At 38.2% G+C, this 137,373-nt stretch overlaps 5 protein-coding genes across 11 annotated transcripts in view; 3 read left to right on the top strand and 2 right to left on the bottom strand.

The window, feature by feature from the left end:
* Positions 1 to 6,029: 6,029 nt before the first annotated feature.
* LOC100750962 (olfactory receptor 6N1) lies at positions 6,030 to 6,968 on the bottom strand. The gene has a single exon (XM_027419046.1). The coding sequence runs from the start codon at positions 6,966 to 6,968 to the stop codon at positions 6,030 to 6,032; it is 939 nt and encodes a 312-aa protein (XP_027274847.1).
* Positions 6,969 to 14,705: 7,737 nt separating this feature from the next.
* On the bottom strand, positions 14,706 to 15,650 carry LOC100758837 (olfactory receptor 6N2). The gene has a single exon (XM_027419070.2). The coding sequence runs from the start codon at positions 15,648 to 15,650 to the stop codon at positions 14,706 to 14,708; it is 945 nt and encodes a 314-aa protein (XP_027274871.1).
* A 35,623-nt stretch (positions 15,651 to 51,273) lies between these two features.
* Positions 51,274 to 97,119, top strand: LOC100758550 (interferon-activable protein 204). 4 transcript variants are annotated; one of them, XM_035445745.1, is made up of 10 exons: positions 78,017 to 78,404; positions 82,254 to 82,295; positions 82,746 to 82,877; positions 86,245 to 86,529; positions 87,985 to 88,106; positions 89,097 to 89,264; positions 91,009 to 92,205; positions 93,218 to 93,634; positions 95,533 to 95,721; positions 96,659 to 97,119. In XM_035445745.1, the coding sequence occupies exons 4-10, from the start codon at positions 86,268 to 86,270 to the stop codon at positions 96,692 to 96,694; spliced, it is 2,391 nt and encodes a 796-aa protein (XP_035301636.1). In that variant the 5' UTR covers positions 78,017 to 78,404; positions 82,254 to 82,295; positions 82,746 to 82,877; positions 86,245 to 86,267; the 3' UTR covers positions 96,695 to 97,119. The 4 variants fall into 4 exon arrangements, with proteins under 4 accessions (XP_027274715.1, XP_035301636.1, XP_027274713.1 ...); XM_027418912.2 differs by having other exon boundaries at positions 78,018 to 78,404; positions 82,860 to 82,877; XM_027418914.2 differs by lacking the exons at positions 78,017 to 78,404; positions 82,254 to 82,295; positions 82,746 to 82,877; ... (2 more) ...; positions 89,097 to 89,264; positions 91,009 to 92,205 and adding exons at positions 51,274 to 51,555; positions 59,743 to 60,027; positions 60,962 to 61,074; ... (1 more) ...; positions 65,804 to 66,211; positions 67,390 to 67,578.
* A 5,434-nt stretch (positions 97,120 to 102,553) lies between these two features.
* Positions 102,554 to 119,408, top strand: LOC100750669 (interferon-activable protein 203). 3 transcript variants are annotated; one of them, XM_027418917.2, is made up of 8 exons: positions 102,556 to 102,802; positions 109,202 to 109,486; positions 111,069 to 111,181; positions 112,184 to 112,351; positions 114,568 to 114,735; positions 116,092 to 116,508; positions 118,472 to 118,660; positions 119,225 to 119,408. In XM_027418917.2, the coding sequence occupies exons 2-8, from the start codon at positions 109,225 to 109,227 to the stop codon at positions 119,258 to 119,260; spliced, it is 1,353 nt and encodes a 450-aa protein (XP_027274718.1). In that variant the 5' UTR covers positions 102,556 to 102,802; positions 109,202 to 109,224; the 3' UTR covers positions 119,261 to 119,408. The 3 variants fall into 3 exon arrangements, with proteins under 3 accessions (XP_035301640.1, XP_027274718.1, XP_027274719.1); XM_027418918.2 differs by lacking the exon at positions 102,556 to 102,802 and adding an exon at positions 102,923 to 103,060; XM_035445749.1 differs by lacking the exon at positions 114,568 to 114,735 and having other exon boundaries at positions 102,554 to 102,802.
* A 5,956-nt stretch (positions 119,409 to 125,364) lies between these two features.
* LOC100758264 (interferon-activable protein 203-like) overlaps positions 125,365 to 137,373 on the top strand; it is a 13,509-nt gene continuing 1,500 nt past the window's right edge. For both annotated transcript variants that reach the window (XM_027418919.2, XM_027418920.2), the window contains exons 1-4: positions 125,365 to 125,608; positions 130,568 to 130,852; positions 131,780 to 131,916; positions 135,198 to 135,614. In XM_027418919.2, the coding sequence (XP_027274720.1) occupies positions 130,591 to 130,852; positions 131,780 to 131,916; positions 135,198 to 135,614 (816 nt within the window). In that variant the 5' untranslated portion in view covers positions 125,365 to 125,608; positions 130,568 to 130,590. The remainder of the gene's footprint in view (positions 125,609 to 130,567; positions 130,853 to 131,779; positions 131,917 to 135,197; positions 135,615 to 137,373) is intronic.

The following is a 137,373-nucleotide window of genomic DNA, read 5'->3' on the forward strand; positions in this document are numbered from 1 at the left end:
CTGTAGAGATATATTTACAGATTTGCTGCTTTTAAATGTTAAATTCATGCAAAGCAATTTCTGTTTAAGCGTTACTTATTAAATCTCTCATAAAGAAGCTATGTATTCACCTTCCCAATTACAAGAGATGGATGTCAAAACATGACTCATGCTTCATTGCATTATGGGTACTTTTGCTCCTCTTGGCCACTGGCTTCTGGTTTAATTCTCAGCCTTTTTCCTCCTTCCATGACCTACCTCTTGCATCCTTCACAATCGGGTCAAATGTTAGCTCATTAATGAAGCCTTTTTTTTTCTTCCCTAGGGAAAGTTATTCTTTCTATACCATCATAACATTTAGAGTGCCTAATCAGCATAGAGTTGCTACCCTATAATAAGCTCTCTTTACTACAAATCTGGGAGATCTTTGATCGCAAGTACACAGTCCGCTAATTAAGGCTTATCTGCAATGAATAATGGCAATGATAAACACAGAGTTCAGGTTTCTTGTATGCTATCTTCCCCCTACAACCAAGTTATGTTACACCTTTCCACCTGCACGAAGGATCCCTATCCTGTCAGCATCTCAAGAATCAACATACGCAAATTAATCTTCCCTAATCTGTCAAACATCCTGCCTTTTTCTACTCCCAACCCAAATAAATAAATGTCTGATTATCTTCTGTGTCTAAGGAACTGTTAGTGTTCCTCCTTTCTACAAATGACCTTGTCTAAAGCTAACTGTAAGTTCGTGTCAAAGAAGGTCTGGTGAGCATGAGATGCTTTCAGAACTGCTTTGAAGACTTGTGAACCCTAAATTCATATATCAAGGATGCTTAGTTACTTCAATAAAAAATAAAACGCAGATAAGGCTCTCTTTAGGTGTTTTCCGAAAATACCTGCCCCTAAGAGATGTTAAGACTTCTTTAGATATTAGCTGCAGTGTCTACAGAAACCTGTACTTTATACCATCTGCACTAGCCTATAGCTTGTCCGCATCATCACCCATTCCACAGTGCAAACAGTAACAAATTTCTAATATTTAAGTGTGGACTGGAAAGGATATGGGTCAAGCTGACCTTTAATGTTTCTTGTAGGTCTAATTCTGCAAGGTTTGTAAAGCTGAGTTTTCTAAAAAAGTTATGCAAGCCATCTGTCCATTGATCCTACTCTATAATCTTGAAACTGTTTTCAATTCCCTTATAACACCTCTTTGATCCCCAATGCTTACAGCTAGTTAATCCCCCAGTTAACTGTATGTTTCAACCTTGCCTGGCTCCGTATGTGCAATAGATGAAGGCTTGATTGAGCAACACTTTCTCCTTCTTCATGAGTCTTATCCCCACAGCCACATTCCCTTGAGTCAAAGAAACAAATTTTAGCTCACTTGGGGCACAAGGAAGCAAGAAACCCCTAGTTCCAGCGGCAAAGGAGAATAAGACTCAATTGGGCTCCTTGGAGGTCTCAAGGAAACAATGTTCACTCCTGAGAGCTGGTTTGAGATAATTCATCTATCTCATTCTCTCCCATGCTAACCTGTTTCTAGTGACTTCTTAACAAAAAGGAAGTCTAATATTTCTCTCTCTTTGAGAAGCCTCACTGATAACAGCTACCACCTTTGAAATAAATAATTGGTATGGATTCTTATTCTTTTCCCCAATAAAACATCTGCTTTCAGGGCTTTTGCTTGTTATCAAATAGTTCTCTAAGCACAGGGCATGCATCATCCAATACAATCTTCGCAGTCACTCTACCATATTGGTATACTTATTAGTACCATTTAATTCCTAAGTAAACTAAAACAGAGCCTCCAACACTGTGCCCTGGGTCACACATGTACTCACCTCAGCATTGTAAACAAAGCACTATAACAAAGGGCCTGTTCTACCTGTGCCTCCCAAGGTGTGGGCAGTGGTCAATAGAATGTAACCAAAGTCACATAACCACAGAATGATATCTGTCTCAAGCCCTGTGTTCTTGACCAGTATCCATTGCCTTTCTACCTTTAGGTGGTTATTTATTTATTTTAATTTTATATTTTACTTACTATAAGGGTGTGTTGTAAGAATTATATGGTATTAAATATCAAGAGAAACCATACTTATCTCAAGATATTAGTCTACTTTTTGTTTTGTTTTTCTCAGTTTGTATTAGTTCTTTGAAAACTTTCCACAATGTTTTGGTCATATTAACACCCTGCACTCCTCTCAGACCCATACTCTCTTATCTACACATCCAGCTACCTAACTCTGTGCCCTTTAAAAAAATCAAATGCAGTAAGTACTGCATGTACTCCTGGATTTTTGGCCTTCCACTGGAGTGTGATCAACCCATCAAGGGACTGCACTCTTTCAGAAAACTGACTCTCCCACTGCCAGGAGATATCAGCTGCTGCCAACAGTTCCTTATTTGCAGGGCAGCAGGCAGGTTGGGAGGGAGTCATGGTCCCTCTATGCTCTGTGGTAGATTGACCTTGTGAAGGACTTGTGCATGCTGTCACAGCTGCTCTGAGTTGCTATGTCTGAAAATACCAGATATAATAATGATTGTGTACACATGTGTGTGCAGAGAGATGTGGGGAGCCAAATGAGACTTTTCTTAATCCTTAGATTCTGCAATGTCTACTGCTTTTTCTGCCTGACACAAGACAGATATTCAACAATTGTTAATCATATGTACATCCAGATTAAGCCAGATGCTGCAGTATTGTTGCATTTTTTAAAGTCCCCATCTTTAATAATTCATTCAATAACTACATTTCAAACTTCATTGTGAAGGTGTAACCGCTTCTTATGTGTCTATTGAATTCTGTGTCCACATTGCCTAGTACTCTATCTGCCATACAGACAGACAATATAGCTAATAAATGTTTTAAAGGACCTTTCTGTCTTATACACATTTATTTGGAGGGTTCACTTATTAATGGCCTAAGTACGAATGGTGTTTTCATTTGATAACAAAACATGAAAACATATCCTATCTCCACTAAAGTTCATCTTATGAGTTTTGGTCAGTTTTCCAAGGTATTTAACTTATATCAAGGATTGGATTTTGTCATCTCCTCTCTTGTGCATTTTACTAACTTTATATTAAGTATAGATTTAATAAGTGCATCATTTGGTTTTTCATCTATCTTGCTACAAAAACCGTAGACATGCCTGTTGATTTTATTGACCACTGTAACAGAACTTTAGTTCCTTCTTTCAAGGTCGTGAATTAAACATTCAGTAGGGAAAAGTATCTGTCCTTAACTACACTTTAATTCCATTTTTAGCTTTCTGTTTTTTCCAGTGTATACGGTACATGTTCCTAGGACTGGGATCAAAAGGGCAGGAGACAATACAAGGTCAGAAAGCCTGGAAATAATTAAAAGAACTGGGAAATGCCTCATATGAAGTATTGAGGGATTTCATGACAGGACTCTGAATCACTGGTGGCAGATGTCACGCCAGATGCCAATGTATCAGGATACAAAAACAAACGTATTGATTTGGTCCTATGATACAATTTGCTCTCAGATTATAACTCAATTCATACATTTTTCTCAGTCTGTACTTACACAGTAGCATATACTTTTGCTAAGCAATGGGTACTTATTTTTTTAAGATCCAGATAATAAATACTTTTGACCTATCAGTTCTCCAGAGTCTATAACAAGTATTCAACTTTGTCTCTGTAACATAAATGTAGCCATTTATAGTACAGGAAAGGATGTCTGTGGCTCTCCTCTGGTAGAAACCTGTCTACAGAAACAGACTGCCGATCTTATTTGGTCCAGAGTATATGTGAACCAAGAATTTGGCAGTTCATACATGCATGCTGAATACATACACACACAAGCACACAAGCACCCACCAACAACCACACACACACATACACACACGCACATACATACACACACACACACACACACACACACACGCGCACATACATAAATACACACTCACACACATGCACATACATAAACACACACACACACACATGCACATACATAAACACACACACACACACACACACACACACACACACATACGTGTGTGTGTGTGTGTGTGTGTGTGGTTAGTGCCACAGGTACGTCTGATAGATCTCTCACTACACACAAGTATACATACAATTTTATTTTAAGTTACATTTTCATCATCCTAGTGTTTTGAGAATATCTTCACTTGGAATTATCCCTCAGAAAGCGTCTCTGTCTTTCCCAGCATGCAACCACAGCATTCCAAATGCACAGAAAAAAAGATTTATTCTCATAAAAGTTTTCTATTAATTGGGCTTTGGTATATTTTAAAAAGTGACTATTTTTAATGACTTCCATTGCCACATCCCGACACATATAAGACATACACACTGTAATTTCTATGAGTGGATTTGGCAGAGACAACTTAATAAAACCTGAAGAGGGCAGAAATCAAGGAATAAATGTCATTTAAGCCTCCTTCAGAAGACAGAATAAAAAATGAAAGCATGTCATCTCTTTAAAAGGGAAGAAAATCTAACCAAAAATATAAAATGCATCATTATTTTTCAGAAATGTTTAATCCCTTTTTATGAAAAAACATAAAATTATGACATTTTTCTAAGATCCAGTCACTAGAGTTGTGAATGCTAGTCAAATGCTAGTTGCGAATGCTAATTAAATTGAAGCAAACCTATTAGATATATTATATAGATATATTAAAATTATATAGATATATTAAAATTAATGTTAACCCTGTTTGTCAGTCTTTCTTAAATATAGCACTCAGGTACTTTTGTTATCTAATGGGCAGGAGAAGTCAGGATACTACTGTTGGAAATTTTATGATCCATATAAAATGTCAAGATTCACAAGTGTCATGAGTTGTTAATAAGGCAGGCAAGTAAGAATACCCATGGTAGGCACATTCACCACTGATTGGAGGGTCACTTTCTGAGAAAGATGGGCCCCTATACGTCCATAGCTCAGAGAAGCCTGCATTTCTCTGTAATTCTCAGCACCACAGATGTTCTGTAGAGAAGAAGGAAGAGGAAGAAGAGAAAGAGAAAGATAGAGAGAGAGAGAGAGAGAGAGAGAGAGAGAGAGAGAGAGAGAATATGAAGTTGGTTCAGTAGGGTAGTGGGGAGATAGGGGAGGAGTTGAGGAAATGGGGAACAAAGTATATATGGAAAATTGAAATAAAAAGATTAAAAATACATTTAAAACACCTAAAGTTGGGAAGGAAAAGTGGTGATGGGTGATCAGGAGGAACTGGGTAGGAGAGAATGGGAGATGGATGTCTTTAAAATGCATTAAATGTATGTATGAAGTTATCAAACAATAAAATAAAATAGACCTGTAAGTGACTTGAAACAGGGAGCCAAGAGTGCCCTGACTTCTCACTTTACAGCCTTCCATGGTTCATAGAGCTAGTTTTTCACAAAGGGGATACATGAGCAATGTTTCCTGGTTGACTGTTTCAAATTTAGAGTGTATACACTCTTTAGGGTGGCTTTAAAACTTGCTTAGACCTCTGATCACCTAGAAATCTTTGTTTCCCATCTCATTCTCTTTCACATTAGAGGAATCCTCTACTCCAACTTCCAACAGGTTTTATTACAATGTTGCTCAAGAACATTGAGCTCTATATACCTTTGTTTTCTATTTCTATAGTTCACTGGTCTCCATCTCAACATTTGTCCAATGTGCCCTTTGAATCTTCCTGTAACTAATCTCAATGTCTTCTGGACCTTTCTCCAAAAATTCAGTATAAACTACAACCCTCTAGCCAGCCTAGGTTCTAGAAATTCACACATTTCAATTTCTTTCTGTCTGCATAAAAAAACTGAACTTTATTTATTTATTTTGCTATTTATTTCATCAAATATGTGTCCTCATCCACACACATATTAGTAGGTTCAGGGACTATATTTTTTCTCCAACTTTTTTTTTTCAGTTTGTCCTTATTCAAGACTACTTTAGTTGACTATTTCATATATTATTGAAATTATGAGTTAATTATTGCATAAGTAACCAGCTCAATATTGCCATTTTCAAATGGGTAAAGTGATAAACCTGTAGGACTCTAGAATCAAGTCAGCAAAGCCTTGATCTTCTGTGTAACCCTCTTCACAGCCTCCTTCACTTCCTTATTGCGAAGGGTATAGATAATAGGGTTGAGGAAAGGGGTGAGAAAAGTGTATACCAAGGCAATAAGCTTGCCTCTGCCCTCAGCTCGAATCTCCGGTGGCCCTACATAGACAATGAAGGCAGAGCCAAAGAACAGTGTCACTACAGTTATATGGGAGGAACAGGTGGAGAAGGCTTTGGCACGGCTGGCAGCTGAAGGCAACTTCAGAACAGCTTTCACAATACCTCCATAGAGTCCCAAGATGAGGACAAGATTGCATGTATTGATCATGCCAATCACTGCAATATAAACCTGAGCATGCCAGCTTGTGTCCACACATGCCAACTGCATCACTGGGCCCAGGTCACAAAAGTAATGGGCTACCTCTTTCAAGCAGTAGGGTAATGTGGCAGTGAGACCAGCAGGTACTAGGGCAGCTGAAAAGCCAGCTACCCATGTACCCCCAACTAGTCGTAGCTGTACCTGTCTGCTCATAAGTACATGGTAGTGGAGTGGGCGACAGATGGCCAGGTAGCGGTCCAGAGCCATGACACCTAACAGGTAGCACTCAGTCATGCCCAAGGAATGGAAGACATACAGCTGGACGAAGCATGCAGCCGATGGGATGGGTGAAGGTCCATGGAGCAGGGTATGTAGCAAGGTGGGCACTGTGGTGCTGACATACCAGAGTTCCAGGAAGGAGAGGACACTGATAAAGAAGTACATGGGAGTGGACAGCCCTGAATCAGCTTGAACAAGGACAATGATAAACAAGTTCCCTGCAAGTGTCAGGAGATAGATGCACAGGGTTCCAAAGATTGCAAGATGTTGGAGGGTACCAGTTGGAGTGAACCCAGCAAGGATGAAAATTTGGGTCCAGGTGTAGTTAACATGATCCATGATTCCTGAGAATGAGAGATAAAGGCACCAAATGAGCAGTGTTAGGCTTTTTACATCTCGAGTGCAAAGACTAGAAGACACAGCTAAGAAATAATTTATAATCTATCCAACCCATTCCCTCTAGTCTATAAAAGAGGAATCAATACTAGAAGACATAAGTGATTTGCACAGTATCTGTCACTGACAGGGATGACATAGTTCTGGTTCCTTAATCCACAGACCAACATTTAGTGGACTATGGCAGCAGAGCCTTAGGCCTAGGATTTCTCCTTTCTGCTAAACAAACAAACAAAAGCAAAAAAAAAAACAAAGAAAAAAACAACAATGAAAAAGCAAGAGATAGGAAAATTGTCTTTCTCATTCTCTTACCATTCCAGGTGAAATGTTCCCATAATACTTTGAAATAATGGCCCTTACTATGTACTGGCTTCAACAACCAGGGTGCAGCAGGAAAAGGAGACTTACTTTTTTAAACAGCTGAATCTCTTGGAACTTATCAAAAATTCTCATCAAAGGTTGAAAGAGGAAAGGATGGACAAAAACCAAAGCTGTCTTGGGAGCATTCCACAAAACTTAGATCTTTGGGACAAGATGAATAATCAATGAACTGGAAGGATTTTTTTTTTTTTCTGGGAGGAACTTACAGGAGACAAACTTCAGGATTCTGCAGGGGATAGGGAAAAGGGAGACAGTATGAAGCCAGGCTCTGGGAGGTGTGCCCGGAGGTGCTGAGGTAGTACACATAGCACCTTCTTTCAGGAATTGCATTTCTAAATTTGTTTTATCAGCAACTCAAAGCAAACCTTGGTCCAGACCACTGTTTTCTCTTTGTTTCAATTTCTTCGAGTGAAGAAGTTTAAGTTAGAGGTTCATGAAGCTCCTTGTAAGTCACTAGTCTGTGTTTATCCAGTCGCTGATTGATGTGTGTTGGGTTAGCATGGAGATAGATAGTCTACGTTAACATCCCTAGAGTACCACTCCCATACTCCAAGGGACATTATGAAGGAAAGGTGAAAGCTGTTCCCTACTCTTCTTTAGCCACTCTTACCTCTTCTGTGCCACCTCCAACCATTACCTCACTGCCCTGGTTACAGTAGAACTAATCTCATCCTTATTGGTATCATTTCTATTGCAAGACCCTTTACTTATAGTCCGTGCTCCTGGAAATGCAGGTCTCCCACAACACCTTAATGAATGTTCCCTGGGGCTGCTATGACTACATTTCAGAATGGATCCCCCTGGACCAAAGAGTTAGGCTAGAGAAGTGAGTCAGATGAGGCATGTTTCTCAATCAACTTAGCCCTGAAATCTTCACGTTGGAGTTCTGAAATCCATTCCTAGGGATATTTCCTGTTTCACAATGACCATATAACACACCATTAAATAAACAATCCAATTCTCATCTCCTCATTTATGCATGGTGAGTAACAACTTGGGTAACCCAGAAATGGATTGCCTCTTAAATCCCTATTGGCCAGGAGATTTGTCATTGTTTGCCACTATTAGCCTAACAACCTAACCACATAGGAACCATCCTTCTATGCTGAACACCTGCAGCTTCATCACCTGGCACTACAGTGGCCACCATTAGTTCATTGTTCCAACCACAGCTTGCCAATATTTAAAATACTATTCCAGGTTTTATTTTGCTTTTAAAATTATTGGTTTAAATGTCGGGAGCCGAATATTGTGCTATTAGAGGGTTTCTCGGGGTCCAAAGCTCCGGCGCTCCAGTCTACATTGTATTGCAGATGCTAGCTGATTTGCTGCTGAATGGCATAGCCTCAGTGGAGAATGTCCCCTAGTTTTGCATCTTTACAGAAATAAGCATTTGAATATGCCTGCACCAGGGCAAAGGGCAAAGTCTATGTGATGAGTGAGAACAGATAGTTAGGAGGTATCTGGAGGAGAGATGGTAGAGAGATCTGCTGATAGGGTCTAGGGAGATGGAAGAGAAATGGTCTCCGGGTCAGGAAACAATGGTTAGATTACAGCCAGGAAGATGCTGAATAAAGAAGAGATTCCAGTTTTGCAGCATGGAACTGAGAGCTCTCTAAAGATGGCAAGATGCCTGTGTCTAGTCTTTATCTCCATTGGGTTGCTAGGAGTTTCCAAGTCCACGCTCCCCCACTCAGGCCAAACCTTGTGGCTTCTGTGGTCTGGGGCTGAGACATTCAGGGCCATGGCATTTATGTGTTTTGTGAATGTGTGTGCCTATGTTTATGTGTGCAGGCATGCAGGTGTCTACAAAGGCCAGAAGAGGTCATCAGATCCTCCGGAGCTGGAGTTACAGGCAGTTGTGAGCTGCCGGAGATGGGTGCTAGGACTTAAATTCAGGTCCTCTGTAAGAACAGAAAGCATTCTTAACTGCTGAGTGATCTCTCCAGCTTCTTGAAATACTATTCTAAACACAGTATTTTAAATCCCCATCAGCAGGATTGCTACCAGTACTCAATTCAGTCCACCATTTTACCCTGGACACTTCAATGAGACAAACTTAGTATTTCACAAAGTATTTCTACTCTTATTTTCTTCAAAACTCCTTATATCAGTTTCTGAGTTTTAATCTCAGCTCAGTATTAGCTATCTCCACATGTGTACTTGGTTAGATTCAGAGCCCAGAAGAATAACTAGTTAATTGTGGTTACCCATTGAGTTGAAGCATTTGACTTATTCATTGATATAACGGTACTTTTAGAAAAATTCAGAGCAAAAGACATGTTCAAAGTAGTTGTTAAATTCACCATAAGAGAGGGGAATAATATATTATATTAAGAAAAAGGTAGCTCATAAAGGGATTGGTCTTGTGGAACCACAGGAGTTTTGGTGAGAGTCCACCCCTCCTCCCAAATAAAAACAGTCTAGATAGGAAGCCATTGAAGATAACTCTTAAATCATGATAGGAATTTCTCCACAGTTGATGGCCTCTGGTGGGGGTAAGTTGGGGAAGGACTCAGATTTCTTAACAGGCTGGTTACTGGGAGCTTGACCATGCTCCATTGAGTGTACCAGCAACACAGAATACAGTTAGAATTTGTTTCTTTCTTCTTTTTTGTACTGGGAGGACGTCATAAGCATGGGAGTGTAGACCTGGGAGGACTGGAAGTGAGTGTGAAACTCGCAAATAATCAATAAAAATGTTATGCTGGAAAAAGAAAAACAAAACAGATCACATTAAGTGGAGAGAAAATTCTAAATGCCTGAGACTGGAAAAGCGTCCTGTGGAAAACAGCATTGGAGAACAAAGCATTAGACTCACAGTGCTTCTGAGTGCGAATAGACCTCAAGGATGGGTAGCTTTTATATCCTACTTCCTCTGAAATACCCAACTATTCACTGGATTAGATACCTGCAGCAGTCTTTCAATGCAATGCTGTATCTTCTACAACCCTACCCAAGGTGCCATGGTTTATCCAAACCCTGAAATTAATAATGGGGCTACTCAAAGTAGCAGTGATAGTACTCCTTACCTTCACATCACACTTGTCCTTCTGCATTCCTGTTTTGCCAGCTAAGTTCTGAGAAGAATTGCCACAGAATTCTACATTTGATGTGATATCTCCTTTTGCATGTCTGAAAGCATGTTAGTAACTGAGTGGATTATACTTTCAAACCCCGTGTCTCTCAGGGTATTATTATTCAGAAACAAATGCCTGATCATAGAAGTAGGAGACGCTATATAGCATCACATAGAAGAAGAATGTATGCTATCAAGTTGTAATCTGGAGCAAAGTATAGCTTTTCAAATTATCTATATAAAAATCTTAAGTGGGACAGGACATAATATATACAAAATTTAATAGATCATTAGTAAATTTTCAAAAAATAGCACATGCCCATGAGAAATTAGAAGTGAATTAATGAATGCTTTATAAGGTTAGGGACATTGAAGAAGAGTGAAAAGAAGAATCATGAAAGCCAGAGATGGTAGATGAGTACAAGCAAACTGTTTTCTGGACACAGTAGGGTAGATATACAATGAACTCACTTCACTTATGACAACATGCATAAGACTTGTATAAGATCAGGAAAGAATAAATCCCAGCATGGAGAGGAGAGGTAAGCATGAAGTCCTATTCTTAGCTGAAGCTATTGGCAAATGTCATCTCTGTGGGCAGGGGAGAGTCAATTTTAAGAGTATCCCCCCCCCACCCACCCACATAGGTTCACCAAGCTTCAGTTTAAGACCACATACCCAAGGATATATAGGCAGTGCAAATAGAACTTAATGGCTTTAATTTTTTTTTGAAAGAATAAAGATGATACAAAGTAAAGTTGAGTAGAGAAGTGGAGGAGATCTGGGAGGATGGGGGAGGGGTGAATGAAATCAAAATACGTTGTAGGAAACTTGCAAGCGCTAAAGAAGATGAGGAAAACATCACAGGTTTATAAATGATTGTGAACTTCTATTCATCTAAAATCTTATCATGCTGTATTTATAAATAATGTTATTTTAAAATTGCTCCATAACGTCTACAAAAAGGCATCAGGTGCAGTTCAAATGTACCTGATAAACAGGAAAATGATGTGTCATGGTCATAGTTCATTCCACAAAATAACTGAGCAGGTTTGCATTCATTGTCCAAGGTTCTTACTAATCGCACCTTTCTTGGCTACTTACTGTACTAGGGTTAGGGCAAAGTACAAATACCCTGCATGAGGAGTGCTGGGCTTACTGCAAGTGCACTGTGAGTGATGTATTCACTTTTAGTGCTGACCTCTTTATACTGTCTGTTCTACTAGAGTCATCCAGATCCCACCATGGGAGGAGTGGCCAAGAGTTAGCATGAGTATTTAGCTCTATACATCACATTAAGCACTTATAAAATATGATGCCATTTGTGGTACAAAATATATAGTCACTTCCTACCAGAGCCACTATCTGGGCACTCAAAGGGTATGTAGAGGGGATGATGATCCAGTAACATTACACACAAAGCATATAAAAATTATGTGTATAATTTGAAAAGCACTGTGTAAAAATAGCCTCAGCTTCATGTTATAAAGGGAAAGACCCCAAGGAGGTTAAGAGATAAAACCATTGCACAATGAAAGGCAATGGTAGTTAGGAGTTGTGAATGGATTTGTGAGAGGCATTTTCTCTTGATAGGGTTAAAGGATAGTAATATAAAGTCTGCCAAGCTTATTTGATTTTTAAAAGTTTTTATTTATTTGCTTATTCATCCTTCTTCAAATTTAAATGAATAAAAATTCATCGTGTAGTATTCATTGCTTCCCTAAGTTGACTGACTACTTCCAGCTCCACAGCAGATATGTAAGCACCCCCTATCCTACCATGGAGCGTGAGCACCATAGGAATGGAAGCCCACAGAGTTAATAACTAAAGTGATGCAAGCCACTGCCAGGACAAACAAGTCCCAGTTCTTTAGTGCTGATGACACAGAAAACAATTCCTTTGAAATTACAATCGGTAACCAATGTGAAGTTAGAGGCATAAGTAGAGAGGGTGGGGGTCTCAAACAAAAGCCAGAAAAATGGAGTACTGCACAGTACTGTACCCAGCACTGAAAGAGCATAGGGTTAGTGATCATGTCAGAATCCTCAGGTTACATAAGGAGGACTGTGGACACAGCTTGGGAGGAGATGCTTCATTGGAATTCCTCAAGTATCCTGCATAAGTCCCAACAAATGTGAGCTATGTGTACAACTAGGCATTCTCAAATAAGCAAATCCTTCTTGCAGAAATGGATGTGGGAAATGTTGGAAAATAACTTTTATGTTGTTCCTAAGATCCTATTACTGCACCCATTTTACAGATGAAGAAAATTAAGGCAGAGATTTTAAATATATTGCCTAAGGTCATAAAGCAAGTGAATATTAGAATTAACATTTGAACCCACACAGGAAACATTCACTCTCTTTTCTAATCACCACTGTGAGATAACAAGATCAATTTGTTTACTGAACATTCTATATTCACTAGAATTTCATACTATTCTGTTAAAGATGTTTTAAGGCAAAGAGAAGTCAGAAAGCAGGTATTTCCCCCCCAGTAAGTAGAAAAAAAAAGGAGGGGCAGATTTTGAGCAATAAATTTCCTTTCTTCAGTATATTCAAAATATGCTCTCCTGAGCCTGGATCTGATAATGCTTTTGAAAATGTTTCAATGCTAGAATGGAAACTTCCTCCCTTAGAAGGAATGTGAGCAGCCTTCCCTGCCAGCCACTCAGATTTCACACAAAGTTGAGCCTGAGGTGACCCTGTTAAGGTCAGCTAGACATCTGGATGACATCTGGTTGAATCTGGCTCTTGAAGGCAATTCCAGTCATCCTTCTAATTTTGTTGTGACAATAGTGAGACAATAATCCTTAGTCAGTGGGATATGATGAAGGTTTTAAAGTGTATTTTAGGCTAGGCATGATTTTACAGTTGTTGTTAAGCCCCTAATAGACTGAAGCACTGTACTGTGAGTTTAAGGCCTATTATCTGGTATACGCAGTGAATCTCAAGCCAGTTGGGATACAGGTTCAACTCAACTCATACACACACACACACACACACACACACACACACACACACACACACACACACACACACACAGTACACACACATACACACACACACACAGTACACACACACACACACACACACACACACACACACACACACACCTGTGTGTATACAGAAATAATAATCACCAACCCTGATGTGGGGAGTGCTCAATGTATTAATTGCTTTGATTTTTGTAGTGGGACAGATGTAAGAAAGAGAAAAACGCCACACATTCACAGTGCCTTGTCTCTGTCACTCTAATTACCAGACCACACCTAAGTGGGTATCTGGTGGCTCAGAATTCACAAACCTCTGAAGTGTGGAGGCTAAAGGGAACAGTATCGTCAGACTTTTAGCACAGGATGGGGCCTGACACAACAGATTTGTGTGGTGTTTCCCTTTGTATTGTGTACATGCACACCTTTCCTGCAGCACCCACAATGCCTTTCTGCTCCTCCTGTAAAGTATGGCTTCAAATTCATTCCAAGAAAAAAATATCCACAATACTGAAAGAGAGCTCGTGCTCAACTCCACTGTCCTTGGCCCATGAGAGACGAGGTGAGTAATTCCACTCTGCAGCCTGAAAGCTCTGTCACCCTCAGCTGGCTCTGGCACTGTGAATCAAGATTACTAGACTGGTCCAGCTGGGAGCTCTCTGCTCCATGTGAATGTGCACACATGCTGTCATTGTATTGTTTCTGTCACCCTTGTTTTCTGCACTTTAAACTCTCTGTTGGGATCATGGTTTGAAATAGAGAGGCTGCTGCTGGCTTTAGTTGGCCTTACTTCTCTGTTGTCACGCCTGTTTAGTTCATCCGCTATGCTTTAGGATTTGTGAATTCTGAGCTGTCAGCTACCTACTCAGAGCTGGTCTGGTAATTAGAAGGACAGAACTAAAGTCTTAACAGGGACTAAGCACTGGGTGAATGTGTTTCACTTTTCTCAGTTCAAAAATAAAAGTCATAAATTCAATTGAAATATTTTCTCTATACAAGTTTTTAATCTGTGGTGGCATTTCTTCATTGGAAAGGATTAGGGGGAGGAAACCTCTTTTCCCTCTACTGGCTTCACCTTTGACAGGTGTAAGAGAGTGGGTCTATGCAGCAGAGTGAGTGCTAAACTGAGTGGCAACCTTACTGGCATTTATTTTGACTCTGCAAAATGATGAACAAACCAGTTGATTCTTACTTTTGCCCGGCATGTGGGTAACACCAAAAGAGATCATCAGGCTTCCCTCAACGAAGCCCTGATCTTGTCACTGACCCTTTTCACAGCCTCCTTCACTTCTTTGTTATGGAGAGAATAGATGATGGGGTTGAGGAACGGAGTGAGAAGGGCATACACTAAAGCGATAAGCTTGTCCGTGCTCTGAGGTCTGTTCTGAGGCGAGCCCACATATACAGTAAAAGCAGAAGCATAAAACAACGCCACTACTGTCATATGGGAAGAACAAGTGGAGAAGGCTTTGGCACGGCTGGCAGCTGAAGGCAGCTTCAGAACAGCTGTCAGAATACCCCCATAGAGTCCCAAGATGAGGACAAAATTGCATCCAGTGGCCACACCAATCACTGCCCCATGAACCTGAGCATGCCAGGTTGTGTCCATACATGCCAACCGCATTAGTGGTGCCAGGTCACAAAAGTAATGGGCTACCTCTTTCAAGCAGTAGGGTAACGTGGCAGTGAGACTGGCAGGCACTAGGGCAGCTGAAAAGCCAGCTACCCAAGTGGCACCTGCTAGCCACAGCTGTATCTGTCTGCTCATGAGTGCATGGTAGTGGAGTGGGCGACAGATGGCCAGGTAGCGGTCCAGAGCCATGACACCTAACAGGTAGCACTCAGTCATGCCCAAGGAATGGAAGACATACAGCTGGACGAAGCATGCAGCCGATGGGATGGGTGAAGGTCCATGGAGCAGGGTATGTAGCAAGGTGGGCACTGTGGTGCTGACATACCAGAGTTCCAGGAAGGAGAGGACACTGATAAAGAAGTACATGGGAGTGGACAGCCCTGAATCAGCTTGAACAAGGACAATGATAAACAAGTTCCCTGCAAGTATCAGGAGATAGATGCACAGCGTCCCAAGGAAGACAAGAGGTCGCAGAGTGCCAGAAGGAGTGAAACCAGCAAGGATGAAAGCCTGGGTCCAGGTGTGGTTAGCATGATCCATGATTCCATGAAGGAGAGGCAGGTAGTTAAGGTTCAAGACGAACTACTTCAGGCTCCTCCATCTCTTCATGAAATAGTCCTAGAGACAAAAATAGCAACTGTGAGCACGTGGCTGAGCTTTGGCATCATCTAATTAAATCCCTTATGTTTCCATAGTGGAACTGCAGCTTTCCCCTTCCCTTTCCTGCACCCAAGGTGAAATGATTGGCTGTATGCCATAACATCAATAGGTGGCTGGACTGGAACAAGAAATGAAGACTCCCAACCCTGATTAGCCTTTGTGTATGTTCTAGTACTGGACCCATGAGAGTCCAGCAACTCAATTCTCCACTATCCCACTGTCAATAACAGAGAAGAGGAAGCGTTTCTACTGTAACCTCTCCCATGACCTCTATCTTTCCTTCAGTCTCTGTGTATCCAGTTTACATTAATAAAATATCCAGAGGTATTGTGTTATTGTAATGGAAGGATTGCCATCTAAAGGTGGTTATGGTGACTTTCCCCAGGAAGTCTTCTTATACTTCATCGACTGTTTTGCTAGGTAAGGATTAGGTGATCTAGGCATGAAAATGGCACAGACCCTCCAAGAATATTCCCTAAAGTATCAGGCCCATGGTATCTAATTGTTATTCACTCAACACTCATACTGCACCTTCTAAAAGTGAGTCATCATGAGAGACAGGTAACATGGATTATCAAAGAAGAAAAGCAGCAGTGAGAATCGCCAGTCAGGGAGGAGACTGCAGCAGGCAGAGACTGGCTGCATGCCCTTGCTCTGACACACCCCTGTTGTACACTCTAAACTGGGGGATTTTTCACTTAACCAACTTCCTCTTCCCTACATGAAGAATGGAAAGACTTGAGAGTTGGTTCCTAAAAATCTTACAAGTTCTCATATCCCAAGGTTATTGGGAAATGATTGTGAGTTTTGTGAGCATCAAGTCAGATTTTGCTTAAGTTTTCTTGCCATGCCCTGGAAAGACTCACTTGGAAAGGTGAAAGCTCTTGCCTGATTCTCTTCTGATCATCTCATACCCTCTTTACAACCTTCACCCATTACCTGACCTCTTTATGGCACTAGAAGCTGCAGCATCCTCCTCAGAGCAATTTCCATCTCTGTCTACTTATATCCAATGCTCCTAGAAGGGCCACTTTCCCAGAGGCTCCTTGTAGGGTGTTCCCTGGAGCTGTGAGTATGATGAGTTCTCAGTAAAAGTCCCTCTGGAGCAAGGGGTTGGGCAAGGATAAGTGAACACACCAGTTCTGTTTCTCAGACAACTTCTCTTCATTCTGCACCCAGGACTGACACCTTCATCAGTAAATTCATACTCCAGTAAGAGACAATAAGTACTAATGCTATGGGAAATGACTTCAAAGGAAGAGATGAATAGTTGTGTAAAATAATGTTTCAGTGAATTTAATTTTTAATCTAAATATCCTTTTTATCGGCATATTTTTTCATAATATTTCCTAAGGAAAAAATGTGAACCAAAGTTCAAAGTGGCATAATAGGTAGCTAAACCATTGTGACAAAAAGTACTCATTCATCAAATATTCACGGAGCAAGTTCCATTTTCCATACTTTGTACTAGGATAAAGATAGTACAGAGAACAGTATTTCTTTCTACAAGAAGTTTAATTCGTAGTGTGAGACATGTCTTTAAACAGAAAGGAAAAAAACAACAACAAAGGATATGGAAACATGTGAGAAGACATCAACCTAACTAAAAATATGATGTGTTCAACCTAAAGCTATATTGTGATATTTCCCTCATGGTTTTACTTTAACAAAGACCTAGAAGTTTACAAACATACTTGATTGAAAGTGGCAATTGAACAGATATTTTTCATGCATTTATGTATAGGAATATAAAATAACATGCTTCAAATGAAATGTTAGCAATACTTATGTAAACCCAACACTCATCTTCATTAAAATCAGGTTATCCCATTTCTAGGAATTCACCATGTGTGTGTGTCTTTGTGTGTGTGTGTGTGTGTGTGTGTGTGTGTGTGTGTATACATATACACACATATAGATGTATTTCCTTTTAGTCTTATTTATAATTGTAAAAGTCCAGAAGCATTTCCACAATAGTGAGCCAATTAAATAATACAAACCAGGAGATACCAAGGAGCTTTCTATCAAAATCACAATGCCCTTTCTGAAATTATATATAAAAATTTTCCAGTATGAATAGAAATACTTAAATTAGTTTGCTTTTACTCAAGAAAACACTGGAAATTGTAAAAAAAAAAAACTATCAGATTTTTTTTTCTATGAGTATGGTGTGATTCAAAACACAGAAATGGAAAAACTGGGTTTGGGAGTGGGAGAAACACTCATTCATATTGCCTTCTGTGGATTACTTTGACTATTAAAATAATAAATATAGGTATGTTATCTACTGTACGATCACCCTCACTTTAAAAACTCACATTAGTGTGATGGCACTGTGTCCTGCTCTAGCAATCAATGATGAGTGAATATTTCCCTGAGTTGTGAGGTGACTGCTAGACTCCATACTATGATCGCAAGTTCTTCATGCTCATCACGGAATATAGACCCTAGGAATGAATTAATTTGATCAAGAGATGCTCAGCACTTCTTTTGGGTATCACCAAGGTATGTGCTGCTCTCTTGGAGTTTTGTTCTTTTCACAACTACTTCCCAATACAGGTTGAGATGACTGCAATTAGAAAGACAGTAAGTAAGGAGAAAACAGTTGTGGTACCTATTTTACATAGATAAGAAGAATGACAAGGATGCCCAGGGTTTCACTAAACACCTTGGTCCAAAGGAAATGATGGACTTGAATTACTACTAGTTTGACTACCCTTTATATGAAAAATGTGAGACTTATATATGTAAATTCCCCTTTATGGAATTTAAATGTAAAAAATTTCAAGTAATGTCTTTCTCATATGGATATATACTTTTCCATGTGCTTTACATGTGTCAAATACTTTAGCATAAGAATTCTCTCAACTTATCTATTGTCTGCATTTCACAAGAGATAAAGACAAGTGAAAAATTCAAAGACATTAGAGGTAAAAACTATTAAAGATAATGATTGAACCATGGCAAATGATGTTAAAATCCCATCTCTAGACATTCTCTGCCCTGCATCTGGACAAGAGGGGATTTGTTACCACCTAGAAACCCTCTTAAGTGATCAGACTTCCAGCAGCCACTTTGCATATTTCATTTCTTTTAATCTTTCTGAGAGTTTGAGTTCATTATTCTGTTTTAAGGGTAAGGAAACATATTGCAGAAGGTTTATGTTTTGCCTAGAATTTTATAATTAAAGGAGGCAAAACCTGGACATGTGTGGACATATTTCCCTCCTTTTGTCATATTCAGAAATTGCCCATCTGGTTGGGCCTGCATCAGGTCCTTCTTCTTAAATCAGGGTTAGTCTGGGAAGAGATCTCAAAGGTAGAGTGCTTGCCTAAACATTCATAGTCCCTACATTCAAAACAGTGTTGCAACCACATAACCAAATTTTCTTAAAGTGGAAAGATTCTGAAAAGTCATCTAAAACCAACAGGTATTTTGCAGATAGAATGAGGCCAAGAATGTTGCAATAAAGCAGCAGAAGTTGCCAAATTCATCCAAGGATGAATGTATGTTTACTTGTAGGAAATTCAGAATTGTTTCTTTATGTGCTTTAAATAACTGGCATGTCTTTTAGAAAGAATGTGTAAAGGAATGTAAAATTGGAGAGTGGGCTAAAGAGGTGGGTCAGTGTGTACCAGCATCTGCTGGTGAGCCTGAAAACACAAATCCTATCTCTAAGACCCCTATGGCAGAAGGACTGTTGGGAGCCAAAGATCTCAGGGTTTGGCATGAGATCCTAGGCCATTCTTGGCCGGCCACATAGTTGTATATCAACCTTTACATAGCAGCTCTTTAAACCTCAGCTCAAGAAAAGAAACAACTTGATCCAGTCCTCCACCCGCAGGCTCAGTCACCTAGACAGCCCTTCCTGGACCTCTTACTCATGAATTCTTTACTCTGCCAAACATCCTCTTTGTGGCTTCCTAATATCCTGCCTACACTAACACCTGGTGCACAAACAACCCTTACTACCCCTCCCCATATCCTGTTCTACTGACTATATAAGCTAGCCTGAGAAAAGTAAAGTTTGCCACTTGATCAGAATCCTGTCTTGTGGTCGTTCTTTCTGTGTTTCTTGTCCCCATTCCCTATCCCTGACTCTCTTGCTCCAGTTTGACATCCTGCAGGTCAGGACAAAGCTGTTCTATAAGCTGTTCTTTGATTTCCTCATGTGCTCAGAAGTACATGCACAAATAGCATGCACTTCCACATGTGTGTGCATGCACACACACACACACACACACACATACACACACACACACACATTCATGTGCACACTCACACACCACAAATAAGTAAATAAATTTAACAAAACAGTGGTCTTCTATGGGTATGGTACAGAAATTAAAACAATTATTGATCAAATATAAAATTAATTTTATAAGGAATATTCAAGACTCACAGAGTGGTCTGTCTCTGCCAAGTTCTGTATGTCTAAGGATCTGTGTATCTTTTAGAATTTCATATCCCCTCCTTGGTCTGCAGTTCTGTCATCAGAAAAGTTAAGGGGATGAAGCAAGTCATCTCAGAGAAGAAAATGGTGAAGAAGCCAAGTGGGCATAAAGAAGGTCAGAGTTGTTAATCTCCAGCCTTGACTTCCTATTTCTGTGTGTTTTCACCTTGTATTTATAATTTTATGTGTGTTTCTGCATATATGATTTGTTCATCTGTCTATTTGAAAGAAGAGAAAATAGTGTTTTCTGGGGTGCTTCATTTCATCTTTATAAGACAGATGGGTGTGCATCTTGCTCAGGCTGTGCAGATTGGCACAACCAACCTATAGGAAAGTGGGACATGTGACTACCTGGGATATATAATGGGCCTGGATACATTTTGAACAGAGTGCAACCCATTGTCACCATGGAAACAGTTTGCAAGACTAAGAACTCAGGCATGTGTACTATGGCCTAGACAATGGTGTTGACTGAAACCTCAGACAATGGTGATGGCCAGAGGATGAAGAAATTGATGGATTCCGGAATCTTCCAAATCCAATATCTTTAGAGTACCATGCTTAACCCATATATTACCATGTTCTTCACTATGAAGTATTTCTAATCATTGAGCTCATCTCCTATCTTCCATATATTCTTCATTCAGGATGTTATTTTTCCACTCTCAGAACCAGGCTATTCATACAAGGGGCATCATTTTCTCTCCAATCTTATAATAATTCTGGGGTCTTTCTAAGGCTCTGTGTCATGGTGAATACAGTCACTTTAGTGAACACTCTTTAAATGATATTGCTCCAGTCACTGCAGGCTTGATGGTTATCAATATATAGATTCTGGTTAAATTCCTGATGGCTGGTCTAAATAGGCCTAAAAATGGACAGGTATAAATAGCATTTCATCTAATCTTAGTTGAAAGTCCTTTTATTAGACTCGGTGTCTAGTTTAGGTAACTAGAGCTTTGGGGGTCTACTTGATAAATGATGAGTGAGTTATACATGTGTTGCCTTAGTGAACTGCCACTAAAATAAGTGTTTGTTGGACAACAAATAGCTGCACCAATGTTCAGGGATTGTAGAAATTCTAGACATGGAGAGAAGAGACCAGAATGCACCAGCCTCTCTGCTCAAAGGACAATAGCATGCAATGAGCCTGGAAATGTTAAACACGGATTTTAAAGCGACTGTTCAACACTCCCTCTTTTTCAGCACATCTCAGGCTGTTGCCTTGACCATCCCTGTCTTTAGCCACATGAACCATTTGTTTCCATGTCCTGTTTTCAAGCCAAGGAACTTTGACCCCACTGCTGACTATGGATGTGACACATCCTGCTGGAGCATATGTCTCACAGGGAAGCATGAGAGGCAGACCTTAAACAGCTTTAGAAATCCTCCCACAAAACTTTTCTTCAGAGCAACTCAGGGGACCAGAGTGAAACACTAACAAGTTTCCTAATGAGAAAACAAACTAGTTGCTTAATTGAGCTGGGGAAGCCAGAAGCCAGAGAAAGGGGAATGGTTCCCAGGAGGAAGCCTATGCCCAATTAATAACCCAGGGCTTCAACTTCAGTAATTATCAGCATTTTCTCTTCAGAGATCACCAGTGCAGGAGTTACATAGTAGACAGCTTTGGGGAGGCCCTTGTTGTTTCCCTTTGCTTCCTTTAATTAGTCGTAATTAGGATCATGGAAACACAGGCCAAGAGGTCAAAGATGCTATGTTAAGTCTTTGTAGGAGTCCCTTCCCCAGGCCATGTCAGAGACTTTCTCTAAATCATACAATTATTTCTTGTATCTATAGTAAATAATATGTTGGTTTAGACTGTATTCCAGTCCTAGGTTAGAATTCAAAGTTTGCCACTAGCTAACTGCAGCATAATGTGAGCTACAGACCTCCCCTGGCCTCAACATTTTAATACATGAAAGTGATTTTACTCCGTGACATTTATGGTGTTTTGAGCTGTAAATCTAAACTATGATAAATGATACAGAGTACAATGTAAGTATGATGTAAATAATCAAAATCAGGGTACCAGAAACAAAGGAGTCAAATCAAGTTCAATAGATTTGACTCTTGACTACACACACTGGGAGAGGGTGAAATATGCCAGTGAATTAAAGCAAATTCAGCTATTTTTGTATTCTTTTTTTGCTCTTTCACAGCATGTTATAAGCTGCCACTTCTATGAAAACAAAGCTCACTTCTTATAACAAAACGATTCTAATCATTGCCTATCTTAATACCCCTACTTGTATGTATATGTACCTGTTTATTATGATTCTCAGGTGCAACTAAAAAGTAAAATTCACAAGTGGATAATACCATAGAATATTTAGTCAAAACCCCTACACTTTAATTCCAATCCCATACTCTATCAATTTAAAAATGTTTACACAGTTCAGTTAGTTTGTTTTGGCCTCATTTGCAAGCTGAAGGCAGCGGCTACATGGAAGACCAATAGGAAGATTTTGTAAAATAATTTGAGTGAGCATACAAAAATTTGCTGCAGGAATGAAGCCTAACATTGCTGACATCTATTATTTTTAGCAGCATAAATGAATCTAATCCCAAACACAAGAGATGATTTCTAAACCTTAAAAGTATTGGGTTCGAGATGAGTTCAATTAATGACTAAAAGCCTAGTGTCTTCAGCTCTGTGTACTTATACTAGTCTTTAGAATTCATTAAATTATAAAAGAGGCAAGATCTCTTATACATCAAAAACACTCATGACTTGTGACATGATCTAGACTCATATCTGTTCAGATATACATAGCTCTGTAGTTTAGTCAGGGCCAACAGACTACAATGTGCTAATGCCATATCCTTCCTGGAAGGAAAACCCTGCCAGAGGCTGTGACATTTCAGCTAATGCAATCCTGTCATGATGAGTTGTAGGGAAGAATCATGGCATGGGAAATGACTCTTTAAAGTTTGGGATGGAAAATAAGCTCCATTACTATTAGGGCCTGTCTTCTTCTCTGGCATTTCTCACACTACTGAAATACTTAACACACAGGTCTTATGTCACACAAAAAATAAAGCTCTTTTATATCTTTTACTGCAAAAAAGAGTTACCTTTAAAGTCTATAATGTTATTTTTTGTTTATTTATCTTTATTGTTTATAGGAATTTCAGGTTCATAGGAAATGGTGCCAGGGCCAGACAGATGACTCAGAGAATAAAAACATTTACTCACAGATTTGATCACCTGAGCTAAATATGCTGATTCAATAAAGTAGCACACGAGTTGTCCTGCGACCTCCACATGAATTTCAGTGCATACACGCGCATGCGTGCACACACACACACACACACACACACACACACACACACACACACACACACACGAGAGAGAGAGAGAGAGAGAGAGAGAGAGAGAGAGAGATGACAGATGATAATTTAAAATGAATAAGTAGTGTCCAAATTAAAGTTCCCATGTGCCATGTCCCTCACTGTTACCATCTCCCACTGCAGTCAGGCATTTGCTGTACTCAATGAACATGTGTTTAATATTGATATGTATTTGTCAGCTAAGTACACAATTCACATTAGAATTTTCTCTTCATGTTGTACATTCTCTGGTTTGGGACAAATGTGTAATATACATGTCTACCATTGTCTACTGTCCTGAAAATGACATGCTCTTTACTTGTTCCTCTACTTCCTTCAAGTTCATGTGACCCTTGATGCTTTTGTCCTCCACATGTTTACTTTTCTACAATGACAACTGGCACTAGACCCAGAGAGACCATCTCTCCTCATGGCCCAACAAAAGGCTCAAGTCTACCAGCAAACGCAATCTTTGATTTGCATGGAGAAACAACTGTGATTGGAGGAAGTACAGTTTCTTATTTGCATTAAAATACTGTGCCTTGATTGGTGCAGTTACTTGATGATGTGTCTTGATCACTTCAAATTCTCTTCTGTCTGTATAAGCAGGAAATCATTTCCCTTTGGAAGTATGTGGGAAAGCCCACTCTGGTTTAATCCATGCTATTGCAACATTAAGCTCAATTAAAGGATTCTCTTAAATGGCCCTTTCTTGTCTCTTGTTTTTCACTGGTTAAGTGAGCTGAGCTGGCAACATCAAGAAATGTAAGAAGACAGTGATGAAGACAGAGTGGTGGGGGCGACAGTATTAGTGACAGTGTGGCTGTGGTGAAAGAGAAACTGGAGAAATCCAGAGCCGATGGACCTGAAATAAAGTCAGAGATGAAGACTATTAGGAGCTGAAGATGTGACACTGTTGACGCTGACAACTGGGTGCATTCCAGACAGCTGTCAATCATTATGTGCCAAGAATTCCAGCACCCTAGCCAAAGAGCTGTGACACTTGCCACTCTCAAAGTCCCGGCATCATAAAGGCATTCTATGCTTGCTAATGTCTTTCACCTGCTGCTTCCAGAAGCTGTTGATTACAAAAACTTCCAAGCACAAGGACAGCAGTTGGTGGTTAAAGCCCAGAACCACAAGTCTCTGATCTGAAACCTCAGGACCACAAGTCTTTGGCTTCTGGAAGGTTTGGAGTTTGTAAGACCCTGGGTATATTAGACTACATCCTAGGTCTTGAGCCTAATACTACCATGAAAACTCTATCTCAGCTGTCCATGATTCCTAACCAGGTAGAGCAAAAGAACCTTGTCCAGCTAATTTTAACACCCTGATATGTATGCACCAGGTATGTGAGTTTTGTGTCTAATGGCTAGTTTACACCTATTTGCTCCAAAGGTCATAAGGTTGGGATTTTTTGATCTAGTGAGATTCATAAGAAATGAATGTGCGCTTAACTAAGCTTGGTTGATTTTGTTTGTTTTTGTTTTTGTTTTTCATAGTAACTACAGTGTTTCAGGGAAGTAAGGAGGTTTCACCAGCCTGGTGATTGAAAGCTATGAACAACACTGGGAAGAGGCCTAGGGAGTCAGCACAGCGAGAGGTATCTAGTGCTGCCCAAGATATGAAGTAACTCTCACAGTGCCATAGTCCCTGGTATCTTTACTTATATCCTGCTGTTCGGTTTCTGATTTACTCATTGATCTGCCTACTCAAACCAAACAATCACATTGCTTGCCATGTCGAAAGTTTCAGGATCTGGACATCACAGCAGACATTTCCAGGGAGGTGAATCCTGGAGATTCATTAATTAGGAACCACTCCATAGTGTTGTCCTCTTGTTTTTTTTATTATTAATTATTGATTTAAGTAATACTCTCCTCTGCGGTAAAAAGTAGCTTCTTTGAGGAAGGATGACTGATTGGATAGGTATTAGAATGAAATGCAGTGGACAATTATACCTGTCTATGAAAATGACAGTGATTGTTCTTCATCCAGGCATCATAGTCTCATTATCCAATAGCTGACTGGGATTTCAGTACCAGAAATGATTTCCCTCCTATTGAGAGGGCCTTAATTCCAATTTGACAATTGTTGCTTAACCCCCCCAAAAAAAGTGTCACCATTGCCCCACTAGGGATATCCTTCTGTGCTGCTTGTCGTTATTCATAGACTTTATAGCTGGGAAGGAGTATTAATTACTTTTCTCCTGTGGCAGCTTGCATACCACCTTCAGATAAACTGAGAAATAGTCCACAAACTCTTCATGTCTCTTAACTCCATCTATCTAGATTCCATCACAAAAACACAAATATGAACAACTAGGAGAATATGACTCTTCCTAAACACAGCAATCCCATTTGGACCAAATGAAGCATAAAACAAAGACTTTGACATAGCAATTTTAAATGTATGAGGATATAAAAAATCCTTTGTAAAGACTGAAAATACAAATAGTTAAATAAAATAATGGAAACAATTCAAGACTTGAAAGTAGAATTTAACAAAGACATAGAATTACTAAGAAAACCTAAACTTAAATAAAACTGAAAATGAAAAAACTCAGAAAGTCAAACAAAACCTCCGATGCAAGTCTCACCAATAGATTAAAAGATGTGAAATAGAAAATTTCAGATCTTGAAGACAGGAAAGAAGAAATGGATAGTTTATCTTAGTCAAAGAAAATGTTAAATACAAAACCAAACACAATTAAAAGTTGTACTTGAGCAAGTTATCTGAAGTCAGTGTCCAATACGCCTATAACCTATGTTCCAACCTTGGATAGGCATGCGTCCTCTGAACCTATCCTAGTTACAGAGCAGCACGGTGTGTGTGTGTGTGTGTGTGTGTGTGTGTGTGTGTGTGTGTGTGTGTGTGTGTGTGTAGACCAAGAAGCTAGAAAAGAGAACATGAGGAAGTTGTAAAGTCAACGTGATAAAAAAAAAAAAGCAGAACTGGGAACAATCTTGTAGAGAAGACAGGAAACCAGCAAGAATGCGTGGGAGGGCACAAAGAAGACTTCAGGGTGGAGAATGATGAGAAAAAGTATATGAAGCATGTTTACAGACTGTGGTTAGCAATCTTTGTTAGGGTAGCTGGAAGATAGATGGTAAAGGTATCTGTGGGTGTGCTGTCATTCCAGGGAAAGTTACAGAGCAAAGATCTTCTGTGAAAAGAACTAAAGAGAAAAAGTTTCTATATTTTCTTTGACTTTGAAAATAATTACCCAGGTGTAAAGGAGAACAAACTTTGTTTTTTTTCCTTTGTAAGCAGAAGAGCTCAAGCAAAAACTCTGCTCCTACAATGAGAAGAATGAATTGCCCCAGAGGGTGTCTCAGCTTAGGATGACTTCACCTACCAGCAGAGATACTACTGAGGGTCAACATCAGACTTCTCAGAGCTGTTCTTCAGGTCTTGCTGAGAGTCATCCTCAGACCACTTCTGTTGCCACTATGAGTCAATCTCAGGCCCTTTCCTTGAATCCCCCAAATGCTTCCATTCATTCCTCATCAAATTTATGATTTTCTGTTTCATTTCTGATATCTTCATAATTTCATTGCAATGGTCACAACCTTGAAAGAATTCCCACTAATTTAGGTATTTTGTATGTTCATTGGGTGTATATTTTGAGACACTGACTGCAAGTGACATAAATCTACTTCTTCTATTGCATTGTATCATTACATCAGAATTCACTATGTAGGTAAGTGTAACTTGGAATTTATCACAGTGCAGTTTGGAACACGAGATTCTTAGTCACATCTATTTGTATTCATAAGTAATGACAGTAATATAACTAAAGCCAGATTTAATAATTATTTGATTAACTAATTATTTAGATTAAAAATTAATTGATTTGATTTAGTAATTATTTGGCTTTGGATGACATCAGCTTTATAAAGCAATTTTCTAAGAGACCTTGCATTTGGAAGACTGGTATCCTTATTTGTCATAATCACTCAAAGCAACAAGCATTAGTGAACAATACATTTATAAGGAAGGATTTGCATAGCAACTTGCCTTTACTTTTAAAATAATGAAATTTAGAATCTTTATAGTTTTATAATTCCTGTAAGTTTTTAAAAGTGTATTAAAGAAAACAGAAGTATCCAAAGTACATCTTTTCTTGTACATGCATACATTTTGTTTAAGTAATGTCATGATCCCTTAAAAGACTTTTTTCCTTTTTTATTTAAATTAGAAACAAGCTTGTTTTACATCTCAATCCCAGTTCTCTCTCCCTCCCTGCCTCCTCTGCCCCCCAACAACCCCTATCCCATCACCTTTTTGCTTCACAGGGAGGTGAGGCCTTCCATGGGGATCTTCAACGTCTGTCATATCATTTGGAGCAGAACCTAGACCCTCCCCCATGTATCTAGGCTGAGAGAGTATGCCCCTATGTGAGGTGGGCTCCAAAAGTCCATTCGTGAACTAGGGATAAATACTGATCCACTACCAGAGGGCCTATAGATTGCCCAGTCCTTCAAACTGACATTCACGTTCAGGGTGTCTGGAAAAGTACTATGCCGGCCTCCCAGCTATCGGTCTGGGGTCCATTAGGTCCCCCTTGTTCAGGTCAGGCTGTTTCTGTGGGTTTCTCCATCCTGGTCTTGACCCCTTTTGTCATCACTCCTCCCTCTCTGCAACTGGATTCTAAGAGTTCAGTTCAGTGTTTAGCTATGGGTGTCTGCTTCTGCTTCCATCAGCTACTAGATGAAGGCTCTAGGATGGCATATAAGGTAGTCATCAATCTCATTATCTGGGAAGAGCATTAAAGGAAGCCTCTCCATTATTGCTTAGATTGCTAGTTGGGGTCATCGTTTAAGATCTTTGGACATTTCCCTAGTGCCAGATTAATCTCTAAACCAATAAAGGCTCCCTCTATGATGGTATCTCTTTTCTTGCTCTCCTCTATTCTTACCCTAACTCAATCTTCCCGCTCTCTAATGTCCTCCTCTCCCCTCCTCTTCTCCTCTTCTCTTTCTCCTACCTCCCTCTACCCTTCCCCATGCCCCCAATTAGCTTAGGAGATCTTGTCACTTTCCCCTTTTCCGGGGGGACAATTTTGTCTTTCTTAGGGTCCTCCTTATTTCCTAACTTCTCTTCCAGTGTGGATTGTAGGATGCTATTTTTTGTTCTAGGTCTAAAATACATATATGAGTGAGTACATATCATTTTTATCTTTTTTTGTGACTGGGTTACCCCACTCAGGATGGTTTCTTCTAGTTTCACCCATTTGCCTGTGAATTTCAAGATTCCATTGTTTTTTTTTCCACGGAGTAGTACTCCATTGTGTAAATGTACCACATTTTCTTCATCCATTCTTCAGTTGAGGGGCATCTAAGTTGCTTACAGGTTCTGGCTATTACAAATTATGATGCTATGAACATAGGTGAACATATGTCCTTGTGGTATGAATGTGCATTTTTGGGTATGTGCCTAAGAGTGGAATTGCTGGATCTTGAGGTAGACTGATTCCCAGTTTCTTGAGGAACCTCCATACTAATTTTCCAAGTGGCTGTACAAGTTTGCACTCCCACCAGCAGTGGAGGAGTGCTCCCCTTTCTCCACATCCTCTCCAGCTTAAACTGTCATTGGCATTTTTTTTAGCCATTCTGACAGGAGCAAGATGGCATCTCAGAGTTGTCTTGATTTGCATTTCCTTGATGGCTAAGGATGTTGAGCACTTTCTATGTGTCTTTCATCCATTTTGGATTCCTCTATTGAGAATTCTCTATTTAGTTCTGTACCCCACTTTTAAATTGAATTATACAATATTTTGGTTACTAGACTCTTGAATTCTTTCTGTGTTTTGGAAATCAGCCCTCTGTCAGATGTGAAGTTGGTGAATATCTTTTCCCATTCTGTCTTTTCCCATTTTGTCTTGCTGACTGTGTCCTTTACCTTATAGAAGCTTCTCAGTTTCAGGGTTCCCATTTATTAATTGTCAGTCTCAGTGTCTGTGCTACTGGTATTATATCCAGGAGGTGGTTTCCTGTAACAATTCCTTCCAGGATACCTCCTACTTTCTCTTCAAAGAGGTTCAGTGTGGCTGGATCTATGCTGATCAATTTGGACTTAAGTTTTGTGCATGACAATAGATATGGATCTATCAGCATTCTTTTACATGATAGCAGCCAGTTATGCCAGCACGATTTGTTGAAGATGCTTTCTTTTTTCCATTGTATAATTTTAGCTTCTTTGCCAAAAATCAGGTGTTTGTAGGTGTGTGGGTTAATATCAGTTTTCAATTTGATTCCATTGGTCTATCTGTCTATTTTTGTGCCAATACCAAGTTGTTTTCAGAACTACAGCTTTATAATAGAGCTTGAAGTCAGGAATGGTGATGCCATCCTTTATTATACAGGGTTCTTTTGGCTATCCTGGTCTTTAGTTTTTCCATATAAAGTTGAGTATTGTTCTTTCAAGGTCTGTGAAGAATTGTGCTGCTATTTTGTTAGGGATTGCATTGAATCTGTAGATTGCTTTTGGCAAGATTGCCATTTTTACTATCTTGATCTTACCTATCCAAGAGCATGGGAGATTTTTCCATTTTCTGGTATCTTTTTTAATTTCTTTCTTTTTAACTCAAAATTCTTGCTGTACAGGTCTTTCACATGTTTGGTTAGTGTTACCCCAAGATATTTTATGTTGCTTGTGGCTATTGTAAAGGGTGATGTTTCTCTGATTTCTTTCTCAGCCCATTTATCATCTGTATATAGTAGGGCTACTGATTCTTTTGAGTTAATCTTGTATTCTGTCACTTTTCTGAAGGTGTTTATCAGCTGTAGGAGTTCCCTGGTAGAGTTTTTTGGGTCACCTGTGTAAATTATCACATCATTTGTAAATAGTGAAAGTTTGACTTCTTTTCCAACTTGTATCCCCTTGAACTCCTTTTGTTGTCTTATTGCTCTAGTTAGAAATTCTAGTGCAATATTAAAGAGGTATGGAGTGGACAGCCTTGTCTTGTCCTTATTTTAGAGGAATCACATTGAGTTTTTCTCCATTTAGTTTGATGTTGGCTATTGGTTTGGTGTATATTGCTTTTATTATGTTTAGGTATGTTCCTGTTATCACTGATCTCTCCAAGACCTTTAACATGAAGGTGTGTTGGATTTTGTCAAAGGCTTTTTCAGCATCTAGTGAGATGATCATATGGTTTTCCTTTTCCAGTTTGTTCATATGGTGGATGACATTGATGGATTTTCATATGTTGAGCCATACCCTGCATCCCTGTGATGAAGCCTACTTGATTACGTTGAATGATTTTCTTCTGATGTGTTCTCGGATTCGATTTGCGAGTATTTTTTTTTTGGGGGGGGGTGTTTTGAGACAGGGTTTCCCTGTGGCTTTGGAGGCTGTCCTGGAACTAGCTCTTGTAAACCAGGCTGGTCTCGAACTCACAGAGATCCGCCTGCCTCTGCCTTCCAAGTGCTGGGATTAAAGGCATGAGCCACCACTGCCCGGCTGATTTTCGAGTATTTTATTGAATATTTTTGTATCAATGTTCATGAGGAATATTGGTCTGTAGTTCTCTTTCCTAGTCGTGTCTTTGTGTGTCTTTGGGTACCAAGGTAATTATAACCTTATAAAGAGTTTAGCAATGACCCTTCTGCTTTTCTATTGCATGGAATACTTTGAGGAGAATTGGTATTAGCTGTTCGTTGAATTTCTGGTTGAATTCTACACTGAAACCCTCTGGCCCTGGGCTATTTTTGTTTGGGAGACTTTTGATGACTGCTTCTATTTATTTAGGGGTTATTTAACTTGCTTGTCTGTTATTGATATAATTTTAATAAGTGATGTATATCCAGAAAACTGTCCACTTCCTTTAGATTTTTGAATTTTTGTGGAGTACAGATTTTCAAAATATGACCTGATGATTTGCTGAATTTCCTCAGTGTGTTTTGTTATATCCCCCTTTTCATTTCTGGTTTTGTTAATTGCATATTCATTCTCTGCTGTCTGGTAAGTTTGGATAAAGGTTTGTCTATCTTGTTGATTTTCTTAAAGAACAAAGTCTTTTTTACATTGGTTCTTCATATTGTTTTCCTAGTTTCTACTTTACTGATTTCAGTCCTCATTTTGATTATTCACTGTCATCTACTCCTCCAGAGTGAGTTTGCTTCTTTTTGTTCTAGAGCTTTCAGTTGTGCTGTTACTTCTCTAGTGTGACTATTCTCCAGTTTCTTTATGTGGGCACTTAGTGCTATGAACTTTCCTCTTAGCACTTCTTTCACAGAGTTCCTGTAATTTTTGGTATGTTGTGTCTTCATTCTAATTGAATTTTAGGATGACTTTAATTTCTTTTTTTATTTCTTCCTTGACCCAGGAATGATGCAACTGTGCATTGTTCAATTTTCATGAGTTTGTAGGTTTTCTGCAAATCGTGTTGTTGTTGAATTCTAACTTTAAAGCATGGTGTTCTGATAAGATACAGGGGGTTATTCTAATTTTTTTTGTATCTGTGGAAGTTTACTATGTAGCCAAGTATGTGATTGATTTTAGAGAAGGTTCCATGTGGCACTGAGAAAAAGCTATATTCTTTTGTGTTTGGATGGAATGTTCTATAGATGTCTGTTAAACCCAGTTGGGTCATAACTTCTATTAGTTCCTATGTTTCTTTGTTAATTTTTTGTCTGGTGGTCCTGTCTAGTGGTAACAGTGGGATGTTGAAATCTTCCACTATAAGTGTGTGATGTTTTATGTGTGATTTAAGTTTTAGTAATGTTTCTTTTACGAATGTGGATGCCTTTGTATTTGGGGCATAGATGTTCAGAATTGAGACTTCATCTTGATGGATTTCTCCTGTGATGAATATGAAATGACTTCCTTCATCTCTTTTGATTGTTTTTAGTTTAAAGTCTAATTTGTTAAATATTAGAATAGCTACCCCAGTTTGTTTCTTGAGTCCATTTTATTGGAAAATGTTTTCCCAATCCTTACCTCTGAGATACCACCTATCTTTGAAGTTGAGGTGTTTTTTGGATGCAGCAGAAGAATGGATTCTGTCTTTGCATGCATTCTGTTAGCCTGTGTCTTTTTATAGGCAAGTTAAGACCACTGATATTGAGGGATATTAATGAATATCGTTTGTTCATTCTTACTTGTTTTGGATTTGTTGTTGTTGGTATTGTGTGTGGACTTCCACCCCTTTTTTCTTTTGGCTGTTGATAAAGTAGGATTATCTATTGCCTATGTTTTTGTGTGTGTAGTTAACTTCCTTGGGTTGGAGTTTTCCTTCCAGAACATTCTGTAAGGCTGGATTATTGGGTATGTATTGTTTAAATGTGATTTTGCCATGGAATATCTTGTTTTCTCCATGTATAGTGATTAAATACTTTGCCGGTTATAGTAGTCTGGGCTGGCATCTGTGGTCACTTAGTGTTGGTAGAATATCTATTTAGGACCTTCTGGGTTTCAGAGTTTCTATGGAGAAGTCAGGTGTAATTTTGATAGGTTTTCCTTTATATGTTACTTCACCTTTTTTCTTTGCTGCTCTTATTATTCGTTATTCTATGTGTTTGGGGGTTTGATTATTTTGTGGTGAGGGGACCTTTTTGTGGTCCACTCTATTTAGTGTTCTGTATGCTTCTTGTACTTTCATTGGCATGTCTTTCTTTAGGTTGGGAAAGTTTTCTTCTATGGTTATGTTGAATATGTTTTTTTCACCTTGTGGTGGGTTTCTTCACATTCTTCTATACCTATTATTTTTAGGTTTGGCCTTTTGACATAGTCCTATATTTCCTGCATGTTTTGTGTTAGGGATTTATTGGACATAAGATTTTCTTTGGTGAATGAATCTATTTCTCTTAGTGTATCTTCAACGCCTGAGATTCTCTCTTCCATCTCTTGTATTCTGTTGGTTATGCTTGCATCTGTAGTTCCTGATAGTTTACCCAGCTTTTCTATTTCCAGCATTCCCTCAGTTTGTGTTTTCTTTATTGTCTCTATTTCAGTTTTCAGGTGAACTGTTTCCTTCATCTGTTTGATTGTTTTTTTTTTCTTGGCTTTCTTTAAGAGATTTGTTGACTTCTTGTATCCTTTAGTTTGTTTTTTCTTCTATTTCTTTAAGGGGTTTCTCATATCCTCTTTGAGGGCCACTATGATTTTCATGAAGTTGTTTTTAAGGTCATTCTCTTCTGCTTCATCAGCATTGGGATTTTCAGGTCTTGCTTGTGTAGAGTCCCTAGACTCTGGTGGTGTCATATTGTTTTGTCTGTTGTTGAATATGTTTTTATATTGTCTTCTTCCCATCTCTTCTTCTAGTGGCTGCAGGTGGAATCCTTTCCTTTCCTGGTGGGTACGGGTCCATTTTTCCCTTCTGGTCATTGCAAGCAGGTCCAATTCTCCAATGGCTCTCCTCTTCCAGTGGGTGGAAGTGGGACTAGAACTGGAACATTGGAAGACCCCTGGGTAGGCTGTTCTGCAGGGGCAGGTTCCCCTGTGCAAAGGCCCCAAGCCTCAAGAGGATCTTAGAAGTGCACTGGAAGGCAGGCTGGAAACATGCCTATCATGGGTGGAGGTGGGACTAGTTTGCTGGAAGTCTCTGGATGGGCTGGACCACAGGGATGGGTTTCCCAGTGCACAGTCCCCAGGCCTTAGGAGGCTCGGAGCAGTGCACCAGAAGGCGGGCCAGAGCCCTTAAAGAGCCCTTAAAAGACTTTAACCTAAACAAATATTGAAGTGAGTCCTATCTTGGTTTTGTGTATGACTGTTCAGCAAGCTGTGTGGCTCAGAGGCACCTCCTAAAACTGATTGGTTTCTAGGTGTGTGTGTGTGTGTGTGTGTGTGTGTGTGTGTGTGTGTGTGTGTGATTGCTGTCATATTTCTCTTTCAGCTCTGTGGTCCCCTGCTGTTTCAAATAGTTTCCCCTGAAATTTAGAAATAGTGCAAGAAGGCCAGATGTGGTGAAGCACAATTGTAATGCTTTATAAAGCTACAAAACTAGGTAGGCAGAGGCAGGTGGACCTCTGCAGGTTCCAGGCAAGCCTAGCCTAGATTGCAAGTTCCAAGCCAAATAATGAGACCCTAGTTCCAAAAGAAAGCAAGGAAGGAAGGGAGAGAAGGATGGAGGGCTCATGACTGGACTCATGAAGTTATTCACAAGAGCACCTGATTATAGACTATGTGGCCTTGGATGCATCTGTGTCCCCCCTAATATACAACCCATTATCTACTATGTAAGATTAGTATCAGCTGGAATTACAACCTAAATCTCTATTTCTTCTATTACCTAAATGATAGCACATTTAACATTGTTTAGATTTTCTCCATTCTAGCCAATGAAGGTTTTAACTCTGATTTTCCTGTTTATGTTCTTTGTAGAATAAACAGAGGTAAATTCTACCTAATGAACCTTCTGAGGAAGATGGTTTACATGAAGATACCAAACAAGTTATGGTGTTAGAAGCTACAAAAGCATTTACTTGTGTCATTACAGGAAATAAAAAAAATGTTCCATGCCACAGTGGTTACAGTGGAGACTGAATTCTTCAGAGTGAAGGTGTTTGAAAAAAACCTACAGGAAATGTTCACTCTAAAAAGATTCATTGTTTTCTTGGATTATTTTGGTAGCTATGGGTCTCTAGTGATACACAAAGCCTCCAGTGTGTCTGAGGTGACTAATATTGGAAGTATGGAAATCTTAAGGTCATTGAGTAAAGAAGGCATCCCAAATCCTAAAATCCGTGAGCTTCAGGCAATAACAAGAGAAATGCCTGTGAATGGAAAGTTTAAAATATGTGAGGTAAGCCATTAGACTATTTTGTAATTCTTCTTCTGGAAATTCATGTTAAATCCTAACTTGGCAACAGTAACATTGTCAAATTACTGAACATAAGAAACATAGGCCTTCTGTATAAGTGAAAGATGTGTAGAGTTTCCAAATCTGGTGTGTGATATCGTCTCTTTTAATATTTTTTCTCAGGTTAACACCATGAAAATTCTTTAGAAAGAGAGTCATCAATAACATTTGGCATTTTCCTGGCCATGAAGATCCATCTACCATCCTTCCCTAGTCCCAGACAGTTCAGTTTATACCTCACTTTCTTTTTAAATTTTATATCGTTGATAGCTTCCTTTCCTGTCTTACAGATAATGCAACTGTGAATAAAGAATCAAAATCCTAGCCTAGATACAGGTTAAGACAATGAGAATAAGAAACTAAACAGAAAATTCTACCCTAGAATGCAGCTATGTCCAACAAGCTGAGATTCTGACACCCATGTCTTTAAATTGTTCTCACTTCTATTCTTTACATCAAGGTCTTGATGAGGAAGTGACTTCTGCTTTAAGTAAAAAGACAAAAAGAAGTTTAGCTGACTGGAGAAATACAGTTTAATTCCTTAATTTATAACAGAAGACAACAAAAGCAAGAGCTTTGAAGAATTCTGGATTCCGGGAATATCTTTAAGTGCCAAAACCCCACAAAATAGCATGCTTAGCTGACTTAACCACATGTTTATATTCTTCCATATTCTTTTATGCATGTGTTCAGAGGTGTGTTTTTAATCAGTTTTATTGGTACTGCTTATCTATAGCTTCTTTAAATGAATATGAATATTCATGTGTCTATACAACTAATAAGTAAATTGAATGTGAACCAAAAGAGCAGAGTTAGATGATGTGGCTTTAATTTTTGAGAGCTATACAGTAGAGTGAATGAATGCACACACTGACTAAATGTGGTCCATTTAAATGAGAATTGCAATAGTCATTCTTAGGCTCTCAAGTGAGCTACAGCTTTTCTTCTCAGGTCTCCCAAATGTACTTAGGGAACCTGAAAAGGTAACCAGCTGGGTTTTTTGTTGCTTACTAATATACTTTTGTTGTGCCTTTTGTTTTTGTTCCCTTCCTTTTGCTCATTAAGAAATCTTAGCTCTTCTCATAAGGTAGCACCAGTACTTAGGAAGATACTCAGTTTTTCTAGAGAAAGTTTCAAAGGAAGAATTTTCCAAAATGAATATCTTAAGCTGTTTTGTTCCTGACATTCATTTTGTTTTTAATTTTATAAACAGGGTTTCTCTGTATTTCTTTGGAAGTTGTCCTGGAACTCACTATGTAGACCAGGTTGGCCTTGAACTCACAGAGATCTGCCTGCCTCTGACTCCAACTTTAGTGCTGGGATTAAAGGCATGTGCCACCAATGCCTGGCTCCTGACATTCAATTTTTAAAATGTTTACTACATAATTGTATTTATTTTGAACTAATGAATTAATTTTTATTTAGACTGTGAGGCTTGATGAGAAGCACTAATTCCATGGTGCTCCTGTGGAGATCTGAGAACAGTTCTGAGAATAGGTTGTTTTCTAAATCATGAATACTGGGATTGAACTGAGGTTCTCAGACTTGACAACAAGCAGCCTTACCAACTGAGTCATATCACTGTCCCTTCTGCCTGCAATTCTAATCATAATATACATATTTGCTTTGACAGAGATAAGTATCTCTGAACCCACATAATTTCTCATTGAGGTGATAAATTTTGACACGTCTCAGAAGATTAATTTCTTTTGCAGAAATAAAATGGGAAAATTGTATATGTTATGGAATTAAGGATTATACAGGTCAAATGAAAGTGGCAGTATCTGGACACCTGACCAATGTCAACTGTAATATTGGTGACAAAGTTAGACTTGTCTGCTTTGAACTGACCTCAGATGTGAATGAGTGGTTTCTGAGAGCTGTGAGGTACAGTTACATGGAGGTATGTACTTTAGGGCAACAATATTCTTCCTAATAATAATTTCAGTTAATACTCTACCAAAACTTGGCTGCTGGTATTGTGTAAAAAATTCAAAAGGTGGCAGGAAAATTTAGTTTTTTCCATGTATTGAGGGTACTTTTTCTTATAATTTATAAATAAGTGTATTTTTAAATCATAGTAAAGAGAAGAAATTTGGAGAAACTCTCAAACTGTAATCCCCCAAGATAAATAATAAAATAGTTATATTTACCCAGAAAGATGTATTATTCAGTAAAAATGTGGATTAATTTTTTCAAATTCTGGCTCATTGGTTTTACAAATTGACCACAGACTCAAGGAAATTCAGGATCTTCAGCTAAAACATGGAAATGATATCCATCACAGAGGATCAAGAGCAGAACTCACAGCACACCTAAACTGGCAATGACACCCAGAACAAACTTAAGCCACAAAGGCACTAGAATCTACTCTCTTTACCAAATTGACATATCCATGCACATAGGGCATTTAGTACACTAAAATAAACTAATGTAAAGTTGGACTTGAAAACAACCAAGGCTGACTTCTTGGGTCACACAGAAATGTTATGAGATCCCTGTTATTCTAAGAATCCTCACAGTTTCCTGACTTTGTCCCCCAGCAGGTACACCAGCCATGCCTTTGTGCTCTCCTCCCATTTTCCACAGTGAGAATTTCCAAACATCTTACTTTAGGTACTACAGCTTCTTTCTCCCATTACATCATGCTACCTCCTACTTTTCTACCATGTCCATGATTGATAAGAGTGCATAGCACATGTCATGGTCTCATGTAAGAGAGAAAAGGTGAATCACAGGAGGAAAAATTCATTAAAGAAGGCAGGCAAGAGTGAGGAAAGAGAGTTGGCTCATGGAGACAAGATAGTGTGAGGAAGGGAAAAGTGTGTGACCACCTGCATAACAACTGATTAGCCTTCATCACTTTCTATTCAAAGTCATCAAGCCTAAAAAGGAAGAATAATGATGCAACCCTAATTCAATCATGGAAATTTCTAGAGTCCTCCTTATGAAAACGTGGATGCCACTCAAAATGGGGATAAGATCCAAATACAAGAAAAAAATATATACATGTTAAAATAAATACATACAGAAGCCATCTCTTAAATATAGGAAATAATACTTTTTAAATTTATTCTTTATAGATTGCTGCACCATCTACCTTTCATAGGTTGCATGTTTAAGTTTCATAATATGAAAAATAAACTCGGTATATAAAGCAATACTTCCAGCAATTAATTTCTTAGATCCGTGAGTTGCTTTAAAATAAATATTTGGTGGTCTGCTACTACCAGAATGGAGGAAGATTCCTGTCAAGCAATATTCAAATTTATGTTTTGAGTGTGATATTTACTAGAAAGGCCTTCTGTAGGAAGGAACCGGCTGTGTCATCAGAGAAATCAAACTTAATAAAAGTTAGGTAGGGACTGAAATGTGGCCTAGAATATAGCTGAAGGATGCAATTCCTTTAATTATTTTCTCTTTGTACATTCCAGTACATTACACAGTTTAGTCATTTGAAGTAACAACTCTATAAATTAAAGATTCTATGACTGCAATCTTCTATTTGCAACTATAAGGAACGTCATCTCCAATATTAGGCAAAATAATATCAGAAGAAGTCTTGAGAGTACAAAGAGGAAGTTCCAAGAATAAAGAAAAGCAATAATAGTAATAATAACAACAACAAAAACAGTAAACTACTACTCAGGACCTGAAGTGAAGGCTTTATTCATGTATTACTTTTCCCATTGCTGTGAAAAAATACCTGGAAATCAATTAAAATTAAGTAACTTTGTTTTGCTTCACAGTCTAAGTGTGAGATACTTGGCCCCATTTTGTCCTGATCAGGAGGCAGAGAATAAAGAAGGCCTGAATTTACCCAAGATCCTAAATCCCATTCAACTGGTCTACAACCTAAGAAGTTGAGGCAACTAACATGCTCATTCATTCTGTATACCACTCTAATAACATTTATTCAACACATCATGCATGTTTCTGCTTAGACTTTAAAACAAAAACAAAAAAGTTTCCTTCTTCCTGGAAATCTTGAAACTTAAACAAACTATCCTCTCTTCTAGGCATCTGTGTTAAGTTCTACTTCTCAGGTAGTACTCCATTTTTATTGTGTATGTCATTTGTATAAATTTTTATTTCACCCTGCAGTTCTATTCACACTGCAAATTTCAAAGGAATTGATCTATCCGACTCATTATCTACTTTAGTGAGTTAAGTGGTGGCTCAAGCCCCTAATATAAAAGGAGATGGTCTTCCTTAATAAAAAGAATGCAGTCTAGGACCAGGGAAGCTGGCACAGGAATGCATAGACAGTCTCTAGGAGTCCTGGTATACAATATTGCTTTACATTAAGCACACACCTTTAGCAAACTATGAGAGTCTTGTATAATACTCTACAAAGGGAATCTTGCATGGTAACATTATAGTTCTGTAACTACAGTCTCCAAGTGGATGGGATGCAAAGACGGGTGAAGGAAGAGATGAGAAACAGTGGCAGCTCTGATAAGAAGTGATGCACTAATACTGCGATGTATCTGAAGAATTTGTAACAAATACTTCTTAGTGAGTCTCAGTCAATGGTGCAAAGGGACACATGACTAAGTTAGAAAATTCTCCCCCACTTGAGTTTTATTTTTATGGTCTCATGAAAGCTGAGATATGCATGCATCTTTCTCCCCTTCTGGATGACACTGTGCTATGGTGAATATAATTCAACTTCTGGAAAATGAAAATGGTCTTTATCATCACAGACACAAAGCCTGTACCTTGAATCATTAGGTCAGATAAATCCATTCACTTAGTTTGGGGCATAATCAAACTAAAATGTAATACAGGGTATACAGCAATAGATTTTTAAAAATATTTTTATCATTTTTTGAGAAATCCATGTATTGTATTTTGATTATATCCCCCCTTCACCCTCCACAATTCCTGTTATCTAGTCCATTCTATACCCACCCTACTTTGTGTCTTCATACATTTTTTTTAAATCAATCCAATTAGTGTACCATAGACTCTTAAATGTTTGCCCATTGAGTGGGGCATAGACACCCTATCAGGTATTGCACTCTTATAGAAAACAAACTCTTCCTATTATAACAGATTTCAATTACCAATAGCACCTCAACTAGAGCTGGAATTGTTTGACTGTCTACCATTTCCATGGTGGTATTTTGTCTGACTTAAATTTGCACGGTTCTATGCAAACTGTCACAACTACTATGCGTTCACCTGTGTAATTGTCCTGTTGTGTCAGGAAAACTCTGTGCCACTATAGTTATTTCCATCTCTGGCTCTTCTAAGTTTTTGCTAGCTCTTGCAAAGATCTCTGAGTTTGGGGAGGAGGGTTTGAGATACGAATGTACCATTTAGAGCCGAGACTCCACCATCGCTTACTCTCATCACCTTGGTCACTTGTGGTTCTTTATGTTAATCATCATATCCAGCAAAAAGGAGCTTCTTTGATTAAGTTTGAGAGATATACTAACAAATGTGAAACAAGAAATTATTTGGATTGAGTTTAATACTATATCCCTTTGGAAGAGTAATATAAATAAAACCTCAGTTTAGGTCTATGAACACTCTATCCCTAGGTTTGTAGTCCTGATAATGGTGTCAGTTGGGCCTTAAATCATATAAGAAAGTATTTTGTTACTCCTATGATTTGCAGGAAACAGTTGCATGAACGGCTGTCTCTTGCTGAGCAGGTCATTACTGTTGCATGCAGAGTTCTCAAATATGTAAGACTGATAATTAACTTTCCCCATCACTAGCATGCTTTCCCTCTTCTGGCTCTATGAAAAATATCCATAATAAACAGAGCTTCTAGGTTGATGCCAGCTTGACTTCTCCATGTTGTATGTATGACTAAATTATGCTGGGTTTTTGTCAAATGGATTTTATAGCTAAGATCTAACCAGAAATGAACCTAAGCTAGGCCAAGCATTCAAAACTAATAATAAATCTCCGTGACATGGTTTAGTGGATGGTTGGTGACCTTAAAATAAAAAGCCTGGTACAAAACCCAAAACTGAGGAAAAACTGGAAATGAAAAGTTTAGGAAATGGAACAGGAACCTCAGAAGTAAGCATCACCAACAGTATATAAGAAATGGAAGAGAAAAGCTCTAGCGTTTAAGACAGAAGAAATAGATACCTTGAATATGTAAATGTTAAATCTAAAATAATCCCAACACAAAACATGCAGGAAACCATGTACACTATGAAAAGACCAAGTCTATGAATAGTAAGAATAGGAGAAGGAGAAAAAACTTAGGTCAAAGCTATAGAGAATAATTTTTTAAAGTAATAGAAGAAACTTTCCCCAGCCTAAAGAATAAGGACACCAAATATGTTAGAGCAGAAAAGAAATTCCCCTTAACACATAATTAAAATATTAAACCATAGAACAAGCAAAGCATGTTTAAAGTTGCAAGGAAAAATGGGCAAGTAATATATAAAGGCAGACCTATTAGACTAACACTTGACTTCTCAATGGAACCCCTAAAAGCCAGAAGGACCTTCATAGATGTCCAACAGACTCTAAGAAATAACAGATAACACCTCTGACTACCATTCTACCCAGAAAACTTTAAATAATGACAGACAGAGAAGATATGACTTTCCATGATAAGATCAAATTTAAGTACTATCTATCTACAAATTGAGTTCTCCAGAAAGTGTAAAAAGGAAAACTTCAACCTAAAGTGGCTAACCATACCTAAGAAAACACAAAGAATAATACAAAGAATAATTAATCTCAGACAACCAATTTAAAAAAGGATGGAAAAAAATATCAAACAGTCAAATAACAGTTATTAACAAGCATGGCTCATTGATAACTCTAACCATAAATTGTCTCGATTACCCAATAGAAAGACACAGAATAGCAGAATATATGGGAAAACAGAATACACCCTTCTGCAGGGTTCCAGAAACACACCTCAACATCAAGTATAGACATTGCTTCAGTGTAAATGGATGGAAAAGGATGTTATAAGCAAATGGAACTAGGAAAAAAAACTGCTGTAGTAGCCATTTTTATATCTAGCAAAATAGACTTCAAATCAGAACTAATCAAAAGAGATAGAAAAGTACACTACATACTCATCAAAGGAAAAACCCACCACTAAGTGGACTTTGCAATCCTTAACATCTATGTACCAAATGAAAGTGTACCAAGTTTTAAAAAGAAACACTACTATAGCTTTAATCACATACTGATCCTCACATGCTGATAGTGGGTGACTTCAATGCCCTACTGTCACCAATAGACAGGTAATCAAAACAAAAACTAAACAGAGAAATGCTGAAGCTAACAAATGTTATGCACCAAATTGACCTAATAGATATTTACAGAACATTTCACCCAAAGGCAAAGTAATGTGCCTTCTCTGCACACCACGGAACATTTTTCTAAAACTGACCACATACTCAGATATAAGAAGATTGAAATCAGTCCCCGCATCCTATCAGACTACCACAGATTAAAGCTCGATAACAACAGAAGCAACAGACTTACAAACTCATGCAAACTCTCTACTGAATAAAACTGCATCAAGACAAAAATAAAGAAGAAATTAAACTTTCTAGGTTTGGAGAAATATAAATACAAAAACCCACACTTATGGGACACAATGATGGTGGTTCTGAGAGTCAAATCCATAGTACTAAATGTCTACAACAGAATGGTTTCTTCGAGTTCCATCCATTTTCCCGCAAATTTCAAGATTCCATTGTTTTTTTTCTGCTGAGTAGTACTCCATTGTGTAAATGTACCACAATTTCTCTATCCATTCTTTGGTTGAGGGACATCTAGGCTGCTTCCAGTTTCTGGCTATTACAAATAATGCTGCTATGAACATGGTTGAACATATGTCCTTGTTATATGAATGTGCTTCTTTTGGGTATATGCCTAGGAGTGGAATTGCTGGATCTTGTGGTAGACTCATTCCCATTTTCTTGAGGAGTCGCCATACTGATTTCCACAGTGGCTGTACAAGTTGGCATTCCCACCAGCAGTGGAGGAGTGTTTCTCTTTCTCTGCATCCTCTCCAGCATAAACTGACATTGGTATTTTCGATTTTAGCCATTCTGACAAGAGTAAGATGGTGTCTCAAAGTTGTCTTGATTTGCATTTCCCTGATGACTAAGGATGTTGAACACTTTCTCATGTGTCTTTCAGCCATTTTAGATTCCTCTATTGAGAATTGTCTATTTAGATCTGTACCCCATTTTTTAATTGGGTTGTTTGGTGTTTGGGGGACTAGCTTCTTGAGTTCTTTGTATATTTTGGAGATCAGCCCTCTGTCAGATGTCGGGTTGGTGAACATCTTTTCCCAGTCTGTGGGTCGCCGTTTTGTCTTTCTGACTGTCTCCTTTGCCTTACAGAAGCTTCTCAGTTTCAGGAGGTCCCATTTATCAATTGTTGACCTCAGTGTCTGTGCTACTGGTGTAATGTTCAGGAAGCAGTCTCCTGTACTGATTGATTCAAGGGTTTTTCCCACTTTGTCTTCTAATAGGTTCAGTGTAGCTGGATTTATGTTGAAACCATTCTGAACAAGGTAACCCAATCACAAAAAGACAAACATGATATGTACTCACTCATATATGGACCTGCTTTATGATACACAGTAATGACCATGCTTTATCAGAGCTGTTTTTAATGATGTTGCTCAGAATGGTTTCCTCCCAGATGATGACTGAGAAACTAATTTTAAAAAAATGGTACCAAGTACCACAAGAGTAACAGAACTGTGCTGTCTTCTGGGATTTTGCTTTTTATTTTTTTTGTTGTTGTTTGTTTGTTTGTTTGTTTGTTTTTGTTTGGTTTTTGTTTTTTTAAAAATGGAGTGTGCTGGATGTCTCTACAATTTTGTTCAAAGGACTACAGAACCTAGAAAAGCTGTTGCTACTATTGATGCATAACATATTGCCATTATTGCTCTTTTTATATAAATATAAATATATACATATATATAAGCTAAAAAATAAAAAATAAAGTGTCTACAACAAAAAAATTGGAGAGATCTCATATTTATAACTTCAGAACAAACTTGAAATCTCTAGAACAATAGAAGGAATAATGCCTCAAAGTAGTAGACAACAAAAATAATAAAATTCAAGACTGAAATCAATAAAATAGAAACAAAGAAACAAAACTACAAAAAATCAGTGAAAAAAAGAATTGGTTCTGTGAGAAAATCAATAAGGTTGATAAAGCTTTAGCCACATACTCTAAAACACTGTAAGCAATTGAAACAAATTAACAAAATTAGAAACAAAATGAGGGATTTAACAAGATACTGAGGAAACACAGAGGTTCAAAAGGACATACTTTAAAAAAAAAAACCTGTACTTCACTAAATTGGAAAAATCTAAAAGAAAGGGAATATATATTATTATCTACCAGAGTTAAATAAAGATCAGAAAAGCAATTTAAACAGATCTATACCCTCAGTGAAACAGAGGAAGTTATTGACATTCTCCCAACCAAAAAAGCCCAGGGACAGGTGATTTTAGAATAGCATTCTACTAGGCTTTCATAGACAAGTTAATTCCAATACTCCTCAAATTATTCCACAAAATAGAAACAGAAGGAACATAAAGACCTAACATAGAAATAGAAACTCAGATTAATTTCCCTGATGATTATAGTTGCAAAAGTTCTCAATAAAATACATGCAAACTTAATCCAAGCACACATAAAAATATTAACCATGATATGTGGAAGGAAGTTTCTGTCTTACCTGGTCATATAGCCTTTAAGTCCCAAATAGACACAGAGAGACTTACATTAGTTATAAACTGTTTGGACTATGGCTCAGGCTTCTTATTGGCTAGCTCTCTTTTAATTATTAATCCATTTGTATTAATCTGTATATCTCCACAGATTACTTGGTCTTGGCTTAACTGTGATGCCTGAGTCTCTTGCTTTCTCGGCAGTTACATGGCATCTCCTTGACTCCACCTACTACCTTTCTCTATCTCTGTTTGGATTTCTTACCTGGCTACATCCTGCCCGTCCATTGGCCAAAACCAATAAGAGAAATATATATTCACAGTATACAGAAGGACATCCCCCATCAATATCACAATGATCAAGAAGGCTGCATGCCAAAGATTCCGGGATGATTTAACATACATAAATTTATCAATGTAATTCAGCATTCAAACATACTGAAAGACAAAAACCACATGATCATCTCATTAGATACGGAAAAGACCTTTGACAAAATCCAATACCCTTTCATAATAAAGGTCCTAGGGAGACTAAGAATACAAGGGATATAGCTCATCATAATTAAGGTGATTTACAGCAACTCCATCACCAGTATCAACTTAAATGGAGTGAAATTCAAAGCAATTCCACTAAAATCAGGAACAAGATATGCATGTCCACTCTCTCAATACCAGTTGCATATAGTACTTGAAGGCTTAGCTAGAGCAATCGACAACAGAAGAAGATCAAGGGGGTACAAATTGGAAAGGAAGAAGTCAGAGTATCTTTATTTGAGAATGATCTGATAGTATACATAAGTGATCCTGAAAATGCCATGGGTGGGGGGGGGCTCCTCCAGCTGATAATTACATTCAGCAAATTATCAGGATGTTAAATCAACTCAGAAAAATCAGCAGCCTTCCTATATGCAAATGGACTAAACAGAAAATCAGGGAAACTAACTTTCACAAGTCTCAAATAATATAGAATATATTGGGGTATCTCTAACCAAGCAAGTGAAAGACTTATATGATAAAAATGTAAGCACTGAAGAAAGAACATGAAGATAGCAGAAGATGGTAAGATTTCTGTGATAGGTTGAATGTAATTGGCCCCCATAATCTCATAAGAAGTGGCCCTATCTGGAGGTATGGCTTTCTTAGAGTGCCCTTGATGGAGGAAGTGTGTCACTGTGGTGGTGGCCTTGAAGTTTCCTATGCTTGGGAACTGCCTGTAGTAGAGAAGTGCTAATCCAGGCAGGAAGTGACATAGCAAGGAGACTCATATATAAGCAAAGAAAACAGGAAATGTCCCCCTTTTTCGCTCTTCCTCCAGCAGCACAATGTGATCCACCGGCAAGGAGGGACGCCAATAAGGTGTCCAATAAGATAAGTCTTATAAAATATATAATTTATGATAATTAAGACTGAGCTAACAGATGGGAATCCTAGTCATTGGCCAAGCAGCTTTGTACCTAATATGTCTCTGTATTATTTTGTCCATCCACGAGGCGGGCAGAACTCTGGCAGCTGGAGGAGACCGCCCACGTGGCGATAGGGCTCCAACGGCTTTGGAGGAAAGATTTATCGTAACAACTGCCCAGTGTCTAAGATGACTTCCTATTGACTGCAAGATGTAGGACTCTCAGCTCCAGTACCACATCTGCCTGCATGCCACCATGGTCCTCACCATGATGATAATGGACTAAACCTCTGAATTGTCCATTGTATTTATGATTGAAAGGTTTCATTTCCATACTAAAAGAACTTCAGTTCATAATCATTACTTTTTTAAGGCTAAACCTAACAGGGATGGAACATAAAGTGCTAGTGTTACAAAATCTACTAACTTAGTTTAAACCGTTAAGAATAATTTAAAAATATAAGTTAATGGTTAGTCAACTTATAAATCAGCAAATTCTTTAATGTGATCAAAACTATATTTGTAGTCATGATGAGTATTTTTTGTTTAAATTAAAAACAAGATTGTTTTACATGTCAATCCCCGTTCCCTCTCCCCTCCCTCCTCCCCTGCCCCACATTAACACCCTACCTATCCAATACCATTTCTGGTCCCCAAGGAGAGTGAGGCCTTCCATGGGGGTTGTCTTCAGAGTCTGTCATATCCTTTGTGATAGGGCCTAGGCCCTCCCCCGTGTGTCTAGGCTGAGGGAGTATCCCTCTACGTAAAATAGGATCCCAAAGTCCATTCCTATGCTAGGGATAAGTACTGATCTACTACAAGAGGCCCCATATATTTCCAAGGCCTCCTCACTGACACCCACATTTATGGGGTCTGGATTGGTTCCATGTTGGTTTCCCAGTGATCAGTCTTGGGGGCCAAGAGCTCCCTCTTGTTCAGGTCAGCTGTTTCTGTGGGTTTCACCAGTGACCCCTTTGCTTATCACTCCTCCTTCTTTGCAACTGGATTCCAGTTCAGTTCAGTTTTTAGTTGTGGGTATCTGCTTCTACTTCCATCAGCTGCTGGATGAAGGCTCTAGCATGGTATATAAGTTAGTCGTCAATCTCTTTATCAGAGGAGGGCATTTAAGGTAGCCACTCCACTGTTGCTTAGTCGGTTAATTGGTGTCATCCTTGTAGATCTCTGGACATTTCCCTAGTGCCTCATTTCACTTTAAACCTATACTGGCTCCCTCTTTGATGGTATCTTATTTTGCTCTCCTCTATTCTTCCCCCTACACAACCTTCCTGCTCCCTTATGTCCTCCTTAACCATCCTCTTCTTCCCTTCTCATAGCTCCGTCTCCCCTCCCCCCATGCTCCCAATTTGCTCAGGAGATCTTGTCTCTTTCCTCTTCTTCTGGGGACCATGTAGGTCTCTTTTAGAGTCCTCCTTGTTGCCTAGCTTCTCTGGTGGTGTGGATTATAGACTGGTAATCCTTTGATCTATGTGTAAAATCCATATATGAGTGAGTGCATGCCATGTTTGTTTCTTTGTGACTGGGTTACCTCCCTCAGAATGGTTTCTTCTAGTTCCATCCATTTGCCTTTGAATTTCAAGATTCCACTGTTTTTTTTTTTCTACTGAGTAAAATTTTCCATTGTGTAAATGGACAACATTTTCTCTATCCATTCTTCAGTTGAGGAGCATCTAGGTTTCTTCTAGGTTCTGGCTATTATGATCAAAGACCTCAACATAAATGAAGCCACACTGAACCTCTTAGAAGAGAAAGTGGGAAGTACCCTTGAACGAATTGGTACAGGAGACCACTTCCTGAACATCACACCTGTACCACAGACACTGAGATCAACAATTAGTAAATGGGACCGCCTGAAACTGAGAAGCTTCTGTAAGGCAAAGGACACAGTCAACAAGACAAAACGGCAGCCCACAGATTGGGAAAAGATATTCACCAACCCCATATCTGAAAGAGGGCCGAGCTCCAAAATTTACAAAGAATTCAAGAAGCTAGTTTCCAAAACACCTAATAATCTAATTAAAAATTGGGGTACAGAACTAAATAGAGAATTCTCAACAGAGGAATCTAAAATGGTTGAAAGACACATAAGAAAGTGCTCAACATCCTTAGCCATCAGGGATATGCAAATCAAAACAACTCTGAGATATCATCTTACTCCAGTCAGAATGGCTAAAATCAAAAACATCAATGATAACTTATGCTGGAGAGGATGTGGAGAAAGGGGAACACTCCTCCACTGCTGGTGGGAGTGCAAACTCATACAGCCACTTTGGAAATCAGTATGGCAATTCCTCAGGAAAATGGGAATCAGCCTACCACAAAATCCAGCAATTCCACTTGTAGGAATATATCCAAAAGAAGCACATTCATACAAAAAGGACATCTGTTCAACTATGTTCATAGCAGCATTATTTGTAATAGCCATGATGAATATTAATAGAATCTATTCCTTACTTAGCCCCCTGGAATTTAAGATGTTTAAGCTTCTCATAGTTAACAAAACTGCCCCATATTTTGCTTGCTGCCAGGGCTCTGTTTAAACCATGTACACTTTTGGCTCAATCGTCCTGCTTTGTCTGGTCACAGCAGGGTCAGTCCCCCAAGGTGCTCTTTTACAGAGAAATTTCAGACCTGGATCTGACAGCCAATGGCCTATGCTGCTCTGTATGGCAGCTGAAGACCTACAACCACAGCCTCAACAAAACTATGGAGACCACCGGAGACTAAGGTAATCTGTCTGGGTAATGGGTGTCTTTCCTTTTAATTGACACATAAACCATTTAGATTATATTTCCAGTCATGGTTTCTCCTTTTCAGATCTCTAAAGATATTAACTGGCTGTATCTTTAAGCATAACAAACATCTTCCCAAGGCTTCAGCTACCTTCTCAGTTTTCTTCATAAGAAAAATACCAGATCATTGACCTTGCTTTCTAAAGCTAAAGCCAAGTCTAAAAACAATTTTCGTTGCTACCAAATAAGAAATAATCTCACTGAACAGGTTTCAAAGTAACTTTTTACTGTTCCTTTGTTTAAAAAAAATCTTGTTTTCAAATGACTAAATCAATAATCAACCACATATATCACCTGATAAATAACTGGATTTAAAAACATGTAAAGTTTAAAGTTTAAGCTATAAGGATTCAAAAAATACATTTAGTTATAAAACGGTGTTTAAAATATATAAGCACGCAGGGTGTTGGTGGTGCACACCTTTAATCTCAGTACTCAGGAGGAAGAGGCAGGTGGATCTCTGTGAGTTCAAGGCTACCCTGGTCTCTAGAGCAAGTTCCAGGACAGCCTCCAAAGCAATACAGAGAAACCCTGTCTCCAAAAAAAACCAATATATATATATATAAATATATACATACATATATATATATATATTTATATATATATGGTATGAGAACACAAAAGTTTAATTTATTATAAAAATGATTTAAGATACATGAAAAAATGTTTCAAATCTCTTCCCCTCTCTATGCTATTGTTATATTGAGACTGCAAAAGTTCAGAGTTTTGACACTAATCAACAAATATCTGATAAACTATATATCTTGCTCTGGAAAACACTTAACATTATTACCATAATAATAAAAGTTGTTTTCTAAATATAGAATTTTTAAAAAATGTTTCTCATTTTGCTAAAAACTACACCCAGTCTTCTGGATAAAGCAAAAAAAAAAATTAATACTTTCAATGCTTTAGGTTTCCAAACTTCTACTATGACTCAAAAACATGAGTCTACTGCCTTTTTCTACACAAGGATTTCAATACAGACTACAGACAATAATAGTGATAACATATCCAACTTGCCTCTTTAAAAAGGTTCTTAGAAGCTTCAGGAAATCAGCTTGAATATTCCACCTGTCACCTTCTCCAGAGAAGTGCCACCAATCAACAACAGCAGTCTATTTACCCACCTACCTATTCTGCAGAGGGTGGGACCTCTTCCTCTTTCCCTGGTTTGGGGTACCCCTTTCCCATCTGCCTGGACTGTGGAGCTGGGGATTTCAAATGTACACCTAAGACAAAAATTTGCCCCTAAAAATTCCTGGGGGTGTCGAGCCTCCAGCAGCACAAGACTCTAAAGGAACCAATGGAATCAGCACACTAGGGGAAAACACACACACACACACACACACACACACACACACACACACACACTCTCTCTCTCTCTCTCTCTCTCTCTCTCTCTCTCTCTCTCTCTCTCTCTCTCTCTTTTGATGGTTTCCTTCGGACCTTTTCGTTCATTTCTTTGTGATTCTGATCCGTATTCTCTCTTCTCTTTTCTTATTTCTATCCTTTGGAGCTCTATGCTGATGGAGGCTTCCCCTGCCCTCTGGCAGGAAATGAAGTTAAGGAATGTTAAAGGAGTGTCATTCTCTGTGAGATTGTGGGGGTCAATTACATTCAAACTGCCACATGGTTCATCTTTTCCTCTACAGGAAACACACAACCAAAAATGAGGAACAAGAGAATCTGACAAGTTTCCCTCTGACTGCTTTCCTCCTGCACAGGAAAGGAAGGTGAGATGGCTGAGTGACACACTTTTATCCCTGTGTAATTTCATCTTCGTTCAGATGAGTGTAAGAGACCCTTGTGTCAGTCTGTGGGATATGAAAAGCTCAACATTGAAATTCGTGCCTACTTACATTTGTAAAGAAAAGACAAAAAACGGAGTAAGAGCAGCTCTGTTTTTATGTTGGTTTCCACCCCACCCCACCCCACCCCCCTGACACTACATTAATAACAGAAATAAAATGTTCTGTTTCACCAGCTGGGGAAATGGAAAGCTAAGAGCACTGCTGGGTGGAGTCCTATTTCATCACAACTCTCCCCAAGGAGATAGCATGGGGTCCAAGACATCTAGCACTGCTCAGATTAGGAATTTACTTTAGCCTGTTCCCTTGTCTTCCCTGTTGTTTTGAAAATACTACGTTTTCTTGGCATTTAATGAGACTCCAACACCCTGGTGTGTACCTTTTGAGAGGTTTTTCTTCCTGCAAAAGATAGACAAACCCCATTTCCTGCCTTGCTGAGGATCTACAGTCTGGATATTACCGAGAAATTTCCAGGGAGGTAAGTCCTGCCCTTTTGTAAGGAATAGATAGCTCTTTGAACCCCACAAGAACACAGGGAATCACTAGTGGTTCTTCCAGTGGAGGGTTGGGGAGCAGGGATGGTTCCAGCTGCACTAAGAGCAGTGAAACCCTGCAGCTGGTTTCCACTCCTTCATCCAAGAAGATAGCAGACATCTTTGTTCCTCCACCTCTGGGGCTTGAGGCAAGAAATAATGCATTTTGAGTATAGAAGGTTGCAAAATAAACTTTCTAAGTGTAAGTATGAATAAATAGAAAATTATAAGGGTTTAGTTATCTTGGCTGGAGAATTAGCTGAAACCTAGTGGCTCTGGTGTGTGACTGAGTAAAGGACAAGGCAGAGACAGGATAAATTATCATGAAATAATATTGAGTGAAAAACACATCTGCAAATGGAGCTGTATTATCTAGTAATATCCTAATACTACACAGCATGAGAGCCAGCGGACATGTGTAGTAAAAATTTTCTAAGAATCACAAACACGGTTGTTCAAATACATCCTGTTTTTAATAAGCATATTGAACATTTTCTTTTTTTTCCTTTTACACAAGGCAGTAAAATAGTAATTAGTCACTAGGAGAAACTTTCTGTCATTATGAAATTTATTCCTTTTGCTCAGTTATATTTTATTTGGTTTTGGTTTGGGGTCTTAAGATGTGGGAAACAAAGGAGAGTTAAATAGAAATATATTTCTATTGACAAATTTTAGAATATTTTAAAACTTTTCATGTCCTCTCACGTAGTACTCCATGTGTACTTGAACTTTATAATTTAAATGTCAATTTGAGAGTTGTAACCGTATTGGATGCAATATTGCTAACCTTATCAGTTATGCTGCTCAAACTTTCTAGATTTTACAGATGTTTCTACCTTACTCATTCAATAATTGATACACTGCTATATTGACCACAAAACTGTGGGCTCTCCTTTTGATGTTTTTCAAATTCACAGATATGTGCATTCTCACAGGCATTGAATATATATGATGAAATGTATGTGATGTGTATACTGTATTCTACAATTTCAGAGAGCTGTGAAGAAACAAAATAATAACAGATAGCATGCACAATCACTAGTATATAAATCCATAGTTAAAGGTATTACCTCCTTCTAGGATGGCAGGATTTATCATATTTTGGCATTTGGTAAGAGGTTTTACCTTCAATACTATTAAAGTTCCACTAATGTAGACAAACAGGATTGTCTTTAGTTTCTAGTTAATTTTGGATTTTTCCCACTGTTAAAGAATGTTTTATTAACAACCTAGAGGTACATTTCTTAAATAGCATTTCACAGAAGTTGCCGTTGGACTGGTTAGGTCCTTCGTTGTGGTCTGGTAATGAGCAGGTTTTGGTTCTGCTTCTGTTACCGTCATTTCGCTGTGGGATGTCTCCATCTTACACCAACAATCTGTATGTCGTCTTTCATCAGTTCGCCGACCATGTTATGCACGTCCTCTCTCACATTTTATCAATCAAGTCTTTATTTTTAAACAGAGGGGGTCCTAATCAAGTTTGTGTTTTTTTTTCCATTTTTTTAATTTTAGAAACAATCTTATTTTACATATCAATCCAAGTTCCCTCTCCCTCCCATTCTCCCATGCCCCCCACCGACCCCCCAACTCACCCCCACCCACGCGCTGAGGATAGTGAGGCCTTCCATGGGGGATCATCAAAGCCTGTCACTTTCTTGGGTTGGGGGGGGCTAGGCCTTCTTTCCTGTATCTGGACTGCAATAGTATCCCTGTAATTCACTTTTCTTTAGCACTACACAGAATTCCATTTGTGCATATATATATGCCATGCTTCCACTATCCATATTCATAATTTGGTGGGCAACTAGGTTGATTCCATCTTCTAGTTGTTGTAATTAGAGCAGCAATGAATGATCCTGTACAAATTTCTAAGTATTAGGGGATAGAGTCCTTTGGGTGTATGCCCAGGACTGGTATGGCTGAGTTACATGATAACTCTATTTCTGGCTCTTTATGTACACTCTGCCCTGCTTTCCACAGAGGCTGTACCAGTTCACATTCCCTCTATCAGCAGGTGAGTGTTTCCCCCATTCTTGTCATCATTGTCACTGTTTTTATGATGGAACTGTGCTTCTTCTAGCTTTTTCTTCTATCTAAAAACTCTTCTCCTCCAGGAGCCTTGAAGTGACAAAGAAATTTCTCTCATTGTTCAAAAACACATTCCCAGAGGAAGTGATATGGAGCTGAGCCATTTACCATTGCAACACAAGTTTCCAAGGTCATGGGAGCGAAACCATCACCAGACAAGGGAGGGCGCAGTGCCCAATGACAACTTTAAGATACAGACCTATTGTTAGTAGACTAGCAAGTGAAGAATTAGCATGCTTTTCTTAGTAACCTTGGTAGACATCTGTGACCCTGACACAGAGTCACCATGTCCCTGTTGTCATTCACCACCTCTGGTTCCTAAATTTTTTCCCCTGTCTTTGTCAAGGATTGGCACAAAGAAGGATAAGATTGGAGATTACTTTTCTCTGCTGGTAGCATGCATAGCATCTTCCAGAACCATACAGCTAGCCAGAGGGAATGTAGCTTCAAGGTCAGTACCAGCTGATGGCTCCATGATCTATGCACTCATGTATGAGGTGCCTCTATCAAGTTCTGGAAGGAAACCAAGAGCACTGGCAATAGACTGTGGTTGAACGTGGAGGTTTAAGGTTAGAACACCCATCCATGAAGACATGTAAGAAAAAAAAACTGAGTCAGCCGGCCTCTGTTTTTCATTGTAGAGAAGTATGTACAAGATGGAAACCCTTTTATCTCACTATCTAGGAGCAACACCAAAAGTTAAGAACAATGGGAGGAGGCCTTTCTTTTTCAGTCTTCCTCTCCCCAGAAAAAGCATGGCGCAAGACTTGCAGGGCTGCATAACTTGAAGTAAAGTGAAATGATTCTGATTAGCATTGTTCTTCCCGCCTTTAAGACTACTTCTTGTTCTTCACAGTTCAGGGATTGCAACATCTCTGTCGAGACTCTGAGAGATTTATTCATTTATCCTCTTACGCTAATAAAACTAGCCCTACTTCTTGCCTTGCTTTGGGAAGAAATTTCCAAGAAGATGAGTTCTACCTCTGCTATGCAGAATTGAGAGCTCTGTGAAACCCACAAGGGCACAGGGGAAATCAGGACTGGTTTCTTCTGAGGATAGTAGAGGGAGCAGGACTGGTGCCAGCTTCTCTCAAGGGCGTTAACCCATAGCTGCTTGGTTCTGCTGCTTTACTAGGGAAGATGGCAAACATCTTTATTCCACCACTACTTTAGGCTGAGGCAACAAAAAATGCGTTTTGATTTGGGCAGATAATAAAATATCTCTTAAGTGTAAGAATGAGAAAATGCATAAACACGAGAGGAAGACTTTAGTTAATCTTGGCTGGAGAATGTGAAAGAACTTCTTAGATATCATCATTGATTGTAAAAAGATAAGATAGAGACGTGAAAGAATTACTGTGATATAGTATTTAGTGAAAAATATGTCTGGACCTGTAGCTGCACTCTCTAGTACTCTGATATCACATGGCATGTGAAACAATTGAAATGTATAGCATAAAGATACTCAGATTCACACAATTATTCAAGTACAAGTTTATTTTTTAATTAGCCACATCCACAACATGTTCAACATTTTATATCAGTGGTATTTTACTCACAGTGAGTTGATATCTGGCATCTTGAAAATTATTTGTTTTCTTTTGTTTTACTTTATTTGGATTTGTTTTTATTTTCTGGTAGAAAAATGTAGGGTGGCCGATGGGAGACTTAATCAGAAATATATCTCTATTACCTCTGTAGCACAATAAATAAAAGTCTCAAAGACAGATTTCGGGGTAAAGCTTCAAGCAGAAGATTAAAAATGCAGAGCAGCCAGCCACTACCTCAGCTCAGACCAAAGGAGCAATCCTCAAACTTCTCCTGACTTCACTGCTCCTCAGATTCACTCAGACTGCTATCTTTCCTCAACATGGCTAGATACTAGCTCTCAGACTGAATGCCTCTGACTTTTATACCTCTCAAATCCTGGGATTAAAGATGTGAACTCTGGTTCACTCTCTGGTAGCCCAGGGTGGCCTTAGACTCAGAGATCTATCTACCTCTTGATCCTGAGTCCTGGGATTAAAGTTGTATGTGTGGTTTCTATGGCTAACTTGCATGGCTCTTTGCTATTTTGATCTTCAGTGACTTTAATAAATCATAAACAGTATATCACCCCATGCCTCCTTTTAGAATATTTTAAAGGCTTCTCACTTACCCTTTAGTGTTTTTAATATGTACTTGAACAGAATATTTTAGAAGTTGATTTCAGATTGTATGTATATAAGGTTATCTTTTTGGTGTATCATTTTTGTTTCTCAAATATTCTAATTGCTTTGCAGGTATTTTCCCTTGTTTAGTAATTGAGAAACACACTGCTGTGTCTATCAAAGTATTATGGGTTTTCTCAAATTCGCAGATGAGTACCCTCTTTCACACACATAAAGAGGATCGTGTGCATCTGTGCACATTTGGAGCATTCATCTATCATCACATTTTGGTTGTATTTGAAATAGTTGTTTCTTCACAAGTACCACCCCAAATAAAAACTTTCTCTTTTAATTTTCTCTGGGATCTGAATGTCAATGTTGTATAAATATTGGAATTCTGCTCTGAAGAAGGGAGTTTTACTATTGAGAATAAGTTTTAATCTCCTACTTGAATATGTAGATCATCTATTTTTAAAGTCTTAAGACTTACACAATATGTTTTTTTCTTAATACTCTATCTTCCCTGTCATGTGTCCTAGTGTGGACATTCCACTCATCTTTGGGTTTTTTGAGAATGGAGAATGGTCATTTAAAAAAAAAGCAAAACAAACAAACAAACAAAAACAAGAAGGAAGAAGAAGCAATGAACAGGCTTAGAAAGTAAAGTCCAATTACACTAAGAACCATACAGGTGTTATTCCCAAACTGAAATAACATAAATTGGTCTAGGATTTTGGATTTATTCTATTCTCTGAAGATCATCAAGGAAGCATATAAAATGTGAATGAGCTACAACTCAGGACACTCAGTCTGTGGGTGTATTTTGGGAATTTCCAGAAAGCAATTTTTTTGAAATTTCTAATTTTTGTTATTAGTTCTTCACACATTACTCTTCTATGGGTTAAAAGACATCCGGACATAATATTAAGTTTAACTCTACTCTTATTTAGCAACATAAACTATGAGGTTCACAAATAGAGAATATGAGTAGTCTAGTCACAGGTTCTCAGTCTTAGTAATGGTGCCAGGTATGGGTTTCAATTTATACAGGCCTTAAGTCAAATTACAAAATAATTGGTTAATCCCACAACATTCATGCTACTATTGCACCAAAAAGATGTCTTGCCAGACTAATTTTTACTGCAGATCAAAGTTATCACAACTGAGGAAAATTAATGATTATTTTGCTACTCCAGTATTATGCATAGTACCTTCCAGAATTAGAAAACCTAGCCAGGAGGGATGAGGCTTCCAGGTGAGTATCAACTTGATTTCTCCATGTTCTCTGACTCAAGAATGTGGTGTCTTCTGCAATGGAGTCTTACTATAAAATTCTGTCACATAACCAAGAGCCTTTTCAATAGGCTATATGTTGGGGGGGGTCTATGAGAACTGACTGTCTAATGACTTCGATAGAGGAAATACATTTCAAAACTGGGCTTTTGTTTAACCTATGGTGTTTCATAGAAACATTGGTACCCCATTATTAAATAATTTCATGTAAATTCTTGATACACAGATACATGGTAGATGATAGGTAGGTAGGTAGAGAGAGTTTGACTGATAGACATGACAGATAAAGTATATGTATAATGTATATTTTAGGAAGCTTATTTTGCATAAGTTTCTATTTTAGTTTTTTGAAATGTAATTGTTAGTTACTCTTCTTTATATTCCTTCCACTACCCTATCCTCCTACTCTGAACCCCGTTTAACTCTTAGGTTTTCAAAATTATGAAAAGGAGTCAGAGAAAGAAATGTGAGAATGGCTTTCTAAACAGTGAAGAAGAAACTCTCCACATCATACAACTTGACAGTGGGGGTATATTTTGAAACATATGATCTTAGGAATGAACATAAATGTAAATGGTAAAGTGCAGATTATTTGAGGATTTCTGATATATTTTATGAGGAAGGAGTATTTTTATTTTATTTTTTCCAACTTTTTTATTTGAATTAGAAACAGGATTGTTTTACATGATAATCCCATTTCCCTTCTCCCACCCGTCCTCCCCTACCCGCCCCCCCCCAACTAAAACCTTATCTATCACATATCTTTTCTGGATGGTGAGGCCTTCCATAGGGTGTCATCAGAGTCTTTCGTTTCCTTTGGAGTAGGGCCTAGGCCCACTCCCGTGTGTCTTGGCTCAAGGAGTATTCCTCTATATGGACTGGGCTCCCAAAGGCCACACCTATGCTAGGGATAAATACTGGCTTCTACAGGAGGTCCCATAGATTTCTGAGGTTTGCTCACAGAAACCCTTGGGTTCTATTCCTTGGGTCTGGATCAGTACCAAGCTGGTATTCCAGCTATCAGACTGGGGAGCAAGAGTTCCCGGATGTTCAGGTCAGCTGTTTCTGTGTGTTTCACCAGCGTGGTCTGGACCTCGGTGCTCTTCACTGGTCCTTCTCTGCATCTGGGTTCCAGTTCAGATTGGTGATTAGTTATGGGTGTCTGCTTCTACTTCCACCAGCTGCTGGATGAAGGCATATAAGTCAGTCATCAATCTCATAATCAGGGGAGGGCATTTAAGGTAGCCTCTCCTCCGTTGCTGAGATAATTAGCTGGTGTCATCTTTTTAGATCTCCAGACATTTCCCTAGTGCCTGATTTCTCTGTAAACCAAAAATGTCCCTCTCTATTATGATATCTCCATTCTTGTTATTGTGTATTCTTCCCCTGACTCATATTTTCTGCTCCCTCATGTCCTCGGCATCCCTCTTCCTCTCCCCTTCCTCTCATTCTCCTAGCTCCCTCCCCCCTTTTCCCGTGCTCCCAATTTGGTCAGCAGATCTTGAACCTCTCCCTTTCTCCAGGGGACCATGTATGTCTCTCTTAGGGACCTCCATGTTTATTAGCTTCTTGGGCAGTGTGGATTGTAGGCTGGTAATCCTTACTCTATGTCTAAAATCCGCATATGAGTGAGTATATACCGTGTTGTTTTTTTGTGATTGGGTTACCTCGCTCAGAATGGTTTCTTCTAGATTCATCCATTTTCCTACAAATTTCAAGATTCCATTGTTTTTTTTTCCCACTGAGTAGTACTCCATTGTGTAAATGTACCACATTTTCTCTATCCATTCTTCGGTTGAGGGGCATCTAGGCTGCTTCCAGTTTCTGGCTAAGGAAGGAGTATTTTTAATAAGTAAAGAAACCATTAAATGATTTGGGGAGGATTTGAGCAAGATTTGTAGGTAGAACATTTTGTCTACGAATAAGAATCACTAAGTTAAGCCTGAAAGATAAAATCAAGAAACTTTTGACATAACTCCATCCAATAAATTGTATGGTGCTACTATGAAAATTATGTAGATGTTTGGGGAATTAACAGTAATATCAGCACAAAGGTCCCAAAGAGCACAATCCAAGCCCAGGGATGACAGGATGGGAGTAAGTGTCATTTGGGGGAAAGCCTAGCAGACAAGGCTCAGAGGCTCAGAAAAGGCCCTGTTACTTCAGTGATTGTTCTTCCAGGTGCATTGTAAGGGGATGCAGTCCTTTTGTGTATAGGCCACTTTAGAATGGGAAAAGTCAGAAACCCAAAGGCAGATATCCAGGAATGGGCTTCAACACCACATAAAGAATGGGTAACAGACCCAGGATTTTAGCACTCACAGTTGACACTCTAAACACTGCCACAATTACTGACTCAAACACTTTTCTTCTACCACAACTGCCACTGGCCTAAGTCACCTAACATGGTTAATGGGGAAGAATTTCTTATACTTGTTTATTAATACAGAAGTTCTATGTGCATTTCACACAGTGACAAAGTTTATCTCTCGTAAGTAATTATGGACATTATCAAGTGGGGTTATTCACTCACACAGGAATTTCCTGTTTGGAGAATTGTCTGTGTATGTGTGTAATGTTGTGTCCATTTTCATCTTTTAGACTCATCCATAATTTGAGAGATAATGAATAAATACAAGAAAATTGTTCTTATAAAAGGATTTGAGGTCATGGATGACTACCATTTTAGGACAATCAAGTCCTTACTAAGAAAAGAACTAAATCTAACTAAAAAGATGCAAGATGATTATGACAGAATTCAGATTTCTGACCTTATGGAGGACACATTCCCAAAAGATGCTGGACTGGACAAACTGATAGAAGTGTGTCAAAGCATCAAAGAACTTGGAGATCTTGTGCAAAAGCTTAAAACAGAGAAGGCAAAAGGTAACAAGGGAACACACTGGACACTTAACTCTTCTCCACCCTCTCCAAACTTTCTAGGTCCATACAATGATCAGAGTTGATATATCCCCTTTCCACTGTGTGCCTGAGAAACTATAGGGGTTGAAGCATCACAGATGTTAAAAAGTTTATTTCAAGAAATCCTTTCTTACAAAGGAACTTGATGTATTTCAGGGTAGACATCTTTTGCATTGGAGATAAATAAAATAAAAAGCAGTTCTTGAGATAGATTAGAACATCCAACATGGTAGGAAAAAACGGAAAATGATAAAGTGAAAGTTGAAAAAATATTTAAAGAATGTAAATAGAGTAAATGTTATACTCAATTAACAATCTTACCCATTATTTAATATCTTTTCTGGCAACAAATGTAATCTAATATTTAAGTAGAAGTCTGTGTCCTAAAGATGAAATGAAGAGTAATTTCTTCTTTATAAAGTCAGTGGATTTAAAAATATTAGATATACTGGTACAGAACTCTGACTCCAGAATTTAGCATGAGGAAGCTCTGACACTCTAGTATCTCATTTTACAAGTTTGGACCGGATTTCCTCTCATTGGTTTCTAAGATTTGAGTGTATCATACACAAAACATGACTAGTTGATATGATAAAATTTTGGATTTTTAAGAGAATCGTAGGAGAATGGGAATGAATAAAGCTTGGCTGATGTATACGGGGTTCAAGACAAGAAGGATTTTCTTATAGGGAAACAAGTCAGGAAAATATCAAGTAATGGGAGATAGTGAGTAAGGTTGTGTCTTTAGTGGTGTGTCCCTACTAATGGAATAAACATTGAATGGACACAGTGGAGAGGAAATGGCAGGAAAAATAGACGGTTCCTAGATCCTCTACTTTGGTTTATGTGGGCTCTTTTGTTCCTGCATTTGTTATAATGAAAATTATACCTATCCCAGTAAAACCAAAGAACACACAGGAAAAAAAGAAGCAAGAAACAAACCCTGCTACACCTACGTCAACTACAAGCAACATTTTAGCGTCTGATGGAGGAGAGACATCCACAGCTCAGGTGAGCTTGAGGAACAGTAGCAGGCTGGCAGTCCACAGGTGCAGCAAAAGTGCCTCTTCCCCTCCTCTGTCCATCAAATACTCATTGCTCTTTTAGTTTATCTTCAAGCTTTATAAAACTCATGTTAAGTGATCATGTGGCATTAATATGTGTTTACTCCTATTAGAGATGTTGTATACTTGAAAATGAGGTAGAACAATGGTTGTTCCTTGTTTACACAAGACCTAGTTTTCAAATTCGAATTCAGTTATGTTCTACCATATAGGTTAATAATAGAAAATTGTGTATGTAACTTTTTCCTCTCCCTTTATTTAATTAAACATGTATATACATATTTTATGAGTATTTATGATCGTATTTTAGACATGGCCAGAAGAAGGTGGGTGTCATTCCTTCAAGTTCCCAAAATATTCAGGCATAATAAATCTAGTATCTAATAATGAGGACACACTCTACTGGCTTGATACTGAGACTCATTAACAGTTCAATGGATATACTTTCAGAAAAGAAGAAATGTGGATAAAGAAAAGACTGGAGTGAAGAAGACCAAGAGGTCTGAGGGGCCAGATCACCTTCCCTGTCCTGGAGAAGGCACAGCCAGATGCCAGTCCCCAGGTCTCCTGGTTTCATCTTCGGCTCCATCCAACACTTCTTTGGCTAAGGTACAAGTTTTCTGCCTCTCTTTTATTTCTTCAGTCAAAATATTAGAATCAGATCTTCATGTTTTGACCATGTCCCTCATTTGTCACTGGCATTTAATTAATCAGAAACACACAGAGGTTGGATATGATAGAGACAGATCATCATACAAAGACAGAAACAGACATAGAAATATAGGTGAACCATAATCTTTTGTTGCCCTGGGGACACTTAATGAACTTGGTATTTCTTCTGACAATGAGAACTTTCCTGGCTTGTGTTGAGTGTTGACCCGAGGCAGGAAGAGAGAGGTGAAGAGTCCAGCATTTACATGTGTCAATAGCATTGGGCTCTGTTTCTCTTCTCTTGCACTATCCCATATCTCTTCCTTTGATACGACTAACATGTTAATAATTTTTCTTTAACACAAATCAGGGGTACTTCTTCAGAATTTTTGGCATATTTTATATTCATTCCAGTGTGAAAGCCTGTAAATGTGTGAACACATCCATGCTCTGATTTTTAATGTGGGTATCTTGCTCTATCCTTAACATATCCTTTCAGAAGCCCTATCCACACAAGGTTAACAATGGACAGCACTTACCTGAATAAAATATTCTTTTTTGTTTTGTTCTTTCTTTCTTTCTTTCTTTCTTTCTTTCTTCCTTCCTTCCTTCCTTCCTTCCTTCCTTTCTTTCTTTCTTTTTCTCCATTCATCTTTCTTTTTGTTTGTTTTTCGAGACAGGGTTTCTCTGCAGCTTTGGAAGCTGTCTTGGAACTAGCTCTTGTAGACCAGGCTGGCCTCAAACTCACAGAGATCTACCTGCCTCTGCCTCCTGAGTGCTGGGATAAAAGGCATGTGCCACCACCACCCAGCAATATTCTTGTTTTATTACCAGATATGACACATAACCAATGACTTTCCCAGGTTTACTGTGTATTGTAAGATTATGGTTGCCCTATTTTTTTCTATAGATACTTACAGACCTGAGATTTCCAGAAATGTAGAAATGACAATCAGTATAGCTAAGAAGGATAGATGAGATCTGTGCAATCTAGTTAAGGCTCTGATCAGTGTCTTGTGAGACTTAGAGGTCACAAAAACATGATAATGTATATGAAATGGGAGTAATTGACTACTTTTTGATTGGACTTAAGGTCCACTTGCTGAGATAGAACCACCACCAGACTCTGCTAAAACAGCCAAGAACCTGAGACTAGCAAAAGGAAACATCAGTTTCCTCCAATGGAGATAGTCAACCATAGTCTAGAGCAGGCTCCATGGCCAGGAACAGCTATTTTGTTTTATTGGGGAATTGTTTTTCTGTTTTGATTGGTTGTATTTTCTATCTTTTCATTTCATTTTATTTTTTGAGAGTGAGAGAAAGAACACAAAAGAGTGGGAAGGGTGGAGGATCCAGAAGGAGCTAAGGGAGGGGAATCATGGTCAATATATATCATATGAAAAGGTTTTAAATAAAAATAATAGAAAATAGAAATTCTGGTAGAAAAATACAAGGTGAGGAAAATTAAAGAATTTTTGGAAATTTAGGAAACGTGTCCATTCATCAGAAACATGAGCTGCAATTTATTATTTCATGTTTATCCTTTCCAAGTCAGACTACCTTCACATTAGACTTTCAAATATTTCTCATAACATGTGACAAATAGGATGATTGAGGCCTCTTATTTTTTCTCAGTACTCACCTAAGGAAACAAATGATTTGTCACAGAAGGAAAACCACAAAATTATCACCATTCATTCTCTGGACTCTCACTTTCATCTCTCTATCCCTCCTTCTTTACCCCCCTCATTTTTTTTTTTAATTTGAGGAAATATATTCATCCAGTTAAGCAAAAACATAAGCAATTTTTACTTATCCAAACCTTACCATTAAAACAATTTAAAAGTTTCTAAAGTCTTTAAATTTTAAAATTAGTATTTTTAGATATTTTTGTAATTATGTGGGAAAATTTTTATTCTAATATCTTACAGTAGTTATTACCTGTTTTTTTTAATTTAACATACCAGGGCTATCCTTCCAAGTTCCTAAGTTAAAATGCATATAATATTCAATGGCTACATCAGTATTGTGCTTCTTTTGTGAATAGTTCATTATAGACATTTTTACCTACTGCCACAAACTCAGCTCCACTTTCAATATTTGTATTTGAAATGTGTCCATTAAGGGTCATTTTGTGGCCTTCATAATAGCCTACTAATTTATTTTGTGCATATCCTACAACTTTCTTGTTCATTTAATCTAGTCGCTGCTATTTACTTACTTATATACCTATCACTATCACTAGCTATATTGATTTTATGTTATACTAGTTGGTTACACTGATGAAAAAATCAGATACAAGTGAGCTCCAATCACTAATAGATGATGACTGCATGTGACGTAATGCTTTGATTATTTTCATTCCATTGGGTCTGTGGCAACAACAATGTTATTTCCTTATATGCAAATCTATGAAGTTCATATCTTTTCATTGCTTTGCGTATTTTGTCTTACAGGTAGGCAATCTTATCTTTATTGAAATACTTATTGAGTATTACTCAGTAAGCTCAGAACACTGTTCAGAAAGGAGATTAGATGTCTATTAATATCTTTCTAGTTTTACAAATCCCTGCTGTTGAGGAAAAATCTCTAAACATATTTAAGGGCATGACTCTACCAGTGTCTATTTAAAAGAGGTGGTTGTGGACCAGTTCATGTTGTTTTTGGTTATTTGATTACAGCAGATTGGTATCTCCTGAGGAGATACACTGTGATTTGTACCTTCATAAGAACCCCAGATAGTCCAGAGGTATGCTTTATGTTTAACATTTTCTATTTCAACAATATTTAATTTTCCCGTTTTATATTCTTCTGCCATAAGAGTAAAGGATAGGTTTGGATTAATGATAATTTCACTTAAGTACTTCATAAAATTGTTCTAAACAGCTTATGCTGAGTTCATGCTGAGTTCTGCTTTTCAGTGAGAGTCCACAAACTTCTGTGGCTCAAGCCCATTGCTTTAATTCATTAGACTTTTGGCCAGTGAAAGACTTCCTCTTTAAGGGAGGAGTGATGAGCAAAGGGGTCAAGACCAGGCTGGATAAACCCATAGAAACAGCTGACCTGAACAAGGGGGAGTTCATGGACCCCCAGACTGATAGCTGGGAAACCAACATAGGACCTAACCAGGCCCTTTGAACATGGGTGTAAGTTAGGAGGCCTGGGCAGTTTATGGGGCCTCTGGTAGTGGATCAGTATTTATCCCTAGTGTATGAATGGACTTTGGGAGCCCATTCCACATAGAGGGATACTCTCTCAGTCTAGACACATGGGAGAGGGCCTAGGCCTGCGATTGATATGTAAAATAAGATTGTTTCTAATTTAAATAAAAAAGAAACTTAAAAAAATAAAAAAGAATTCCTCTTTAGCATATCCACAGTTCTACAAATATATTAAAATGTAGCACAAATAAAATAAACCTAGAGACAGATATTGGGGTTCAAGGTGAAAACCAGAAAAGCAAAGCAGTCAGCCTAGAGCTCTCACATCTGCCTAGGCTCGGACAATCCTAGCTCCATGATTCCTCAGTGTGGCTGGAAACTGAATGCCCAAGACTGAATGCCTTGAGACTATCTGATATATGTCTCTAGTGCTGGGAATAAAGGCATGAGCTCTGCTTCTCTTTTAAATTGATTCACTCTCATGTTGCCCTGGGTGGACATGAACTCAGAGATCCATCTGCCTCTGTCTCCTGAGTCCTGGAATTAAAGTGGTGAGCCACCACTGCCCAGCTTCTATGACTGTGGCTAGATTTACATTCTGATCATCAGTAGCTTTATTAGATCATAAACAATATATCACCACAATTCCCCCTTTTGTCTAATACAAAAGAAGGGTATTACTAATATAAGAAAAACCATGTGCAGTGAGTACAATAAGTATATACAATATATACAGGCAATTAGTATATCATTAAAACTGTTAAGACCAATGTTGAGATTGAGGTTTATGTCATGTGAAGGTTAATTTGTATTTGCTGCTGAATTTACATGTTTATATCCCTGCATTTGTTCCACAACACACAGAACCCAAACCAGAGCACTATCAGAGGTGCTGTTCTCATAAAGGATCCCATGATAGTGATGGTGCTCAATGCAACAGACCCATTTGAGTACGAGTCATCAGAACATGGAGTGAAGAACATGTTTCATGCTACAGTGGCTACTGTGGACCAGTATTTCCATGTGAAAGTTTTCAACATCAACCTGAAAGACAAGTTCACAAAAGAGAATGTCATCATAATCTCCAATTACTTCAAGCTCAAAGGAACCCTAGATATAAATGAAGTTTCCTCTGTGATGGAAGCTGGTCCTGGCCAAAAGATTGAAGTCCCCAATAAGGTTATCAGAAATGCAAATCAAACTCCCAAGATTTCTGATATTCACAAGTATGCAGCTGGAGCACTGGTTTATGGGTTATTTACATTACACATGGTAAGGACCGAAATTTTGTTTCTATCTTTTTCTCCACCAACACCTGGAATCAAATATGATAACTTTCCAGTGACAGCTTAATGACAATATTGTAACACAGGACTCTGTCTTGGCTAGTGATAGAAGGTGAATTCATCCCATATATTAGAGTAATCTTAATAGAGTGTGTGACCTTTTCCTACTTCCTAAGATCTCTCTGAAAGAGTTCTATGAAAATGACTTACCAAAAATCTTTATTTTGCTAGTTACAAAACAATGAGAAAAAGTGGTCCAGGACACAGGTCAGAGTCATGCCAACAGTCTCAATTTTTAAAGCTATACTAAACTATACAACATTCGTTATTTTCTTTCTATACATTCTGTTTCTATAGATTCCCTGAACAAGGGTAAATATTGATTGTGACAGGGATGGGTGACATCTGCGCAAATTCAAAACCATTCAATAGAATTAATTTACTCTTTCTGTGGATAGTAGGTTGAACCATTCAGTGTTGACTCTTATATCTTATTCAATCAGCTAATTATTTTTGAAGAGCTTTGCAACTATGAATTATTGTATGGAATGATATTTGGAAGGCAAGAAAAATCTAGTTTTCTCATTTACAAATGAAAAAATGTATATAGACATCTCATTGATACATCAACCCACAAATTTGCGGTATTAAGATTCAGTTTTCTAAAAATGACAACCTTGGAGAACTCAACAAATGTTTTATAAAATTTGACAGTTTTAGGGCTTTTAGCCATCTTCTTTTAAAAGCCCCCTTATTTTTAAATCCATACTTGTGAATAACTTATTAAATGAATGAACAGTGGGAGCAAATGTCCATTCATCCCTTTATAAGCACAAGATACAAAGATGGCTGCCCAAAGTTCTGATTCCTGAGATTGATCAGGGTTATTTATGGAGAATCCAGACTATTGAGGAATAATGGGGAGTAGTAGAAAAGAGGAGGAACATTTATTGTCCTAACAAATCCTCTAGATAAAGAAAGTACATCGTTGCAGTAATAAAAGAAAATTCTTTGGAAGACTTCACCGAAGATACCTGTAAGATTGTGTTTAACAGGTTCTGTATTTTCCTGTGATTTTTGTCATGAAAAAAAAACTTTTTTGAATGTATAACAATTGTGAGTGTGATAACTTTCAGAAAAGAAACATTAATTTTACTTTTGCAGAAAAAGGTGAACCCAAAGAACACAGTCTATGAAATAAAAGATGATACAGGAAATATAGAAGTTATAGGGAATGGAAAATGGTACAACATCAACTGTGAGGAAGGAGATAAGCTTCGACTCTTCTGCTTTCAACTGAAAACAATTGACAAGCAGCCAAAGTTGGTGTGTGGTGAACACAGTTTCATTAAGGTAGGAAGAATACAGGGTCAGATTTACCAAAGAGGAAATTGACTTTTTCTTTAGGATTTTAAACATGAACTTTTCAGTGTGTTACATAGATAGTTCTGTCTCTGGAGGAGAGCATTGAGATGATGTACTCATTTCTATGGGGAAGATTTTTAAAAAATGGATATTGAAGAAATAATCCAAAGAATAGTGAATATATGCCAGCTTCAGCAATTAGGGGTTGGCTGATACTGAGGAAAGTTTAGCTCTTTACCTGGACTTTAAGGGAAGAAATGCCTATATATTTATGAGTTATCACAGTGTTTAGCACATCATGAGAAATGAGTAAGTACTATTTTCTTAATTGGGTAAACACTGAAGAGAGAAAGGTCTCAGAAATAGAAATGTCATGAAAATATACCAAAGTGTGGATTGACACTATTAATTCTACTACATATGGAAATATCCAACATACTCAGATAAAGTCATGTTGAGTATGAAGAGCGTTCTCTTCAAGGACCATATAGTTGGAAAGGGGTGACTCCAAATAAGGCAATACAATGAAGAAGATGAATAGCCTTTGAAAAGTCTCAAGGTCATATAAGGCCCCTGAGGCCAATAGACAAGGATGATGACTAGACAAAAATAAACAGTGCTTTAGCTCCATTGCTAGAATCTCATAGTATCTCTTACTTTCTCTTTCAAGGTCACCAAGGCTGGGAAAAAGAAGAAAATACCCACTGGCCATTTGAACCCAAAAGATGAAGAAGGAAGTGGCTACCCACAAGTCCAATTCAGTGCTTTTAACAGTGGAGATTTTAAAATAGAGACACCAAGCAATTGGAAATAAACAATAGCTTTAGCATTACATTCAAAAATTTAACAGTTTTCATATCTGATTTGTGATTAAGTATTTTCATTTAAAAATTTCTTATTCTGTTTTTCTATGAAAATAACACTTGAATTTAATTTCTCTTGTGTAGACATAATAAAAATTTCTTTTTAAAGGGGTACCATCATTCAGACTAAGCAGCTGTCCACAGTATGGGGAGAGATTTTTACCAACCCATTTCTAATAGAGGACTGATACCCAAATATATATATATATATATATATATATATATATATATATATAACAAAAAACTAGATAATCAAGAAAACAAATACCCTAATTGAAAAATGGGGTAAAGATCTAACCAGAGAAGTCTCAAAAGAGGAAACTCAGATGGCTGAGAAACACTTAAAGAAATGTTCAACATTCTGAGCCATCAGGGAAACACAAATCAAAACTATTTTGAGATTTCATCTTAAATCTGCCTGAACAGCTAAGTTCAGTAAAACAAGTGACAGCTCATTGCTGGTGGAATGCCAACTGATACAGTTTATTTCAGTCCTCCTTTAAACACTTTCAATGAAACTCACAATTTTTGTTGTTTTTATCTGAGAAGTCTTTTCCAGACTCAAAAAATATAAGATCATATCCTTGACTCTCTTTAGAAACTTTGTAGGTTAGTTCTTTTCCTTTTAGCCTATTATCTGGATTTTCCTTATTTTTAAGATGTGAAGCAGGATTTTCTTTAATATGAATATGGAATTTGCCCTATTAAAATGATTTTTCTTGGGAAAATATGTTTGAATAAACTCCTTTCTCCACTTCCTTGCTTCTTATTTTTATCCAAAAGCAGCTTTCTGGATTCTTTATTGTATCTGACCAGCAGTTCCTCTGTTTTTTAAATGCAAAACTACACTGAAAAATTACCAAAATATTATAGTTTTTAATATTCTAGATATAAAAATCATTATATAAAAACGAACTTCCCCTATCTTACATCCAGATAAAAACTGTTAAAAATCATTTCCCAACATTATCAAGTACAATAAACTACAATACATCTGGCAATAGTATTTTAAATTTTGATCAACTTCACCTGTTTTTACTTCCTCAGTTCTCTGAGAACTATACCCAGCCTACATTATTTAAGGAGTGATTTCTGTTTACTTAGTTTGTCTATGTACTCTTAGCTATTGTCATACACTAGAGCATATTCAGTCTACCAGAAGCCACACTCTAATCCAAATAGCTCTCTTTCTCTGCTAGGGGTAATATTTTTTGTTAATCTGTTTTCTCCTTACTGGGCTTTTGTCTGGCTTAAGTTCCATGTCTTGTGTATGCTCTCACAAACACTGGATGTTCATAAGTGCTAATTTCCTGTTATATATGTCAAACTGTTTCCTATACTCATCCATCCATTTTTGCTCCTACACTCTTCTAGCTTCTGGGAAGCATTTAGGTACTTGTCCTCACAGACAAGCACTAGGGGATCCAGAAAGGTTAAACATGTAGTGTTGTCTCTTCAAAGGAAGAGGTGTATAAACTGTTTTCTGCCCAGAAGGCTGGGAATGGATATGGACCTCTGTGTTATCTGCATGACCAGATGACACCAGTTTAGCCAGACTCTTATTCTTATCTCAACCTCTAGCACTCTCTCCTTGAAACCCTTTTGATGAGCATTGCTTACCCTGAGCCTGATGCCTTAGTAAATCTACAGAACCCATCTTTATGGAAGATGTCGCTTGTACTTGACCAGAGATTTATTTTTTTATCATTTTTTATTTGAATTCAAAACAAGATTGATTTACATGACAATCCCAGTTCCCTTCTCCCTCCCGTCCTCCCCTACCACCCCCCCCAATTAAAACCTTACCTATCACATACCCTTTCTTCTAATCTACACCTGACTCAACCTTTCTGCTCCCTCATGACTTCCTCTTCTTCCCTTCTCATTCTCACAGCTCCTTCCTACCTCTTCCCATGCTCTCAATTTGCTCAGGGGATCGTGACCCTTTCCCCTTCTCCAGGAGACAATGTTTGTCTCTTTTAGGGTCCTCCTTGTTTACTAGTTTCTCAACCAGAGATTTAACATGATCATGTCTTAAGCTTTGTTGTGCCTATGGGATTAAGTCAATTATCACCAGGATATTTTCTCCAAATTGTACTCTGCTTAATATGCCTGAAATAAACTACGTGATATCCATCTGTAAGTTTGAAACAACACAGGCCATTGAGTCTTATTCAACTCAATCTCCTTCTTACCTCTCCTGGATCAACACTACTGGCTATGGTGTTTGCAGAGATCCCTCACACCAGCCTGCTCTTCTAAAATGGTCCCTGTCATGTGTGAATAGGGTTTGCATTATAGATGTTCCATTTAGGGCTAAGCACTGCATAGTCTCTTATTCTCTACACCTTGACCATTGTGGATCTTTGTACTAATTACCATAAGTCATTAGTAGTCACTGTAGTAGTATGTCTCTTTGGCAGAATAACAAAAGTCTGATCTCTCCTTTCATGTATAACTGTCTAAACCGAGGTTCTTGTACCGGATAATAGTGTGGGCTTTATCTTGTGATGTGAGCCTTAAACCCAAGAAGAAGGTGGTTGGTTACTCCAGTGATATTTATGCCACTATTGTACATTTGGGAATACATTGCTAGGCTTATTATGGTTGATGCTTTCAGGGTTCTTAGCTAAATAAAACTGATGTTTACTTTTCTCCTCTGATAGCATGCATACATAGCAGTTCCTTAGCATTATGAATTCTAACAAGTGCTAGATTAGCATGTGAATCAACTACCTCTTATCAGCACTGAATGACTCAATCCTTGTTATTTCTCAAATCATCTTTTTATTTAGCCTTTCACAATACCCTACAGTTCAGTCTCTGGAGAGACTTAATAATCTGTTTTCCTAGTCTTAACAAAACAAATTCTGATGCCTACATTTCTGAAGATTCCAAAGCTGCTCCAGGAAGGAAAGAACTCTGAGGTTTTCTGTGGAGCACAGCCCTCATGAGGACTGGGAAACATACTCTCTCAACTAACATGCTATCTTTTCCTATATTTTTGCATCATATCCTGTATTATAACTAAAAGCTCAAAATAGCATCTCATTTCATCTACCCAAAACTTCAAAATGACTCAAATGCATATATGGAGTATTACTTGGATTTTAATATTCTAATTCTTCAAAGGATGGTTGATGAGCTTGAGGTTATTTTTGCCTCTTTATTGTAGCTAGATTTTCTTTCCTACCAATCTGGTCCCATCTTGCTTTTTCAAGTTCAGTAGTCACTTTCCTGTGGGTCCTGCATATCCAATTTGTACAGAATACAGTCCAATAGTCTAGGCAAGAGCAGTTTCTTGCCCAAATGGCTATTTCTGCCATATTAAAGGCAAACTCCATAACGAGTTTCTTCAGTGCCCATCTTCCTCTCTGATGTAATTAGTGTGCCATGAGCAATTGTGTCTCACTGTCATGAAAACTTTAAACCATTTTAAATGCCACATTCTGTATGTCTTTGATAGGTTTGAAGACCATCTATCCATTTGAAATATATCTTTGTATATCTAGAAAATCTAACACAAATTTTGACTATTATAGGTGACTACAATCTGAATTGTAACTATACATTACATTTTAAAAGAGTTGTATAACCACAATAGCTAAATAAGAAGAGAAATATGCTATATTCATGTTATGTACAAAATTGACCTTAAATTTGTATCAATAAATGAAAATCCATACCAATGCAAAGTATTCATTTCTATATCATATCATGTTCTTTGCTCTCATCATGTTGTTTTGGTTTCATTATTATAGTTGCTTTTCTGAAAATGGGGCATAGCTGTGCAGTGCAAATATGTGCACATAGCAGCTGGTTCACCATTTGCTCAAGTCTATTATGCTTATTCATTCTGTATACTACTCACATAACATTTGTTTAATGCATCATGTTTGCTTCTACTTAGGCGTTTCACAAACTGTATTTTCTTCTTGGAAATCTTATAACTTAAGCAAACTATTCTTTGCTCTGAGCATCCCTGCAAAGTTCTACTCATCAGGCAGTACTCCATTTTTATTGTTTATGCCATTTGTATAATTTTTAATTACATCCACACTATGGGTTTTCAAAAGAAGTAACCTACCCAACTGTTAATTTAGCAAATTCAGTGATTTAAGTGGCTGTTCAATCCCCTAGTATAGACAGAGATGATCTCCTCTTTAAAAAGGGAAGCAGTGTAGGATGATGGAATCCTGGCACAGAGTGCAATAGGCAGTCTGTGATGGTCTGAGTACCCAGCATTTCTATTACATTTATATTACACATAAACATTTAGGAAACTGTGAGAGTCTTGTACAACACTGTGGAAATGGAATCTTGGATGTTAGCATTGTAGCCCTCTATTGAGAGTCTCTCAAGTGGACTAGATGCTAAGATAAGGAAAGGAAGAAAGGAGAAGCCATGGTAGCCCTGATAAGAATTGATCCACAAACATCGTGATGTATCTGAAGAATTTGTAACAAATTCTTAGTAATTTTCAGTCAGTGGAGCAAAGTTAGAAAATTCCCACTTGAGTTTTATTTTTATGATGTCATGAAAGCTGACACATGCATGCATCTTTCTCCTCTTCTTGATGACATTGTGTTACATTAAGCATATTTTTATATTTTTTTTAGAAATCCATGTACTATATCTCGATTATATTCACCCCCTCCACCTTCCCAAATTCCTTCTCCACACTCCATTCCATACCCATTCCACTTTGCAGCCATATACATTTTTAAAAACATCCAATCAGTATAGCCCTGGATGGTCTTAGTACCCAAACTTTTCAGGGTTTGGCCATCCAATAGGGCATGGACAACCTACCAGGCATTACACCCTTAAAGAAAAGTAATTCTTGCTATTCTTGTTGCTATCAATTACTAATAACTCCTCAGCTAGGGCTGGAATTGCGTGAGGACCACCCATCTCCATGATGGTGTTTTGTCTGACTTGAACTTCCATAGCACTGGGCATGCTGTCACAGCCACTGTGAGTTCACCTGTGCAACTTCCCTGTTTAGTCAGGAAAACTCTGCACCACTATAGTGATCCACATCTCAGTCTCTTACAATCTCTCTGTGCCCTCTTGTATAGATCCCTGAGTTTTGGGAGGAGGGTTTGAGATACAGATGTGCCATTTAAAGCAGAGACTTTGCTTTCTCTTACCAAACACAGGGACACTTAATTCTTGAAAGGAATACTATTTGTTTTAGCAAAAGGATGTTTTTCATTTTATTTTTATTATTTTTAATTATATATACATGTTAGGGGTGGTATAGACACATGAATTTAGGTGCCCAGAGACCAGGAATTATGGGTCATTGTGAGCCACCTGAAGTAGGTGGTAGAAAGCAAACTTTGGCTCAATTCCTCCATGAACCCTTATGAATTTCTTGACCTCTGTGGTTATTAGAAATGAAACACATGAATCTGAAGTTTCAATGCTGATATCTAAATAAGGTGCAACATGATTCTAATCTTTCTGTGATCGGGTCAGAATGATTATTTCCAGATTCACCAATTTATGTACAAGTTTCATCATTTCATTTTTTCTTTTCTTTTTTTTTTTCGAGACAGGGTTTCTCTGTGGCTTTGAAGGATGTCCTGGAACTAGCTCTTGCAGACCAGGCTGGTCATTTCATTTTTCTTAACAACTGAATAATACTCTACTACGTAAATGTACCACATTTTCATTATCCATTCATCAGTTGACTAACACCTAGGATATTTCCATTTCCTGGCTATTGTGAATGGACTGCAGTAATGAAATGGATGAAAAGTATCTTTAGAGTAGGACACAGACCTTAGCAGATATGCCTAAGTGGTATTGATGGATATGTGGTAGCTTTTCTGAGGAACCTACACACTGATTTGTAGACATTTCATTAGCTTGCAATGCTGACAGCAAAGAGTGTTTCCCCTTCTCAACATCCATTCCAGCATTTGCCAACTTATTTTTTTTTAATTTAGACTTCTGACTAAATCTCAAAGAAGCTTTAATTAGCATTTTCACAGGATGTTGAACATGTTTAAAAGTATTTCTCAATTATTTGGATTTTATCATACATTTCTAATTGGGTTATTCGTGTTGTTGATGTTACATTTTCTGTGTTCTTTGTACATTCTATATTCTAGCCATCCCTAAGGGTAGTGCCCATGCCCAGCAGTAGATGGGGAACATAAAACAAACAACATTTTTGTCTCATATTTTTAAGTCACGATTTTTTGTTTGTTTTGTCTTACAGTTCTTTTCCACACTTTATGGATTTGGGTTTTTTTTTTTTTAAGGGAATTCCTGTGTGTGTCTCAGTGTCTGTGTTTCTTTCACGTTTTCTTTGGCTTTTTTTATTGTTTAGTTATTTTGTCATAGTTCAATTTGTTTATTCTTAATTTATTGTGTGGCATTTTATTTTATTATCATTCTTTAGATGTCTGTTCATTTTCTGGCTAGACTACAGGAAGAGGGAATTGATTTGGATGGGTGAGGAGGAATTGGAGAATTGGGAAGGGATATAATCAGAATATATTATATGAAAAAAATCTATTTCCCTTTTCCATTATTCCTAAAATATAAAACTAAACTATAATAGGATAAAATGGAAATTATCACATTGAAGTTGGACAAGACAAACCAGCAGATAAGTTAATGCAATGATAGTGAAAAGCTTGTGGGAATAACCAACCAATATCTGATATGAATTAAGGTCCACTCTACAAATTGGAAGCCATACCTGACACTGCTTAGGTGACCAAGAACCAGAGATTAGATAGTCCAGGGACCTGGAGTACAACCAAATAAAACTGGTAGTAAAATAAAATAAAATTAGTGGGGAAAACTTTTCAATAAAAGGGAAAAAAAGAATTCAAAGTATCATTGTTTTCAGATGATACTCTATTTAAGACGCCAAAGACCTCACCAGAAATCTCCTATAGCTGATAAAAACATTCAGAAAATAGAAGAATAAAAAAGTAACTCATAAAAATCAGTAGATTTCTTTATTATGGTGGTTTCTCAGAAAATTGAGAATCAATCTTCCTCAAGACCCAGCAATACCACTCTTGGGCATATATATCCAAAGGATGCTCAATCATACCAAGGACAATTGCTCAACTATATTCATAGTAGCATTATTCATAATAGCTAGAACCTGGAAAGAACCTAAATGCCCCTCAACTGAAAATGGATAAAGAAAATATGGTACATCTACCCAAGTGTATTACTCGGTGAAAACAAACAAACAAACAAACAAACAAACAAAAACCCCAATAACATCATGAAATTTGTAGGCAAATGAATGGAACTAGAAAAAGTCATACTGAGTGAGGTAATGCAGAGCCAGAAAGACAAACACAGTTTGTATTCACACATAAGTGGATATTAGATATAAAGCAAAAGATAACCAGGCTAAATTCCTCAGCCCCAAAGAAGCTTAGTAACGAGGACTTTCAGAGGCATATATGGATCTCCCTAGAAAGAGGAAATAGATGAGATGTCCTAGGTAAATTGGGGGTGGGAAAGAAAAGGGTAGGGAATGGGGTGATGGAAACATGAGGGTTTAGATTGGCAGAGTTGGGGACAGAACAGATGGGGAGAATAATGAAAGAGAAATCTTGACAGAGGGGCCCATTATGGGGTTAGGATTAAACCTGGTGCCAGGGAAATACCCAGGAATCCAGAAGGACAACCCTAGCTAAGATTCCTAGCAATAGTGAAGAGGGTGCCTGAACTGGCCTTCCTCTGTAATCAGAATGATGACTACCCTAATTGTCATCACAGAGCCTTCATCCAGTACCTGATGAAAGCAAATGCAGAGATCCACAGCCAAGCACTGTGCTGAGCTCCAGGAGTCCAGTTGAAGAGAGGGAGGAAGGATTATGTGAGCAGGGGGGGTCAAGATCATGATGGGAAATCCACAGAGAACAGCTGAGTTTGCAGGAGCTCACAGACTCTGGATCAATAGCCAAGGCGTCAGCATCAGACTGGCCTAGTCCTCTGCATGTGAGTGACAGTTGTGTAGCTTGGTCTTTTGTGGGGCCCCTAGCAGTGGGAGTACAACATGTCCCTGATTATGATCTGGCTCTTTGGAACCTATTCCCTCTGATACGAGGGAGGGGGGAGGGCTTGGTCTTGCCTCAACTTGAAAAGCCATGCTTTGTTGTGGCCTTCCATGGGGGGCTTTACCCATTTTGAATGGAGACAGAGGAGGGGTGGACAGGGGAGGATAGAAGGGAGGGGAGGGAACAGGAGGAGAGGAAGGAGGGGAAACTGTGGTTGTTATGTAAAATAAATAAATCAGTAGATTTCCTGTATAAAATTGACAAACATATTAAGAATACCAAACATAAGAAGGAAATAATCCTATTCAAAACAGGCTAAAAATTACAATGAATGCAATAACCAAGGAAGGGAAACATTTGCACAATGAAAGAATTTGAAGAAGATATCAGAAAATGAAAGTTTTCCCAACCTCATGGACTGTGAAATACAGAGGGATACAAGAGCTGCCAAACACCAGCATTTAGAAAATGTACATTCATCTTTTCTACACAGGCAAATAAATGGACCCCTGCCAGATGATGGCATTACCATTGATTATTACCATTTCTACTACCACAATTCATGGCATTACTCTATTTTTGGGTTAATGTTAAAGCTCTCAAACTAGCTTCCACTGCTTGGTGTCATTTGTTCCAAGCCTTGGTGTAACAATAGTACAGACACCATCCTGAGGTGTGAGGCCGTAGGTTAAGATATTTTTATTCAGATAATACCAGCCAAGCACAAGCCAGAGCATACCCAGAGGCAGCAAGCTAGGGAGGCCAGAGAGAGAGAGCTCCCACATGTCTCCCGCACCTCAGAAACCCCCCATGCGTCATCCTGAACACCACCTGACCACGCCCTGACAGGTGTGGTTAAGCACACCTGTAGCCAGCCCTTAGGAGGCATGGTTACGGTGTCTCCCTACACCATCCGCTATCCTTAACATGAATTGTTTTAGGTTCTGAAGCCTCATAGCTTTTCCATAAGTTATCAAGACTTCAGTATTGCCAGTGTTATGTAGATAGTTCAGTTCAGTGTGACATAGAAAGCCTGTGATTGATTGTGTTTTCCCATAATGGATGCCTAAGGGGTCATTATCTTAGACTGAAAGAAGACAGCTTACTTACAATACAGACAGTAGTTAATGGCAAATTACTTTCTAATTAGCTTAATTTGGAGTTATGTGTTTCTTGTAAAATTATGCTCTGGAAAGCTAGGCCCTGGGAACCATTAATAAATTAAGGAGTGCTATGGAAAGAATTTAACCCAAAAGTGATTCAACACAGATCTTTCCCTACCTAGGAAGTGTGCAAGCAAGTACAAGGAACAGAGGAATCTAACAAGTTTCCCTGACTGCTTCCATCCTGAACAGAAAAGGAAGGTGAGATGGCTGACTGAGACACTTTCATCTCTTAGTGATTTCACCTTTATTCAAACGAGTATAAGATTCCCAGTGACTCACATTTAAATCTGTTGCATAAGAAGGCTCAGGGTTGGGATTTGTGCCTTCTTATATTTATAAGAGAAAAAAACTGAGTAAAGAAAAGCTCTATTTTTGTATTTTGTTTTGTTTTTTTCCTGGAAACTACATTATTAACAGGAAACATACTGTTCTAGTGGAAAAGCTGGGGAAATCGAAAGCTATGAACACTGCTGGGAGGAGTCCTGTTTCATCACAGCTCTCCCCAGAGAGATAGCACGGGGTAAGACATTAAGCATTGTTCAAGTTAGGAACTTAGTTTAACCAGTTTCCTTCTCTTCCCCGTTATTCTGTAAATACCACATTTTCTCAGCATTTAATGAGATTCCAACACCCTGGTGTGTACTTTTTGTGGGTTTTTCTACCTACAAAAGATAGACAAGCCCATTTCCTGCCTTGCTGAGGATCTACAATCTAAACACTGCTGAGAAATTTCTGGCAAGGTAAGTCCTTATGTAAGAAATAGATAGCTCTGTGAAACCCACAGGAACAGGAGGGATCAGTAGTGGTTCTTCCAGTGGGGGGGTGGGGGGGAGCAGGGATGGTTCCAGCTGCCTTAAAGACAGTGAAACCCTGTAGCTAGTTTTTAATGATCCATGCATGAAGATGGAAGACATCATTATTATTCTATCTCTGGGATTTGAGGCAAGAAAAGATGCATTTTGATTATTACATACTGTAAAATAAACTTTCTAAGTATGAATACATAGAAAAATATAAGAAGGTTTTAGTTATCTTGGCTGGAGAGTTAGCTGAAACTGGGTGGCTGTAGCCTGTGACTGAGTAAAGGACAAGCTAAGGACATGAAAAATTACCATGAAATAATTGAGTGGAAAATACATCTGCACATGGAGCTTTGTTATCTAGTAATATCCTAATAATACACAGCATGAAAGCCAGCGGACATGTGTAGTAAAATTTTTCTAAGATTCACAAACATAGTTGTTCAAATACATTCTGTTTTTTAAGCATATTTAGTAGTTTCTTTTTCTCTCCTTCACACAGGATAGTAAAAATAATATTTAGTCACTGGGAAAAAATTCTGTCATCATGAAAGTCGTTCTTTTTCATTGGCTATATTTTTCTAGTTTTGGGTTTATGTCATAAGATGCAGGGGATATAAAGTATAATTAAATAGAAATGTATTTCTATTGTTTGTTTTTACAATGATTTGAAGGCTTTCTTGCCCTACTCATAGTATTCCATGTGCATTTGGACTACATACCTCAATAGTCAGTTTGGGAGTTGTACCTGTATTAGACACATCTTGCTATGTTTATCAATTATGTTGCTCAAACTTTCTAAATCATTTTACAGATGTTTTCACCTTATTCATTCAGTAACTGATACACTGACTGTGGTTTCTCCTTTTGATTTTTTTCAAATGAATGGATATGTGTGCTCTCAAAGACATTGAATGTATACTGTGTGTGTATGTGTGTGTGTGTGTGTGTGTGTGTGTGTGTGTGTACACTTGTGTCAAAACATATTGCATGATTTTACAGAGATGTGAAGGAACAAAATAATAACAAATAGAATGCACAATTATTAGTAGGTAAATCCATAATTAAAACTATTACCTCCTTCTAGGATGGGAAGGCTTATCATACTTTGGTATTTGATAAGAGTTTCTACCTTCAATACTATTAAGGCTCCACTAATGTAGACAAACAAGATTGTTTTTAGTTTCTAGTTAATTTTGTATTTCTCCACTGTTAAAGAATGTTTGATTAACAACCTAAGAGTACATATCTTAAATAACATTTCGCAGAAGTTGTTATTGGACTGCTTAGGTCCTTTGCTGTGGTCTGGTAATCAGCAGGTTTTTGTTCTGCTTCTGTTACGGCCATTTCACTGTGGGATGTCTCCATCTTACACCAACAATCTGTATATCGTCTTTCACCAGTTCCCCGACCATGTTATGCACTTCCTTTTTCACATTTTTAAAAATTAGGTCTTTATTTTTTCTACCAAGTCTTTATGTGTGCCTAATAAAGTTTTTAGTTTGCATTAAGAAAGAACTGTATTTGATTCCTTTCTCACTTTTTAGTTCTTTGAGAGATTAACACACTGTATTTTGCTCATATTCACCCCCCACAACTCCTTTCAGATACATACTCACCTTCTTACCCATCCAACTCTCTATCTTCCTTTATCATTAAAACTCACCAAGTACAGTTTGTGATCAACCAACCATGGCCCATGCCTTTAATAAGAATGATTCTCCACCTCCCAGCAACTATCAAGTGCCAAAAACTCCTTAGCTGGTTATGGGACTTTGTGTCCACTCCCTCTCACTGCTTGCTTGGATTTAGTCTGGCTTAAACTTATTATGTTGCCACAAAAGCTCTGAGTTCACATGATCATACATGCGCCATTGTGTTTGGCAAACACCATGTCCCTGTAGTCATTCACCACCTCTGGCTCTTCAATTATTTCTTCCTCGTCTTCTTCAAGGATTCCCACAAAGAAGGGGTAAGATTGGAGATTACTTTTCTGTGCTGGTAGCATGCATAGCACCTTCCAGCCCCATAGAACTAGCAAGTGGGAATGTAGCTTCAAGGTCAGTAGCAGCTGATGAGTCTCCATGTTCTGTGATCACATGTATGTGGTGTCTCTATCAAGATCTGGAAGGAAACCAAGAGCAGTGGCAATAGCTTGGGGTGTGTATGTGTGTGTGTGTGTGTGTGTGTGTGTGTGTGTGTGTGTGTGTGTGTGTTTGGGGAGATGTTAAGGGACCTCAGCAATCAACAACTCCAAAGTAACCTATTCCTGACACTAGGATTTTTGTTTGTTAGTAATTGATTTCTAGAAGGATCGTTGTTACTCATTATATGGAACATACTTCATTTAAGCACTTTCTTATACGAATATGTGTTTATTTTATAAAGTATATACGGTAGTAGTTTCCATAAGACATTTTGAAAGCTCTTTAGAATTAGCTATTCTAATTACATATTCCCTCCACTATTCTGCCCCCACACTCTCCAGCTGCACTTAACCATAGTGCTCTATTCTCACTTGAAAGCATCACTCTTAAATCATAGTTCTCCTTCATTGTTCCCTAAGAGTCTCATGCCAATACAGTATTAAATGCAGTTCAATGTTTTAAAGTTCCATATTCCTCAAATTTTTCAACACGTTATAGAAATCCAAAGTCTCTTTAAAATCCTAAATGTACTTTTAGACTCCAGTAAAATAAAAAGTGAGGCACATACTTTCTGATTCCAAAAGGGAAGTATCTGGACATTGGAACAGTAAGATATAGGCAAAACCAAAATCCAGAGGTATAAATCCAAATTCTTGGTTGAATGAATTCAGAGGCTCCCATATCACAAAAAAAAAATCTCAAAATTACAACATAACAGGGACTCCCTATTTTCCTTCACAGAATAGCACAGAAGGACAAGGATATTTCAGGACTTTGGTCTGAGTACAAGTTTAGAACTTCCCATTTTTGAGGTTTCCATATTGTCATTAAATAGGCCCACTACCTATTATGTTTATCCGTAAATAATGCAGAGACACTGTGGATTCATTAACTTGGCCACATAAGAAAGCAGAGCTTCACTGTAGTCCAGAGAGAAGCAGCTAATGTCAAATTCCTTTCTATTACTTGAAGGCTAAATGTGCAGCATTCTGCTTGAACAATCTTCTGGCTTAGGAACTATTGAAAAATAAGAAAATGCATTATTAAGTGATTAAACCCAAAGTACCTGCATCAGAGATATTCCTCAACCCAGGAAAGACATTCAGTTCTTTGTGGTAATAGACACTGAATTCTCCTCCTGCAGCATCCAAACTGAGTGGAAAAGAAGTGTCTGGTTGGCTCACACTTTCCCATTTAGAAATTACTTTTATTCAAAGGAATGTGATTCTTACCACGGGTAAATCTGTTGAACAGGAAGGCTTAAGGTTGTAACATCCTCATATGAAGACATGGAAGGAAAACAACTGAGCCCAGTGGACCTTTGTTTCATTGTAACGAAGTGCATACAACATGGAAACCTTTCAATCTCACTAGCCAGGAGCCACACCAAAAGCTAAGAACAATGGAAGGAGGCCTGTCTTTTGCAGTCTTCCTCTCCCCAGGCAGAGCACCGTGCAAGACACTCAGAGCTACACAACTTGAAGTAAAGGGAAATGACGCTCACCAGTGTGATACTTCCGGCTTTTAAACTACTTGCACTTCTTGCAACTTCAGGGATTGCAACATCACTGTCCAGAATCTGAGAGATTTATTCATTTATCTTCTTATTCAATAGAAACTATCTCTGTTTCTTGCCTTGCAGATAAACTAGCATCTGGACACTGCTGTGGAAATTTCCAAGAAGGTGAGTCCTGCCCCGGCTATGTAGAGTTAAGAGCTCTGTGGGAACTCATTAGGGAACAGAGGAAATTAGAAAGGCTTTCTTCGAGGAGAGTGGAGGGTTCAGGGCTGGTGTCAGCTGCTCTCAGAGCAGTGAACCCACAGCAGCTAGTTTATGATGCTTCACTAGGGAAGATGGCAGACATATTTATTCCACCCTTTCTGGGGTCTAACCAACAAAAACACATTTTGGTTATGAAAAATAATAAAGTAGCTTTCTAAATGTAAGTATGAGGAAATGGGAAATGAGAAGGCTTTAGTTATCTTGGCTGGAGAGAGAGAAGGAACTTGTTGGGTTTGATGATTGGCTGGGGAAAAGGTTAAGGTAGTGAAATTAAATGATTGCTATGAAATAGTATTTAGTGAAAATATGTAATGACATGGAGCAGCACTCTCGTATTCTGATATTGCACAGGTTGAGAAACAATGGACATGCATAGTTCCAAGTTCCACAGATTGCCACAGTTATTCAAGTCCATCTTTTTTTGATCATCCACAAATAAACTTATCATTGTCTTTTTATCCACAGTATCTCAACCATAGTGAGGTAGGTACTGTTATATTGAAAGTATTTTTTTTTTTTTTTTTAGTTTTAGCTTGTTTGGAATTGTTTTTTATTTTCTGGTTGAAAATGCTGGGTGCTGATGGGAGAGTTAATTAGAAATATATCTCTATTGCCTACTTTTAGAATATTTTAAAGGCTTCCCATATATACTTTAGAATTTTTTTGTTTGTCTGACATGATTGAAATGCTGTAATGCTTTACTATTAGAAATAGAGACATTGTAAGAATTTTAAGGATCTCTCCCTGGCCAGTTCTTTAAGCCTGTGTTTCTCTCAAGTAGGGATTGCCACTTTTTTGGTCAGGGGTGGGGAGTCAAGACAGGGTTTCTCTAGATTGCTTTGGAGCTTGTCTTGGAAATTGCTTTGTTGACCAGGCTGGCCTCGAACACACAGAGATCTTCCTGCCTCTGCCTCCTGAGTGCTGGGATTGAAGGCATGTGCCTCTAATGTCCGGCTCTTTAGAGTTTTTAATGTGTACTTGAACAAAGTATTTTAGAAGTTGACTGCAGATGTATTTTTATGTAAGGTTATCTCTCTTGCTGTATCATTTATGTTTCTCAAATATTCCAAACTTTTTGAAGAATTTTATACCTTGTTAATTTACTATTTGAAAAACATACTTCTGTATCTATCAAAATATTGTGTGTGTTTTCTGAAATTCACAGATGAGTATCCTCTCTTACATACACATAAAGAGGATATGTGTACATCTGTGTGCATTTGGAACAAAACACATTCTATATTGCTACTTATGGCTCTATGAAGAGACACAAAATACTAAGAAATACCATACACAATTACTGGTATATAAATCCATCATTTAAAATATTATCTCTTTACAAGTGTGTGTTCTGGTTGCTTTTTATCATCTTGATCCAAAATAAAATTATCTAGAGATACCTGAGTTGAGAAAATGCTTTCTTCAAAATTGCCTGTAGGAAAATGTGTAGGGCATATTCTTGATTACTGATTGATGTGAGTGTGTAGCCCACTGGGGGCAGTGCCATTCCTGTGCAGGTGTTCCTGAATGCTGAACAAGCCTTGAGGATCGAGCAAGTAATCAGTATTCCTCACGGCTTCTGCTTTGGTTCCTGCCTCCAAGTTCCAGCCTCAAATTCCTGCTCTGACTTCCGTCAATAACGTCAATAAAGGGTTGTGATGTGGAATATAAAATGACATGAACCCCTTTCTTCTCAAATTGGTTTTTGAGTAATTGTGTTTTGTCAGAGCAATAGAACCTATAACTAAGACAGAAAATGGAACTGGGTTTCTAGGATGTTATTGTGATATACCTTACTCTGTGTTTTAGGAAGGATTAAGAAATTTGTAACTTTGAGATATAAAAGCTATTGAGTGTTTAAAGGTTGATGAACTATTGTGGGAACTTACAGAGGACAGTGCAGATGGTACAGGTCTGGCTTGAAAATTTCAGAGGGAAAGCAGAGAATCCCCTAAAGAATCTACTGAGACCACTCAATATTTTGAATTTCAAATCTGTGGTTCTGGTCAGCTGGGACTCAAGAATTGGCTGTGATCAAGAAGGGTTCTTCTCACCATCAGTACATAGAATTTGAATTTGTGGTCCAGAAGGGGACAAGGCTGTGCCTTGTGCTGACAACCAAACTTGTAATGTGAAAGACTCACCCAGTTGCCACTGTTTTGGAGGCATGAAGGGGTCATGGGGAATAGCTGAGGTTTGTCACTGTGAAAGGCCATGAAACTCCATTGGTGAAGATACAGCCCAGGTGCATTTGGAACTCCAGAATTTCTGAGATGTCAGTACCATGGGATGTCCGCCAAGGACAGTAGCAGGTGTGGAGAGAGGTAGCCTAAGCATAGGAGAATCACTGTATGTGTTTGGATGGAAGAGGAGGAGAAATGGAGCTGCCAAGTTCCCTTAGAGCCCAGAGAATCTTTCTACACTCTTGAATTTTGATTTTGCTGTGGTTTGAATATAATTATGACCTGGTTTTCCTCTTTTAGAATAAGAAGGTATTTAACTTTTTTATTTTGCAATAGTTCAGAGTTGAGATATGTTGAATTTTAAAGATTTTGGAACTTTAGAGAGACTTTGGATATTTTAGAGTGGACGCTTTGAAATTTGGGGGATACTTTAGGCATTTTAAAGAGACTTAACATTTAAAGTGTTTAGCTTTTTAGCAGTGAGGCTGAACATATATTGATAATCCAGAATCTAGTGGGCATAAATTGAAGCAGGTAATCTGAAGCAGTCTGAGGAAGCATCCCGAGGATCACTCTTTTGGTCTGAGCATTCATAGAGGTAAAAAACTCTGTAGTGGCTGCCTGCTTTTCTTCTCTGATCCTACAATTTTCATCCCCTGATAGCTGACTCTGAGTTTTTACTATTAAGAACAACTAGAATTCATGGTACAACTTGTAGGTAGAAAACTGTGTCTATGAACAAATAAGAATCACTAAGTCAAGGCTGAAAAGATAAAAACAAGAAGCTACTGACACAATTCCACCCAATAAATTCTGGGGTGCTTCTCTGGAATGTATGTAGATGTTTGGGAAATTGACAGTGACATGAGCACAAAGGACCCAAAGATCACAAGCCCAGGAGAGCGTGATTTTAAAATGAGGTGGTGTTTGAGGGGAAGCCTAGTGGACAAGGTTCAGTGGCTCAGCATGGGCCGTGTTACTTCAGCAATTGTTCATCCAGGTACACTGTAGTAAGATGCAGTCCATTAGCATATAGAGCACTTAAGAATGAGACAAACCAGAAACCCACATGCAGATACCCAGGAACAGGCTCCAGCACCAAATAAGGATGGAAAGGGACACAAGATTTCAATAATCATAGACTAGACTATGAACACTGCAACAATTACTGACTCCATCACTTTTCATCTGCTGCAGCTGCCACTGGCCTAAGTCACCTTCAGTGACTAATGGGGAAGGATTTCCTAAACTTGTTTACTAAGACAGAAGCTCTGCATCCATCTTGCACTGCAGCACAGCTTATATTGAACTCTGTTTTTCTCCCACCTGCCATTATGGACAATATGGTCAAGTGGGGTCATTCATTCACACAAGAATGCCCATATTTTAGCCAGGCATTGGTGGTACATGCTTTTAATCTCAGAACTCGGGAGGTAGAGGCAGGCGGATCTCTGTGAGTTTGAGGCCAGCCTGGTCTCCAGAGTGAGTGCCAAGATAGGCTGCAAAAGCTACACAGAGAAACCCTGTCTCGAAAAACCAAAAAAAAAAAAAAGAAAAAAGAAAAAAAAGAAAAAAAGAAGAAAAGAAAAGAAAAAAGAATGCAGAATGCCCATATTTTGGAATTGTCTGTATATATGTGTAATATTATGTCCATTTTCTTCTTTTAGGATTGTCCATAGTTTTATATATAATGAGTGAATACAAGAAAATTGTTCTCTTAAAAGGATTTGAGGTCATGGATGACTACCATTTTAGAACAATCAAGTCCTTATTAAGAAAAGAACTAAATCTAACTAAAAAATTGCAAGATGAATATGACAGAATTCAGGTGGCTGACATAATGGAGGACACATTCCCACAAGATGCTGGACTGGACAAACTGATAAAAGTCTGTGAAGGCATTAAAGAACTTGAAGACCTTGCTAAAAAGCTTAAAAAAGAGAAGGCAAAAGGTAACAAGGGAGCACACAGGAGACTCATCCCTTCTCTGCTCTCTCCCCACCCCAAATTTTCTAGCTTCCTGCAGTAAACAGAGATGATAGGTCTCTTTCCCATTGTATGATGTAGAAACTATAGGAGTGGAAGCTTTCAGATGTCAACAAAATGATTTTGAGAAATCCCTTCTTATAAAGAAATGTGATATATTTCTGGTAGACATCTTTTGCTTTGGATGTAAATAAAATAAATATCAGTTGTCAAGAGAGATTAGAATACCCAACATGATAGAAAAACTAAAAAAGGATAAAGTAAACTTTTTAAAAAATCATTTAAAGCTTTTAAATAGAGCAAACTAACACATGCTTAAAAATATTGCCCTTTCATTAATTCCTTTTTTGGTAAGAAATGTGATCTAATATTTAAGTAGAAGTCTGTACTTTAGAGATGTGAAGAAGGTTGTCTTTATAAAGACACTGGTTTTAAAAAATATTGGGCATAATGTTACACAACTCTGACCTGAGAATCTAGCACAAGGAGGCTTATTCAAGGAGACCTGCAGATTAAGAATACCCTGAATTATGTAGAAAGATATATTCCCAATATAGAAGTAAAACTCCAATGCTATTATTTGGTTACATCAAATATCAAATAAAAATTGTTTCTCTTTTTCTATGACTGGGAATGATACTGCTTAGAAGTTGACTTATTGCTATTATCATAAAATTATCATGTTTTTTAAATCAGTCTGGGGGATAAGATGAATGTGTCAGGTCTGTACTGACAAAAACAGAACTTCCCAAGATGGAGAAGCTGAACACACAGACACGAGTACAGAAGAAATAGTTCTTGAAAGTGTGGCAGGATATTTGATCACATTGTACACCCAGAGATTACATTATTTACCTGGAAAAAAATCTTTCTAGGTTTGGTCGGGTTCAGCCCTAGCTCACACACTTAAGCCAACAGATTTCTGCTTGAGTATTGTAAAGAGGATTAAATAATGTCAACCCTAGGTCAAGAGGCAGAGCAAGCAACCAGCTGACAGGAAGTGAACATATGATTACTAAGGAAAAACAGAGAGCAAGAGGAAGCCAGGAGGATGGTGAGAGAGAAGGACAGGAAGTAGAAGTGAGGGACACTGGGTTTGAGAGATTTTGCTTTGAGACAGTATAGGAAAAGGGGGTTTATGGGACACCAGTGAAATAGGAAGGTCAGCTGGGTGTTTACTATGGCTCTGTGAGCTACTAGGCTTTCACTCAAACATCTGGCTCCTGAGTCTACATTGGTAAAATTGAAGGATTGAGTTTTGTTAAAATCAACATGAAATCACTGACTTTCTGTAAAATCGCTAATGAAAATGGAATAAATTACTAATTTCAGTTTTTACAAAGAAAATGAAATAATTCTGAATGAGGTTCAGCCATCTTAACCATTTCCCTGGATTTATTGTGTTTTCTTCATCCCTGTAGTTAAAAAGCAAAAGAAAGAAAAAACTAAGACTGCAGTGAAAAAAGCAAAGCAAGATGAACCCAGTAGTTCCCAATCTCTTCCCACTGATGATGACGCCAACAATAATAAAGACTCTTTAAAGGTAAAGTGCCCAATCTCCCACCAAAAAGTTTCTACTCGAGTTCCTTACCTTCTTAATTCCTTAGAAAGATGTCGTACTCTATCTGTTTAGTCCAAGGTCCTAGTGAGAACAGGGTTATAAGTCAGCAAGTTCATTCACTTTGTGCCAGATTTACCGTGTGATCTAATTAGTACAGTGTAACCCCCCATGATGCAAACACACAATCCCTATGTGGCTTTTTGAAGACCATTTACTGAAATATCAGTAGCTTGTGACCTGGATTTACAAACAGAAAACCTAATATGATGCTTGTAATTCTACACCAAATACTTTTGAACACCACAGGGATAAATAGGGTGAGATAGATGTGATTTTTCTACTCCTCTACAAGACAATCACATATCTCTGAATTAGGGTTTATATTGCTTTGAAGAGATGCCATGACTATACCATCTCTTATCAAAAGACAAATTTAATTGAGACTTCCTTGTATTCAGAGTTTTGGTCAATTATTGTCATGGAGAGAAGCATGGCAGCATTCAGGCAGACATTGTGCTAGAGAGGTAGTCCACAGTTCTACATCTTGATCTCCAAGCAGCAGGAAGATAGAGACACACTGGTCCTGGCTTAAGCATCTGAAACCTCAGAGACACACTTCCTCCAACAAAGTACACCTACTCCAACAAGGACCCACATCCTAATGCTGACAATCCCTGGTGACCAAGCATTGTTGGTCACTTCTGTGAGTCTATGCAGGACATTATTATTCAAACATCCACACTATGCAATCCAGATTTTAAGAATGAGGTTACACAAATATAATTAGAATCCAGTAATAAAAGAAATATTCTTGTGGTCATGTAAATATTCTTCTTTGCTTAGTACTAATGACATTTTTAGGCCTGGGGATAAAACTGTATAGAAAAGTACAACTTTGCATGTATAAAGCCAGCGATTCAATTTCCCACACATGGGAAAGTCAATAAAGAAAAATAAACATGGTTCTTTCAGAAAAAGAGAAAAATACCCACAAAATCTGAAGGTGGCAATAAAAAGAAGCTCACCCAGGAGACAACTCAACTTCCAGAACCTTCACAAGGCAGCACACAAACAGATCAAGGATGTCTCCAGACTCCTCAAAAGCCTCCACCAACACCATCCAGCAGTTCCACAAACAAGGTACCACTTTCCTATTCCCAGGACTTGCCCCTTCCCAAGCATATCACTGGACTCTCCACAATCTTGGAAATATATCTCAATGGTTACCAATTACAAAGATTATCCTTATATTATTAAATAGTTCGTTAAGTTATCTAACCAAGTATCACAGCCTCCATGGGACTGAAAAGGTAAGTATTTATGAAATGATTTCTATTGTTAACAACAAACTTTCTGCTTAGGGTTCAGAAGAAAGTACTGGTTAGACTAACAAGGGTAAACAGAAAACTGTATCAATCCCTATTGCCCAGTTTCTTCTCAGTCCTTTACCCTTCGCTAGTGATCTAACTTCAGATGTTATTGTCACCATTCTGTTTTCTATTCTGCAGGTGTTTTGACACATGCTATTTCCCCGCTTGGAAGTCTTTATCCCTGTCCACTCACTAACCAAGTACTGTATAACTGTAATGGTCACTTTTGCTGAGAATCACCTTCAGATCCTTCCAGGCATAGACTAAACCTTTCCAGCCATTCCTCATCAAAGGGAACAACATCCTGTCCCCATTTCCATGCCTTCTTAATATAATTACAATGACCATAACCTTGAAATAACTCCTCATCTACTCTCATACCCTAGTATACACATATACCCTCCACTAATCAGGCAAGTATGTTGAAATCCCGACTGGAATTTACACAAATCTTATTTTACTACACAGTGCAATTGTGTTGAATACTAGATGTGCCTAGCATTTAGTCTTTATAAATGGTTGAGTCCCATTATTTAGCATGGTAATTCCTTAGCCACATCTAATTAAGTGTTTTTATAAATGATGACAACAATATAATTCAAAATGTACACAATCTTGGAAAATAGTTTACAGTTAATGATAATTCTAACTTGAATGGCATTAGCTTCATAGCAGTTTTTGCATTTTAGGAGACTTTTACCTTGAGCAATCAAAAACATAAAAAGATAACAGGAATAAAAGGGCCAATTCACTTACACAAATGTGTTTGCATACTAACTTCACTTTTAAAGGAAAATTTATAATCTTTAAAATTTTATAGTTCTAAGATTATAAAAGTGTGATGAAGACCATAACTAGATCTGTTGCCTGAAGCACAAGGATTTCTCACATGTGTAAAAGTTTTGTTTAACTGGAATTATGGCAATTTTAAAAACCTAAACAAAGGTTTAAATGAATCCAAATGGGCTTCAGGCATGCTAGTCCAGCCCTCTACCAACTGAGCTGCATCCCCTTCCACCAAAATCCACTTTTTTATAGTACCTGTCACACAATTTCAGTCACATCACCTGAAAGTGTTTGTGGGGGGATGGGCTCCCTGTATGCAAAATAAGGATTGAATAGTTGATGGATTAGAAAGTTTACATGAAGAAAAGTACAGAAATAGCCAATTTTACTATAAACTTCATTTCCCAGAAAATAACTAAGAGTTGAACCAAACCAAATAATATTTGACCAGTTTTGTAAGATATTTTCAGCTAGTATCCTGTCTCAGACCAATGAAAATTCAGCACCTAGCTTGTTAGAGAAGTTGTAATGTCTATGTCTATTAGGAAGGGTGGAAGCTAGGTGTTAGAAATACTTCAGTATGTTCTAAAATGCTTCCTTCATCCCAGGAGAAAGCTGACAGGGTAAAATTAATCTTTTCAGAAGAGACAGTAAAAAGATATTCTTGGCATTCTTTTAAAAAACCATTAAACTGTATTAAACAATATCTCAATCCTAATTTGCTTTAGAAACAGAAAAACACAGGCATCAAAAATCATAGTACTATAACCACAGAAGTTCCCCAGAAAAAACACCAGCTTCAAGAATTGTCAGCAAATGACATCTCCTCAGCTGCCAGTGAACTGCAGTCTCCTCAGGGACTTTCATCAACAGCTTCTAGAAGCATCAAGACTCCTTGTGCACCTCCATTAACAGGCTTCACTTCAAAAAAGTCTCATGGTTCTCCAGGACCACCTAGCCTGACTTTTCCAATATCTCCAGCATCAAACTCCAGCATGCACCAGAACTTTCCTGTGCCTCTAACACTGTCCAGTGCTGTCCAAGCTCCTAGTGTATCTTCAGCAACACCATCCAGTAGTGTGGGGGTCCCTCACATGCCTTCAGAAACAGTGTCCAGCTCTCTCAATGCTCCTCAAATGTCTCCAGTATCAGTGCCCAGCAGTACCCAGAATCTTTGCCCACCTACCGCAGTAGCCTTCAATAGCATGCAGGCTCCTCCCAGTTCTCAAATATTAGCACCCAGAAGTGTCCAAACCCCTAGAGTTCCTTCTGCAACATTGAAAAGAAAAGCCCAGGACATAACGACATCTCCAGCAACAGCCTCCATCAATGTGCAGGTTCCCCACACACTCCCTGAAGCAGTGTCCAGAAATGCCTGCACCACTCAGGTGCCTCTAAGAGCACCATCAAGCGACATTCAGACTCTTAACTGGGCTACGGTAAGAGCACCCAGGAATACCAAGGTCCCAGGTCCCTTAGACACTGTACCTATTTATTTCCTGGCTTTGCCATCTCCAGCAACAACAGCTAGTAGTCTCCAGACTTCTCAGGTACTTCCACCACCAACATCCAAGAGTCTTGCAGCTCCTCAGGTGCCTCTACCAATAGAGACAAGCAGAGTCCAGACCACTCAAATGCATCCAGGAGCAGCAGCCAACTTTACCCATCCTCTTCATGCTCCTCCAGTTACAGGATCTAAGAGTGTGGGCACCACTCAAGTGCCTCCAGGAGTAGTAGCACCCAGAAGTGGGCAGGCCCTTCCTTGTCCTAAAGAAAAATCCTCTAGGAATGTCCAGGCTCCTCAGATGCCTTCAGCAACAACATCCAGCAGTCTCCTGTCTCCACGGGTGTGTCCAACACCAGCATCCAGCAGTCTTCGGTCTTCTCTGGTGCCTCAAGCAACGACAAAGAGCAGTCCATACAGGGTAATGACTTTCTGTTCTCAAAATATAAGGACAGAGATTAGCCCAAAGTTGAAAGGCTTCTTAGTTAATCTATGTGCACACAAAATTTTATATAAATAATCATTCATTTTTATTGTGTATAGTTACTGATCCTTCCCTACATTCAACTTGAAAATATTTTGTATGTTCTACTCTATTAAGACAATGTCTGACTCAGTGATCACCTGACGTGTAAGGAATATAGTGAGACATTTTCTTATTTAATTTTACACCTTGCAGTTGTTGTCAAGGTGTTGTTTTCATATTTTGAATCGCTGCTCCGGTTATACTGGAAATATGCCTCCTGGTGTTATCACACAAATATCAAGAATCTGAGTTAAACCCTACCACTCACAGGGTGAAGTCTATCTGTTTTGAAGTCAGATTTCAGAGACTGCTCTCAGTTATAGCTGCCTTTCTGTGCTGGTACCCAGGTTAGCCACGACTGCCACCATGCTTTCCTCTTTCAGTTCTACAGAGTTCTTACATTCCAAAGTACTCTTCTGATACTCAGAAATGTAATAGGATGCTTAGGAGTCAGGTGATCAAATTAAAATGACTTCATGAATTTTATCTGTTCCCGGATTCTCCTCCGCGCCTGCTATTATGCAAAAAGAATAGCTGCTGGCCTGAACCCTTTCTGATTAACAATATTTAAGGGAAATCTTCCTGGGGATGCCTACCTAACCCTTTACCAGAAAGCTCTGACTTTTTAGTCAAGGTTTTGTAATTGAAATCTTCAAAATGATCCTAGATAAGAGACTTGAATAGAGCATTGGAGGCTGTAGGTTCATTCCCCACAACTATAAGTATAATCCCTTTATCTACCAGATAAAATTAGTATTAAATGGAATCAGTAGGTAAATATCCATTTCTTCCTTTATCTAGTTCACATTATGGCAATCGTTGTTTAGATGTCCTCAACTCTATACACATTGGATTTGTGTATTGTGATCTGCCTGAATTATGTTTATCATGTGTGTGTTTTATGCAGACACTAGGGAGAGGGAACATACCAAAGGAGCCTTCTAAGGAAGAAGGACATCAGCAAGGACCCAAAGAAGTGATGGTGTTGAAAGTAACAGAACCATTTACTTATGATTTGATTAAAGACCTATGGATGTTCCATGCCACAGTGGCTACTGAGACTGAATTCTTCAGAGTGAAGGTTTTTGACCTAACCCTAAAGGACAAGTTCATTCCAAAAAAGATCATTTCAATATCCGATTATTTTGGTGCCAATGGATTTCTGGAGATACACAAAGCTGCCTGTGTGTCTGATGTGAATGTTAACCAAACGATGGTTATCTCAAATGCACTGAAGCAAAGAGCCAATGCAACTCCTAAAATCAAGGATCTTTTCTCACAAACAAAAGGAACATATGTGAATGGAGAATTTATGGTATTTACGGTAAGCCATTGCATTATTTGTAAAATTTCTTCTGCAATCTGACTTTAGGTTTTAACTTGCTCAGGTTACTTAACACAGCAAGTAATTGCCCTTCTTTTCAGAAAGAGTTGCCTAAGGTTTACTCACTGTGGGTATTGGGATAATTTCTAATCATTCTTCTCCTCAAGGTAGCACCATGAAAATTGTTTAGAAAGGGATTCATCAACAAGCTTTAGCATTTTCACAGCTATGACAATCCATCTATAGCCATCTTATTCCCAGACACTGTTCAGTTTATAACACACTTTCCTTTCAGAGTTTATTACTTTGAAAGCTTCCTTACCCATATTCTTGGCAATTCGGTTGTAAATACAGAGTCAGCCATAGCCTAGATACAGTTACAGATGATGACAATAAAAAAAATTCAAATGGACTATTTTGCACTAGAATGAAGCCCTGTCCAACATGCTAGGATTATTTCTTTAATGTGCTCTCATTATCATATTCTTTTCTTTTTATCAAGATCTTTTGAAGGAATGACTAACATTTTAAATAATGAGAGAACGTGGAGATTAACAGATTGGTTTAATATCACAATTTATAATGAGGCACAAAGAAATTGAAGATATTAAAGGAAATCTGTGACTTTCTGGTGTTTGTTTAAGTAACAATGCACCAATTCATTAGTATGCTTGTTCAATGTATGATTTCATAATACACTGTGTATGAATCGGCCACGGCTTTTTACTTTCATCATGCTGTTTTTGACTATGTTGCTACATTGGTTACACAATTAATAAGTAAACTAAGTGGAACACAAACTAAAATACCAGGACTAAATGCTGTAAATTTAACTTTTGAAATATTAAGAAGTAATAGATTGAATTGATATCAGATTTGAGCAAACGTGATCCATTTAAAAAGGTGTGTGTCTATTTGTTTCTCATTCTGTTTCTTTTTTATATTTGCTAGTTTCCTCATTCTGTTTTATTCTTGCTGGTTTGTCTTCTCTATTCACCTGTCAGTTTTCTTGAGAGAGAGAGAGAGAGAGAGAGAGAGAGAGAGAGAGAGAGAGAGAGAGAGAGAGGAGGTATGGAGTTGGAAGGGTGGAAGGAGAGGATTATCTAGGAGGAGGTAGGGGAGGATAAACTATGATCAGAACATGTTCTTTGAAAGTAATGTTATTTTAAATAAAAATTAAAATAAATGTAAAAATAAGACTTATAATAGTATTTCTCAGACTCACAGTGAGGCCTTTCTTGTTAGACCTCCTGAGATACCTAAGAAACCTGCAATTGTAATTAAAAGGATCTTGTTCCTTATTTTTTTTTTTATTTTTGATCTCTGATTGTGAGCCTTAGGAAACCTTAGCTATTCTGATATATTACCACTAGTATTTAGTAAGACATTCATTGTCCTAAAGACACCCAGTAGATGAAGTCTTCAGGTAGGTAAAACTTAACAGTGGCTTCTAAGGGCTGCACTCATGGCTCAGTCATTAAAGGCTAGGCTCACAAAACCTCCAGAGTGATTTCCAAAAAAAAACCGATGTGCTCACCTAAACATCTTAATCTCCTTTGTTCCTATAATTCTATTTTTTCAGTTATTTCTATATATTGTCGGGGAGGGTTGAGAGGAAACACAAAGGCCATGAAACTATTGTGGAGTCAGAAGAGAAAATCCAAGAACAAGTTCTGTCCTTCTACCATGTGTCCTGGTAATGGACCCAGGCAATCAGACTTGCCAACACCATTACTCTTACCCCCTGAGCCATCTCACTGGCCCTTGTGCCTGTGATTCTAAACCTGAGTGTCATACTTGCCTTGTCAGGAACAGCTTTATGCTGACACTCTTTATTCTCATCAATGTGACAAGCTTTGACACATTTCCAAAAGGATAAAAGTAAACTTGTTTTTCAGAAAACTGAGAGGAATAACTTCATTTACTATGGTATAGAAGATGATACCGGGAAAATGGAAGTGGTCGTCTATGGACGACTGACCAGTATCAAGTGTGAGCCAGGCAATAAACTTCGACTTGTCTGCTTTGAATTGTCCTCAAGTGAAGACACATGGCAGCTGAAGTCTGTAAGGCACAGTTACATGCAGGTATGTGCTCCGGGAAATACGATTCTTCCTAAGAATCATATTTTTTTAATATTCTAGTAAAATTTGACTTTGGCATTGCATAGAAAATCCAGCAACTGTGGGCAAATTAATCTTTGTATATTTAGTAAACTTTATTCCATTATATTTTAAGTAAGGATTTTTAAATCATAATAAAGAAAATAAATTCAGAAAGACTCAAAAAGTTGTTATCTGTTTAGCTAAAATATAAAAACCATCTCATTTATCAAAATAAAGAGAAAATTTGGTAGGAATCAGGTTAAGATGTTTCTTTCAAATTCCGACTCTCTGATTTTTCAAATTTACCAAAGACTAAAACACAAAGAACTTGGGGTCTTCATCTATAACATTCAAATACATTCTGTTGCAGAGGATCATGAACAGAAATTGTTAAGTTCCCAAGGCTTCCATGAGCGAATCGGACCACAATATGCTAAAATCCACAATCCTTGTCATACTCATACACTGTGTGGGGTTCATTCTACACTTTTATTTAAAGGCCACTATTACAGTGGAAACAGAAGAAATAAAAGGGGTCACCCGGATATTTACAGTATCATCATTCTCAGACCATCAGGCAAAGTTCCAAACCTTCCCCATGGCAGCTGCACCAGCAAAGCCTTTTCACCCTCCACCCAACCTGCAGTTCAGTGAGACTCTGCAACTCAGTCTTTAGCCCAGGTGCCTCAGCAGTTTCCTCTCCACTATAGCTTTGTGCTCAAGCCTGTAGGAGTGACTAGTTATTTTCATAGTCTAAACTAGGGAAGAAAGCTGACTGTAAGGACAGAGAGTTATTATAGAGATAGGCCAGAGTGAGAAAGGGGATGTGACTCATGCTGACTAGTTCGTAGGAATGTAGACAGAAGTGTGGAACCATCTACATTTCAACTGATCTAACCTCAATGTTTTCTTCTTCAAGGTCATCAATGTCAAAAAGAAACTCCATCAACACTGATGCAGTTATGAAAAGCTCCCTAGAACCATACTCCTGAAAACCTGGATGCCAAGGATACTGTTTATGGAAATATGATCCAAGTCCAGAAAAATAAATGTATATATGACCTGTTGAAATACTGTACCTATGAAAGCAAGCTAATTTTTTTTTCAGTTTTTTATACAGGCTTTCTCTGTTTAGTCCTTGTTGTCCTGGAACTCACTTTGTAGATCAGGCTGGCTTCCAACTCAGATCAAACTGCTTCTGCATGCCTCATGCTTGGATAAAAGGTCTAGGCCACCACATCCCGGACCTCACCTAATTCTAGGAAATGGTGCTTTTTATTATAATTTATACATTTCTGTATTAATCTAAATTTAATGTTTGTATCTATAACTTTTATAATTGGTGATCTATAAGTTTTACATATTAAACTTAAAAAGACACATTTTCTGTTAAAGCATTGATTCGCTGGGAATATCTTTCAACCATTTGAGAATTGCTGTAAAATAAAAAGTTAGTGGCCTCCAGATAAATATGTAGAATACATGTTTCAAGTGTGATGTTTAAGGCCAAATCATGTTCAAGAACAAATAGACTGTGTCCTGCCCAGAAAAGACAAGCTTTAATAAGACTCAGGAAACATTTGAATTCAGCCTTGAGTGCAATTTACAAAACTGCTATGCTGAGGACAAGACTTCAGACCCGTTTTGCTGAATAATGCAAGTGTGTTATAGAATTTGATTATTTGAGCAAAGAATTCCCCCAAAGTGGGATGTTAAGAGTGGGGAATAATATTTACAACAATAAGGAATCTCAACTCCGATTTCAACACCAGAAAACTTGAGAGCAAATGAGCAAGCCCTATGATAAAGGAATTAAGAAATTAGTAAGGACTCCCAGAGAGGCCTTTCTGGAGTATTGTTAACTCTCTCCCTGCTCTGAAAACACACCTGACCAAAGCAACTGAAGGAGGAAACGGGTTTATTCTTGCTCGTGCTTTAGTGGTAGAGGAGAGTGTAATGGACAGTCACATTGTGATTACAGCAGGATGCAGAATGAGGTGAGTTCCAGAGGTGAGTGCCCCTTTTGTGAGTCTCTCTCTCTGTCTCTCTCTTTTTATTGAGTTCAGGAGCTGACCTATTCAACAATACTGCCCACACTTAAAAGAAGTGTTTGCACATTCTAACCCTGTCTAGAAAGTCCCTCATGCACAAGCTCAAGGGATTCTCATGAGTGATTCTAGATACTGTCTGTTTCACAATCAATATTAACAATCACACAGGACAATGATCTGACAGGGAGTTAAGGGCAAAGAAAAGGTGGGAATAGAATAAATAAATGCAGGAGGAGGAAAGAGCTAAGAATGAGTGTATCTCTCATCTTGGAAATCCATGTCTTCTTTCCCATTCTAGTGATCCTGGAAATATGGGCTTACTTGGGTGTGTTTACACCTTGGTCACTTCCCATCAATAGATCAATGTCACTAGAAAAGCATTTGTGAACCAGCATAGGACTGTTTCAGAACCCGAGAACAAGGCTGTCAGTTTGGAGGTCTTGGCAGTCTATGGAGCCTCTGGTAGTGGTCAGTATTTATTCCCCAGTACACTAATGGACTTTGGGAGCCCACTCTACATAGAAGGATACTCTCTCAGCCAAGACACAATAGGGGGGGGCAGTCTAAGGCCCTGCTCCAAATGATATGACAGACTTTGTAGATCCACCATGGAAGGCCTCACCCTCCCTGGGGAGTAGAAAGAGGTTAGGATAGGGGGGTGGTAGGGGGTAAGGGAGGAGGGAAGGGAGAGGGAACTGGGATTGACATGTAAAAGAAGTTTGTTTTGAATTTAAAATTTGGAGCATGGCCTAGACCTCCCCCCGCCCTTGTATCTGGACTGAGAGAACATCCCTCTATGCGGAGTGGGCTCCCAAAGTCCATTCTTGTACTGTAGATAAATACTGATCCACTACCAGAGGCCCCATAGATTAACCAGACCTCCAAACTGACCGCCTCATTCAGGGGGTCTGGAACAGCCATATGCTAGTTTCCCAGCTATCAGTCTAGGGTCAATGAGCAACCCCTTGTTCAGGTTAGCTGTTTCTGTGGGTTTCTCCAGCCTGGTCTTGACCACTTTGCTCATCACTTTGCATGCAACTGGATTCCAGAGTTCATCTCACGGTTAAGTTGTGGGTTTCTGCTTCTGTTTCCATCAGCTGCTGTATCAAGGCTCTAGGATGGCATATAAAGTAGTCATCAATCTCATTATCAGAGAATGGCATTTAAGGTAGCCTCTCAACTATTGCTTAGATTGTTAGTTGGGGTCAAACTTATAGATCTCTGGACATTTTCCTAGTGCCAGAATTCCCTTTAAACCTTTAATGGCTCCCTCTACTATGGTATCTCTTTTCTTGCTCTCCTCTTTTCTTCCCCTGACTAAATCTTCCTGTTCTCTCATGTCCTCCTCTCTCCTCCTCTTTTCCCCTTCTCTTTCTTCTAGCTCTCTCTCCCCTCCCCCATGCTCCCAATTAGCTCAGGAGATCTATAGTGTCTTGACATAACACAAAACAGACTCAGACAGAAGGAAATTACATGCTTTCTGTAATAGTCTGATACAGAGAATTATATCTTATATAGACATAACTTTTCAATTTATATAATCCACAAATGCTGTACAACAAAGATGAGAGTAACATTGTTAAATATACCTATATAAAGTAGATTGGAACTATCCTCTATCTACGTTGTATGACAATAGTTCTGGAGAGGTTTAAACAAATATCTACTCACCCAAAGCTAAAGTTCGGGTACAAGTAAAGCTGATAGTAACATCATGTAAAGCATGTAATATCATGGGATGTTGCTGACAGGAGGAGGAATGACTCAAAAACAGCTATATCACCACTTCATTCAAAAGGAGTAACAGCTCACAACAACTAGAAACCTAGAGCACCCTTGACATCCTATAGACAGTACAGTGCTTAGGCGAGTGTCCTTTTCACCTAGTTAGTTTGTCTGAGCCTCTTCCAGGTAGCTTGGCTGGTCTCTATTTTGTCTAGACATATTATCTTATCTGAGAGTATCTAGCAACACTCCTTACATTCTTTGGGATGGAGGACCCCATTATATCTGGTTTCAGGGACTTCCTGAAGCCTCTAAGTTGTTTACTTCTTCCAGGATGGGAGTTCCCACCCATTCTTTGTAGCTTTGGATCCTATTCTGGCACTCGCTCTGGAGACCAGGCTCGCCTGGAACTCACAGATAACCGCCTGCCTCTGCTTCCTGAGTGCTAGGATTAAAGGCATGTGCCACCAATGCCCGGCTCACCCATTCTTAAATGTCCTGCTACTCTGCATGCTTTTGATAAATACCCTGTGTGTTAATAAGCTTTCCTCTAAGAAAAGTGAAAGAGTGAGATCTTGGAGGAAACTGCAGTCTCCCTGGTGTTTACAGAGGGACTCAACTCCTCTCCTGCCTGAATTTGTACCACTTACAGTATGGAGAAGACCAGAAGCCTCTCTGTCAGTTTCTTTTTGAGTTCTGGACAAAAGAAAATGTAGGATACCTGACACAGTGATGGCCTCACTGTAAGCATAGTAACCAACTGCTTTCTGATTGGACTTGAGACCTGTTACACAAGAGTAAATTCATACCTAGCATATACACTTCATCAAAACTTCTCACCTGGAGAGAGCAGGCCACAGGGAGAAACCTCTGTTGTGTGATATTTAATTACATTGTGTAAAGATATGTCACTCAGATTCATAAAGTAAAATAGCTGAACAGCTAATAGCTAGGCAGGATTTTTAGGGCACAGAGGACTATGGGAAGAGGAAGGGCAAAGTCACATGGAGATGTGGAGAAACCATGATATGTAGATGAGGTAACAAGCCCTAAGCCACATGGCAGCAAGGAAATCAATAGAAATGGGTTATAAGATCTAGCTAAAAAAAGAATCCTATGCTATTGTTGACAGAGATTTCATAATTAATAAAAAGTATCTGTGTAGGGATTTGGAAGTTGGCTGGTAGGACAAAAAAAAAAAACAAAACAAAAAAAAAACAAAACAAAAAAAACAAAAAAAAACAAAAAACTCACTACAAACTACAGAACTTATTATCAGTTACCCTAAAATAATCAAGTTTATATTTGTAGTTTAATGCTACTCACAGCCTTGGTCAGAGTAGCTTCTTTTTGTTGTGAATAATTTTACTCTATTAAAGTGAAAACCTTCCTTTTTTAATGGGAGAAAAAGAGAGAAATGTGGAATGCCCCTTTACATTGTGTGACTATATGTCACTGTGATCGGTTTCATAAAGAAGCTACTGGCCAATAGCTGGACAGGATAAGGTTAGGCAGGAGAGCCAAACAAAGGACAGTGGGTAGAATAAGGGTTGAGTCGGAAGTCATGAGCCAAATGCAGAAGAAACAACATGGAAAGTTCACAAATGAGGTTAAAAAAAAAAAGGCCTTGGGGCAGCACATAAATTAATAAAAATGGATTAATGTAAGCTGTAGAACCTAGTTAGTAATACTCCTAAACTGAACAGAGTTGTTATTTGGGAGCAGCTTCCAGGGCAGAAAAAGTCCACCTAGAGGAGTTGCTATTAATTCTAGTACTGAGATGCTTACCTAACATCAGCACCAGCCACTGCACCAATTTGGGAGCTATTTGGAATTTGAATCCAGAACTCCAATTAGAGCTTGAGATCTGGGGCTAGTTGGAGTCTTAACTTTAACACCTAGAGTGATTCCAAGGCTAAATTCTAAGCATTGTTTTCCTGGCCTAATCTGTCAGACCAGAATAACAAGGAGAAAAAAGCTGAACATCCACACAGCAAAGAAGGGACAGAGATCCACTAGAGATGTTTAGTTCTCAATGCAAAAACAAAAACAATCAAGATAATCTATCTCCTTCCTAAGTAAGCCACCAAACTTGAAGGGGATTCCCAAACAGGTGGGGCTCCCTTCCAGATCCTACATTAGGCAGACACCACACCCAAATGACTGTTTTCATAGAGAGATCATTTATTAAGCTGGGAAGAAAAGTTAAAGTGGCTGCTTTCTGACTCAGGCGGAAAAACAGCAGCAAATGATGTGTCATTTTAAGAGTGGGAAAGGGGAGGTCTGTGTTAGAACGGTCTGGGAGGCAGTGGTAAAGGGGATGGGGACTGGGAAAAGAAGAAGGGGACAAGGGTAGGGGGTAAGGGGTTTTTATTTGTCTTTGAGGGACAAAGAACTGCCTCTGGATAAAGGGGATACACATGCCCCTCCTCTTCCTTATACAGGGTCACATCCACACCCCAAGTCCACTGGCAGAATAAGATGCCACTACAGTAGTATGCAAATTCATGGAAGCTTAACAACTCTCTACTAATGTAAACTGGGCCCAACAGAAATCAAGAAGGAAATTAAACACCTTTTAGAAAAGAATTAAAATTAAAATGCAACATAACCAAATCTATGAGAAACAGTGAGTGGTGTTCTAAAAGCCAAGTTCATAGCACTAAGTATCAACGTCAAAAAAAAAAAACTATAAAAGTATTATATTAGTAATTTGAAGGTTCTAGAAATACAAACAAGAATAAAAGGTACTCTAAAGCGGTAGCCAGACAGAAGTTATCAAACTCAGGGCTGAACTCAAGAAAATTGAAGCAATAAAAACATTACAGAGAATCAATTAAAGTTACCCCTTTGAGAAAAGTCAACAAGACTGACAAACCTTTAGCAAAATTAACCTATGAAGACATGCAAGAAAAACAACTGAGTACAGCAGACCTTTGTTTTTCATGCTAAGTTAAGTGTAGCAGTTAGGAGAAAATCAAATCTTGTAGCTGGGGAAATCGAAAGCTAAGAACAATGGGAGGAGTCTTCACTTTTGCAACCCTCCTCTCCCAGGAATAACAGAGGGCAAGACATTCAAGGTTGAGCAACTTGAAATGAAGTGAAATGACTCTGACCCCTGTCATTCTTCCCACCATTAAAAATCCTTCATGTTCTTGGCAGTTGAGGGATTGCAACATCCCTGTTCAAACTGAGAGTTTAATCTTCTTATTCAAATAGAACTTGCCCTGCTTCTTGCCTTGCAGACAAACTAGGATCTGGGCACTGCTGAAGAAATTTCCAAGAAGGTGAGTCCTGCCCCCTGCTATAGAGAGTTCAGAGCTCTGTGGAACCCATTAGGGGACAGGGAAAATCACAACTGCTTCCTTCAGGAGATTGGAGGGAACAGTGCTGGTGCCAGCTGCTTTCCGGGGAGTAAACCCACAACACCTATTTTCTAGTGCTTCACTAGGAAGACGGCAGACATTGCTACTGCAGTCTTACTGGGCCTTGAACCACGAAAAATGCATTTTGATCATGGCTGATAATAAAATAACTTTCTAAGTGTAAGTATGAAGAAATGGAAAATGAAAAGAAGGCTTTTTAGTTATCTTGGCTGGAGAGAGAGAAGGAACCTGTTGGCTTTGGTGATTTACTGGGTAATGATTAGGATAGTGATTTTAAAAAATTACTGTGAAATAGTATTTAGTGAAAATGTATCAGGGCCTGGAGCTATTCCGATATTGACTAACATGAGAAACAATGAGCATGATAGTTCAAAGTTCCACAGATTCCCACAGTTATTCAAGTACATGTTTTTTTGATCATCCTCAGATGTATTTATCATTATCTATTTTATCAGCAGTATCTCAACCATAATGAGTTAGTTTCTGCCATCTTGAAAGTTATTGTTTTCTTTTATTTTAGTGTGTAATTTTTTAAAAAATTTTAAGGTGGAAAATGTAAGGGGCTGATGGAGAGTTATTTAGAAATATATTTCTATTACCTACTTTTAGAATGTTTAAAGGGGTCTCACTTACCCTCTAGAGTCCTTAATGTATACTTGAACAGAGTATTTTAGAAGTTGACATGAGACATATATGTGTGTAAGGTTATCTCTAGGTGTATCACATATGTTTCTAAAACATTCTAAAATTTCCAAGGCTTTATATCTTGTTAATTTAGTATTTGAAAAGTATTCTGCTGCATCTGTCAAATTACTGTGCATCTTCTCAAGTTCACACATCAGTTTGCTCTTTCAATTTACATGAGAGGGTTTGTGTGCATCTGCACATTGGGAATAAAACATATGTTATGTTGTGACATTATGATCCTATGAAGAGACATAAAATACTAAGAAATACCATACACAATCACTGATATAGAAATTCAAGTTAAAATATTATTTCTTTCTAGGTTATGTTCTGGAATTTTTGTCAATTTGACACAAAATAAAATTATATTGCAAGAGATGTCTGAGTTGAGAAAATGCTTCATTCAAAATTGTGTAGGGCATATTCTGTTTTAAATTAATTTGTATTTAAATTAAAAACAATTTTATTTTGTTTTTGTTTTAACATAGCCATTGCACTTCTTTTTTTCTTTTGTATTTCAATTAGAAACAAGCTTCATTTACATGTCAATCCCAGTTCCCTCACCCTCCCCTTCTCCCCAAACCCTCACCAACCCCCATGCCATCCCCTTTCTGCTCAAAGTCTATCATATCATTTGGAGCAGGATGTAGACCCTCCCCTGTGTGTCTAGGCTGAGAGAGTACCCCTTTATGTGGAGAGGGCTCCCAAAGTCCATTCATATACTAGGAATAAATACTGATCCACTACCAGAGGCCCCATAGATTAACCAGACCTTCAAACTGACAGGCTTGTTCAGGGGTTCTGGAACAGTCCTATGTTGGTTTCCCAGCTATCAGTCTGGGGTCTATGAGCAACCCCTTGTTCAGGTCAGCTGTTTCTGTGGGTTTCTCCAGCCTGATCTTGACACCTTTGCCCATCACTCCTCCCTCTCTGCAACTGGGTTCCAGGGTTCATCTCAGTGCTTAGCTGTGGGTATCTGCTTCTGCTTCCATCAGCTACTGGATCAAGGCTCTCAGGTGGTGTGTAAGGTCACCAATCTCATTATGGGAGAAGGGCTTTTAAGGTAGCCTTTCCACTATTGCTTAGATTGTTAGTTGAGGTCAACCTTGTAGATCTTTGAACAATTCCTTAGTGCCAGATTTCTCTTTAAACCTATAATGGCTCTCTCTATTATAGTATCTCTTTTCTTGCTCTCCTCTATTCTTCCACTGACAATCTTCCTGCTCTCTCTTGTCCTCTTCTCCCCTTCTCTTTCTTTTAACTCCTCTCCCCCCTCTATGCTCTCAATTAGCTTAGGGGATTTTGTCCTTTTCCCCATCTCCGGGGGACCATGTATGTCTCTCTTAGAGTCCTCGTTGTTTCCTAGCTTCTCTGATGGTGTGGATTGTAGGGTACTACTTCTTTGTTATAGGTCTAAAATCTATATATGAGTGAGTGCACACCATTTTTGTCTTTCGGTTACTGGCTTACCTCACTCAGGATGGTTTCTTCTAGTTTCACCCATTTGTGTTTGAATTTCAAGATTCCATTGTTTTGTTTTACCGATGAGTAGTACTCTATTGTGTAAATGGACCACATTTTCTCCATCCATTCTTCAGTTGTGGGGCATCTAGATTGCTTCCAGGTTCTGGTTATTACAAATAATGCTACCATGAACATGGTTGAACAGATGTCCTTGTTGTATGAATGTGCATCTTTGGGTACATGCCTAAGAGTGGAATTTCTGGATCTTGTGGTAGACTGATTCCCATTTTCCTGAGGAACCACCATACTGATTTCCAAAGTGGTTATAGAAGTTTGCACACTCACCATCAGGGGAGGAGTGTTCCCTTCTCTCCACATCCTCTCCAGCATAAACCATATCTGACAGAGGGCTGATTTCCAAAATATACAAATAACTCAAGAAGCTAGTCACCAAAACACCAACTAATCCAACTAAAATGTCGGGTACAGAACTAAATAGAGAATTCTCACTAGAGGAATCTAAAATGGTTGAAAGACACATAAGAAAGTGCTCAACATCCTTAGTCATCAAAACAACTCTGCGATACCATCTTACTCCTATCAGAATGACTAAAATAAAAAACAATCTTATTTTACATGCCAATCCCAGTTCCATCTCCTACCTATCCTCCCATTCTCCCCACCATCTCCCCATCCCATAGCCCATCCACTAGTCAGGGAGGGTGAGGCCTCCCATAGGGGATTGTTACGTCTGTCACATCTTTTGGGGCAGGACCTAGGCCCTCTGTCTCTATATCTAGACTCAGCAAAGTATCCCTCCATAGGGAATAGGCTCCAAATGCCCATTCATGCACTAGGGAAAAATACTGGTTCCACAGCCAGAAGCCCCATAGATGGCCAAAGGCCCCCAACTGACACCCAAGGTCAGGGACCAGGTTAGTTCTTATGCAGGTTCCCCAGCTGTCAGTCTGGAGTCTGTGAGCTCCCACTTGCTCAGACTTGATTAATGGTTGTGTGAGTATGTAGCATCATGGTCTTGATTAATGGTTGACGTGAGTATGTAGCCCACAGGGGCTGTGTTACTCCTGTGAAGTTGTTCCTAAATGCTGAGCAAGCTGTGAGGATCAAGCAAGTAATCAGAGTTCCTCATGGCTTCTGTTTCAGTTCCTGCCTCCAAATCCCAGCCTTGAGTTCCTTTTCTGATTTCCTTCAATAAAGGACTGTGATGTGGATTGTAAAATGACATGAACCCTTATCGGTCCAAGTTGGTTTTAGTCACAGTGTTTTACCCCAGTTATAGAACCTATAACTAAGACAGATATTGGAACTGGGTTTATGAGATATTATTGTGACACACATGACTGTTTTAGGAAAGATTGTGAAAGAATTTTGTAACTTTGGGATATAAAAGCAATTGTATGTTTACAGATTGATGAAATATTGTGGGAACTTACAAGATAATGCAGGGGGCAATGCAGATGGTGCAGGTTTGGCTTGGAAATTTTAGAGGGAAGATTGAGAGTCCTCTAAAGAATCAATTGACACAACTCAATGTTTTGAATTACAAATCTGTGATTCTGGTCAGCTGATACTGAAGAACTGGATGTGATTAAGAAAGGACCAGCATAGGGTTCATAGGGAATTGCTGTGTCTTGTTACTGTGAAAGTCCATGAAAGGACATTGGTGAAGTATCAGATTAGCTGCTATGGGGACCCCAGTATTTTTGAGATGTCAGCACCATGGGATGTCCACCAAGGATGGCAGCAGGTGTGGAGAGTGGTAGACAAACATAGGAGAATCACTGTGTGTGCTAGGATGGAGGAGCAGAAGAAATGGAGCTGCCAAGGCCTTTTGAGCCCTGAGAATATTTTCACACTGCTGTATTTTGAGTTTGCTATGATTTAAATATAAGTATGGCCTGGTTTTCCCCTCTTGGAATAAGAAGGTAGGTAGATTAATTTTTATTTTGTAAGAGTTCACAGTTGAGACACTTTGAATTTTTAAAGGCTGCATTTTAGAGAGGCTTCTGTGCTTTACAGAGACACTGGGTATTTAAGAGAGACTTTGGATATTTTTGAAATGCATTGGATATTTTAGCAAGGCTTTGAAATTTGGAAGAGGTGTCATGTGTTTCAAAGACACTGAACATTTAAAGTGTTTAGCTGTTTAGAAGTGAGGCTGGACACACATTGGTATCCAGAATTTGATGGGCAGGGATTAGCATTGATGCATGTATGCTATATTGTGACATACTGGAAATTCTGTTGAGGTTGGATAATTAGTCCAAATTCAAAAGCAATGACTCTTCAATAATACAATGAAATTTCTCACATAAATGGAACCCATAAAACTACACATAATTGTTATTATATATCATGTTTTACTTCAAATATTTGTGTTTTCACAAGAACCAACCTAAATAAAAACTTTATATTTTTATTTTCTTTGGGATCTGTAGAACAGTATTGCATAAAAACTAAAAGCTGCTCTGAAGAAGAGAGTTTTATTGTTGAGGATCAGTTTTCATCTCCTCCTTGAATTTGTAAATGATCTAATTTTAAATGTCTGATGGCATACTAAGTATGTATTTTTCTTAATACTCATTATCTACTTGTCATATGTTCTTGTGTCAATCTTCTATTCATCCTTGGGTTTCTTTGAGCATAGATGGTGTTCAGTTACTCTCAATACATAGAGAAACAATTGACAGCACTAGAAATTAATATCCAAATAAACTGAGGTTCATAGAAGCATAATTCCAAAACTGAAACACTGGGCTCTGTCAATCCTCTGAAGATTGTCAAGGAAGTACATACAATGTGAATGAGCTACAACACAGAACATTCATTACATTGGAGGATTTAGGCAATTTCCAGAAAGTCTATTTTTTTTATTTCTATTTTTCTAATTTTTGTCATTAGTTTCTTACAAATTTCTCTGATGATGAGAAGTCTAGTCATAGGGTTGCAGTCTCAGTAATGATGCCAGCTATGGGTTTCACCTCATACAGGCCTTAATCAAATAGCAAATTGGATGGCTAATCCCCAAATCTTCATGGCACTATTGCACCAGTGAACAAGTCTTGCCATACTGGTTGTTACTGTATCCCAAGGATAAACAACAAAGGAAAGTTAATGATTGTTTTGTTCCTTCAGTATTGGGCATAGTACTTTCTAGAACTGGAAAATCTGGCCAGTAGGGATGAGGCTTCCATGTAAATATCAACTTGATTTCTCCATGTTCTCTGACTCAAGGAGGGTGTCTTCAGCAGTAGAGTCTCAACCACACCAAGAACATTAACTGGAGATTGTTTGTTGGAGTTCTATGAGAACTGACTGGCCAAGAATTTTAAGAGAGCAAATTAATTTATCAGAAGGAATAATCCTAATAAATTAGGAAAGTATTAAAAGATCTTGGGAGGATTTAAGCTTTGTTTGTAGGTATAAAATTGTGTCTATGACCAAATAAGAATCATTAAGTCAAGCCTGAAAAGATAAAATTAAGAAACTACTGACACAATTCCAATGAATTAAATTCTGGGGTGCTGCTCTGAAAAGTATATAGATGTTTGGGAAATTGACAGAGATGTGAACACAAAGAACCCAAAGATCACAATCCAAGCACAGAAGAGATGGGATGTTAAAAAGATGGGGTGTTTGAGGGGAAGCCTAGTAGACAAGGTTCAGTGGCTCCTCATGGGCCGTGTTGCTTCAGTCATAGTTCATTCAGGTACACTGTAGTAAGATGCAGTCCATTTGCATATAGATCACTTTAGAATGAGACAATCCAGAAACCCACAGGCAGATATCCAGGAACAGGCTCCGGCACAAATAAGGAAGGAAAAGGGACCCAGGATTTCAATAATCATGGACTCGACTGTGAACACTGCAACCACTACTTATTCTAACACTTTTCTTCCACCACAGCCGCCACTGGCCTAAGTCACCTAGAGTGACTAATGGGGAAGAATTTCCTAAACTTGTTTACTAAACACAAGTTCCACATCCATTTTGAACAGTGGCACAGCTTGTATTAAACTTTTTTTTCTCTCACCTTATCAATTATTGTCATTTACTCACATAGAAATAGCCCTGCTTTGAAATTGTCTATATGTGTGTGTAATCCCATGTCCATTTTTCATCTTTCAGGATTGTCCATAATTTTAGAGAAAATGAGTGAATACAAGACAATTGTTCTTTTAAAAGGAATGAAGTTCATAGATGATAACCATTTTAGGACAATCAAGTCCTTACTAAGAAAAAAACTAAATCTAACGAAAGAGATGCAAGAGGATTATGACAGATTTCAAATAGCTGACCTGATGGAAGACAAATTCCCAAATGATGCTGGACTGGACACACTGATTGAAGTTTGTCAAAGCATTGAAGAACTTAAAGGCCTTGCGAAAAACCTGAAAACAGAGAAGGCAAAAGGTAACAGGGGAGCACCCTGCACACTTATCCCTTCTCAACCCTCCCCAAGCTGTCTATTTTCCTTCAGTGATCAGAGCTGATAGGTCTCTTCCCCACTGTGTGCCTTACAAACTATAGGGCTTGAAGCATTTTAGATGTCAACAAACTGACAATTTCGAGAAATCCTTTCTTACAGAGAAAATTGATATATTTCTGGATTGACAACTTTTGCTTTGGAGGTAAATAAAATAAATAGCAGTTGTTGGGGGATATAAGAATATCCAACATGATGGAAAAAATAGAAAACTATAAACTAAAAAATGAAAAATCATTTAAAGTATTTGAATAGAGTTAAATTTAATGCTAGATTAAGACTCTTACACATTAATTAATATTTTCTGCTAAGATGCGTGGTCTAAAACTTAAGTAGAAACCTGCATTTTAGAGATGTGAAGACATTTCCCCTTTATAAAGTCACAAGGTTTAAAAAAATATTTGATATACTGGTACACCACTCTGACCTGGGAATGTAGCATAAGAAGGTTCAGTCAAGGAGAACTGCCAATTGAAAATACCCTGATTTACATAGAAAGCTATATCCCTAATATAGAAGTCAAAATCCAATGTTACTACTTTGTTACATCAACCATCAAATCATAATTCTTTCTCTCTTTCTATGACATGGAACTATCCTCCTTAGAGGGTAGATATTGCTAACACCATAAAAGTTTCTTGTTTTCAAAGTCAGTCTGTGGGATAAGAGGGCAGGGATAGGGTCGTAATGATAAAAACAGAAGTTACCAATATAGAGAAACTAGGTTCACTACACCTGGGATTTGCAAAGTATCTCTCAAGGCGATGCCTGTATCTGACTTGGTACCACTGGAGAACTTCTGAGCAGGTGGAGTCTCTGCAGCAGAAGAGAGGAAATACACAGACCTGAGTACAGATGAAATAGTTCTTGAAAGTGTGGCAGGATATTTGATCACACTGTGCACCCATTGATCACATTATTTACCTGAAAAAAAAAAAAAAACTCTTTCTATATTTGGTGTGGTTCAGGCCTAGCACACAAATTTAAGCCAATAGATTTCTGCTTGCATATTGTAAACAGTATTAAATAAAGTCAACCCTAGGCCAAGAGGCAGAGCAAACAACCAGCTAACAGGACGTGAACATAGGATTATTAAGAAAAAAACATTGAGCATAAGAGGAATCCAGGAGGATGGTGAAAGAGAAGGACAGGAAGTAGAAGTGAGGGACAATGGCTTTGGAAGATTTTGCATTGAGACAGTATAGGAAAAGGGGGTTTATGGGACACCAGTGAAATAGGAAGGTCAGCTGGGTGTTTACTATGGCTCTGTGAGCTACTAGGCTTTCACTCCAACATCTGGCTCCTGAGTCTACATTGGTAAAATCGAAGGATTGAGGTTTTGTTAATATCAACACGAAATCATTGTCTTTCTGTAAACTTGCTAATGAAAATGGAAGGAATTACCAATTTCATTTTTTTTAAAAAAGAAAGAAAATGAAATAATTCTGAATGAGGTTCAGCCATCTTAACCATTTCCCTGGATTTATTGTGTTTTCTTCATCCCTGTAGTTAAAAGTCAAAAGAAAGAAAAAAATAAAACTGCAGGAAAGCAAGATGAACCCAGTAGTTCCAAATCTCTTCCTACTGGTGTTGAATCCAACAAAAATAAAGCCTCTTCAAAGGTAAGGTGGCCAGTCTCCCACCAAAAAGTTTCTACTTGAGTTCCTTACCTTCTTAATTCCTTAGAAAGATGTCAAACTCTGTGTTTATTCCAATGTCCTAGTGAGAACAGGGCTCTAAGTGAGCAAATTCATAGTGACCTGTCACTCATTTTGTGTCAGATTTATCATGTGCTCTAACTTGTGCAGTCTAACTCCCCAATGATGCAAACATACAATCACTACGTGGTTTTTTTCAAGACCATTTACTGGAATAGACTTGTTTTGTGACCTGGATTTTACAAACAGAAAAACCAATACAATGTTTGTAATTCTACACCAAATACTTTTGGCCACTACAGGGATATATAGGGCGAGATAGATGCAATTTTTCCACTCCTCTGCTAGACAATCATATATCTCCAAGTTAGGATTTATATTGCCTCGAAGAGATATCATGATTACACCATCTCTTATCAAAAGACAAATTTAATTAGCACTTCCTTGTATTCAGAGGTTTAGTCAATTATTGTCATGGAGGGAAGCATGGCAGCATGCAGGCAGACATTGTGATAGAGGGGTAGCCCACAGTTCTACATCCTGATCTCCAAGCAGCAGGAAGATAGAGACACACTGGTCCTGGCTTAAGCATCTGAAACCTCAGAGACACACTTCCTCCAACAAAGTACACCTACTCCAACAAGGACCCACATCCTAATGCTGACAATCCCTGGTGACCAAGCATTGTTGGTCACTTCTGTGACTCTATGCAGGACATTATTATTCAAACATCCACACTATGCAATCCAACTTTTAAGAATGAGGCTGCAGAAATATAATTAGAATCCGGTAATAAAAGAAATATTCTTGTGGTCATGTAAATATTCTTCTTTGCTTAGTACTAATGACATTTTTAGGCCTGGGGATAAAACTGTATAGAAAAGTACAACTTTGCATGTATAAAGCCAGCGATTCAATTTCCCACATGGGAAAATCAATAAAGAAAAATAAACATGGTTCTTTCAGAAAAAGAGAAAAACACCCACAAAAACTGAAGGTGGCAATAAAAAGAAGCTCACCCAGGAGACAACTCAACTTCCAGAACCTTCACAAGGCAGCACACAAACAGATCAAGGATGTCTCCAGACTCCTCAAAAGCCTCCACCAACACCATCCAGCAGTTCCACAAACAAGGTACCACTTTCCTATTCCCAGGACTTGCCCCTTCCCAAGCATATCATTGGATTGACCATAACCTTGGAAAAATATCTCAATGGTTACCAACTACAAAGATTTTCCTCATATTATTAAATAGCTCCTTAAGTTATCTAACCAAGTATCACAGCCTCCATAGGACTGAAAATGTAAATTTTTATGAAATGATTTCTAGTGTTGACAATGAACTTTCTGCTTAGGGTTCAGAAGAAAGTACTGGGTAGACAAACAAGGGTAAACAGAAAACCGTATCAATCCCTATTGCCCAGTTTCTTCTCAGTCCTTTTTCCTTTGCTAGTGATCTAACTTCAGATGTTATTGTCACCATTCTGTTTTCTATTCTGCAGGTGTTTTGACACATGCTATTTCCCCGCTTGGAAGTCTTTATCCCTGTCCACTCACTAACCAAGTACTGTATAACTGTAATGGTCACTTTTGCTGAGAGTCACCTTCAGATCCCTCCAGGCATAGACTAAACTCTCCCAGCCATATCTCATCAAAGGGAACAACATCCTGTCCCCATTTCCATGCCTTCTTAATGTAATTACAATGACCATAACCTTGGAATAACTCCTCATCTACTCTCATTTTAACATACCCTATTATACACATATACCATCCACTAATTAGGCATATATTTTGAGATCCTGACTGCAATTTACACAAATCTTATTTTACTACATGGTCCAAATGTGTTGAACAAAATCAATGTGACCAACATTCAATCTTTTCTAATAGTAGAGTCCTGTTATTTAGCATTGGAACTCCTTAGGCACATCTAATTAAATGTGTTTATTTATGATAACAGTAATATAATTCAAAATGTACATATTCTTGGAAAATAGTCTACAGTTAGTAATAATTGTAACTTGAATGGCATCAGCTTCATAGCAATTTTTGCATTTTAGAAGGCTTACCTTGGACGATCAAAAACATAAAAAGATCACAGAAAAAAGGGCCAATTCAATTATACAAATGTATTTGCATACTAATTTACCTTCACTTTTAAAGGAAAATTTATAATCTTTAAAATTTTATAGTTCTAAGATTATAAAAGTGTGATGAAGACCATAACTAGATCTGTTGCCTGAAGCACAAGGATTTCTCACGTGTGTAAAAGTTTTGTTTAACTGGAATTATGGTAATTTTAAAAACCTAAACAAAGGTTTAAATGAATCCCGATGGGCTTCAGGCATGCTAGTCCAGCCCTTTGTCAACTGAGCTACATCCCCTTCCACCAAAATCCATCTATGTGCTCCATTTTTTTTATGGTACCTGTCATATAATTTCAGTCACATCACCTGAAAGTGTGTGGGGGGAGGTGGGCTCCCTGTATGCACAATAAGGATTGAATATTTGATGGATTAGAAAGTTTACATGAAGAAAAGTAAAAAAAAGCCAAATTTACTATAAACTTCATTTCTCAAAAAAATAACTCTAAGAGTTGAAGCAAACCAAATAATATTTGACCAGTTTTGTAAGATATTTTCAGCTAGCATTCCTTCTCAGACCAATGAAAATTCAGCACCTAGCTTGTTAGAGAAGTTGTAATGTCTATGTCTATTAGGAAGGGAGGAAGCTAGGTGTTAGAAATACTTAAGTATGTTCTAAAATGCTTCCTTCAACCCAGGAGAAAGCTGGCAGGGTAAAATTACTCTTTTCAGAAGAGTGAAAAGATATACTTGGCCTTATTTTCAAAAACCATTAAGTGGTATTAAAAATATCTCAATCTTAATTTAGTTTAGAAACAGAAAAACACAGGCATCAAAATCATAGTACTATAGCCACAGAAGTTTCCCAGAAAAAAACACCAGCTTCAAGAATTGTCAGCAAATAACATGCTGTGAACTGCATCAGTGAACTGCAGTCTCCTCAGGGACTTTCAGCAACAGCTTCTAGAAGCCTGGTGACCAAATATTCAAATCTACGAGTCTAAGGGGGGGGGGCATTCTTTTTCAAACATCCACACTATACAATCTGTCTGTTAACAATGAAGTTTACACAATGTCACAAAAATATTTAGAGTCCAGTAATAAAACAAATGTTCATATGGCCTTGAAAATACTATGCTTTACTTAATACTTAAGACATTACTAAGAACTGGGGATAAAATTGTATAAAAAAGCACAATTTACCATGTACAAACCCTGGGGTTCAATTTCAAAAATCAATAAAGAGAAACATTGTTCTTTCAGAGAAAGCAAAAAACACCCATAAAAACTGAAGGTGGCAAGAAAAGGAAGCTCACCCAGGAGCCGACTCAGCCTCTAGCACCTTCAGGAAGCAACACACAAAAAGATGACAGGTGCCTCCAGACTCCTCTAAAGCCTCCACCAACACCATCCATTCATTCCTCAAATAAGGTACCACTTTCCTATTGCCAGTGTTTGCCCCTTCCCTAAGGTTGTCTGGACACACCACAAATGTGGAAAAATGTCTCACTGGTCCCCTACTACAAAGATTTTCCTCATATTATTAAATGGCTTGTTAAGTTATCAAATCTTGTATTATGACCTCCCTGGTATGGAAAAGATAAGTTTTTATGAAATGATTTCTAATGTTGTCAACCAACTTTTTGCTTAGGGTTGAGAAGAAAGTACAGGGTAGACAGACAAGGACAATAGAAGACCTTATCGATCCCTATTGCTTAGTTCCTTCTTAGCCCTTTTCCCTTTGCTGGTGACTCAACTTCAGTGGTTATTTTCAGCTTTCTGTGCCCTTCTCAGCAGGTGTTTTGAAACATGCTGTTTTCCTCTTGGAAGTATTTATCCCTGCCTATTCACTGAGCAAATACTTTATATCTGTAATGGTCACTTTTGCTGAGAGTCACCTTCAGACCCCTCCTAGGGATAGACTAAACTCCCCCAGACATTTCTCATCAGAGGGATCATCTTCCTGTTCCCATGTTGATCTTTTCTTAATATAACTACAGCAATCATGACCTTGAAGAACTTGCCATTTAATCTCCCAGTCAATGTCCTCATCAAATCTGCCGAGCCAGTTATATTGAAAATGCACTTCCTGATGTTAGAACACATCCACCAAGAATTAGAGTTAAACCCTGCCCCCCACAGGGTGAAGGCTGTATGCTGCCAAGTCAGATTTCAGAGAGTGCTACCAGTTATTGCTGCCTCCCTGAGCTGGTAGCCAGGTGGCCATGACTGCCACCATGCTTTCTGCTTCAGTTCTCCAGTGTTGCTTCCATTTCAAAGTGCTCTCCTAACGGTCAGAATGGAGCCAGATACTGAGGAGGCAGGGGATCAAAGTAAAATGACTCCATGACCTTTTCCTGGTGGCAGGATTCTCCTCCATTCGTGCTATTATTCAAATAGAAGAGCTGCTAGCCAGAACCCTTTCTGATTAACAATATTTCAGGGGATCTTCCTGAGGCGGCCTACCTATTCCTTTTATAAGAAAGATCTGACTTTTAGTCAAGGTTTTGTAATCGAAATCTTAAAAATTTTTCCAGATAGAAGACTTGATTAGAGCATTGGAGGCTTTGGGTTCATTCCCTACAACTATAAGTATAATACCTTTATCTACCAGGCATAGTTAGTAATAACTGTTATCACTAGGTAGTGATTAAGGTAAATGTCCATTTCTCTCTTTATCTATGTTGTAGTATGACAAGAATTGTTTAGATGTTCTCCACTCTACTCAGTGGATTTTTGCAATGTGATCTGCCTGAATTATGTTTGTCCTGTGTGTGTTTTATGCAGAAACTAGGGAGGAGAAACATACCAAAGGAGCCTTCTAAGGAACAAGGACATCAGCATGGACCCAAAGAAGTGATGGTTTTGAAAGTAACAGAACCATTTACTTATGATTTGATTGACAACAAAATGATGTTCCATGCCACCGTGGCTACTGAGACTGAATTCTTCAGAGTGAAGGTTTTTAACACAGCCCTAAAGGACAAGTTTTTTCCAAAAAATATCATTGCAATATCTGATTATTTTGGCACCAATGGATTTCTGGAGATACACAGCACTACCTCTGTGTCTGATGTGAATGTTAACCAAATGATGGTTATCTCAAATGCACTGAAGCAAAGAGCCAGTGCAACCCCTAAAATCAAGGATCTTTTCTCACTACCAAAAGGGACATATATGAACGGAGAGTTTGTGGTAATTAAGGTGAGCCATTGCATTAATTATAAAATTTCTTTGCAATCTGAGATTTTAAGTTTTAACTTGTCACTGGAATTTCCTCAACTTACTTAACAACTTACTTAACACATGTCAGTAACACTTGTCTAAGATTTCCTTACTTTGGAGATTGGGATATTCTCTTATCATTCTTTTCCTCAAGAAAGTAATCTCTCAATAACCTTTATCGTTTTTCCTGGATGTGTCAATCCACCTATAGCCATCCTATTCCCAGACACTCTTCAGTTTATACCATGCTTGCTATTAAGATTTTGTTTCTTTGGGATCTTCCTTATCCATATTTACTCAGTTGTGAATGAAGAATCAACCATAACTTAGATACAGTTTGAGAAGATGAGAATATAAAAAAACAAGTGATTATTCTGCCCTAAAATGAAACCATGTCCAACAAGCCAGGATTATATATTGAATGTGTTCTCATTATCACATTCTTTATGTTTTATCAAGATATTTTGAAGGAGTGACTAAGGTTTGAAAAAATGAGAGAAAGAGGAGTTTAACAGACTAGTTTAATTTCACAATTTATAACAAGCCACAGCAATGCTATGGCGTTCTGGTGTTTCTTTACATGCGATACATCACTTCATTTGTGTTCTTGTTCAATGTGTGATTTCATAATTAATTGTGTAAGAATCTGCCATGGCTTTTTACTTTTATGTATGCTGTTTTTGACTTGCTGGATCATCTGCTTAAACAATTAATAAGTAAACTAAGTGGGACACAAACTAAAATACCAGAACTAATGCTGTAGATTTAACTGTTGAGGGTGAGGAAGGAGCAGAGTGAATCCATGTGTGCACTGAGCAAAAGTGATCCATTTAAAAAGGAGGTCTCTCTCTCTCTCTCTCTCTCTCTCTCTCTCTCTCTCTCTCTCTCTCTGTGTGTGTGTGTGTGTGTGTGTGTGTGTGTGTGTGTGTGTGTGTGTGTGTGGCTGGATGTCTGTTTGTCTATCTGGCTGGCTGTGTTTGTCTGTCTGCCTATTGGTTTCTCATGCTATATCATTTTTATGTCTGCTAGTTTGCACATTTTGTGTTATTCTAGCTGGATTGTCTTCTTTATTCACCTGTTGGTTCTCTTAAGACAGAGAGAGAAAGAAGGTGTGGATTTGGAAAGGTAGGGAGGAGAGGATTATCTAGGGAGAGGAAAAATATAATCAGAACATTTTCTTTGAAAATAACATTATTTTCAATAAAAATTGAATAAAGTAAATAAAAAAGGACTTATAATAATGTTTCTCAGATTCACAATGAGCACCAAGTGCCTTTTATCTCAGGCCTCATATTTATACCTAAAGAACCAGCAATGGTAACTGAATGGGTTTTGACTTATATTTGTTTTTTTTTTATTTTTGGCCCCTTACTTGGGAGCCTGAGAAAACTTCAGCAATTCTGATATATTAAAACTAGTACTTAGTATGATACTCATTTTCCTAAAGATACCCAGCAGATGAAGTCCTCAGGTAGGTAAAACTTAACAGTGGCTTCCAAGGGCTGCACTCATGGCTCAGACATTAAAAGCTAGGCTCACAAAACCTCCAGACCGATTTCCAAGAAAAGATGTGCTCACCTGAACATCTTAAACTCCTTTGTTCCTATAATTCTATTTTTTCAGTTATTTCTATATATTGTTGGGGAGGGTTGAGAGGAAACAAAGGCCATGAAACTATTGTGGAGTCAGAAGAGAAAATCCACAAACAAGTTCTGTCCTTCTACCATGTGTTCTGGTAATGGAGCCCAGGCAATCAGACTTGCCAACAAACACCATTACCCTTACCCACTGAGCCATCTCACTGGCCCTTGTGCCTGTGATTCTAAAACTAGGTGCCATACTTGCCTTCTCAGGGACAGGTTTATGCTGACACTCTTTATTGTTCATCAATGTGACAAGCTTTAACACATTCTGAAAAGATGAAAGTTAATTTGTTTTTCAGAAAACTGAGAGGAATAACTTCATTTACTATGGTATAGAAGATGATACCGGGAAAATGGAAGTGGTGGTCTATGGACGACTGACCAGTGTCAGGTGTGAGCCAGGCAATAAACTTCGACTTGTCTGCTTTGAATTGTCCTCAAGTGAAGACACATGGCAGCTGAAGTCTGTAAGGCACAGTTACATGCAGGTGTGTGCTCTGGGAAATATGATTCTTCTTAAGAATCATATTTTTTAATACTCTAGTAAAACTTGACTGTTGGCATTGTGTAGAAAATCTAACAAGTGGAGGAAAATTAAGTTTTGCACATTTAATAAATAATCTTCCTTCCATTGTATTTTAAGTAAGGATTTTTGAATCATAATAAAGAAAATGAATTCAGAAATACTCAAAAGTTGATAAATGTTTAGCAAATAATAAAAACTATCTCATTGGGCAGAACTCAGAATAATTAAGATGTGTGCTTCAAATTCTGACTCTCTGATTTTTCAAATTGACTAAAGGGTAAAACATGGGTACCTCAGCTCTTTCCTCTCCACTGTAACTTTGTGCTCAAGCCTGTAGGAGTGACTAGTTAGTTTCATAGTCTAAACAAGGGAAGAAAGCTGACTGCAAGGATAGAGAGGCATTATAGAGATAGACCAGAGTGAGAAAGCGGATGTGACTCATGTTGACTAGTCCGTAGGAATGTCAAGAGAAGTGTGGAACCATCTACATTTCAACTGATCTAACCTCAACGTATTCTTCTTTAAGGTCATCAATGTCAGAAGGAAAGTCTGTCAACACTGATGCAGTTATGAAAAGCTCCCTAGAACCATACTCCTGAAAACCTGGATGCGAAGGATAATGTTAGCAGATGTAAGATTCAAGTCCAAAATGTAAATGTACATATTACCTTTGAAATACATACCTATTAAAGCCAGCTCTTTGTTTGTTTGTTTGACTCTCTCTTTCTTCGTTTTTCAAGACAGGGTTTCACTGTTTAGTCTTTAATATCCTGAAAATCACTTTGTAAACCAGGCAGGCCTCAAACTCAGAGATCTGCCTGCTTCTGTGTCCCTTTTGCTGAGATTCAAGGCCTGAAGCCACCACAGCCCAGCCCTCTCTTAATTCTAGGAAACTGTGCTTTATTATATTCTTTATATATGTTTGTGTTAATCTAAATTTCATGTTTCTATATATAACCTTTATAATTGGTAATCTATAAGTTTCATATTAAAGTTAAAAAATACTCACATTTTCTATAAAGCAGTGATTCCCTGGGAATATCTTTCAACCATTTAAGTGTTGCTGTAAAATAAAAGCCATTGGCCTCCAGAAAAATCTGTGGAATACAGGATTCAAGTGTATTGTTTAAGGACAAATCATATTCAAAAACAAACAGACTGTGTCCTGCCGAGAAAAAAATAAAAACAAAACATTAATAAGACACAGGAGAAGTTTGAATTCAGCCTTGAGTGTAGTTTCCAAAACTAATGTGCTGAGGACAGGACAAGATTTGACCCATTTTGCTGAGTAAATGTGTGTGGTATGCAGTTTAATTATTTGAGCAAAGAATCTCCCAAAGTGGGATGCTAAGAGTGGGGAATAATATTTGCAACAGTAAGGAATCTCAACTCCAATTCTAGTATGAAATATGTTTTTGGAAACCTTGATAGCTTAGAGCAAGCCCTATGACTAAGGAATTAAGAAATTAGTCAGGATTCCCAGAGAGGACTTTCTGGAGTATTGTAAACTCTCTCCCTGCTCTGCAAACACACCTGACCAAAGCAACTGAAGGAAGAATGGGTTTAATTTTGCTCATGATTTAATGGCAGAAGAGAGTAAGATGGACAGTCACATTGTGATTACAGCAGGATGCAGAAAGAGGTGATTTCCAGAGCTGAGTGCTCTGTGTGTGCCTCTCTCTCTCCTTTTATTCAATTCGAAATCTAAATCTATTCGACAACACCACCCACATTTAAGATGAGTGTTTCAAATTCCTAACTCTGTCTAGAAAGCACCTCATGTATATGGGCAAGGGATTCTCAGGAGTGATTCTAGATCCTGTCTGGTTCACAATCAATGTGAACAGTCACAAGAGGCAATGATCTGACATGGTGGTAAGAGCAAAGAAACAGTGCTAATAGGAGAAATAATGTCAGAAAGAGAGAAGAGAAAAGATGAGTGCAACTCTCATCTTAGAAATCCATGTTTTATTTCCCATTCTAATTGATCCTGGAAATTTGGGCTTAATGGGGTGTGTTTAGTTCATGGTCACTTCCCATCAATAGATCAACTAGATCCATTGGAAAATCATTTGTGGAAGGGAATTATGTTTGTTTCTCTTTTATTATCTGTTTTGTTTTAGCTTTGTTCTTCCAGAACATGAAGATGAGACAGACTAGCCTGGGGAACAGATTCGACACTCGAGGCTCCACTTTTCTTGTCCAATAGTCACAAATGCACTATCCAGCCAGAGACCATTTTCTGTATCTCCTGTGTACACACAGCATTCTTCTCACAATATAAATGAAAAGTATTTGGCCACATGGACACACACACATATATCAGGTTGCAAATATATATATATATATATATATATATATATATATATATATCAAACAATTAAAATTATTACTGCCCTTAGAAATACTTTCATAAGACACTTATATTCAAATATATCACAGAACACTATTGGTACCAAGATAGATGGTCTGATCTAGGCTAGACTAGTTTGGCTGACATTACAACAAGATAAACTCCATCCTCACAGGGAACTTTTATGATGAATATACTATTTAACCACTTATTCCTATGTATAATTGTGTGTATATAATCAAAATAAAATACTGTGTGGAAAGGGATATGAACAGGAATGAAATGCCTACCTAATATAAGCCTATTTATTGAAATGAAGATTCACCTGTGTCACACCCCTTCAGTGACCTCACTACTCCTTCTCTTGAACTCCATGAAAGGGGCTCCAAACAAAAACCGGGGCCCTTGAGCTCCTTTCCTCATGTGGCTCACTGTTGTTCTTCATACATATTTTTGTCTGATCTGAACTTACACTACCATGAATATAGTTTCCCGGCTTCTTTAAAATGTGTGAACCCCAAATATTAGAATGAAAATAGAAGATTTTGAAAACACCAGGCTTGGATTCTGATCACCACCATATCCTGTAAAAAAGATACAGGAAAAAACTTCACCAAATGCCAAAGATTAGGTCTTGGATTGCCAAGCTTTCAACACTCAGTATTACATTTATTTACTTATATAACACTTTATCTGTAATGTTCTTACACAATAATAAACAGACTCAGACAAAAGAAAATTATGTATTCTCCATAAGAGTAAGAAACAGAATTGTATCTTATACAGAACTAATGTTTCAAATTATATAATCTATAAATGTTGTGCAACAAAGATGAAAATAACGATGTCAAATCTACCTACATATAGTATGCTGGAATTATCCTATATCTATGTTGTAAGACAATATTTCTCGAGAGGTGTAAACAAATATCTACTAACCCCAAGCCAAATTTTAGATATAACTGAAGTATGATTTGGTAAACCAATGAGATTTATACTTATTGTGGTTCTTGTAGTAATATTGACAAGATGTTACTTACAGGAGCAGAAATGACTCAAAGATAGCTTTTTCACCAAAAGGAGTAACATCTCACAATAGCTAGAAACTTAGAGGATCCTTGACAGCCTAAGGGCAGAGTAATGTTTTGGAGAGTGTTCTTTTTATTTGGTTCAGTTGCTCTGAACCTCTTCCAGGTAGCTGGGCTGGTCTCTAATTTGTCCAGGCATATTAGCTTGTCTGAGAGTGTCTAGCAACACTCCATAAAGTCTGTACATTTCTGGGGATGAAATACCCAATTCTATGTGGTTTCAGGGACTTTCTGAAGCCTCTAAATTGTTTACTCCTTGACCTTAATGATCTTCCTTGAAAGATGGGAGTTTCCACCCATTCTTAAATATCCTGCTACTCTGCATGTTTTTGTTAAAACTCTGTGTGTTAACAAGCTTTCCTTTGATGTGAAAGACTGAGATCTTGGAGGAAACTGCAGTCTCCCTGATGTTTACATAAGGACTCAACTCCTCTCCTGCCTGAACTTATGCCTCTCAGAGTGTAGAGAAGACCAGAAGCAAAGTTGTCAGTTTCTTTTTGAGTTTGGGACAAAAGAAAAAAATAGAATACTTGGCATAATGATGACACCATTATTACAGTGGTAACAAACTGCTTTCTGATTGGATTTGAGGCCTTCAACAGAAGAGAAAAATTCATACCTAATACTACACACCTCATCAAACTCCCCAATACCAGGAATTTTTGCCTCTTGTTGAATCTTAGGCCAAAGGGATTCCATAGATCTCCCTCGAATATTGCTGGCTATTGTTTGTTTGTGTGTGTGTCTGTGCGGTTGTCTGTGTGTGTGTGTGTGTGTGTGTGTGTGTGTGTGTGTGTGTGTGAGAGAGAGAGAGAGAGAGAGAGAGAGAGAGAGAGAGAGAGAGAGAGAGCATGTTGATGATGTTGAGCAGTAGGGAGATAGGGAAAATCTGGTAGGAGATGGGAAAGGGAAGAGACTATGGAAAATTTTACTGTATGAATTTTTATTTATAAAAACCAATAAGAACCAAAAAGGAAAAGGAAAAAGGAACCAGCAGAAGTGGCAGCATTACAGCAAAGGTGCATGCAGCAGAGCAGCTAGACATGCAGGCAGTCAGCATGGCAAATGAACATGACGACACTGCAGGCTTCCAGAAGGGGCAGCTGAACAATATAAGGACAGTGGTCTCAACAGGTCACAGCAGCATGGCAGAAGTAGAGGATTAAGTACCAAAGGCATAGAGAATTAGAGGTGAAAACCTGTAGGTAATGGCCATAGGAAGACTTCCTGAGGCCTGTGGAGCATTTGGAGCCAAGGTTCTCAGGTACCCTAGACCTAGAATCGTTAACACTGGCTGCTGTCCAAGACTGAAGACTCCCAATACCCAAGCTCTCCATGAAGCTATAATCCTAGGCCAAGTGAATGCTGAGTTCCTAAGCCTTCAGGAATTGTAAGGTTTGGAAAGCAGAGGGTGTGAATGGCTTAGGTCTGACTACACAAGAGCAATAGAGCCTTGATGCCCAAGACTTATGAGCAAACTGCATGCAGGACTAGAAGGCAGGATTGTAACTGCTGTTGCCTGCCTGCCTGCTATATTCTCTCTGTCAAAATCATTGGGCACAAGAGCTGCCCCAAACCAGCATTTGAAAACTTTCTTGCATGCCTATGTGCACATGGGACCCTAACCTGCTGAATGATATCACCCCAAGAACATATTCCTGTTTGCACATCTGCTGGAGTGTTCTCACTGACATCCTCTGCCTGGCACCATTTGTACTGTGTCTCCAATTACATGAGACACCAGAGAGTCCCCACTGTCCTTGACAGAAAACAAATAGGTTAATGGTCATTTCAGGTTCCTGATGTTACTAACACCTAAGAGCTTAGCCACAGTTGTCAAGGCTTCAATGGTGTTATTACATAGACCCACTATACCTGCTGGGTTCAGCCATAAATAACAAATAGTGCAGAAATGCTAAGGACTCATTAACTTAATCACTAAAGGAAAGCAGTTTAGCTCTTGTCCAGATGGCAGCTAATTCCTTCCCATTTACCCATCATTACATTTTCAAATGTGTGACGAAATCCTTCTTGGGTTATTTTCGAGCTTGGGGAACTATTAATGAATGAGAGAATGATTTAGTAAGTGCTTAAACCAAAATAGTTGTACTCTGTATCTTCTGCTAAGCAAATGTGTTTAGTTCTTGGTGGGAATATCCTCCTGCTCAATTCTCCTCCTGCCGCCACCACTCTGAGTGGAGAGGAGGGAGAAGCATCTGGGTGGTTCCCTCCTTCCCTTTCAGATGTGCCTTTATTCAGAGGAATGTGTTTCTTAGTGACCCATGGATAAGCCTGTTGGACCTGAAGGCTTAAGGTTGGAACATCCAACTATGAAGACATGTAAGAAACCAACTGAGTACAACAGACCTTTGTTTTTCATGCTAAGTAAGGTTACGCAGTTAAGAGAAAATCGAATGTTTTTCATGATCTGTGGTTTTTTTAATTATCTTCTTGTTGATAACTTATAAACTATCTCTTTTATTTTAATCTTTCTATCTAAGAAGTTGGCAAAGAGTGCCACTACCAGTCACACATATAGAGAAGTTCCAGTTTTGTGTGTTTCTGAATGGGCTTTTTAGCACAATTCTGAATTACAACTTGGTCTTAGATCATTAAGTATTAAAAAGTAAGGTCTAAGTTTCTGGTTTCTAAAAGTATTTTGACTTAATAGATCAACTATAAAGAAGCACTAAATACTCTTTATTTGCTATTACACATAAACCACAGTAAGTGCCTTTCAGTGGTAAAAGGCAGCATCCTTTGACTTAGGGAATTCTAATTAAAATGACATCATCAAGGCAAGCTACTTCCTGATGTATAGCCATTGCCTGTAACAGACCAGTGAATACAAACTGAAACACTGGTGAGTCTTCTCATTACTGAGACAGTAACAGAATTTTCCCAGTGTTTAAACATACTCATATGTCCAGTTATATAAATTTAAGTATAAAACCATTCAATAGGTTTGAGGTGACACACCCATCTTTGTGGAAAGTAGAACTTTAATAATTAAGTCCAATCCTATTTTGAGAAAGGGAGAGCAGTGAAAGTATTTCTACAATTGGAATTGTTATTTTTTTTTTTAAAGATCATATCCACTTTACTACAAGTCAGTTTTACTTAAATCAGGACTGTCCAACAAAAACATTGTTAGCCATTCATGAATCTTGCTAGCTGGGGAAATCGAAAGCTAAGAGCAATGGGAGGAGTCTTCACTTTTGCAACCCTCCTCTCCCAAGAATAACAGAGGGCAAGACATTCAAGGTTGCGCAACTTCAAATGAAGTGAAATGACTGACCAATGTCATTTTTCCCATCTTTAAAAACGCTTCATGTTCTTGGCAGTTGAGGGATTGCAACATCCCTGTCCAAACTGAGAGTTTCATCTCCTTACTCGAATAAAACTTGCCCTGCTTCTTGCCTTGCAGACAAACTAGGATCTGGACACTGCTGAAGAAATTTCCAAGAAGGTGAGTCCTGCCCCCTGCCATGTAGTTGAGAGTTCCCAGGGCCCCATTAGGGAACAGGGAAATCAGAACTGTTTCCTTCAGAGGAGATTGGAAGGAGCAGGGCTGGTGCCAGCTGCTCAACTTCTAGGTTCTGAAGCTTCAGCAGACATCTTTATTCCACTCTTCTTTTGGCCTGAGGCAACAAAAATGAATTTTGGTTAAGGCTGATAATAAAATAACTTTCTAAGTGTAAGTATGAGGAAATGGAAAATGAGAGGAAGGCTTTAGTTATCTTTTTTTTTTTTTTTTACATTTTTTAATTTTATTTTGGAAGTACTCTTATTTACATATCAATCCCCCATTCCCTCACCCTCCCAACCTCCCATGCTTCCCACTGACCCTCCACCCGACTCCCCACCTACTCCCCAGGAATAGTGAGGTCCTCCAAGGGGGACCATCAAAGTCCCTCACATCATTTGGGTGTAGGGCCCAGGCCCTCCTTCTCATATCTGGGCTACAATAGTAACCCTCCATAAGGAATGGGCTCCCAAAGTCCATTTGTGCTCTAGGGATAAACACTGGCTGCACTCTGGAGACCCTAGTCGTAAACCTGGGGAACCAGCATTGGACAGAATCAAGCTCTCTGAATGTGGGTGCCAGCTAGGAGGCCAAGACTTTAGTTATCTTGACTGGAGATTAAGAAGGAACTAGTTGGCTGTGTGAAATGACTGGTTAAACAATAGGATAGTGACATCAAAGAATTACTGTGAAATAGTCTTTAGTGAAAATACATCAGGACTTGGAACTGCAACCTAGTGTTCCAATATTGAGCAGCATGAAAAACAGTAGACATGCATAGTTCAAAGTTCCAAAGATTGCTACAGTTATTCAAGTCCATCTTTTTCTGATCATCCACAAACATAGTTATCATTATCTTTTTATCAGTAGTATCTCAATCACAGTGAGTTAGTTTCTGTCATATTGAAAATTATTTGGTTTCTTTACCTTTAGATTGTTCGAATTTGTTTTTTTTTTTTAATTTTCTGAAGGAAAATGTAAGGGGCTGAGGAAGAGTTAATTAGAAATGTATCTCTATTGCCTACTTTTAGGATATTTTAAAGCTGTCCCATGTACTCTTTGAGTTCTTAATGTGTACTGAACAGAGTAATTTAGAATATATATGCATGTAATGTTATCTTTCTTGGTGTATCATTTATGTTTCTCAAACATTCTAATTTGTTTTGCAGATGTTTATACTGTGTTAATTTAGTATTTGAGAAATATACTGATGTATCTATCAAAATATTGTGGGTTTACTCAAGTTCATAGATGAGTTTTCTCTTTCAAATACACATGAAAGGGATTTATGTGCATCTCCACATTTGAAACAAAACATATTTTATGTTCTTACTTATTATGGTCCTATGAAGAGACACAAAATACTAAGGAATACCATACACTATTATAGGTATACAAATTTTCGTTTAAACTATTTTCTCTTTCTAAGGGTAAGTTCTGGTTGGTTTTTGTAACTGACACAAGATAAAATTATCTGAAAAGAGATAATGAGATGAGAAAAGGCTTCCTTCAAAATAGCCTGTAGGAAAGTGTGTAGGGCATATTCTTGATTAATGATTGATGTGAGTATGTAGCCCATTGGGGGCAGTGCCATTCCTGTGCCGGTGTTCCTGAAATGCTGAGCAAGCCATGAGGATGAAGCAAGTAATCAGGGTTCCTTGTGGCTTCTGTTTCAGTTCTTGCCTCCAGGTTACATCCTTGAGTTCCTGCTCTGACTCCCTTCAATACTGGACTGTGATGTGGAGTGTAAAATGACATGAACCCTTGTCGGCCCAAGTTGGTTTTAGTCATGGGGTTTTATCACAGCTATAGAACCTATACCTAAGTGAGAAATTGATGCTTGCTTTTTGGGATATTATTGTGACACACCTCACTGTGTTTAGGAAGGATTATGAAAGAAGTTTGCAACTTTGGGATGTAAAAGCAATTGTATGTTTAGAGATTGATGAACTCTTGTGGGAACTTACAAGATAAAGCAGAGGGCAGTGCAGATGGTGCAGGTCTGGCTTGGAAATTTTAGAGGGAAGATTGAGAGTCCCCTAAATAAACTATTGAGACGACTCAATGTTTTGAATTACAAATCTGTGATTCTGGTCAGCTAGAACCGAAGAACAGGATGTGATTAAGAAGGCCCCAGCATTATGGAGGTATAATCTGGGAAATGTCTTCTCACTGTCAGCACACAGAAGTTGAGGCTTTCCAGAAAGGAGCAAGACTGTACCTTGTGCTGAAAACCAAACTTTGCAATGTGAAAAGTTGGCACTGTTTTGGAGGCATAAAGGGTTCATAGGGAATTGCTGTGTCTTGTCACTGTAAAGGCCATGAAAGGACATTGGTGAAGTATCAACAAGCTGCTATGGGGACCCCAGCATTTTTGAGATGTCAGCACCATGGGATGTCCACCAAGGATGGCAGCAGGTGTGGAGAGAGGTAGATAAGAATAGGAGAATCACTGTGTGTGCTTGGATGGAGAGCAGAAGAAATGGAGCTGCCAAAGCCCTTTGAGCCCAGAGAATATTTTCATACTGCTGCATTTTGAGTTTGCTATGATTTAAACATAATTATGGCCTGCTTTTCCCCTCTTGGAATAAGAAGGTAGGTAGATTAATTTTTATTTTGTAAGAGTTCACAGTTGAGACACTTTGAATTTTTAAAGGCTGCATTTTAGAGAGGCTTCTGTGCTTTACAGAGACACTGGATATTTTTGACACTTTGGATATTTTTGAAATGCATTGGATATTTTAGCAAGGCTTTGAAATTTGGAAGAGGAGTCATGTGTTTCAAAACACTGAAAATTTAAAGTGTTTAGCTGTTTAGAAGTGAGGCTGGACACACATTGGTATCCAGAATTTGATGGGCAGGGATTAGCAATGATGCATGTATGCTATATTGTGACATACTGGAAATTCTATTGAGGTTGGATAATTAGTCCAAATTCAAAAGGAATGTTACTTGAAAAACAAAATGAAATTTCTCACATAAATGGAACCCATAAAAATTACACATAATCTTTGTCATTACATATTATGTTGTACTTGAAATATTTGTGTTTACACAAGAGCCAACCTAAATAAAAACTTTATATTTTTATTTTCTTTGGGGTATGGAGATCATTATTGCATAAAAACTGGAATGAAGCTCTGAAGAAGGGAGTTTTACTGTTTAGAATCAGTTTTCATCTCCTCCTTGAATTTGTAAATGACCTAATTTTAAATGTCTTATGGCATACGGAGTATGTATTTTTCTTAATATTCATTATCTCCCTGTCATATGTTCTTGTGTGAATCTTCTATTCATCCTTGGGTTTCTTTGAGCATAGATGGTGTTCAGTTACTCTCAATAAATAAGGAAGCAATTGACAGCCCTAGAAATTAATATCCAAATAAACTGAGGTTCATAGAAGCATAATTCCAAAACTGAAACACTGAGCTCTGTCAATCCTCTGAAGATTGTCAAGGAAGTACATACAATGTGAATGAGCTACAACACAGAACATTCATTCCATTGGAGGATTTAGGCAATTTCCAGAAAATCTATTTTTTAAAAAAAAAATTCTATTTTTCTAATTTTTGTCATTAGTTTCTTACAAATATCTCTGATGACAATTGAAAGACCTATGAACATAATTATAACTTTAATTCTATTCATATTTAGCAGCATGAAATTTGTAGGTTTTCAAACTGAGTCTATGAGAAGTCTAGTCATAGGGTTGCAGTCTCAGTAATGATGCCAGCTATGGGTTTCACCTCATACGGCCCTAATCAAATAGCAAATTGGATGGTTAATCCCCAAATCTTCATGGCACTATTGCACCAGTGAACAAGTCTTGCCATACTGGTTGTTACTGTATCCCAAGGATAAACAACACAGTAAAGTTAATGACTATTTTGTTCCTCCAATATTGTGCATAGTACCTTCCAGAATTGGAAAATCTGGCCAGTAGGGATGAGGCTTTCATGTAAATATCACCTTGATTTCTCCATGTTCTATAACTCAAGGAGGGTGTCTTCTACAGTAGAGTCTTACCATGAAATTCTGGAGTGTAACCAAGAACATTAACTGGAGGTTATATGTTGGAGTTTTATGAGAACTGACTAGCCAATAATTTTAAGACAACAAATTATTTTATCAGGAAGGATTATTTCTAATAAATTAGGAAAGTATTAAAAGATCCTGGGAGGATTTACCCATGGTTTGTAGGTATAAAATTGTGTCTATGACCAAATAAGAATCATTAAGTCAAGCCTGAAAGGATAAAATCAAGAAACTATTGACACAATTCCATCTAATAAATTCTAGGGTGCTGCTCTGAAAAGCATATTTGGGAAATTGACAGTGATGTGAACACAAAGAACCCAAAGATCACAATCCAAGCCCAGGAGAGACAAGATGCTAAAATGAGGGGGTGTTTTGAGGGGAAGCATGATGGACAAGGTTCAGTGGCTCAGCATGAGCCGTGTTACTTCAGTCATAGTTCATTCAGGTACACTGTAGTAAGATGCAGTCCATTTGCCTATGGATCACTTCAAAATGAGACAAACCAGAAACTCACAGGCAGTTACGCAGGAACAAACTCCAACGCCAACTAAAGATGGAAAAGGACCCAGGATTTTAATAATCATAGACTAGACTCTAAACACTGCAACAATTACTGATTCCAACACTTTTCTTCCACCACAGCTGCCACTGGCCTAAGTCACCTAGAGTGACTAATGGGGAAGGATTTCCTAAACTTGTTTACTAAGACACAAGTTCCACATCCATTTTGAACAGTGGCACAGCTTGTATTAAACTTTTTTTCTTTCACCTTATCAATTGCTGTCATTCACTCACACAGAAATAGCCCTGCTTTGAAATTGTCTATATGTGTGTGTAATCCCATGTTCATTTTTCATTTTTCAGGATTGTACATAATTTTAGAGAAAATGAGTGAATACAAGACAATTGTTCTTTTAAAAGTAATGAAGGACATGGATGAAAACCATTTTAGGACAATCAAGTCCTTATTAAGAAAAAAACTAAATCTAACGAAAAAGATGCAAGAGGATTATGACAGATTTCAAATAGCTGACCTGATGGAAGACAAATTCCCAAATGATGCTGGACTGGACACACTGATTGAAGTTTGTCAAAGCATTGAAGAACTTAAAGGCCTTGTGAAAAACCTGAAAACAGAGAAGGCAAAAGGTAACAGGGGAGCACCCTGCACACTTATCCCTTCTCAACCCTTCCCAAGCTGTCTATTTTCCTGCAGTGATCAGAGCTGATAGGTCTCTTCCCCACTGAGTGCCCTAGAAACTATAGGGCTCGAAGCATTTCAGATGTCAACAAACTGACAATTTCAAGAATTCCTTTCTCCTTTTCCTTTCTTTTTTAATTTACATTCTTTAATTACTGCTCATATTTACATGTCCATCCACCCCCATTCCCTAGTTCTGCCATCCTCCCATTTTCCCCACCAACCGCCCCCAACCCACCCCACAACTCCTCCACCAGGGACCTTCAAAGTCTGTCATATTGTTTGGGGGATGGCCTAGGCCCTCCTTGCTCTATCTGGGCTGCAATAGTATCCCTCCATATGGAATGAGCTCCCAAAGTCCATTTGTGCTCCAGTGAAAAAGACAGGCTCCACTGTTAGAGCCCATAGACTGTCTTGGCCTCCTAGCTGGCACCCACATTCAGAGGGCTTTGTTTGATCCAATGTTGTTTCCCCAGCTTTATGGCAAGGATCTCCATGCTATTAGTAGGTCAGGTCCACTGTTTCTGCAGGTCTCTCCTGCCCTATCTTGGCTCCTTTGATTATCCCTCCTCCCTATCCTCAACTGAATTCCAATAATATGGTTCAGTGCTTATTTGTGTGTCATCCAATTGCTGTTTGAAGCAGAAACAAGAAACCCTTTCTTAAAGAGAAAATTGATATATTTCTGCATAGACATCTTTTGCATTTGAGGTAAATAAAATAAAAAGCAGTTGTTAAAGGAGATTAGAGTATCCAACATGATGAAAAAAATAGAAAATGATACAGTGAAAAATGAAAAATCATTTAAATAGAGTTCAATTTAATGCTAGATTAAGACTCTAACACATTCATTAATATTTTCTTTCTGGCACCAGCTAAAAGGAAAGAGGGGGAGAAAAGCAACATCCCAGCAAGAAGACGCGGGAGAGATGAACCCAGTTCTTCCCAACCTATGTCCACCACAAATGAAGATTTGGAACCAGAATCAGGCAGGAGTACACTGAACTCACAGGTATGGTGGTTAAGCTCCCAGTGGAAAATCCACTAAGGTTCTTCCCCTTTTTACATTAAGTGAATGCTTATCTGTCTAGTCATAGGATCTTAAAAGTGGAGATGTGGGGTAACCAGTCTCATACTTACTGGTCATTCGTGTGTCAGAACTATCTCATACTTTAACTTGTGTTGTGTAATTCTCTATGATGGGAATGAAAAATCATTACTCAGGCAAGCAAGGTGGCTCTGCAGGCAGAGGTGCTTACTGCCTCACTGATGACCCGTGTTTGATTCCCAGATCCCACATATTAGAAAGAGAGAACTAACACCCATGTGATGTCTTCTGACTTTCACATGGCCTCAGTGGTACATCAGCCCATACATGCACAATAAAGGAACATAAAACAGGTTAAGTCATCGTTCTTCTTATAGACATTGATAAAATAGCAGTCAGTTTAAGGACATACTTTTCCAAAGCCTCTTAAAGGACAACAAACCTCCAGCTGGGCTTTCTAAACATAGACCTGCTCTTCTGTCGCCACGAAGATGCACAGAAAAGTGATGTAAATGAAATTTTTGTTCCTGTATAAGACAATCCTACCTCTGATTCTCTGTTCAGAGAATGCTGTCCCCAAGGATGATAAGTCGATGCTCTTGGTGTTAAAGTTATTGTGCTTTATTTAACATTGAAAACCATGACTGGGGGTTCACAATAAATCTCAATAGGAGAGGAGAGAACAGCTTGGCATGCACAAGACTTGGGGTTTAGTTTCCAACAGAAAAAGGAAAAGAGAAAATCAACTGTTATCAAGACAAAAAGAGGTTTCTTCACGGAGAAGTGGAAACAAACCCACAAACCCTGAAGACTATGATTCTTTCGTATGATTAAACATTCATCCTATTATCAAATGCTTATGTCTAAACCTCAGTTAAAATTAATCTTTTTTTCTTGAGAAGGTATACCATTTGAAATTATTTTGATCTGAATAGACTATATGCAGCAGTTTAATTTAACTACAGTTGTTAGATGGTCAGTTAAAAGATTTTAACCTAAATAGATGCATCCAGAAATACTGAACTATTGTTGCAAATGCCTTGGGGGCTTACCAATCCATCTCCCATGTTTGACAGACTCCTCATGTGTCTGTATCAATAGTCTCTAACAGCCTCCTCACCCCTAAGGTGCTGTCCATTCCTTCCCATATTGTCCAGGTTTCTAGGTTATCTACAGCAACTGCTTCTACTCCAACAAGGCCGGATCTCCTAACAGTGCCACTCCCTGGTGAACAAGCATTCAAATCTATGAATCTATGGGGGCCATTCTTATTCAAACCACTACACTATAGAATCTACCTGTTCTCAATGAGTTATGCACAGGGGTTGGAGAGATGGCTCAGTGGTTAAGAGCACTAGCTGGTCTTCCAGAGGTCCTCTTGTTCAATTCCCAGAAACCACAACATGACTCACTAACATCTGTAATGAGATCTGGTGCCCTGTTCTGGCCTGCAGGAATGCATGCGGACAGAATATTGCATACATAATAATTAAATGTTTTCTTTAAAAAGAATGAGGTGTGAACAGTGACACAAATATAATCAGGATCCAGTAATAAAACAGATTCTTATGGCCTGGGAAATATGATACTTTACTTAATACTAAAAATAGTACTAGGGCTGGGGATCAAACTGTGTGGAAAAGCACCACTCACCTTGTACAAAACCCTGGGGTTGGATTTCCTATACATGTGAAAATCAATAAAGAAAGACAAATATTGTTCTTTCATAAATAGAGAAAAACCCCAAAATACTGAAGATGGCAAAAAAAAAAAAAAAAAAAGAGGAAGCTCACTCAGGAGCCAACACAGCTTCTAGAACCTTCAGGAAGTAACATACAAAAAAAAATGAAGGATGTCTCCAGACTCCTCATAATGATTCACCAACACCATCCAGCAGTTCTTCAGACAAAGCACCACTTTCCTGTTCCCTTCCCAAGCACATCACTGGACTCATCACAACCTCGGAAAAATGTCCCACTGCTCCCCTACTACAAAGATTTTCCTCATATTATTCAATAGCTCATTAAGTTACAAATCATATATCACAGTCCCCATGGTATTAAAAAGGTAAGTATTTATGATATGATTTCTAATGTTGTCAACCAATTTTCTGCTTAGGGTTCAAAAGAAAGTATAGGGAAGACAGACAAGGATAAACAAGAGAACATATCAGTCCCCATTGCCTAGTTCCTTCTTAGCCCTTTTCCCTTTGCTGGTGACCCAACTTTAGAGATTATTTTCACATTTCTGTGATCTTCTCCGTAGGTGTTTTAACACATGCTGTTTCCTCTTGGAAGTCTTTATCCCTGCCCATTCACTGAGCAAATACTTTACATCTGCAATGGTCACTTTTGTTGAGACTCAACTTCAGACCTCTCCCAGGGATAGACTAAACTCTCCAAGACATTCCTCATCAATGAAAGAGTTTCCTTTTCTCACATTGATGCTTTCTTAATACAATTACAGCAATCATAACCTTGAAAAAACTTCTTATCTAATCTCCTAATCAGTCTCCTCATCTAAACTGCTGAGCCAGTTATATTGGAAATATAGTTCCTGATGTTAGAAGACATATATCAGGAATCAAAGTTAACCCCTGCCACCCCCAGGGTGAAGTCTGCAAGTTTCTAAGTCAAATTTCTGAGATTGCTACCAGTTATAGCTGCCTCCATGAGCTGGTACCCAGGTTGGCATGACTGCCACCATGCTGTCTCTTTCAGTTTTATAGTGCTGCCTCCATTTCAAAGCAATTTCCTGATGCTCAGAAATGGAGTAGGATACTGAGGAGGCATGCTATAAAGTAAAATGACTTAAAAAACCTGTTCTTGTGCCAGGATTCTCCTCCATGTCCACTATTAGGCAAATAGAAAAGCTGCTAGCTTGAACCCTTTCTGATTAAGAATATTTGAGGGGATCTTCCTGAGGCTGTCTACCTAACACTACCAGAAAGCTCTGACTTTTTAGTCAATGTTTTGTAATCGAAGTCTTTAAAATGTTCCTAGGTAGACTTGACTAGAGCATTGTAGGCTTTGTTTCATTCCCCACAACTGTAAATATAACTCCTCCATCTACCAGGTTAAATTAATATTAAGTGGAATCACTAGGTAGTGATTTAGGTAAATATCCATTTCTTCCTTTACCTACATTATAGTATGGCAATCATTGTTTAGATATTCTCCACTCTACTCAGTGAAATTATGATCTAACTGAATCATGCATGTTGATCCTGTGTGTATTGTATGCAGACACTAGGGAGAGGAAACATACCAAAGGAGCCTTCTAAGGAACAAGGATATCAGCAAGGTCCCAAAGAAGTGATGGTGTTGAACGTAACAGAACCATTTACTTACGATTTTGTTGAAGACAAAATGATGTTCCATGCCACGGTGGCTACTGAGACTGAATTCTTCAGAGTGAAGGTTTTTGACCCAGCCCTAAAGCACAAGTTCATTGCAGGAAAGATCATTGCTATATCAGATTATTTTGGTGTTGGTGGATTTCTGGAGATACACAGCACTTCTTCTGTGTCTGATGTGAGTGTTAAGCAAAGGATGGTTATCTCAAGTACACTGAGGCAGTCAGCCAGTGCAACTCCTAAAATCAAGGATCTTTTCTCACTACCAAAAGGGACATATGTCAATGGAGAGTTTGTGGTAATTATGGTAAGTCATTGCATTATTTGTAAAATTTCTTCTTCAATCTGAGGCTTTAAGTTTTAATTTGTCACTGGAATTTGCTCAACTTACTTAACACAGAAAGCAATTGCCTTTCATATCAGAATATATAAGTAAAATCACTTTGGTGTTTGGGATAGTCTCTTATCATTCTTCTCTTCAACATACTACCATGAGAATTTTTTAAATTCATCAGTAAACTTTGGAATTTTCTTCACTATGAAAATCCATCTATAGCCATCCTATTCCCAGACACTGTTCAGTTTATAGCACGTTTTCATTTCAGAGTTTATTTCTTTGATAGCTTCCTTACCCATATTATAGGCAAGTCAGTGTGAAGGAAAACTAAAACTCATAAACTAGATACAGTTTGAGACAATGAGAATAAAAAGCCAAATAGACTACTCTGCCCTAAAATAGGGCCATGTCCAACCATCCAAGATGTGTTTTCATTATCATAGTCTTTAATTTTTAACAAGACCTTTTAGCAGAGTGACTAATATTTTAAATAATGAGAGAAAGAAGAGCTTAACAAACTAGTTTAATTTCACAATTTACAATGAGACAATGAAATCTAGGATATTAAAGGAAATCTGTGACTTTCTGGTGTTTCTTTAAGTGCCTATGTACCATTTCATCAGTATGTTTGTTCAATGTTTGAGTCCATAATTCATTGTGTATGAATCACAGTTTTTAGTTTAATCTATGCTATTTTTGTTTGTGCCAGTACATTTGGTTACACAGTTAATAACTGGGACACAAACTAGAATATCAGAACTAAATGCTGTAGATATAACCCTTGAGGGATTGGGAGGGAGTGAGCAAATCTTGGGTAACTGAACAAATGTGAACCATTTCAAAAGGAGGTGTGTGTGTGTGTGTGTGTGTGTGTGTGTGTGTGTGTGTGTGTGTGTGTGTGTGTGTTTGTCTGTCTATCTCTGTATGTCTGTGTATTTATCATGCTATTCCTTTTATGTCTGTCAGTTTGTACACTTTGTTTTATTCTTGTTGGTTTGACTTCTTTATTCACCTGTTTGTTTTCTTAAGAGAGAAAGAAGGTGTGCAGTTGGAAAGGTAGGGAGGAGAGGATTATATAGGAGAAGGTAGGGGAAGGGAAATTATGAGTAGAACATAGTTTTATGGAAATAACTTTATTTTCAATAAGAATAAAATAAATTAAATTAAAATATCTTATAATAATGTTTCTCAGACTCACAATGAGTCACAAGTAGCCTTTCTTCTCAGACTTCCTGGACATACCTAAGAAACTTGCAATGGTAACTAAATAGGTTTTGTTATTTATTTTTGTTTTTTCATTTTTGATCCCTTACTCAGATCCCTGAAAAACCTCAGCAATTCTGATGTTACCACTAGTACTTAGTAAGATATTCACTGTCCTAAAGACACCCAGCAGATGAAGTCTTTAGGTAGGTAAAACTTAACAGTGGCTTCCAAGAGATGCACTCATGGCTCCGTCATTAAAGGCTAGGCTCACAAAACCTCAAAAGTGATTACCAAGTAAAGTTTTGTTCTCCAGAATACCTTAAACTCTTTTATCCCTGTAATTGAGGGTTTTTTCTTTCCAGTTATTTATTCATTTTGTCTGTGAGGATTGAGAGGAAATACAAAGACCATGAAAGCATTATGGAGTCAGTAGAGAAGCTCCCCTATGTGAGTTTTGTCCTTCTACCATGAGTAGTGGTAATATGGCCCAGATAATCAGGTTGCCAACAAACACCCTTACCCA

The sequence above is a fragment of the Cricetulus griseus genome, chromosome 5 (assembly GCF_003668045.3).
Source record: "Cricetulus griseus strain 17A/GY chromosome 5, alternate assembly CriGri-PICRH-1.0, whole genome shotgun sequence".
Classification (NCBI taxonomy): domain Eukaryota; kingdom Metazoa; phylum Chordata; class Mammalia; order Rodentia; family Cricetidae; genus Cricetulus; species Cricetulus griseus.

Bases quoted from the DNA above. Each gene is read 5' to 3' on its own strand.
- LOC100750962 (XM_027419046.1), bottom strand. From the start codon at position 6,968: ATGGATCATGTTAACTACACCTGGACCCAAATTTTCATCCTTGCTGGG.
- LOC100758837 (XM_027419070.2), bottom strand. From the start codon at position 15,650: ATGGATCATGCTAACCACACCTGGACCCAGGCTTTCATCCTTGCTGGT.
- LOC100758550 (XM_035445745.1), top strand. From the start codon at position 86,268: ATGAGTGAATACAAGAAAATTGTTCTCTTAAAAGGATTTGAGGTCATG. The intron at 88,107-89,096 runs GTAAAGTGCCCA...TGGTTCTTTCAG, and splicing joins ATAATAAAGACTCTTTAAAG to AAAAAGAGAAAAATACCCAC. The intron at 92,206-93,217 runs GTAATGACTTTC...TGTTTTATGCAG, and splicing joins CAAAGAGCAGTCCATACAGG to ACACTAGGGAGAGGGAACAT.
- LOC100750669 (XM_027418917.2), top strand. From the start codon at position 109,225: ATGAGTGAATACAAGACAATTGTTCTTTTAAAAGGAATGAAGTTCATA. The intron at 112,352-114,567 runs GTACCACTTTCC...TTGTTCTTTCAG, and splicing joins CCAGCAGTTCCACAAACAAG to AGAAAGCAAAAAACACCCAT. The intron at 118,661-119,224 runs GTGTGTGCTCTG...TTCTTCTTTAAG, and splicing joins TAAGGCACAGTTACATGCAG to GTCATCAATGTCAGAAGGAA.